General features: G+C 49.7%; 3 protein-coding genes and 3 long non-coding RNA genes across 17 annotated transcripts in view; 4 read left to right on the top strand and 2 right to left on the bottom strand.

Moving 5' to 3' along the window:
* ANP32A (acidic nuclear phosphoprotein 32 family member A) overlaps window positions 1-15708 on the bottom strand; it is a 22874-nt gene extending 7166 nt beyond the window's left edge. The window contains exon 1 of one of the 2 annotated variants that reach the window (XM_064456018.1): window positions 15508-15708. In XM_064456018.1, coding sequence (XP_064312088.1) covers window positions 15508-15561 — 54 coding nt within the window. In that variant the 5' untranslated portion in view covers window positions 15562-15708. Of the gene's footprint in view, window positions 1-14329; window positions 14363-15507 lie in introns of those variants that run through there. The other variant, XM_064456019.1, reaches the window with a different exon arrangement.
* A 403-nt stretch (window positions 15709-16111) lies between these two features.
* LOC135314253 (uncharacterized) lies at window positions 16112-49068 on the top strand. 2 transcript variants are annotated; one of them, XR_010373690.1, is made up of 11 exons: window positions 16112-17181; window positions 17461-17535; window positions 31038-31164; window positions 33434-35258; window positions 35397-35462; window positions 36714-36753; window positions 38081-38346; window positions 39805-39917; window positions 44748-45101; window positions 45985-46046; window positions 46466-49068. It is a non-coding gene; the product is annotated as an uncharacterized LOC135314253 (long non-coding RNA). The 2 variants fall into 2 exon arrangements; XR_010373689.1 differs by lacking the exon at window positions 31038-31164 and having other exon boundaries at window positions 44748-48520.
* Window positions 49069-56352: 7284 nt separating this feature from the next.
* NOX5 (NADPH oxidase 5) lies at window positions 56353-66731 on the top strand. The gene is made up of 15 exons (XM_064456016.1): window positions 56353-56553; window positions 57070-57225; window positions 57936-58234; window positions 58983-59217; window positions 59614-59767; window positions 60767-60942; window positions 61294-61476; window positions 62106-62238; window positions 62939-63087; window positions 64502-64546; window positions 64891-65015; window positions 65385-65469; window positions 65652-65751; window positions 65904-66070; window positions 66368-66731. The coding sequence occupies exons 1-15, from the start codon at window positions 56434-56436 to the stop codon at window positions 66497-66499; spliced, it is 2259 nt and encodes a 752-aa protein (XP_064312086.1). The 5' UTR covers window positions 56353-56433; the 3' UTR covers window positions 66500-66731.
* A 1536-nt stretch (window positions 66732-68267) lies between these two features.
* On the bottom strand, window positions 68268-75768 carry LOC135314250 (uncharacterized). Its single transcript, XR_010373688.1, has 2 exons — window positions 75302-75768; window positions 68268-74353 (listed from the first exon to the last, which is right to left on the bottom strand). It is a non-coding gene; the product is annotated as an uncharacterized LOC135314250 (long non-coding RNA).
* On the top strand, window positions 68490-72071 carry LOC135314249 (uncharacterized). Its single transcript, XR_010373687.1, has 2 exons — window positions 68490-69289; window positions 71302-72071. It is a non-coding gene; the product is annotated as an uncharacterized LOC135314249 (long non-coding RNA).
* Window positions 75769-75787: 19 nt separating the features above from the next.
* GLCE (glucuronic acid epimerase) lies at window positions 75788-132136 on the top strand. 10 transcript variants are annotated; one of them, XM_064456007.1, is made up of 6 exons: window positions 75788-75896; window positions 76665-76744; window positions 92919-93018; window positions 120516-121075; window positions 125307-125552; window positions 128231-132136. In XM_064456007.1, the coding sequence occupies exons 4-6, from the start codon at window positions 120529-120531 to the stop codon at window positions 129253-129255; spliced, it is 1818 nt and encodes a 605-aa protein (XP_064312077.1). In that variant the 5' UTR covers window positions 75788-75896; window positions 76665-76744; window positions 92919-93018; window positions 120516-120528; the 3' UTR covers window positions 129256-132136. The 10 variants fall into 10 exon arrangements, with proteins under 10 accessions (XP_064312077.1, XP_064312083.1, XP_064312076.1 ...); XM_064456006.1 differs by lacking the exon at window positions 75788-75896 and adding an exon at window positions 76151-76253; XM_064456013.1 differs by lacking the exon at window positions 92919-93018.
* Window positions 132137-139625: the final 7489 nt, after the last annotated feature.

Below are 139625 nucleotides of genomic sequence, written 5' to 3'. Positions count from 1 at the left end.
GAAATAAGCATTCTGAAAAACATGAAACCAATCTATTTTAAACTAACCTACAACTTTGACACTTCATACAACCCGTGCGCTATTACAACATATCATCAGTGGTTAAAATAGCTTCTTTCTGCGTGCAAACTTTATCCGAGCTTTTCAAGCGTGAAGAGATCACTCTCTGCTCAGACACTCCCAAAACCCAACAGCAGGCACTGGTGATCCTAAACCAGGTCTTGCTGGAGTCTACCCTCACCGCTCCTAGTTACAGGAGCTTGGTGGTACTTCAGGGGAAGATCTTCTCCACGGAGGTAACTCCTTTCTTGGGGAATTACAAGGCTGTGTCAGATGATGCTGGCCAGGGAGGTTCGGTGAGCATAGCTGCAGCACACCCCTTATCTCCCCTGCCCTGCTGCGGCAGGGAGGCTCGAAGCGAGGGACGAAGATAATGGGCCTGAGCAGCACAGGACCTGCCCAACAGCCAAGGCTGGGCAGCCCCACGGCTGGGTACAGCAAGTTACAGGCTGCGGGGTTTTACTGGGGTTTGGGTTTTTTTGGTTTTGTTTGTTTTGGGGTTTTGTGTTGTTGGTTTTTTTTTGTTTGGTTTTTTTTTTTGTTTTTTTTTTTAAAATCAAGCACCGCTCTTCGTGCAGGTGCTATCTTCAACGGACACAAAGCATCAATGCAAAAATGCCCCTAAATATATCCCTCCCTGAAAAAAACTGCTTTTCACCCCAAAGCCAGGTCAGCCTTATGGGATTCAAGTCCCTTAGTAGTCAGCGTGAGTTTTCCTGGACTCAGGGGAAACTCTGCCACCAAGGACTATGATTCCAGAGGAAGGACCCATGCGGGGAACATCCAGGCATTTTCACACCAGCAGAGACTTGCTGGGGGTTATTTCTCCCGTATAAAATGCCCAGGAAACCCCATCCTTCTGCGTGCACTGCAGACCCCGTCCCGTGCCTGAGGTTTGTTTAGAGGTTTGGGAAGGGAGGGGGTGCTGCTTTTAGCGAGGAAGGGATAGAACAAGTCTGCAAGAGCAGTGTATGCAGGAACATGAAGCGACTCTTCAGTTCACACCAAGGGCAGTTAATATGCAAATATTTAATTTTCTTAATTTTTTTATTACAGTAATCCCGCTGCACAGAGACAAATCCTATGTAGTTTTATAGCTCCAAATAACATCCCTAGATTTCTAATTAAATCCCAGGCACTGAAGTCAATAGGGAAGTCAGCCCAAAGCAACACGAGAGCACAAGTGATTCATTGAGAGTAGGAGGATCAGCGTTAGACAGGAAATACATTTTCCAAGACTCCTCGATTTTCCTAGAAGAATTATGATGATAGAGAATGACTACACAGAAGTCTTCCAGAAGAATTTCAGGCCCGTTAGAAGAAACCAATGATCAAGTCAAACACTCCTGATCCCACATACATCTATTCTGCTGGCGGAGGCACGGGGAGCAAAACCCCAAAAACGAACTACAAAAAACCCTCTTTGCTTTGAAATTTGGACAGCAGGAAAGCCATTTTAAAGGCAAACATGTATCTTCTTACTGTAACAGTAGTTAAGTATCAGGATCCTCCAGTGAGATCAATTTGGGGGCAAATACAGTTTTCTCAGTCATCTGCTTGACACACACACACAAAGTTCCCGCCAAAGAAAAAAAAGAAAGTAAAATAAAAGCCGCTCCACCCCAAACCCAGAGCACGCACCAGCGACATTTCCCCCTATCTGTGTCCTTGCTCGCCAGCACACGAGGCCCCTGCCTGCCCTGTTATCTCCCTTGGCCAGCGAGGTGGCTCATCCCAGACAGCACCCACCTACAGACACATTTCGGAGCCCGAAGGGCAAAGGAGAGCACCGTGGTGCCGGCTGCGCCACGTTGGTGTATGGCTGGGGAGCCTGGAGGTCTTTTTTTTTTTCCTTATCCTCTTTGCAAAGGAAGCTTGCAAGAGCACCCATAGGAAGGTGAAGCGAGGCGGGAGGGAGTCTGGGGAGGGAAAATGCTCGCAGCTGCAGCAGCCAGCTGAGTTTAGGGTCAGCTCCAGCTCTGAGCTATGCAGCCGACCAAAGGCACAGAGTGAAGCTGCACCTAAACTGGGAAAGAACCGGTGTCTGTCCTCACCCCAGGTGGTGGGACAGCCCTTCATCCTGCCCAAGGGCAGCACGGAGAAGAGGCAAACAGGGAATTGGACAAAGCTTCCTCAGGGGTAGAGAGGAGATTTCGGTGGGAGCTGAAAATATCCACAGATGCGGAATAAAATCCCTTTAATATGGTGGTAGGAGAGCCAACCAGCTTCTACTTTTGGTTTGCTCTTTTCAGTGCAAGGCTGCTGTTTCCTCTCTACCTCTGAGAAAACTTTTGACAAAGAACTGCAACGCTCTCTTCTTTGCTGTGCCCAGTACCAAGACACTGGGCAAAACCACAGTCAAAACGACTCCACAGGTAAGCTATCACGGAATAAAACTGGGCAGGTTTGCAAGCGGTGGAAAGCTTGGTGGAATCGAAGAGCGAGTTTAGGAAACGGCAGAGCACAGGCTCCTGACGCTCCAGCAACGCAACCGCAGCGACGTAACTTCGGCGCTTACGTGCTCAGAGGCGTGCTAACGCACCGAATCGTTTCTGAAAGAACGCGACGCCACAAAATAAAATTCAAGTCAAAATTAAGATGGCCTTATGGTCTGGAGAGATTTAAGAATCCCGTAGAAAATACATGTGCGCAAAAGGAGAACAAACCGGGCTGGTGCGGCTTCTCCCAGCTTCGCGGCCACGTGTGCGCTCGCTGCTGCATCGTCCCCAGTTGTCTCCATACAGCATGGGCTGTAAAAACTATCACCAGCTTATAAAAACTGTGTAATTATTAAAATTCCCCTGTAGCTATTTGCCCACAGCCTGCACATCCCACTCCCCTCCCCTTCCACTCTGACTTGTCTCCTTAAGGACTTGCTGGTTTGCAGCTAACCGGTGAGGCAGCGCTGTGCCCCCCGGGAGAGGGCACTGCTCTCCAAGGCCCCTCTGCGATATTATCGGGGCACTTTTCCGAGGCACTGGCTGCTGCACAGAGGTCTCCTCTCGAACCATAGCCCCCTTGCGAGGATGCTGGGCCTCATCCAGGCACACCACAGCCTTGACGGTTCGTGAGCACGTAACTGTGTCAGTGTACAGAAAGGGAGAAGTGGAAAGGTGACCTTAGTAAAGCTACATTCCATCTAAAACAGCTCATTACCACAAAAGTATGACAGAAGGACTAAAAACCTATTCCTCGCTTGTTTTTCAGAAGTCTTTGTGATTTTAAGGAAAATTCCAGCTCCTGAATCACTCGCCAAACATCTACTGAACTTCCCTGAAAGCACACAGTAGACTATAGTTTTTACCTTTCTTTCCTCATACTCTGTCACCAAAACACAGAATAAACCCTTGCCTGATATAAGTAGCCTGGAAGAGCACCCTTGTTATGGCCCTGAGCGAGACGAGTGGGCCTCAGCTGGTCTGAACCAATTTAGTTGTATCACACTGCAGAGCCTGTAACATTACAGACACGTAGACGAGCAGTCAGAATTAGGGAGGTCAATCTGAACTCATTTGGAGAGATAGGCTAAGGGGATAAGGGCCCTCAGCTAATTCACGCCTAGCTGCATCAAAGACAGGAAGATTCAACTTGCAGAAGTTGTATAGGGTCAATCTGTTCACGCCACAATGCATAGGCAAATCAAAGCACTAATTGGAGTAAGTACTAATACAGGTGAGGACTAGTACAAGACAGACCACATGAGCCGTACTTATCTTTCCTCCCTCTCCCAAAAAACTGCTACCTAGTGAGAAACAGTGGAAGAACAACATGCCACAGGTAACCGGCCATCACAGATAACAGCGCAGTACGTACCTGAACAGCTAAGAAAGCACTCGCAGGTGAATGCCTAGCGGAAAACCTAACAAGCAGGTGGCTAGGTTGGTTCCTGTAGTACATACCTGTGTCTTCGATAGTATTTATGATAAGGCACCGTCCGGCGCTCGCGTAGGGATATTACACATCGTACAGCTTCTTGCCCAGCCTGCCGTTCTGCCTTGCCCTCGGCGCTCCCGGGGCGGCTCAGGGCTCTGCTGCCCCTCTGCCCCCTTCAGCGGGTGCCATCTGCTCGAGCAGGTGCTTCCTGGGTGGCCGCGTACTTCTGCTCGAGCATTGCTCTGTGGTTTGCTGCTATCAGTCCTTAGTTTGCAGCAGTCGCACGGAAGCAAGTAGATGGCTGCTTCTCCAACAAGCTCCTCAGGCCGCGTGCCTTGGACCCGTTCTCCTGTGGCCATCCCGGTTTCTATTTCGGATAGTCCCAGACGCTTTCAGCACATGACATCACATCTCTGTTAACGCACGCTGCGCTGTTAGCTGTGCATTACTGCATCCCCTATATCTCCTCATGACATCACACATTACTGCCTGCTTGATAACCAGGGACTCTTGTTTCCTAGTACGGTTCCTGCACTAAGCTGCGTTCCCAAACGCATAAATGGTGTCCTTAATATAGCCACGGGGTGTACTGCGAGACTCCAACCAACTCCTAGGGTATGTACAGGCAACCAACACATAAGCAGCCGCTGGATTTCACGGGACTCGTCACAAGTGACATCTGGGACTCACTAGCTCTGCGCTGTACCTGGCGGAGCTTCCCCTGCCTCCCCTTCCCAGGGCAGGCTGCCCCTCTGAAAGGGCCTTACTCTCGAGTTATCAACACATACACCATCAACAGAATATAATCACATGCAGATAACTATTAAGTCACACATGTTATCACCTTAATGTTTAGTCTACATTTCCATTGTAACTGGTAAAAAGGCAAAGCCTCTGCTTCAGAAAGCCTACAACCCATGGGCAGGGAGATCTGTGAACTTGGGACTAAGTTGCTGAATCCTGGCTTGCAACTGAAGGCTTAACAGGGTGACAGAAGGACACAGTTGCGAATATAAATTTTAAAAGATAAAAGGCCAATTTACAAGTACAAATACCATTCTGTCAGCTTTACAAGCAGGAACAGCAAAGGCTGCAACATCTCATTTTCAGCACAATGGACCAGATGCTTTTGAAGTGTACGTTGCACATGGTACCCCTAGGACAGGAATACCCCGCTATGTGGCCTTTTTATCAGAAAACAGCAGGTAAAGATGAGGGTCTTAGCTCTGCCTTGCACTGCTCCCAAATAAATGATCCAGCTCAGCATTGAGAGAAGTCCTTCATACCTCTTAACCCAATGGAAATTTCACTTGGAGAAGGGTGGAGCTGTGGAAAGAAGGAAGGGGAGAGCAAGGGAAGCCTGTTGTGGTAAGTGGAAGCAAAGTCTGAATGACTTTTGAAAGCAGAGACAGTTTTATTCTCTCCTAGATGCACCAACATTTCTCCCAGACACCTGGCTTTCTGCCTTTGGGGGTCTTTTGGCCTCAGAAACCTGCATAGTCCATGCAAAGCCCTGCATTGCTCCACAGCAAAGAATGACCACGCCTGTCTACTGTAACCAGACTGCCAAGGGTTGTGTCCTTCTAGTTCTTGTACTGTGTCCTAGACCTGTACTCACACAGATTTGGGGTTCCTTGAGCAGACACGGATCTCCTCAGGTTTCTATTCCACCTAGTTTGTGCAGCAAAGTTTAAAAGAAGCCACTCCTCCACAGTCACAACATTCTCATTGGTTGGGAAAGGCACAGGTTTGACAAGGCTCAAGGTAATGCCCAAGTCTTGCAGGCAGCCCATCGTTCATCCTTAGCTCCACAGTGATGGCAAGGACATGATGTTCTCCATGCTCAATTTTACAAGCTTCCCCTAAGGTACTACTGGAATGAGTGAAACACTTCCATTTCAGGTACTATCTGGTACATGACTAGGCCAAGAAATGCTTGAATGAACAGCCTACTTAACACCTCGGGCTACTGACGCTGCTCCGAAGGCTCAAAGCCACGATGCAACTTCCGCTCTAAGATGGTCACCAAACTGTAACCAACCTGAGGAACTGAATTATTTTTTTTTTTAAAGTTAAGATGGCACCACATGTCATTTGCCACCTGCGTTCAAGGAAGACCTTCAGCCACGTTAGGGCCCCCTGTGATATAAACACACAGCAGAGCTGGGCTATGCTAAGTTCAGCTCCTGGTGGGAAACAAAAGGAGACAGAGGAGGACAGAATAATCTCTAGCCCAAGTTAGAGCAGCTCAGGGCTGCCGTACATCAATTAAGACGCACCTCAAGAGCTGTCGAGGCTTTCCAGGCTCGCCGGAGCGCTGCCCGTTCGGGCTGTGCCCCCTCCTACCTCTGGCACACTGCCCACAGGCAAGGAGGCAGGCAGGGGCAGGCAGCAGGTGCCGTGGCACCGGCTGCGCTGGCTTGGTGCCACAGGGGATTCCCCTTCAGCGGGGCAACCCTCAGCTGCTCCTTCTGGGCATCACCCAGTAGAGATGCTTGGGGGATGAGGATCTAGCCACAAACAGAATTAAATTTATCAGGGAAGCCAGAATTCCAATGGTGTTGACATCCTTTTTCTCCCCCAAGATACACAAGTAAAAAGCAGACCAAGATAAAGCTCATAGACACCAACTGCAGGTGACAGCGATAAAGATTTTTCCTTGCCAACCCAACATGTGATTTTGTATCTTCACGCACCCCTTCAAGGCTTTATTACATGTAGCTGAGATGAGATACATAGAGTTGGCTCACTCGCAGTGCATTTCTTAACCCAGTTAGCTGACAACCATTTACCTTGCAGGGGCCGTGGTCATTACTGCGTTGGGCAGAGAATCTGCAAATCCAGGGGCAGGGAGAAACGCTGCGCAAAAAAAAAAAACCTGCAACGGAACACAAACCCCGTCCCCTGAGATACAGCGAAGGTATCTGGCAGCCAGAGTACTTGGGAACCGTATTGGCAGAGGCTGTGACTGACGGCTGGGAAAGACTGGATGGGATTAATGCGCATACCTTGGGATTTTGAGCAGTGCTCCATCACCACCATTACGGACATCGGGTGCAAGTGCAGAGCCTCGCCGCAGCTGAACGCCAGGCGCCTGTCAGGGCTTCAGAGCAGTTCAGGCTCAAGTTTACAGGATTTCCCCTGGCGTGTTCCCCGCACCTGAACAAAGGCGTCGCTTCCACCTGCACTCTGCAATCTGCCCCGTCCATACCAAGCCATTCACAACTGCTGAACAAAACAGCTTCCAGCACAGCCTGGTTCAATGGCAACCCGCTCCACTTCTGTTTTGCCTCATCTATACCCGTTCAGCCAAGCTGGAACTCCAAAGTCTGGCAACAACGTAACATGAAACTACTACTGGACCTCAAAATTCAGCTAGGGTTTCTCAAAATGACGCAACCCTGTCAAACTTTCATATTAGAATTCCGCTTCTGCATCTTTTCTCGGAAACTCCCACCAATACTTTCAAACGCTTCAGGTTTTAGAAGCCCAAAATTGAACTTCCAGCATCGTGCCGATACACCTTTGGTGCCTCTTATATTTTTCGCTACAAGGACCAATACACACGGACGTGCACGGATCCCGATCCTGCTGTCTCTGAACTACAGTGCCACAGTTCTACAGGTTGACTCCACATTTATAAACTATACCCTAGCAAGTGCTTTGTATTTAATTTAGTTGATCTAACAATCACGAGATGAAGAAACTTGGAATATTTTCTGAGCTGGAATACCTTCTGGATTGTGGTTCCGCACAGTTCTCAAACCTCCACCATCCAGCACGCTTGAGAAGAGCGCCTGGGGAGGGATGGAGCTGGAAGCAGCAAAGTCCCATCAACATAGTACCGAACCCGTGACAAACGACCAGGGGAGGAGAGGTGAAAACCAAATTCACTCCGGACGAGGGAGCAACCAAGGAACAGCATGAAAATGTTTGCCTAGGAACCAAGAGCAATCCAGTGACAACATGGCATCTCCCCAGGCATGTCACGGTCTTTGCTCAAGCACCTTGTTAAATCGCTGTCCCCAGGTTCAAAGCGATGCAGTAAAATAGCAGTTTAAATCCACCTTTTAAACTCCCCTTGAGCTGGGCTCTGGTGGCATTAACTCCCACAAGGATGAGCACAGTTAGCGTCTTCCTTTTGCTGGCTGCTCTGCATGTACGGGGCACCTTGCATCACCCCTACCCCAGAAAAAGGGAAGGAGCAGGGGAGGAAAGAAGGGAGATTTTGGGAGTTTTGTCTGTTTGGTGGTTATTGTGTGGTGGGTTTTGTTGTGGGCTTTTTTTTTTCCCCCTAAATCAAAGCTGCTCTGTGTTCAGAGACAGCTTAAGGCTGCTTGCAGAGCTCAGAAAAAAAATCTGGCTCAGTATCAATACATTTACTTTTTTTTACCCTCTAATATTTTACACAGCATAGCTATAAACTCCGAGAGCAACACATATGGCTCCAACTAATTTTATGTCCCTTCGCTCTGTTCTGTGAGAAACTAAAGGTCCAAGTGAAATACCTCAGTGGCAGAAGGTTGAAGAGTCTTGGCAATTCTGACTACATCTTACACTCGTATCTAATTACGAGGCATCACCAGCCCTAAAAAACTTCCAGAAAGAATAATCTACTGTTGTCTTTCTCAGTAAACCCCCCCCCCCCCAACCAAGTAACCCCATGAGTCACATAAATACACTTTCACACATTTACAAGGGTCCGTACAGCCATATGCATAAGCAACACACTAATTAATAAATCGAGAACACGCTTTGGGGACACGGAAAGCTGTTTCATTCAAAAGCATATAGCTGGTTTTTGTTTTGGTTTCTACTGTTAGCAGCATAACTGCAAAAACTCCAAATACTTCTTTAGGCAGACTGTTTCAAACATTTAAGTGATTAAATTGCTTGATGATGCATTAAATGCTTTTTAATATTCATGGTAACGTTGCTTGCTTCTCCCCTCTCTACTGATGGTATCCCAAACTGGCAGAGCACCTCGCTCTGCTCCTGCCTGGGGTGGGTGACTTCGTGCGGGTCACTTCAGCTCCACGTCTCCGTTTCTCTCTATTTGAGAGCCAGAGGGCCCGATACCACATCCACAGTGCTTTTCATTCACTGCCAGCTATTATTAAATAAAACAGAAGCAAAGCATAAGACTTCACCTTTAATTTGAAAATTCTTCAGCTGGAGATTTTAAGCGTTTAGCTGAACCGCTCAGTTTGTTCAGTCGCAAGCGCTCCGAATTGCCCTCAGCAACAAAGGACTGATGCGGAGACATGCATAAAAAAGAAACACTGCATTTAAATTAAGACTAATTTCAAGAGCTGCATATTTAATATGGAAAGCAGTCTCTGAAGATGTCAGCTGCTGTAGAATGCATTGGCAAATCATACTTGTAAGAGAAGCTTTTCCTAGCTTTTTTTAGGGCTTTGAAGGGAAAGCGTTTGATGGACTGAGCTGATGGACAGACGAGCGCTCCAATAGAGAGCACAACTTTTATGCAGTGGCATAAAGGGAAACCACTGAGGCTTCTTTTCTTGGGGGGGATGTGGAGGGGAGGGGTGTGTGGCAGTGAGGGGTGAATATTTCAAAGGTCATGCTTACATGTGCAAGGGCTTCAGGACTGATTTTAGTAACCTAGTGAAAATACAGACTATGTATTTAGTAGCTGCGTTGTCTGAAGGATACCAGAGCACGAGAAGAGATGGGGAAAAAAATTATATGCAGAACAAGTCCAGTAGTGTCACATAAATAGCTGAGAAGTGTCCATCACTCCAAAGCACAACAAAAACATCACTGCTCCCTCTTCCCACTTGAGACTTGCACCTTGCTGCAGATGCAGAGAGTTTGGTTCATTGAGCCGAGCCGTTTGTCAGTCAAGACTGCTGAAAGCTATCACGTGCCCTGCAAATGGCAAGCCCGCCTTGGCGGGTGGCGAGGCAAGGACCTCCCTTCCTCCCTTCCCGGCACCCTGGGCGAGTTCTGCTCCCTCCCAGACATGGGGCTGGGATCCTCGTGGGTACCTGGGATCCTGGCGTGCAAACCAGAGCTACTCCCATAGCCTTCCTTTACTTTTAATTCATTCAAAAAACACTCAAGACGTAGCACCCACTCACATTTCACAGATCCAGTTCTTAGTTTTCAGGCTCTCCAACTTACCAAAACCTGTGCCTTTATGGGCAGGAGGACAGGGGCAGTAATCCACAGAAGGAATGAAACAAAATGGGAAGAATCAGTCAACATCAGCCTTATGGCGTGTAAATATTTAAGAAAACAGCCAGTGATACTTGTGCCACCACTCAATATACATTTAAAGACGCATCACTGAGGTAGACAGTATGGTCTTTTAAATAGAGCAGAAGAGAAGATATTTTGTAAATTCTAAATCCCTACACATGATTAATGGTACCTTGAGACACTCCAGAGTTTTTGGTGTACATTTAGAACAGAAAGGTATATTCTATTTATTGATATATAACATACAAATCCTGCCACAAGGATGGATTATAATAGCTAGGCTTAACCCTAGGTTTGTTCTAAGCGGCTTTTTCCCGCCCATCCCCTTGTTTCAACAACTTGTTTCATCTGGTGGGCAGGAAAAGAAGCCTTGTTTCTTCAGGAGATGCATTTTTTGATGGACTGCAACACAGTTACATCAACTAAACGCCCACTATTTCTCTTAATGCGTTTTTATCAAGACAGTGTTTGGACACACACCTGAATCATACAGATAGGTAATTGTATAACTGTGACTGCACTTTACATATTGCTGGTCAAAAGTAAATTCTCAAGAGCTGAGGGTTAAAAAAAACCCAAACCAATAAATCTACCATTGCTAATTTCCAGCAGCATCACAGAAAAATGGGAAAATTAGGCATAGATCCATATACCAGTGCTTTTCAAGTCCACGTTCATAGCTCCTTTTATATGCTTAAAACTTGGTCCAGGTTAAGAGAATTTGCCAAATACTTCGCCGGTCAGCCCAGCAGTCTGCTGCGAACTCGTCTAAAGTTCAGTTCACACATCACACCTGTTCTGCAGCCTGGCTTCTGGGGGCTGCGGTCCCTCCAAGATGAGCATCCATCTGTCTAACAGGGTGCTCATTTCAGAGGTTTGCACCTGGAAATTCAGAGCCATGAACACCAGCTGTTAGGCAAACTTGGGAAGTTTGCGAAGACGACGGCTACTTCTTTGTACATTTACACCCTGCTGTCAGCTACATAAGTGGTTAAGTGATACAAGTCTGCAAAAATCCATTCTAATCTGCACACACCGCACAGTTTGTCCGTGCTGATATCGTGCCTCCCTAGGTACAGCCATATCTCACTTTGTTTCCAGACTAGAGTACATCCCCTTCCCATTTTGAGGTTGTTTAGCCTGCAGAAAGTAAAATAAGTATGTATCTGCACCCAAGACCAAAATATTTTTCTAAATGTAGAACTTGAAAGCCACGTGCATCACTTTAAACTCTCTACTGTTATCGCAAGTATCACAACAAGGAACTAGCTTGGGGAAAAGAGCCTTTTTATTCATTTTCTTTGTTTGAAAGAACACATTGTATACAAGACTGCACCGTATTTCCCTTCAGTGTTAAAATCTACAGGAAAACCAGAGAGAAATCAGATTGTCAAGTAAGTTTTAAAGCGCAACAGAGAGTTAGAACAACTGTAAGAAATGCTCCGTGTTACAGTCAGTGCTTTATCACTGCCGCAACTGTGAGCTGATAAAGCACTAAATCCTCAGACTAAACTAACCGGCGTGGCAGTGCTAAACCAGAGAAGGTGAGTTTTGTGCACGGTTTCAAAAACCTACCTCTGCATCGCACGGCTGAGGAGAGCCCCAGTACCCAGCTTGTTTCACAGTCTTTGCGTTTTACTAATGAGCGTACGATGGGAATCGAACAAGAACGCCCACAAACGTGCCCAGGCGAGCCCCGCTCTGCGAGGTCAGCAGTCACCACTACCGGCTAAGGGCTCTAGAGGAAACCCACATAAAATAACTGTACCTGGCCAATATCTAGCAGGCAGTTAATTATAGTAGAAAACCATGTTGATAAGATAAGCAATGTGACAAAGGCTTCGGCAAGTGCGCTACCTTAAGTGACCATTAAATAGAATGGGATAAAAATTGAAATATCTGGGCAGAAAATAAACGTGCAAGCTCAACTCTGGCTGTACAACGCACAGAAAAAAAAAAACAAATTTCAAGCACTAAAACCCCCAGACCTCTCACCAACACTGAATTCATATAGAAATGGAGGGGAAAAGCAACCAAAGAGGGTAAGGAAGAAAAGGAAGAAATAGCTCCTATACAGTCTACTTCAGGACATTTATATCATGTTTTATTAGTTGACGTGTAACCTTACAGGATTATATGACTTAACAGCCTGAAGTAGCTGGCTCAGTATTCTACACAAGAACCGTATCGGGCAGATCAAGCTGTAAAGTATTAATACAAGCTCAGAAGGAACCACATCACCTTATCAACAACCTATTATCTAACTTTGATTTACAAGAAGTTTTCATCCTGTACGGTCTGATAACAGGATATATTAAGATGTACCACAAAACTTACGCACATATTGGGCAGAAGCTCCAAAACAAGTACATTCATGGTTACTTTCACCAAAATTTATTTATGTTTCACTCAAAAGTTTGAAAACAGTGGTCCCCCACAGGAGGAGAAATACAGCCTATATTTGGAAGCAGAGACTAACGAAAACAATTCGCAGAACCATCCTGTTCACACCTAATGACTTACTGAAATCCATAAATAAATGACATCGGCATTAGAATCGCTTCTAAACCCCAGTTCCAAGTATTTTAGCTAAAGCACTAGCTCGATTCAGCTGAACTTTATTTTAATAGGTATTTTAGAGAAACAGACTTCAAACCGCACACTTAGCTCTCCACGACACAAAAGCACGTGCGCACATCTGTCACCGGCGGCTTTACAAAGCGGACTCTAAACAGAATGGCATTCCCAAATTCTCTGCTTTGTATGAAAGCGGAAAGATTTGGCTTTAAAACGGAGGTGATCACCTTTGCTGCCTTGGGAGGGCTGATACACGTAACTCGGGGACAGAGTTAAAGGCTAGCAGGTAAAAAGAAAAAGCGACAGGTTAAATAAACCGTATTTTACCAACAAACTGCTCTAGATTTCTGAGTTACTGAGGAACGGTGAAACCCCACCAGAGCAGAGCTCTCAACTTTCTTTGGCGTGAGCCAGAAGGGAGAAAAACTGAAGAAAATCCAAGCGTGGAGGGGAAAAAAACAAGTCCAGTTTACACCTAACGCACTTTGGATCACGTATTTAAACCGTGGGTCTGTGTTTAAAATGGTGAATACGCCTCCAGCAGTGAGTGTGATGGGCAAATCGACCAAAAGCAGTGGGGAAAAAGGCAAAAAATAATAATAATAAAAAAATAAAAAGGAGCCCCAAGAGCAGAGAGCTGCGTTCCCGCAGGGCCCTGCCCTGGAGGAAGGCGGGATCCCAGCCCCCCGCTCCCGCCCGGGGGGGGGGCCCGGTCCCCGCGGCAGGCCGGGGGCGGGAGGGCAGCCTCCAACCGCCCCACAGCGGGATTAAATAAAAATAATTTAAAATAACAAGAATAAAAGGGGTGGGGGTGGGGGAGAGGACGGCGCCTTTTTACCCTCCTGGCTCGTCCCGCCGCGGTCGTCGCGAGCCTCCTCCCGCCCCGCGCTCGGCGACGGCGGCGACAAAATGGCAGCCCCGGCGGCTGGCAGTCATGTCGGAGAGGGCGCCCGGGCGCCCCGCCGCCGCCGCCCGGCCCCGCCGCCGCAGTGCCGGCGGGAAGGGCCCCCTCCGCCAACGCCTCATGTCGCACTTCCACACACCGCCGCTACCCCCCGGCATTGCCAGAGCGGGAACGGGCGGGCGGAGCGGGGCGGCGGGGCTCCCCTCACGGTTCCCTCCGCCGCAGCTGAGGAGGAGGAGGAGGAGGGAGGAAGGAGCGGGGGGGAAAGAGAGGGGGAGGAAAAAAAATGGCGCCGCGTCCTAGTTGCGGTGTGGCGGCGGCTCGGCGGGGGCCATTCGGCCGCCGGCCCCGCTCGCCTCACGGTGCCCCTCGCGCCCCAACAACGAGCCCGGCGGGCCCGCGCCTCGCCTCACCGCCCGCCGGTGGCGTGTGCCGCGGCGGCGGCGGGAGCCCTCCTCCACACACCCTCCTCCTTCCTCCTCCTCCTCCTCCTCCTCGCCCAGGAGTTTTTAAACTTTAAAGAGCAGGTTACATCGACCTGCCCGCCTTTGTCCCTCGGACACCGCGCTCGGCCACCGCAAAACCAGGCGGCCGCCGTCCCGCCGCCTCGCCTCCGCCCTCCCCTCCGGAGAGGTACGTTCCCCCCCTTTCCTTCCTTCTTCCCCCTTCGGCGGCGGGGCCGGGGCACACCTTGGCCTCCCCGGCCATTATGCAAGGGCCTGGCGGGGGATGGCGGGGCGGGGAGGAGGAGGAGGAGGAGGGAGGAAGGGGAGGGGGCTTCCCCGCCGCGCTGCCCTCGGCCTCGCTGCGCCCCGAGTTCGCGCCCCGCCGGGGCGCGTTGGGGGCCCCGCCTGCCCCCCGCCGCCGCCGCCGCCGCCACCACCACCACCCACTCTTTTAGGGTGTTTTAAATAAATACATATTTTTTTTTTCTTAAGGGCTTTTTAAGTATTTTTTTTTTTTTGTCCTGACAAAGTTTTTCTCTCCCTCTCGTTTATTCCGCCAGACGCGGAACAACAACCTGAAGTCCGGCCCCGGGGGATAAGAGAGAGGCGGGGGGGGGGAGAGAAAAACACGCACCCGCACACACACATCCAGCCTTTTTGTGCGTGTGTGGGGATGGAGGGGGTGGAGAGTGCATTTATTTCTTGCAATTATTATTTTTTTTTTTAATTCACCGCTCGCGCTACCGCCGGCGATAACCCGATCGCCCCCCAAAACGCTAAGCATTGGTTTAAAAAATTCTTTTCTTTTTATCTTCTCAGCATCTGGAGAGGGGGAGAGAGAGAGAGAGAGAGAAAGGGCGCGTTCATGAGGACTACAAAGTTACAAATATGGCTCCCCAGTCTCTCTTGCCTGATCACTGCAAAGAAATGAAGACGCACTTTAAACTAAACCATTCGCAACTCCCTCGCAGTCCCTGTCTGCCTCTCCCTGCCCAGCACCCAGTACAAATATTTGCGAACTAAACACGCCGACAGAGGAGCACCAACTTATTTTTATTTAATGCACGGCGAGCCCCCTCCGAGGCATCGCACACCGGCAGAGTCAGGAGCAAACCTCTAGTTTTTTTTTTTGGAGGGGGAGGGGGTTTTTCCCCCACCCCCCCACCCCTCTCCTAGACCATAACGCGAGCGCCTTCGGGCACCCCCCCCCCAAAAAAAAAAATTGGGGTGCACGGCCGCATACACACACAGGTAAGCACCTCAAGGGCAGCAGCGGCCCCGCCGCCCCCCCCCACCCCGCTGCTCCCCCCCACCCCTCCCCGAGCCCCGCGGGGTCGGGATGCACCCCCTTCCCCTAAAAAAATATTAAAAAAAAAAAAAACGTGCGATGGATTTTTATTTTTTTTTTTTTGCATTGCTTACATCTGAGGGCGTCCTGTTCCGCAGCTCTAAGTGGATCCTTTTCTTCATGTCCATGTCCGTGGCTGGCGGGAGTCGCTCGCTGTCCCCGGCTCGGCTCCTGCGGTGACACCGACGGGGTCCCCCCAAAGCCAGCGCCGGGAGGGACTTTGAGGGCTCAACCAGCTCCGCTCGGAATCCCCAGCCCCAGCACCGCGGCGAACACTAACCTGATAACTGCGGAGGCGGGCGCTCCCGGGGGCTCCGAGATGATTGACGGCCCTCCCCGCCAACCGCGTCGCCGCGACGCGAGGCCGGAGCCAATAGGGGCGTGGAAGGGGATGTGGAAACCAATAGGGGAGCGGCGAAGCCGGCCAGGGGGATAGCCCGGCTGGGAGCGGAGGATCAGTCCGTGCTGGTGGCTGATGGGGAAGGAGCGGCGGCGGCTCGGCGGCGGGGACGGGGCGCGCTCCGGCGCCCGCTTCCCCTCCCCGCTCCGCTCCCCCTCCGCCTTGCCGGCTCCTGGGGGAGGCGCTGAGGCCGGCGGGGCGGGGAGCGGCGCTCAGGGCCGGAGCCGCCCGGGCGTGGGGCGCGCAGCCAGGAGGGAGGGAAGGAAGGAAAGGTGCGGAGCGGGGCGGCGGAGGGAGCGCGAGGAATGGCGCGCGGGCCCGGGGCGGGGAGAGCGCGAGGCGGGCGGGCCGGCGCGCGGGGAGGGGCGACCATCTCCTCAGCGGCGGCGGGAGGCGGGAGGAGGCGAGGCCGCGCCGGGCCGTCCCGCTCTACCGGGGGGCTTCGGCGGGTCCTGGCCGCCCCGAGCCGGGTCCCCGCGGCACGAGAGAGCGGGGGGTGTCGGAGCCGCTTGTCCCCGGCGGCGGGGGCGCTTGGGCAGCGCGGGGTGCCACCGCTCGGGGTGTTCGCCCGTCCCCCCCGCCTTCGGGTGAGGGGGCTCTGGGCGGGGGAGGCGTTGCTTGTGGAAAGGAATCCCGGGTCGGTCGTTTCCATCTCTGGAAATCTGCCTTGGAGGTGCGTGTAGCTGCTCCGAACGTGTCAGCAGGCGGCTTGCGGTGTCTCCGAAGCCTGCTCCTGCTTGGTAGTCACGTCCAGCTGTTGGATGAAGTGGTGGGGCAGGGCCTGTGGTGCCAACGGGAGGGATATTCTCCTGTACCCTTTGCCAGGGGGACGTGTGAAACGAGGCGCAGGCGATGCGATGTCCTGGCAGGGCTCGCTCTGTGCGTCAGGTATCGGATCCACTGGCGTTCGACAGCGGCGAAGCCCCGCGCTTGCTTGTCCTGGTGCATTTGTGACTGGTTTTGTCAAACGTAGGGGGCCGTTTTCGCTGGGCGTAGCAGAAGGTGGGTAAAACGTGCTCCGTTCGCCTGGTGAGGTTCCCGCTTGCCCCTTCGTGCGGAGTCACCGGGGTTTCGGTGCGCTAGTTCACCTTGCCTTCGCCTCAGGTGGCTGTGCAAGGAGGGCTGTAAACACCCCTCAGAGCTGTTTGGAACGTTTGATGTTCAGTATCAACAAAAAGATGAGAATTGCTAGAAGCCTGTCTGTCTTAAAAATATTTTGCAGTGCGGGATGGCGATACTTTTACCTGTGTCATCTGCGGATAAACTGTAATGAATGCGGTTGACAGCTTGAGCACCCGTTCTGAGAGCGTGCGAGCTGAGAGAAAGGTCACGCTGGATCCAGCTTAAGGTAAAAAGTCTAACTTTTACCTTAGTAAGGTGCCGCTAGCATTCTGCAACAGGTTAATATTTTTGGGATGGTTTAAGGCCTCATTATGATTTAGCTGTTAGAGCTGTTGGATTTCAGTTTTGCCTGTGGCATGCACAACTCCTTTATTGTTCCGTGGCACTGCTTTCAACGTGACAGAAGTTACTGCAGTAGTTTTAGAATATAAACTTTTCAGAGCGTTTAGTACTTCAGGATCAGGGTGAATTTTACTTTAGCTCTGTTTTAAATTCTCCTTTACAGGTGTGAACAAATGTGGCCCCCAGGCCGAGGCTTCACAGAGGAAGGTTTGGTCTGGAATTGGTTTTCGTGGCACAGGTGAAGACCTTTGGAAAAGAACTTTTATCATGGAAACAAAGTGTCTCTAAGTATTAACTAAACCAATGTAATATTTAAACAAAAAAGTTTCGGAGAATACAGAGATACTTTTTTTCTTCTGAGAAAACTAAGGAAAAAGAATGTGCTGCGTGTTCTAATTATGTAAAGTTGTGTAAAATGTCCCCCCTCCAAACTATTGGGGGAAACTTACTCAAAACCAAAATTAAATGTTTAAACCTGTTGGTTTCCCCATGCCCCGTTCATGTGCATGCCACGTGTGTTGCAAGGGTTTGAGAAGTCTTGAGAAGTGTTTGGAGAACTAAGAATGAATGGAAGTGTTCCACGGGCCAAATATCTAAGCATCCTGTCACAACGGTAAATAAATTTTAAATAACGTCTTTGCAGAGTGCAGCTTTTTTTAAACAGCAATAAAAAAATCTGGTCACTGGACTGGCTAATACTTTTAGGATATGAAAAAAAGTAAATTGGCTTTAAAAATTAATATGGTGATGCTATTTAAACTGAGGATCCAGTTTTGTTCCCTTTGTGATAGCGGAAGGAACTGTTGTATTTCAATGAAGTCTTAGTTGGGGAAGTTTTATTATGCATTTCTGTGAGTAAAGCTGTCAACTATCTGTTATAGCTGTCCTTGATTAGAAAGATTGTGTACTGACACAGCATGTGGAATCCCGTCTTGTCGGAGCCTTTAACAGAGCGGAGCGGCAAAAGGGGTCTGAGCCCTGCTTATGATGGTGGGAAGCTGCTCTGTAGGATCCCTGGCCAGTCTCCCCTTGGAAGATGAAAATATTCCCTGTTCTTATCTGTATGTTCTGACTTTTAAAGTTCAAGTACAAAGAAGTTAATATTGTGAGTAATCGCTGTAATGTTTGATGGGTTTTTTTATATGTTTGTATGTGGTTCACGTATTTGTCCAGTTTCTTTGTTGTTCAAAGTAACCTGTGGTTAACCATACAAAAAGGAGATTCTAAATGCAGGCTTGCATGTTGAAGCTGACCATGTGTCACAATCTAAAACACTAAAAACACTCGCTATAGAAACTTTTCAGTTATTGCTGAGGCTGAGCTAGGTTTTCATGCACTTCTATGTGATTGTCTGTCAGGTCTTTTCTGATCTAGCCTTAGAAGCTCTCTAATGTAACTGCAGTTTGGCCAACTGGGTGATTTCATCCACAGTTTGTACTTCATTATGGACGGTTCTGTGTTTTATTTCTTTTTTTTTTTTAAACACGAATACTGCAGCCTTACATGATGCAAGTTTCATATGAAGGTCTCCTATACATTAAGCATATGCATCATGCATGAAATCCTACTGTGTTCTGTGTCTGTAAAGTTGCTGGGTAGCTGAGCGGTTGCTGAAATGAGCTGCTGATTGGGTTGGGTGGCTTTTTGTGGTGGGTTGTTTGGGGTTTTTTTGAGGCTTATAATGCTCCTTTGTAGATCTGCTGGTATCTTGTTTGTCCCTGCTGCATCTAGACAATGCATTCCTTCATGTTTTGTGTAATATCTTCTTCAGTCGTTTCTGTGTATGTAGATATGGTAACTGGAAAGAGAAAGTTCTGTCCTTAAATTGTCCCTCTTCCCACCCTCAACTTCCCCACCCCCAGCATAGCTGGAGTTGTTGGTCATTAAGGGGAATTTAGACCAGTATTGATTGCTGGTATCCAGGAATTCTGGGGAAAGGGACAAAAATGAGCATTGGGAAGCTATATAAGTTTTTCTGACAATGCAAATTTACGCTTTGAGACCCTGAAAATCAATAGGGGAGCGCTGTAGGTAGAATAAGAAAAAAAGAAGAAGAGCTTGAGACGTCGGATGAATAAGCTTCTGGAGCTTACTGCTGTTTTAAGAGGCTTGGATGTCGGTGCTGTGCCTTCTGTCTGTCGCTCACTTGTTTAAATCTCTCCCAGTAGTGGTTAGCAAGGTGTAAACGGAGCAGTTGAGTCTAAACCCGGAAGGGTTCTTGTCTGCTGTTACTTGCTCGATTTTTAAACGCAATTGGCCCTTGGAGGGAGTTGGGCCAGTTCAAAACAATATGTTTTTCAGTCCTCACTTCTGGGATCGGTGTATAATTGCTCTGGCATATGAGTGAATCCTGTTGGTTTCTGCATTAACTACTTGCAGATACTCCACGCTTGGGTCACAACAGGCTGTTTTCTAGCAGCGTTTCAAGTAAGACATCGATACTCAGCTGTGAAGCTCAGATGAGAAATGAAGAAATGTTAATTTACAACAACGTATAGAATGGGAAGCAGCTGTTTTAAGTTAGCAAATTAGAAGAGGAGGTGAGTACTTCTGGTACATCTCAAAACTGGCCTTTTTCACCCCGAGTTGAGTGTAGGATGTTATTTCCCATTTTATTTGCAGAATATCAGGCATGCCAGTGCAGCCTAGAAATTCATCATTAACAGGGGAAGAAACCGTTTCAATGTATTTTTGCTGGTCTACGGATATAGGCTGATCAATATATACCCCCATAAACCTTCTATAACTTGTACACCAGTTTTTAAAATAGTCTAAATAGTTTTCTGCAAGTCTTTTGCCGTACTCCACCCTCACCCACCCCACCCCAGTTTCTGTTTGTCAAATATGCTTTTTTATTTCCTACTGAAACTGGTTGTGGTAGTTAGCATGCTTTTGGGACAGGGTTTAGATGAGTTTTGGGGGTGGTTTTTTAGTTTCTTTGGTTTTGAACCAGGAGGTGCATTGTCTATCATTCTTTTTTGTGAAAAGGCTGCTTAAGGGTATGCAGTGATTATTCTTTGGTGATCTTTAGATAACCAGGCAATTCCTCATGTAAACTGGCAAATTGCTTTGTATTTCTTTTCTGAAGCGTTAATCATTTTATTATGGAGGTGGGATGACGTTGTTACAAATAAGTGCTTTTTTATGTCTTTAATATTTCATTTTACAGGATTTAACAAATAAAAATAATTGTTCAGTTAGTTTCAGTGGCTTATAATAGATATTACTGATCTTGTAACGGACTGTTCGGCCATTCTTACTGCTTCTGCAGTCTGTCCTGCCCACAATCAACCTTAGAACTTTTGGAAAATCTCAGTAGTTGGGCATTGTAAGCCAAAAATATTACAGATTACCTTAATTGCTAGATAAACCTTCAGGATAATCGGGGGGGGGGGGGGGGGGGGGAAATGTGTGTGTAATATGGAAGTGAAAAAATCCTAAACTGAAGAAATAGCATCATAACTGTGAAGTCAAATGAGCAGCCGCGCAGCTTTCCTGAGTAGTTTGTCTACAATCAGAATACAATAACTTGTTGGACATGAGACAAGAGGGAGGGTCGGAAATCAGCATTATTTTTTTTTTTTTTTTTAGCCTGTCACAAATCTGTGGGTGGGTCAACACAGAAGTGGGAAAAGAAGTTTAGAGGTTCTTGCAAACCTCCTGATAAAATTCCTTTTACAAAGCTGATAAACTCCGCTGTGGTACAGCAGAATAAGACACAGAATCGGAGGTAGGGAAGAAAAATGTCCCTTCTTAGTACAAAAAGTTGAAGAAGGGTTCATACCAGAATTTGAAGCTAAAAATACATGTTAGTGTGTTTTGTAACTCAGGTGGGAAATACAGGGAATGATGATGTCAAAATGAAACTGTATAAAATGAAGTTTATTGAAAAGAGTTTGCAGGACTCATTTAGCTGTTCCTGAAGATGACAAGAGACATTTGGAGGACTGCAGTTAAATTGGAGATTCTTGTTGAATCTGTGTGTGGTGGGATAAACAGAAAGGTGTGGGGTGTGTGGGTTTTTTTTTTTAATAGTGGTTTGTCTGAGCTACGTAAGGCATCGAGAGCACGATGTCAGGTTTTCCCAAGGCTGTGCACCAGCAGTGTAAATGGAGCTGAAAGTACAGCAAGCTTACTGTACCACTGGGCTTTAAGAAAACTTTCAGGACTATTTGACCAGTTCTGTGCCTTTCAGGGGGGTGGAAAAAGGAGATGTACTTCTAGTTCTTATACTTTACAGAATGATTAGGCTTTGATTTAGCAGGACTACTTCAACAGAAGGGAGTGCATTTCTTTCCTAACGCTCAGAATAGGAAGTACCTGCTGTAGAAAGAGCGTATTGTACAGAACTTGCTGCGGTGGATGTGGGAGCTTTCAAGTCTGACAGCTTAAGTAGTGAAGATGAGAGTGAGGACAGTTCTTGGGCAGGAGGCTTGAAGAGGAATGTGATTCATGGGACATAGTTACTGGCGCAATTACCAGTGCAGCTGCTGTAGTAACTTCTGCCAGGACTTAAAAAAAAAAATATCTGCCATGTCCAATGCTCCGCTGGTCGCAGCGTAAGTGATGGAGGCGGGAGCGGCAGCAGTGTGATGCCTCGTTCCGCTTGCCAGCTTCAGACCCGCGGATGCAGCTGTTTCTGCTGGGTTTCAAACTGGCACCAAAGGAGTTCCAAAAGCGTTCGGGCTGGGCTAAAATTGTGGAATCAGAGGCGGTAGGATTTTGTGTTGTGTTTTCTGTGAATAGTAGCGAAAGGGCAGGGATTCAGAGGGGCTGAATTACTCTGATAATGGGTAAAACCTGTTGAATTCAGGCAAGAGAAAAATCCAACCCTTAAACGTAAATACCTTCTATTTCTGCACTTCATTACACAAGGTTTCATTTCGGTAATAAATTCATTTGCTTCAGTACTGTAATAAATAGGAGTTTTCTACTTCTCTCTGTGATAATACTTTCTATTGCCATTCCTTAAAGTGTAGGTCAGACTTTTCATTTATTAGTATTTGTTTCCAGTTACGTTGAATGGAACATGTTGGATTTGATCCAAAATGGAATTTGGAGTTGAGAGCTCTAGAAAAATTTGGGAGGACGAGGGATAAGGAATGTTCTGCTAGACCCAGGCTTCCTTTTAATATAAATACTAGTTCAAATGAGAAAAATCTTTTACTGGGAAGTGGGGGGCTTCTGAAATACTACCCCTAAAACATTACGTTCTCTCACTAATGTGTCATCAAAACTGAGTTTTCTAGCACTCAGTAAGTGCAGTTTCCACTTAAAATTGTTAAAGCAAATTGCCAAAGGTCGTGCACTAGCCTAGTGTCAAAGATGGGTCTGGAATTCAGGAGCTCTGGGTTATATAGTCAGAGATATCTATTTAGCTGTCTAGCCCCAGCATCTGCATTAGCAGGGGATAAAATTTTGTCTGTGCAGTGGAAATAATTATTCTGTCGTACTTAAGAGAATGCTTAGCTTCCTTCCTAGCTGTTCTGAGTATCAGCGATGCAGATGTACGCACGCAACCTTCCTAATTCCCTTCAGTCTTACCCTCTTCAATGAGTTGCCAGGTTTGCTCCCCTCAACCTGTCACTGCCCGTTGCTTCACTTTTGTGACTTCCACCTCCTGTTTCTTAAGAACTTGCCTCCTACTGCGGGGCAGTCTTGAGCAAAGGCTTTTGTGGCTTGATTCAGGAAAGAGGTGAAGTGGGAATCAGAACTTCCAGCACGCAAAGTTATCACAAGTTTGTTAGTTATTTCACGAAAGCGCTCTGTAAGCATCCCTGGCTGCTGCCCCTCTTGACTGCTACGGTGCAATTCCCGCAGACCTAAATTCAGGCATGACGCGAGTCCTCCAGTAGTCCTGCTGCAGGATGGAGCTCTGCGACGGAGCGAGGCTCCCCGTCCTCCTCCCAGGCACCGCCTGGCTGCAGACTGAGCGGCAGTAAGAAGCCTGGTCCTGCGCCTCCCACGCCTGGCACGGATGCGTCTGTGCTGGGACTCGGCCCTAATAAAGTGACCTTTTTTTGGTGGCAGTTACACTACATGCTTTCCTGAACGTAATGGCTAGCAGTTTATGGAATGAGAGTCACGCGGCGTTTTTTGAAAATGCCATTAAAAATCAAGATTCTCTACAAATTTAATTTTTGCCTGAAGGTTGCGGTTGGTGTTTTTTGGTTTGCGGGTTTGTTTTTTTAACAATGAAAACCTGAGCCTGAAAATTGTAGTTTAATCCTCTTTCTGTGCCATCTTCGAACCTCTTTCCAATATGGAGAGCAGCATGAAAACTGATTATTTAAAAAAAAAAAGAAAAAAACCCCTCCTTTTGAAGCCAATGAAACAAAAATAGTCCTAGTTCTAAAATGAAAACTACAGTTTCAGCTGGTGTAAAAGATCAGCTCATCCCAGAGTGGGTTTTCCTCAACAATTAGGTCTCCACAGTCTCCAAAGTAGGTTAACAACTAGAGTTTAATAATAGTTTAGTTCCTCTGCTTTTCTTTGACTTGCAAATTTGTCTGCCTAATGCAAACGTATGGTGCATTGTGTGTCCATCACTTTTTTTGACCAATTACACAAAGAATTCCACTGTTAAACGCAGAGGCCAGTCGCAGGTGGCGATAGGGTATGACATTGCTGTTCCAGCCAGTGCTCTGAAGGAGGATTTCTCAATTCTTGTAACGGCTCAAAAACTCACTGAGCCAGAGACAAAGCCGGCCGAGGGGCTGATAGCGATGAAGAATCGCAGAATCATTCGTGACTATGAATGATAGCCACGAGGTGTACAGAGCAGGGGAAGCCTCGCGTCCGTCCTATAGATGGGTAAGTGATGTCTGCATCGTGTGGGAAACCCGGGTGGAGCAGAACTTGCAAATCCCGACTGACGGTAGAGTTACCCTTCCTGTCCACCCAGCAGGACTTGGCGCTTCCTAGGCATGCAGGCTAGTCTTCGAGTGCCAGGTCTGTCTTCTGCTGGCTTTTATGTGCAGTTATAAAAATAAATGCAGCTACTTTTAAGGCATAGAGGAAGAAAAGTTAATTTAACAAACCCAAGTCTTGACTTATGCTGGAATACATGGATGCTTTCTTTACTCCAAGACAGAATGACGGGGGAAGGAAGCAAATCCTGTAGCGTAGAAGTTGTTATCATACCTGAATGAGTTTTAAAGTAGATGGGCGTTTTTAGAAAGCTACAGAGTGGGGTTCTTGCATGCCGGTGATGTTGAAGTGGAAGTGATGTACTGGAGCAAGTACAATGAGTTGGCGCTGAGTAAGGAGGGTGAGCACAGGCTGGATGTGGTGGCCTGGCCCGTAGAGTTATGGAATTGTTGCCGCTGGCTTCACGTTTATTACTTAAATGTTTTTATAATTGAGAATCCTAATCCTCTCATGGCCTCATTGTGGTGTTTTCCCTCCCAGGTGGGTATGGAGTTTCTGGGCAGCAAAAGCATCAGTTTTACAAGCTGTCAATGCGCTCTGTCCTGTAAAGCTGTAATTCAAGTCCGTTCCATGTCTGGTAACACGGGTGAAGAAGCAGGGCTTGGATAAGTAATGCTCGATTTGACTTCAGTAGGCAGCAGAGTTAGGGTCCCTCCCGCCTCCCTCATGGAAAGAGGACCCTAAAACTGAGGAATTGCTTCATGCACCACCCTAGTAAATGGCGGCCTCTCCTAGAAGATACAACTCTCTGTGCTGCTCCAGTGAAATACCTTACACGTTTGTTATTTTCTGGGTAACAGCCAAATCATTTGTTGTCCCTCCACACACACACGCTTCCATTTAGAAAGGAAGTCTTCAGTCTTTTTGAATGTCAGACAAAACTGTTCACAACCAGCCTTGAGCAATTGAAATTCAATTAGTTCAATCAGAGCAATTCAATTGACACAGCTGACTTCCGTGATCTGAACAAAAGATTTTGCTTTAATTGTGTAGGAATATATAAATGATGATGCGATTGTCTCGTTCCCAGCCCTCCAGATAGATGTAATGCATTTTGAAGTTCACTGGCACACGCCCCATTGCACTACTTGAGGTTTATGTGGTGCTTCAGCCTTTCATAAAACTGCAGGTGAAAACAGTCCCCTGGAACACAGGAAAGGGTTGGTGTTGGGTGTGGGGCAGCCTGGTGAGCCTTGGGGGTTAACACGTAGGATTACAAGTAGATTTGGTGAATGGCCCAGTCGTCCATTCCCGTCTCAAGAATTACAGTCTTGGAACATCCATTCGCAGATGATAAATCGTTTGAGGTTGCGATTCACGGCTCAACTGCGGTGATGTTCAAGTCAGAAACCAAACTTTATCTCAGAGCAGAGAAGGTGATGATGTCTGCTTTTTCTTAAATCTGCCTACACCTGTCAGCTCGCAACGTACAGCAGGGTGCAAAGCCAGCATAAACACTTTTATTCCCTAATAAGAGGAGCAAGATTGTCTGCTAGCTAGAAGCAGAAATTTCCTTGGTCATCTTGCTTCTGCCACTAGCAGTTGTGCTCGTGGACTTCTGTTTTCCCATGGCGTCTGTGGCTGCTTGCCACCGGTTCTTCTCTCACCTTCCTAGATGCTTCCTTATCGTGTTTTTCTGTACGTAATCAAAGACCGCAGTTGTCATCTTGCTTCCTCTGTCCCTCATTTTGCATAAGCATGAGACTAGTGGTCATACCAGGCATTCTGGTGTTACTTACTTCTGTTTTCTGTCACAACTTAAAATCCCATTTTGTCTTTCCAAAAGTAGACGAGGCATCAGCGTACGCAGCACGTGGTTAAACTGGCGATCCTTTTCCTCTGCCAGTCCTTCGCTGTCGTAGTCGAGGCAGATGAAACAGCCTTATTTGCTTGTCACGCAAATTCAAATCGGGCGTCATCTTTGAATTAAGAGTTTCTCTAATTCTGAGTAGGGTTGTCTAAACTTCCGTATTTCTTTCTGTGTGAAATCTCAAGTGATGAGGTCCTTGGCCATCCGCACACGTCAGACATACGCAGCATCTCGCCATCTAATTAATCACTCCTTCCAATACTGTTTTCTCCAACTTGGCAAATTTCATCATGCGTTACCTCCGCACGGACCGATGCTGTGGAGCGTACTGTACAGGACAGTGCTTGATATTTCATCCCTTTCTTGTGGTCTGCTCCCCTGCTTTCAATAGGAAGTCTTTTTCCTTATCTCAGATCCTGCGCTGCCTTATTTCTCATCACCTCGCCTTAGTCAGCCACTAATTTTGCTCGGTGCAGTGTGCCAGCCTCCATCGTCTGCCTGTTGCATTTGAAGCCATTATTTCCATCTGAGGAGGAGTATCCTGTAAACAACACGTTCTGCTGAGCAGCCCTTAATTTTCCTTTAACATGAGGACGGCAAAAGTCTTCAGAGCTACTTGTTGACGTGCTGTTGTGCTGTTTCTTTGGGCCTGCCTACCTGTTTATTCCACTGCTCCCTTATATTTCTTTTTTTGTGCCCACCGTGGCATTTCTGTCACACATTTATCCTATCCCAGGGCTTGGCGTGAGTCGCTGGCCAGACTTTATAAACATTATAGTGAAATAAATAACGATAGAAGTGAAGTAATCAAACATTGAGTCAGAAGTATGGAAGGCCATCTAGCCCACGCTTCCTTTCAGGGCAGGGTCAGCTACACATAACTTTCTTCCTAACAGATGTTTATGTGGGCAGCCCTTGGAGGTGAGTAACGTTGAAATTTCTGCTCCCCAGTAATTTGCTCCAAAAACTTGCTGTGCGTGTCAGCCATAACATCTCACCTGAATCTTCCTCGCTGCAGAGTAAGCCCATTTCTTCTCGTACAGGCTGTGAACAGAAAAAACACCATCATATTCCCCCCCCCCCCCTTTTTTTTTTTCTTTGTTTTAACACTTTTATTTAAAGTACTTACAGACTTTGTGGTCATTTTGTCAGGGCAGGTTTCTCTGTTTCTCCAAACTTCCTTGGAGGTTGTTTGCTGAACATCTGATGTTTCCGTACAGTCTGTGGTGAGTACACCTCTTAAGGCACAGCATTCCTGAGCCGGGTGCTGTCCTCCAGCTGAGACCTGGGTTACATCTGTCTTTGATCCCTGTAAAGTGCGAAACACTGTTGACTCGTGTTCACCTCATCGTTTCTCAGCAACCATCGGTTGTTTTCTGTAGAGTTATTTAGCTCCTTCTTGCCATCCACTATGTGATTGAAGTGGCAGTGATAAAAAGTAGGTGCAGTTTTCATCCCCTCAGCGAGGGTCTTGGTCTGGATGGTCACTATGTCAATGAAAACCTGTTCTTGGGGCAGGTGTGATCAGCGCGAGGAAGTTGCGTGGCCTTCAGCTGGAAACAGAACTGGAAAAGATCCTGCGGCTGTTCAATAAGCCTCTGGTGGATATAAGAAGTCTAATTTTTTTCATGGTGCCTTGTAGTCATGATATCTGTTAGATTGGATAGCACCGCTTCTCTGATATTTATCCCTTAGGTATGTGAAGGGAGGAATTTTATCCCTTTTCAGCCTTTGTTTTGGTGAAGCGCCTATATACTTGATGAGTCTGTCACCTTAGCTGTTCTTCTCTGCACTTGGTCTTTGCTAACAATCATATTTTCACTAATTTTTCTGACCTATTTCATCCTGGGTTCACAATGCAAGGGATCCAGGTTTCATTGTTGAATCTTGAACCCTACGTGCAACAGAAAAAAATATGAGTATGTTGGATGGTGCTTTGAAGAGTGAGCCAAGGGGCCAAGTGGCTGAACATCCATCCTTCCCATCTGTGCAGTCCCAGGGTGGGGAGCAAACTTGGCCGATACCGGACCCAGCAAAATCTTTACAAGGATTTTGAGACCGGAAAGATCCAGTTAGAAAAAGAGAGGAAGGATTTCTTGTTATTGATCACCATCTGTATTGAGTGTAGTACTACTATTGTAGGCCTTGGAAAATGATGTGTTACTTTCTTTTAATTATGACAAAAGCAAAACCTAGGAATAAGTGGTGGATGTTAAATACTGAATATACCAAAGAGGATTTGTCATCTGCTGAGCATAAAAAGACTTCAGAAAGAAGCAGGCTGGCTAGGCGCAGTGTGTTTGTTTTTCTTCATATGGATCGTGTATTCCCATTTCTGTTAAAGTGACATTTACATTTGGGTAAATGGAAGTGCTTTTCCTTTACAGAAATGCTGTTACAAAAACAGTGAGTGATTTAATCAAATGAGCTTCAGAGAATATTCACAGCTCACCCTCTCGCGTGCTAGAGTTCAGCGTTGTACAAACAGGGTCAGAAATTCTTTGCTTACCGAGCAGCAAATCGGCTGCTTAGTTGGGTACGCAAAACACCCTGTTGAGCGTACGATGCTGAAACGAAGTGTTGGTAATTTAGCTTTCTTCTACAGTGTTGTTTGTTCCTGGGTCAGACTCCTCAGATAATAGCTGTACGAAGTGCCTCAGCATTCTGTGCGTCTTCTGAATGAAGCTCAAAGCACAGATCTTTACGCTGGAATGTGTGCTTGGAGATGAGCTAGGGAAATACTCGGAGGCTCTGAATGTTACCGCCGCTTATGTGCTGCGTTATTCTCTTGGAAAATTCCCAGAGCTTGCGATACGTTGTGTGTATTTAAAAGCCCCACGAGGGGAGGAATAAGATACATTCTTCTTTCCTCCATACTTCATGAATAGCTTCTTTCTTGAAAACCCAAAATGATATAACCTCGTTTATTTTCTTACATCTACTTTCACTGTTTTTACAGCAACCTTAAAAAAGGTACTCTTTCTGTCATTGTTCCTTAAATATTTGCTTTCCTATCTCAGCCTTATGAGTGGAAAGCCATAGGAAATTAATGTGGTTTATTAACAGTTTAAGTTGTTCTGGTAGTTGAGAGTTCTAGAAATCACTGCGGTATGGGCAAAACAAGTAGAGTTGCATTTTCTTGTTTCTGGATGTGGAAATTCCGTGACCACCCCCTGTTTTTGTTTTTTTTTTTTTTTCCCCCCGAGGTGGTTCCACAGGTCAGGCAGGCATTCGAAACTCGAATAAATTTGTGTGAAAACAGATACAAAAAAAAAAAAAAAAAAAAAAAATCCAGTTGGCAGTTCTGGGGTGTTGTATACAGGTACCAGAAAACACAGGAATGCCAGCTAGCATAAACGAGAGTGTGTGCTTACGAAGGAAGGTGGGTGTTCGTCGGAGGGAACAGGCAGGCTTGCAGGCTCGGATGCCGAGGATACAGAAGGGCTGAAGGAGTGTGTGCGGGTTCGCAGAGCTCATGCCACACCAAACGCATCTTGTTTGCAATGACCACCCGTGCAAATGGAGCTTTGGCGGATGCAGATGAGCTAGACTCGTTTTACTGGGTGCATAGCTAAGTCACACACGAGTTCGTGACAAGTGGTTATACAAACAAGGAGTCAAATGACTTGAGTGCTTTGTATTAATTAGGACGTTTGTAACTTTTAAAACACTTGGATGTACGTGGCCGTATGCATTTGAAGATACATCTCTGCGTACAGGTTACTGAAAGTAGGTTCTAGTACCAGGAAAGGTATTAGTACAAGGACAGTACGATATAAACAAGCCACCGTTTGGTTTTTTATTCAGTGAGGTAAAGTGGAGAGACTCTGACGTATTATTTACTAGGTGGGGGTGGGTACTGAAGGTGGCTTTTTGTTCCTCAAAAACAAGACGGTGGCTCACCAACTTCTGGTTTTCATAGACACCGGTAAAATATCTTCCCCTTGATTTAATCTTCCACACAGGTGGAACTTAAAGCTCGGGGTAGGAAATGAATTAAGCAAAGGGAGATGCTACCTGAATATTTTTTTTTCTGCAAAAAGCTTATCACAAATTCACTTTATTATTCTAGAGCAACATTGTACTCTCCAGAAATGTCTAAACTCCACCCAAAATAGTCCACACTAAAGGAGGGACAGGAGTGTAGAAGTACCTATGGAGAGTATGTTTTGCCTTTTTGGGTTGGTTGGTTTCTTTTTAGTTTGGGTTTTTGTTTGGCTTTTTGTTTAAAGGCGTATCCTTTAAATTCCTACCAAAAGGTCTTAACTGAATCCTGTACATTAAACTCATTCAGTGTTTTAATGAAAAAGAGTAGGCACTCCCCTTAAGCTCTGATGAGACGCCCATGTGTATCGTTCCCTCTGAGAACCATCTCCTTCGCTCCGTGGTCGCCCCCTCTGCTCATGGCCTGATCCTGCTTTGCCAGAATGCCCGTGCGGAGGACTTGAGGCCTGACTGAGCGTGGGAACCCGCAGATGTACAGCACGGTTGATCCCATATGCAGAGAGCCGTTGTTTTTAATTGGTGGGTAAAGTGTGGAAATTAGGGAGGAAACGCTCTTGGGATCCTTAGCGCTGCTGTCCTCTTTGATCTCCTTAGGTAAGGCAGATCCTTAACGTTTTATGGAGGTTTTGATACAGGCAAGCCCACCTCACGGCAGCGATCGAGTGGATCTGTCCTGCCCTTGGAGACTTTTACAGTTTCTTTGTTCGGTGAGTCTTTGATCACCTCCAGTCTTGGATCCCTGCAAGATGCCATCATTTCCCAGGGTGTGCCTCCTCTTGACAAATCGGTGCTCAGTAAGTTGTAGTTTGCTGTTCAGTGGGGTAATCCTGAAGTCAGACCGTCCCCCGTTGCTAGCCTATGCTAGTACCTTTTAGGGTTTCCATCCTACGTGGAGAGTAGAAGACAACAGGATGAGGAAAAGCCCAAGCTTGCGTTCTGACAGGTACCGTCAGCAGGAGACCAGTAACTGTTTGAGGATTTCCACATCGTTTCAGGAGGACTGGAATGAGCTGTGCTGAGGGAAGGTGGAGCAGAGGGAGCAGGGTCTGTATCCTTGGTATCACCATGACCAAAACTGGACCGTGTCATCTTCAGATGCAGTCGGCTCAGGAACAAGAGAAGGTTGGTGAGCACGATAATGTATTGAGGAGTCCTCGGAATCAGGCTTTGGATTAACGCGGCCAGCCCATTCGGAACCTCAAAGAACAATAAAAGGATGACTATGGGTTAGGCAGAGCAGGTAAAACAACCCGAACACAAGTGCAGTTGTGCAGACGTGTGGAATCGCGCTGCTTGGAAGGGGCTGCGTGTGGGCTTCAGCCATACCATTGCCCATTTCCTTGCCTGCTGTCCCCCCCCCAGGACTGAGTTCGCAAGAACCAAACCTTGAGGTAAGGAAAATGTGCCGCTGTTGTGAGACAAGCGCTGGGGGAAGTGTTCAACCGAGGGAGGTGGATCCCGCTACTTGCTAGTTATTGAGGTCCAAAAGTCTTATTTCATAACTGAAATTGTAGGGAACGTCCTGTGATAGCGAACAGCAGAGTAGAAGCCAGTTTATCTGGTGAAGCTGATGGAAAGGACTGGTTTTGGGTTGACCTACCAGTAGCTTGTGTTATGAAGCTTTTTTTGATGGGATAATCATACCTGCTTCTTATTTGTTCATCAGTAGCAGCGAATACACTTAGCCTTGCTTTCAAGGCAGAAGAATGAACATTAAATGTATATCTAGACAAGAGCCTGTCTTTCAAACAGCAGGCCTGAAGTGCCACGATGTTTTTAACCTTCCCATTTATTCTTACTTCAAGGCAAGTATATGGGACTTGGCTGTCAGCGTGGCCGTAACTTAGCGCTGAAACGAAACCATTGCCTAACGTGCATAGTCAGATATTCCGAAAACAACAACAAAATAGTCTTCTCTGTGTGTGGATGACTGTGACTGGTGAATGCCATCTGTGTTAAAGTGCTTTAAACTTGTTGCCCAACAAAAAAATGTGTTCTAGCAGCGCTTTGTTGGCGTTAACATTTTTCTGGCCGTACCCACTGCAGTTTCCACCTTAACGTTTCTGGCTCTGGAATTCTGCATCTCTGGATTTCTAGAAACAGAATTTGTTAATCTTTCATGCATTTAGTAAATGTATATCCCAAAGCAGACTTTACTTTCTTTTGCCTGGGGGCTACGGGCATAGAGCACAGCGTACGTTTTGCTAGCTACACTTGATTTTAAGAAGTAGAAGTAATTAATAAGGTAAAATCCTTAGTGTGGACCAGGAGGGATTAATATGCTGTGAAATTTGCACAAAAGAAAGGCATTTCTGGCTGTCTTTAACGTTATTTTATAAAAGTATGTTCCCAAGGCTTTTGCATTGAAATTTCTTTTTACCGGTGCTCTGTGATTCGCAGGTGTGTTGTTCCTCAGCAGAAATAACTGGCTCGGCTATTTTGTGATGTTATTGTTAGAAAATCTAAAAGTAATATTATCTAGAATCGCCTTCTACAAAGTTTACTATTCCCTGATGCTGATCTGTGGTGGGTAGTAGATGTGAGAGGTTTGAGGATGACAGGAGCGACTAGGCTTGCGCTTCAGTAGGAGCAAGAGGAAGAAAGAGGGTGATTGAGCCATCCGTGGAACACTGTGATTTCTCCAGGTGTGACTTTGCATCCTCGCGTCCCCAGAAGGGGTTACCGGTAGAGATCAGGTGTATGTCATGCCTAAGGAAGCATTAATCAGCTCCTAGACTCCTCGGCAGGCTGTAAGCACTCGCAGGAGCAGCCTGCCAAAGAATGCCGACGATCAAGTGATTCTTACCTTGCATTTCATTGGGGAAATGCATTGTCAGTCAGTATCTTGCCGAGCAAGTTTAATGGGGTGGAGATCCTGGGAAAACTGGTGGGACTGGAAGTAAGTAGTACGCTTCTAATATTAAAATTGAGTTAGGCTTCTGAATAAAAAGTGATTATTTGCCTAATTTCCCTTCAGATGTTCTAATATACGCATGGGTCCAAAGCTAATTCTCTGCCTATTTAATAGCCTTTAGCTGGTTAAGATGCAGCCCTTAGAATTGAGGGGGGGAGGAAGGGGTGGTGAACGATCACAGCTCCTGGCTGGGAAATCAGGTAAGTAGAAAACTTTTGGGTTTTTTCTAAAATCTTTTTCTTCATGGTTTGTTATTTCCAGTTCTCTCATTCCTTTGTGATCTATTATTTCTATGGATGTTTCTCAAAAAGCTGCTGTTCCTGCTTGTAGTATATAGAAAAATGGGGACAAGTGGTTTGTAATATCCTTTTTTTAAAAAAAAATATTTTTCATGTTGCCTAAAAAACAGGATGGAAATGAAATCCTCTTTATCTTCTCAGAAATATGGCTTAATTTTATTTTTTTTTCTGTTGTGAGACTGCGGATAACCCAGAGATGGGGGACTCAGCTCTGGAAACCCTTGCTTGAAAAGGCAGGCATTTGAAGTCTCAGCCAGCATTACTTCTCCCCAGGTATTTGAGTTAATGAACATAAATAGAAACCAGATAATTTTAAGCCACCTGTAGTAGAGCAATTTCCTTTGCAGAGCAAATTTTGCTACCGTCTCACTCAGATTCTGACTATGTGTATCCCACGGGAGAGAAACCTCAGCATCCAGTGTAAGGTCTCAGCAGGCAGGAATTTTAAAATTATTTTTCCTTTTAAACAAAATATAACTAGCTACACTTCACCTTTTGTTTCTAGGGTATGCAAAGGAAAATCACACCGTGAATAAAAAGTCACCCAACTAAAAAATCTTTAAAATCTTTCAAGTGAATCAATTTGGAATATTTTCTTTGAGCAGACTGACTTTCCCTTTAGCTGCGCGTGCCTGTTCTATAGGCTGTTTGCGTTGTCCAGAGACTTCCAGGTATTTAAGATCCTCATTCCTGAAGGTACCGTGCGTAAAAAATACTCAAGGCGTTCCTAGAGTGCTTCCACATTTGAAACCCATCTCGGTCTCAGCGTTTGCATTAAGCACTTCGCATTTCAGCCACTGTGGAGGGAGCAGAGTGCCTGCAGCGCATAGGTGCAGTGTGATTAAGCCATTTTAAGTACTGGTATGGCCCAACGAGCTTGAAAGGGGTAGTCGTCGTTCTGGTGAGGCACCTCCTGGTTTGCTGCGGTGGGAGTGTGCCACATGCCTGGTGGTTACTCTGTTGTACGGGTTGAATCACGGGTGATTGAAATTTAGGACTAAATCCCAAACTGAGCAATCCCTGTGATGTTTTTTGGTTTATACCATAAGTTTCACAGCATCCCAGAATGGCAGGGGTTGGAAGGGCCCTCTGGAGCTCATCCCGTCCCACCCCCTGCTGGAGCAGGCACCCCCAGAGCAGGGGCACAGGGCCGCGTCCAGGCGGGGGGTGGATGTCTCCAGGGAAGGGACCCCACAGCCTCTCTGGGCAGCCTGTGCCCCTGCTCTGGCACCCGCACAGGGAAGGGGTTTGGCCTCATACTGAGGTATCAATTCCTTGATATTACTCACCCCACCCCAAAGTAGAGATGGGCCGTAGCGAGGAGGAAGGGAGATGTGCATCCGCACTGCATTCCTCATGCTGGCGAGTTCTAGCTGGCTGCTGCAGGCTTGTGGAAAGGTAGGCAATAGATCTAGACCCAGTGACACTGAGAAAGGGACTGACGTAGGAGAACGTGCTGCTTCTTGATTTTTTTTTATTTTTTTTTTCTTTTTAATTGAGAAAGTTCATGCAACAAACACCAGTTTGGGGATCAGCCAGCTGACCCTGCCTGGGAAGTGCTGTATGTCTGCAAAAAGAGAAACTGAGGATGTCTAGAATGACTTTTTTCCCCATTGCAGATCTTGTTTTGTGGCTCCACAACATTTATATGCATTCACTGCTGCCTCCTCTCCAGCTGCAAGTCCATAGCTAGCCAATTTGGTATTGACAGATGCATCACTACGGCTTCTCTAATGGAGCCGGCACTGCTGACTGGAAGGTGTTTGTCCCCCCTTGGGTTATTTTTGTCTGAGTAATGCACAGGAACTTGATAATGGTTTGAGATTTTTCTTTTTTTTTAATATTTCTTTCTCAGTGGAGTTTCTGCATTGCACGAAACTTACCGGTGGGACTCATACCACTGAATCACTTCAGTTGGAAGGCACCTCTTGAGGTCAACACGTCCAACCCCCCGCTGAAGCAGGATCAACTGGAGCAGGTTGTCCAGGGCCGTGTCAAGTCAGGTTTGGAGACTATACCTCCTCTCCGAGCAGCCTGCTCCAGTGTCTGACCACCCTCGCAGTAAAAAGTGTTTTCTTTTATTGAAATGACACTTCCTTTTTTTATTTATTCTAATTTGCACCCATTGCCTCTTGTCTCAGGGCGCTACTGAGAACAGCCTGGCTCCCTTGTCTTCGTTCCTTCCCATCAGGTATTTATACACACTGGTAAGATCCCCCTGAGCCTTCTCGTCTTCAGGCTCAAGAGTCCCAGCTCTCCTGGCCTTGTACGAGAGATGCTCCAGTCGCCTTTGTGGCCCTGATCTAGAGCAGCCCCTGCCTGTCCTGTGCCAGGGAGCCCCTCATGGCTCTTCGCTTTCCGCAACTGGTCTCAAAGCTCACTTTCAAGAGATGGTGTTTTGTCCAATGTCTTGCCCAGCCTCTCTGACCGCCATGGGGTGACTGGGGGGAGGGTTTCCTAACTCCAGGAGTGTATTAAGTCGTGGTTTTTTGAGAAGAAAAGGGCCCCAAGACACATGCAGGCTACAGCAGCCTTTGAGAGTATAGAACCGACACGTTCTTCAGGAAAACCTTGGCTTTGTCAGCCCGGCCAGGTACTAGCTGTTTGTCTGTCCTCTCTCCTGTCATGCTTTATGGAACCTTTATGCCACTGTTGATTTTTTTTTTACCTCTGGTTTGGCCAGAGCAGGCTCGCCAAGGGTGTGTTTTGTAGCATTGTTCCCGTGACGCAGGTTGGCCGGGGGTTCCGAGGCATTAGCCACTTTGTTAGTAGCGGTCACCAGCATAGTCCAGTAGCGGGGGGAGAAAAGAGAAAATTAATGCTAAAAGTAGAACCTACCAGTGGAGAGTCTGGCGGGGGTGCGGCAGCCGCTGGGGCTGCCTGTGAACCCTCTCTGTTCCCAGTACACCTGTTTCCTTAGAGCTTCTAAATACCTGTTGTTTCCTAACAAATACTACTTCTGTTTATCAACACGCAGTCCTTTGTAACACCCAACAGCAAGCAGAGCTGGAAGAAATGTCAAGTATAGGCAAAACTGTTAGGCTAGAGGCCTGCATGTAATTTCTGAAACTTAATGGCATCTCTGTGTTCCTGTTATCTCAGATTCCTAATTTAGATTGGAGATCTCCAAGGGGTTCATTTGAACATACTCTTTACTAGCACTTTAAAAATGTCAGGCATATGTTTGTCAAATTTAGGGCTGGTTTAAGCGCAATTATGCATGCATTTAAGCAAAATAGTTGAAGTGATTTCATGAACTGTATCAATAAGTTTATACTAATATAATTACACTGATACTAGCAAGTTTTATTAACTAACTCCATTTGTTTCCAAACAAGCGTAGCTGTATCAGTACAAAATCTGTGCATAGACAAACCCTTACTTTTGCTAATAACACAGTATTACAAAGGTGGGGTGTGTCTTTTAAGGTGCCTCATAATCTTCTTTCCCTTAAACAGGAGGAAACTGAGGAGCTGGAACAAGACACCTTAGGAAAAAGTGGGTGTATATTTTCATTGTGTTTTGGGGGTACTTTAGGGGTGGTTTTTGTTGGGTTTTTGTTTGGTTTTTGTTTGGTTTGGGAGGCTTGAGAGTTTTTTTTTGTTTAAGGGAATAGAGGGCTATAGATTTCAAGGAAGAAGCATTCTTGGCACCAATCCAGAGATTGTCTCAAGCATACCGTAGTTAAAAAAAATGTAAAAAGTCAGAATAATACGCAGGATTGGTATTTTTGGGGCTGCCTTGACTGGTGCTGGCTGGGGAAGGGCATCTTCAGCGGGTGAGCGTGGGGGCTCTGAGCACGGCTGTTCCTGCACCGCGCTGGCCGCAAAGGTGCATGCTGAGCTGTCGCCAAGAAGAACCTGGCAGCTCCTTTGTCTGGCTCATCACTTCTAGTAGCTGAACGTTCACCAGGGAGAGGTGGAAGAGCCTCGGAGAGAGGCAGGGGGATTGGTCCTGGGGAGTCATCTCTGAATCGGGTCCTGCTCCTGCAAACCACGCGGTACAAGAAACCACTTCTGGAGCGGGGGGATTTGGTGGGTGCAGGGGAAGCTCTGCGTGGTGTTAGGGGGTTCTCTGGGCGCCTGCGGGGAGGAACAAGGGGATGGAGCCCCGCCGTGATAGTCCAGTCCTTAAGCTTGCTTCTGGCCGCCTGCAGAAGTAATGCGAGAGCCTGCAGCCCCTGGTGTGGCGCTGCCAGCGTTAAATAACAGAGTTAGGCTTTTCCTTCTGTTTTCCAGTCCTATAAACCCTGTGTAAGTAACCGCCATCTCCAGCCCTTGGGAGCACGGCTCTGCTCTGTCTGCTGCTGCCACCTGGCAGCGGTGTCAAGCCTGATTCATCTCTGAGCGAGCCTTGTTTGAAGGGGATGAGCCTGCGTTTCTAAATTAGCTGTATTTTAACTGAAAGGTAGGCTGGAGCCTGAGCTGCCAAATCTCGGCAAAAAGATATTTTATTTTGAGAGGAGCACAGTAAAAAGTCCACAGTCTTTTGTCTGGAGCAGGTGCCATATTCCCTCCAGCTGCTCTGCTGTTAGAGGAAGCTCTCAGGATCAAGTTCTCACTGGTTTGGTTTAGGGACGAAACTGGAATGGGCAGAAATGCTTGGATAGAAGTTTCCTATCAAAGAGTTTGTTTTTTAAAATGAACACGTTGATGTTTCAGTAACGTTTTGGGTGGAAAAATGTAAAATCTTCAAAAACTGAAGTCGTGTTCTGGCGTGCCTCTCCTGCCTCGTTTTGTATTTGATAGCGTAAAGGGTCGTGCTTGACTTTCAGACTGCAGATGTTACTATTTTCGATACTTTGAGGTGATTCTTCCTTCAGCAGTTCCAGCCAGGTGCCATGCTTGGAAGAGCTCTGCTGGCCACGGGGAACGGCTCGGGGGTCGCCGCCGCTCTGAAGCGTTTCTTCCCTGCGGTGGGCGCCGGCGTGCGGGAGGCGCTGCCCGGGTGCTCGCGCCGGCCCTGTGCCCTGCGCCCAGCGCAGGACCACCCTGGCACCGTCCCCGCTCGGATGCTGCAGACTGGTAGCTGGGCTGGTCGGTTTTCTCCTCCGTTCTGGAACGCAGACATCAAAGGGAAAGAAACATTCTGGTAAATTTCTTTGGAAGCTCTCAAAACTTTCCTTTTCCCGTGTGTTTTCCGTTTTGTTAGTTTTGCAATAGCGACTTTTCACCCTCATTTCAGGTTTTTTGTTTTCCCCAAAACAAAACCAAACCCTAGCGTTTTCCTGGAACAGGAATCCCATTTTCATGGGTGCGTTTCCATTGATTTTTGTGGAACTACTCACATACGTAATGTTAAACAGCTACAGGGTGTTATTGAAATCACAACCGTAAATCTTGTAATAGGTTAAAAGTGTCCTGTCAAACCGTGGATAATAAATTCTGCATGTAATGAAATTCTTCCTAACTTCTGGGGGGGGGGGAAAGCCAAGACTGCATTTCCGCCAGTGACTTACAATGGCCTTAATTTTTAAAAGGCCTAAAATAACTTTCCGATTTAAAATTATTTAAAATCCTTCACTGAACAGTGATGCTATGTTGGCCGTACTGCTATCTAATGAAATATTTACTATACTTCTGTATCAGGTTCCTGCAACCAGGAACTTGGAAGTGCTGATGCTCGCGGCTCCGCCGGCTGCCAGCCCTGACCTTGGCGAGCTGACCCCCCGCCTCCCGCGGCCCCGCTTTGCTCTGGCCCCTCTCACCCTGGCACTGTCGCGGCAAGCCTCTCATCCCTGAAGCTTTTCTGGCCCGCGAGGATTTTTATTTCCAAAACTCTCTTTGATAGGTGAAAATGTCTTTCTTCGAAGTTCCCCTTTGGTCTGCAGCGAGCTGCGCCAGTGCCCGCCTCGCTGTGGGTGAACGTTTCTGTTTGCTCGGTGAGCTTTTTGCCTCTGCTGTGCTCTAAATATTCCTCATTTAATGAAGCGAAGTTCTTTAATTACTATTTTTCTTTGTGGAATGGCTCACGGTCCCTTGGTCTTTTGATACTATCAGACTGAAAGGGGGGAAAAAAAACACCTTTAAACAATTTTGACTCCCTCTAGAGGATTTCTTTCCAAGCCCAGAAATAGCTGCACAGTGGGAGAAGCTGAGCATTCGGTCCCTGCGCCTGCACAGCCAGGTTTCAGTGCAGATCACATCTTTTCCAGTACCCGCAGACTGCTTTTTCCCCCCTGTCAGTTGCTGCTAACGTCTCCCAGATTTTATTCCCACTGTTCTTTAAATATAAATGCTCACAGTCCATTTTTCCTTAGGCAACAAGCCCGGCATCCTCTGCTGAAGGACCCCACTGCAGTTACCGCTGCTCGAGGAATGGCCGTTCCTGTGATGTGTTAACTCCTCTGGACCAAGCTTTCCAAGACTATTGAGTAGAAAGCTTAATTTTAACACCTTTTGGATGCCTCTTGCCTATTGCAATAGTCAAATTTAATGGCTGTCGTGAACAGCAACTCCTTTTCATGATGTCGTGGGTGTTTTGCCCTTCATATCAAGGGAATAGACATAACTTTCTGGTATTTCTGTCCTTTCCTATTGCTGTCCGCAGGCGATGAAGAGCGCCGCTGGCGTTGGATAGGCTGGTGTGGCTTCTTTACAAAGGTCACAGGAAGAGTGAAGACCTTTTTAGGAGAGCGAGCTAATGCAGTCTCTCTCTGAAAGGTGAGGACGAGGCGTTGGTGGCCTGCAAGGAGGAGTGCTCCAGGGCACTCCGTGCGAGGCTGGTTGCTCTGACACCTTGAAACGATAAGGAATTTATTCCCCTGTTTCAGACGCGTTATCTTAGGTAACCATTCAGTACCATTATCTTATTTAACCATTTCAGATGTGTTATCTTATTTAATGGGGGAATAGTGCTAGGAATAGTTGGAATAAGCCACCCTGGCCTCTTCTTACTGCCCCTTGTTAGTTCAAAATTCTTTCAGGCTCTTCCTTAGGAATTGGCCCTGGATAAGGGCTAATAGCTGGATTATTGCTGCACTAAATCATTCTCAATTCGATACAGGTTGCGTCCACCTCTAATTCACCCTCTTATTTCCTAAAGGAAATGTTAACCAGAACAATCACTTTAAAAGCAGTAGGTAATGATGGGCAATATCATTTGATTCTTTTAACATACTTACACTCAAGAGAGAAGTAAATCACGGTGTAACCAACTAACGCTACCGTCGATCCCTTGGAGAAGGGGTCAGGTGTGGGTGCGTGCACCCCTCTGCCTCTGCACCCCCTCGTCAGCCCTGTCCCCCACAGTTCAGCCAGTTTCTTTGGAGAGCTGGGCCCTGGGTGACCTCATCCACGGCAGAGGCTGCGGCACAAAGCTGATGTTGGGTCCCCCTTCTTGCCCATCGCACCCCGAGCACGTACTGCTGGGGCACGGCTCCCCCTGCGTGCCCTAAACCCAGCCCGTCCCTGCTGTGAGGCACTGGGGCTGCTGGAACGACTTTTTTAACATAAAGCTTTAAAGCAGCTGTTCTATTAAAATGCACTGCTTGCCTATGGCCAGCAGGGTTATTTCGATCCTTTGACCAAAATCCCCGCAAAAGCGGACTAGAAAGTACGGCGGGGTTGGGAGGGTCGGTAGGTGCTTTGCCTGGGGTGTTCCTGGAGGGCGCAGCAGCGGCAGCACAGCTGGAACGCTGGATATCGGATATTTATTGCTGCTCATGCATCCTGCCGACAGCTGCACGTTTCTCCGCCCTAATAGCAGCAAATTATGATTGCAGTCATTCCATATTTGGATCCTGAGCCCTAAAAACAGTCCGGTTTTACGGTGTTTCCCGTGATAGCAGAGCACCCCCATTTAAATGGTCTCAATTCACTCCCTCAGCATACGGCTAAGGCACGCTGCATCCCCCGGCCCGCTGGGCGATGTAGCGCGGCTGGGGCTGCTCCACGGTGGGTCAGCGATGTGTTTTTTCCAGCACTGAGCTGCCTTGGAGGTGGGGTTTCCTCTTCTTTTTCCACCCAAAATCCTGCTGCTGTGTGGTTTTCCTGAGGGCCCGGACAAAGGGGCCGGGGCTGCAGCGTCCGCTTCCGTGGGCAGTCACTGATTTATTGTGAGGCTGGTCCTGGCCTCATGTGCCCGTGGCCTTCCCAGGAACTGGTATGTTTTGTGCTGTGCTCTATTCATGGTGCCGAGCATGTAAAACCCGATAGGAAACTAGAATTTTCCATAAAGGGGATGCTGACTGGCTTAGCTACATCCACAATTCCTCCCCAAATTAAAATGCTGAACACCAAAAACATTTTTTAAAGAGACTATCATGATACCACTGAAGCTGGTGGCGTTATTCTTTCAAGGGTTTCCTAATACTTCTTTTTAAACAGTGGTTGTAAGTGCCTAGAAGCCGCTTCTGTGCGCTTATAAATATATATTTATGTCCTGTCAGTTACAGGTTAAGGGTAGTTACTCCATCGCATCATGAGGGGCCTAGAGGAACATCATGTTGCACGTATTTAGGGAAGTGGCAAGCTGAAATAGCTCTTCTGCGGCGCTTAAAGTAGCAATCTGGTGTGAGTGTTGAGCTTTTCCGCCACCAAGCGAGGCAGAGCGCGAAGTGATGAGTGACTGGCCCGTCTTCTCCCCACGGTCGTCATCTCCCGTGACTGATGTTGCTGTAAAATTTCATTTTCTTCATTGCATTTTCCACCTCTTTCTTCAAATAATTCTCTCGTTTCAAAGCTTGTCATTTATTTCGCTGGAAATATTTGATTATGACCCAAACCACGGGCATTTGCTTAGTAATAGCGCGTTAGTCTATTGTTGATGGAAACGGGAACTTACATCAGGACTCCTTGCTTAAATCAAGACTTTAGCAAGAATGATGTTGTCAGATGTGCTACTCGGGGCTCAGCACGTGTCTGAGGGCGAGCGAGCGGGACAGAGAGCCCGAGCATGCGCCCGCCCGCGGCCGGCTGCGTGGCCGAGGAGCGGGGAACGCATCTACGACCGCTGTTACCAACCCAAGGGAAGCTCATGAATTTATTCCAGTCTGAGCTTACGGTCTTCCGCAGCGTTATCGCTTTCCAGCCTTCGAAAGGAGCGGGCACGGAAGAGATTTGATATTTCTGTTTGCACAGAGGCCTCTGCCTGGTGGTTAATTGTACGCGCGCCTGCGGGAAGCCGTTGCTCCTGTTAGTCACGCTGCATAAAACACCTTCGTCCCTTTGATTGTGTGCCGAGCAACAGCTGGTTAGAGAAGACCAAAGTTCTTGCTCAGAGATTGAATGAACTAGAGTAAATCTATGGCTTTTTCCGAGTCTTCTGCATACCTTTTTACGGAATATATATTTTAAATATTCAGCCATTATAGAAGATTTTACAGAAATAATAATACTAGGCTTTGCCTCCTATATAGTGATAAAATTTCTACATTGTCAGCACAAACTTCTACCCGAATAGGCTGTTAAAACACTATTCGTGGCTCAAGGCAATGCAAGATAAACCTGTTAAAGGGCATCTCTTACCTGAAACCTTTCCTCGTTTACATACGCTGTTCCCAGCGTGGTAGGAGTCGCAGGGCTGTTGCGAACTGAGGCATAAGGAACATTTGGAAAGAGCAGAAGGCGCTTGCAGATGCCACCAAAGTTCATAACGTTTCTATTCTGTCGGCATTTTACTTGACGGTAGCGTTTATGGATGTTTTCTGTTGATAGAGAGGAGGGGACATAGCTTTACTTTTTTTTCTTTACACGTTGAAGAAATCAGTCCGTAGGAGAGCTGCGCCTTTGAGTTCCCAACTGACAGCATTTAGTCCGTCAGCATCTTTTGCGGGACCGTAACTGCCGTCTCAGTGGATGTGAAGCCTTTCTGGTGAGCCTGCAGGCGGGAGGGTGCGGTGCCAAGTCACGGCTGATGGGCCTTCTGCTCCTCAGGAGCGGCTCTTTGAGGGGGTTTGGAGGAAATTTTAAGGAAGGCAGCTGAGTACAAATCAATATTTTTCTTGACAGCCCTGGTCCTCTTCCTCTCTTTCCAATTTACATCTGTCCTCTAGAGATGACAAATCGCAGTGCGGTAACAGAGAGGATTTCCATCTTCTGGGTTACAGTGTGGGTTTGGGGATGGTGGTTTCTGTAATTCCCCAGACAAAATGGATTCCTATCGGTATATTTTCTCCACCCTTTGAGATCCCTTATGTTTTCAAACTCTCCCATTGCTTGAATAGGGGTGTAGCTGTAATTTCCCACCGCCCCGTTCTCAGGTTAATTTTTAGGCGTTAAGATTGTTGATCTAAATTATGAAATTAGAAAGCTTCATGCTGTTGAAAGCACTGCATGAAAGTCTCCGTAAAACCTCACTTCTTGGAGACCGGGTCACGCGAGGAAGGCTCTTTGTCATCAAAGGACAATATTTTTTTTCTTTTGTGGTTTCAGCCTTGCTCCAAACATGATTGCTTGTGTGGATGCTTCTGTAAATGAAGTTTCAGCTGAAAAAGTTAGAGAATCTTATTTATTCTGTACCTGTTGAGTATGTGTTCTCTTTTTTGTCTGTGTTAAAATGTGAATTTCACAAAAAAATGTGAAGCCTCACGAAAGACAGGAGAAAGCCAGAAGTTTATTTATGTTCTTTCAGGGGGAAAAAAAAGTCACACACCCTTTTTGGCAAATAAATTATTGTGTAACAGTTTGATTTTATAACAGTTAGTTTTGATGTTTTGCAGCTCTGTTTCCTAGCTGTTGGTGCCTGGTCAGCCACAAAGGCTTTAACTGTGAAATTCTTATTATTTTGCACTGTCCATCTCTCAGAAAAACACAGAATTCGGGAAACAGTTTGAAGTATTGTAGGTTGAGCAGTTACTGCAACACAGCCTTACTGTTAAGCTTCAAGGTTCAGTATTGCCTTTGACATTTTTTCCCTTTGTGTGTCTTTTTAATTTTGGAGTCTGACTGAAGAGCAATTTTTAAATGATCTAGACGGTAACGTAGCCGTCGTAACGATCGCCGCCTAGGAGCGGCTGTACAAGCGCACGCTGGTATTTCGCCGGTCCTACTCTGCTGTGCAAGTTATTTAATAGCTGAGGTGGAAACTTGCGTAGCTCCTTTATCTAGCAGTAAAAGATCAGATCTCATTTTTTTATGTTACCTTTCATGTATTTTTTCCAAAGCTGCTCTTTCGTATTGCTCAGGAGGGACCAGTAAGATTTTCTGTGTTCACGCAGAGTCGTCCAGGCAAATCGCGGCTAGCTTTATTTCTAACTCGCTCTGAAATTGTTAGGATGAGCTGATTATGTAAGGTGGAAGTCAGTCTACCCCCAGATAAAGCTCTGAACTTCTGTGAACGCTTGAACGCTTTCAAATACCCGGAGGATCATGAGGGCAGCGTGGCCCGGGGAAAGGAGACGTGTCACGTTCTCTGGAAGGTCAATAGAGGCTTTAGAGCATTTCGTTGGAGGTGGTTGGACTGTACAGAGTCGCTAGGTTAGGATGCTCCAATATAGTATCTTCATTAAGATGCTACATGGGAAAATAATTCACTTTCTGTTTTCTTTCTAGAGGTTCTGATCCTCTGAAGCAAATTCCAGCGTTGGAAGGGAATCTGTGTCTCAGAAAAAAATCCGTACGAGTTGCAGAGGACTCGTTGCAAGAAAAGAAACGTGGCTGTGAAAGAGACCGCTCTCTCTTGTTGGTTCGCAACAGAGCTGGGCAGCTTTCCTTTACCAGAACTGCTTATGACATGGCAACTTCTATTCAAAGCAGAAGATTATAAAGTACCGAGAACAGCAAGTTCAAGCCTATGTATCGAACTGAGATCACGTTGTTTTTGTTTGTGCCGACCGACTGGCTGCTCCTAAAAAATTTTTCTCTTAGCATTTGCGGCGTGATTTCAGGAATGCGAAACGCGTAGAGGTAATTTTAATAAGGGGACTTTGGGATGTAGATGCATTTATTTGTGTTTGCGCTCACGGAGCGCGAGAGATTCTTTAAACAGAGGGATCGTGCCCGTCCCAGGCAGATGCGATTTGCCACATCCTGGTGTACTTCTCGTCAGTGTAATGTGGCTCGTTCCTTTTTCCCTTGCCTTAAAGCCAAAGACCTTTTTCATTAATTACTCGCTGTTTCGGTGCTACTGCGTATGTGATAAGCCAAATTCTTCTGCTCTTGAAACTATTGGGAAGCTTTCCTGTCGATTTTTATGGGAGCAATGTCAAGGGAGACAAAAGGGAATCCTAATAAGTTCCCAGTGTGGAAAGGCTTGCAGGAGTTTCATTTTAAAGTTTGCAAGGTAGAACCCTTTGTGAAGACGCTTATTTATTCCTGGTGAAGAGGATTAATTTCACCAAGTGGCAGTTTTTGTAATAAGTCCCTTAATTCTGATGTGTCGCACCGTTGCAGCGCTAGGATTTTAATGACGAGGTAGGAACAATAATCGTAACGTTCTTTTCTGATTTCATGTTTTTCAAACATAATGTTTGTGTTTTTCAAAAGTTTGATGTGCTGTGAATTTTATGGCACTTTATCGTAGTCGTTAGTGAACCAAGCTGGTCATCACTATTTTTTAATAACTCTGGGTGGAGAAACTGCTTCTGAGATGTAAGTAATTTTAAAGAATTTTAAAGCTGTACTTTCTAAGTTGTGCTGTACTGCTCAGGACTACCAAGTCTGATATAAAAAAAGAATACGCGTGTAGGGCCACTGGCCTTATATGAGCCTTTTAGGCCTGAATATACATTAATTCATATTCACATTTTTGCACGTGTGGAAGTTTGCACGTATATTTCTTGCGTTTCAGCCTGCAGACCGGGCAGCTATTTAGAACCTATCTGCTGTAGTTTTCTCCCAAGAAAAAAAGAGGTAGGAAAGCAAAGTGTACATTAAAATGTTCATTTGAAAAGTGTTCACTTGCAAGTTGGATTTTGACATTTTTAAACTTGAAAAAGCCTATGTTCTCCCCCACGTAGTGCGTCTAGAGGAGAAGCAAATTTATGAGTTGTGAGTATTGTAAAGAATATATTCACGATTATATTGGGTTTTTTTTCCTTGGCCTGGTTTGATTGCTTCTTTACTAAAAATAGTAGCCTTAACTTTGAGTTTCCAGGCCTCTCTAGGCATAATGTTTTGATGAAAATTGTCTCCTTCCACCCCAGTTTTTTTACAGTAGTTTGTCTTAATTCGAACCTAAAAAATTCAGTGCGATAATACGGCGATGAATATCATCACTTCAGTAAGATGGAAGTCCTGATGTGATTAAAGTTAGGTTTTGTGTTTGACAGATGATGGTGCATCATCCGTCCTCGACCACGGAGTTTTCAGCTGCAGACGTGGTCGGTGCTGTAGCCTGTGGTAGGAACTCTTCCCCTGCACTGCAGCGATCCACAACTCAGCTGCACGCTAAGCACCAGGATCACAGAATCATAGAATCACAGAATCATTAAGGTTGGAAAAGACCTCTCGGATCATCAAGGCCAACCCCCAACCCAACACCTCCAGGCCTCCTAAACCATGGCCCCAAGTCCCACGGCTACGCGGTGTTTGAACCCCCCCAGGGACGGTGACGCCCCCACCTCTCTGGGCAGCCTGTGCCAGGGCCTGACCGCTCTGGCAGGGAAGACATTTTCCCTCATCTCCAACCTAAACCTGCCCTGATGCAGCTTGAGGCCGTTCCCTCTCGCCCTGTCACTGGTGACTTGGGAGCAGAGACCGACCCCCCCCTCACTCCAGCCCCTCTCAGGCAGCTGCAGAGAAATAGAAAATAGGAGCTTTTTCAAACCAATCAGCTCCTAAGGAAGGCATCCCATGCACGTTTCCCTTGCTCATTAGGGCATAAAAGCTGCGGCTTTCAAGAGCAGCATGAAAAAACCTCCATTTCACTGCAGAGACAGGGTGAACTGGGGAATTCACTGCATTATTCATCCACTCGAGAGAGCAGGGTTACCATCTAGTATGGCAGAACAAATGGGTTTTCTGTAAATATGAAAATTAGAGTTATTTGAGCAAAAGTGCATTTGTACCAAAGTTTGTTATTTGTGATGTTGACTGAAGGGCGAGCACTGCGACGTACGTCTGACGCTCGCATGAACGCACAACTTAAAAGCTGTTTAATAACCTTTTGCAGCATCTCAGCCGGCTCCGTCTAGGACAGAAGCAGCTAAAGGGGAGGAGACCCTGAAGAGCCTCGCGGACGCTCTGCAGCGAGTAGCGCGAAGCGTGCCCACGCAGGGCACGCCGGCTCCGCGTTCAGCCGTTACACCCACTCGTAATGATACCATTGATGCTCTTTGGTTAAAAGTATACAGGAAACATGCTAAAAAGCAGGAAAAAAAACCCTAGAAAACATCGCAATGACAGGAAAACCTACTCCATGGACAACACCGTCGGTTTTGACGCTCTAAACTGACCCAGATATTTGTTTTATGTGTTTAGGCGTCTGCTCAGCTGACAGCAGCACTGAAAGTTAGCCTTAATACCTCAAACTGCTGCTACATAAAAGAAAAATAAGACTCTCGATCAGTTAATAAATGGATTTAGTGAGATCTTTGAAGAATGTTTTTAAAAGAGGAATGCTAAAGATCACAATTAAGTTTGAAAACCCAGAACCTACCAGCAAAATGACGGCAAAGGTTGCCTGAGCCTAAGAAGGTGGAACGTCAAGCTCTAGGCAAAGTCATCTTGGGAATGATTGAAGCGTTACAGATAGAGAGCGCGCCCGGGAGCGATAAAGCGCATCTCGGGGCGCGTGTTGAATTGGCTGGAATCGAGGCGGCAAAAGCTCGAGCGCTAGCAAAGTAGCAGGGGAATTTGCGAGAACAACTATAATTTTTCGAAGGCTTCCTCTGCTCCTGTGTCTCCATCTCTCTGTCCGCTAGGTCCAGGGGAGAGCTCGACTGAAACCAGGAAAATACGGTCTCTGATTAACCTGCTTGATGGTTTTAGTCGTCAATTAAATACATATAGTGATAGTTGCGTTGAGAAAAAAATCCACTTTTTAAGAATGTTGAAAACACTTCAAAAAAAGAGATTGAAGTACTAACATCTGGAACGCTGTCGCTGTCTTTCCTCGAGGTCTAAAAGACCGATTCTCAGATTCGTCAGTTACAGATAGAGCTGTGTTTACCCCAGTAATTAGCAGTTCGCATTTTTAAATGTTTTTACTCACGTCTGTCGTGTGACGACGATAAATTGGACCGTAGTGAAACAGAGAGTAACGCTCAGTGGGCTTGTCCAAATTCTGTTGTTCCGTATCCGCGATGACAACTCAAGTCGCTGATATTTTTAGAATACGCTCGGTGTTCGACGCTAATGGCACAATAAATTGGCTCCAACAATTTCTCCAATTCTTTTTTACTTTGTGGACGTATTCCAATTTAAATGTCACCATGGGAAAATATGTTCTAACTTAAAAATAGTACCATGCAATATTTACATTTTCTGCTGGAAGTTGCCAGATTTTTGGAGCCCTGTGCTATTTCTGTTTTCTTACTGTTTATTGGGATTTTCTTTTGGTTCCGGTTAAATTCTTAGAAGGCTTCTGTCAAATATCGTTCTCTCTTCAAACATAGTCTTCTGCATGGCTTAAATGCTGAAAATGGGAGGTTTGGGGTTTTTAACCTAAATATGTTATTAAACTAAATCTGTTCGCTTGTATGTCTTTTAGCTCAGTATCCACCACGTACTTCGCTTTTTCCATTAAAAATGGGTTTGTACCGTGATGATACAAGGTTTGTTTATATCCAGAGAAGTACAATGTGCACGTTCTTGGTATTTAATACCAAGTAAAGAATTATATTTTATATTTAATTTTAAAATAGCTTTCTAACTTTCCAGTATAGCCGTTATTTCAGTATGCGGTTTATTTATAAAGTGCCGACAGCTTTGATTTTTCGTTTATTTTTATTGATGTTGCTTGTGTGAAGTTAATTAATGTTCTTTCAATGGGTCACTGGAATTTCGAGGCAGGAAAATAACGAATAGTGGCTACAGTAGTCTGAACCACAGGTTTTTAGGCAAGAAATCATTCTGACTATGCTTTTGAAATTCTCTGGTGACAGCGAGTGGATCTGTCCGCTTCACATGCGTCGCGAGCGTTTTACTTACCGAGGGTCAGCGGGCAGTACTGGGAAAGGCTGAGACTCTCCAGACAATTTTAAGGGCAGGATTTGGAGGGTCGAGTGCTTTCAGAACAGATGCCTCGTCTTCACGTGCTTCCGTCAATATAAGCCACTCGATTGTGTTGGTAGAGAGGCGTTTTAAAGAGAACAGACCACCCTTCGGATGTTGGAGCGCAGCTTTCTTATGGCACAAGCTGGTGGACACAACGCGCTCGCGCCTGCTGACAGCAATAACTCCTTTATAGGAGTTTCTGCAAGTCCTGAGGAAAGAATCGCTTCTGAGTTTGCACAATTTGGGTGCAAAATGGAAACGCCCCCCGTGACGCTGGCAAATGTCGCTGGCGTATGCCCGAGATGAGCGGGTGGTGCGTAATGTGCCTTTAGGGAGTTTGGAATATGTACCAGACAGGAGGTTAGTGTCCGCTTTGTGTCCGTGAGTGGCGTTGTCACGGCCAACGCGTGGCCCGGCAGCGTCCCCGTGGAGGCAGCAGGTTCCTCCTCGAACTGCCTTGAGCTGTGGGTGCTGAGTGCCCTTCCTCCCCGCTCCCTACATCCCTGGGTTTTTCTGGTTTCAGAGCACTTTGTCTATTTTTTCAGTAGCCTGATGCTTCAAAATACCCCAGCTGACCAAAGCCTTCCAGCGCTTTAGAGCGTGCTGGGTGGAGGTTTGGGAGCTCGGTGCCTCCCGTGGGCTCACCCTCGACTCCGCGGGTCGCTCGCGCTTGGCGGGGTGCTCTTAGCCAGAGCCCCTTGAAGCACGCCTGACTGCGGGGTTAAAAACCGTGAGATAAAATGTTTGATAATTTTATGGGATATAAATGGACTTCTACCTCCTCCTTGCTTATAAAATACACTACTATGTGAACAGGAACGGTGGTCTACTGTATGCCCGGCTGTATTGAGGGTGTCTCGGAGGGCTCGTGTATAGTGGTCTCTCCGCCCCACGCGGACGCGGAGCTCCCGGCGCAGCCGAGCAGCTCGCCTTTGCTCAGCCGGCGCCCTGGGACGGTGCCTGCGAATAACGCGATGGCGCGTGGTTGAGGAGCCGCACGCCGGCTCCTGGCTTTCAGAGGGTTTAAGCCGGGACCCATAAGCCCCTTTCAAAGTAGTCCTGAAACAACTAGGCAATTACGGAAACGTCACAGCCAGCTGCTCCTTAGTGGCTCAGCTGAAATCCTCTTTTTTTTTTTTTTTATTTAATGTGAAAAGCTTTACCAGGGCTGACCTAGCTTCAACCTTTTAAAGGGTGCGTGTCTCTGTGGTCCAGTCGTTTGGGGTGGAATCGTTCAGGCTGGAACCCACAGCTGGCTGAGGAGCGCTGGGTCTTCGAGTCACCGCGAACGGAGGCTGGGTCAGGTGTCTGACTGAAGGTGAGTTTAAGTGTCAAGAACGTTATAAGAGACAATTCCTCAAAGAAAGATATTTTCTGCCGCATTTACAATCACTTAAACACCTTTGTTTTCTGCGCTGTGGAAAGAGTCGTGTAAAATCTGAGCAGACTTAAGTATTTGTAGATATAAGCTGCATAATTTGTTAATCTGTGCCTCGTTTCTTGCCTTAAGGTAAATATTCTGATTGTTGGTAAATGTGAAATTAACTTGATTCTTTCCAAAAAAAAGGAAAGGGTATTTTGGGGAGGATTCTTTAGATTGATGTAGATTGGCCAGTTGTAGTTTTGTATTAATTCTGCTTAGTTTGAGGATTTAAAGTACTGTAGATCACAGTTTGTGGGATTATAAAGCCATAAAGTATGTTTAACTTAGAACCAAGAAAAGACATGGAGCACAGCACTTAAAGCGTGATGCTTTTGTGCGTAATTTTAACGTGAGAGGAACACTAAATTGTCCTGGTGAGGAATTATTTACCTTGTATTTCCTCAGAATATTTTGGGTAGTATTTTTAAAAAAATCTAAAACTTTCCATTTAAAGGATATTAATTTCTCAAATCTAACTCTTACATTTGTAAACACTTTATTTCTCCCCCGTCTGTACGTATTTCTCTTCTGACTGTCTTTACCCGAAACCCAGCAGCCCTGTTACCGACATCAAACCTGACATGACTCCAGGCGTTGAAGCTTTCAGAAAGCTGACGTTAGGGTGACGCTGCGGGGAAGCTGCCCGCTACTGGCCTTAACCCGTCGGGTCACCAGAACTTCACCGGCTCCGGAGGACGAGAGCTGCAAAACCCAAAACGTATCAAACCTCAAGTTGCTAATAAATGCCAGAAGCAATGAAAAATAAAGTCACGGCTCACGCTTGACTGTCTTCAGGATGGCCAATGGCCCAGGCAGGGTGACTTTCTGCCCAGAGCAGAGGCGGCTTTCCCCCTGCCAGCCCCCTCCCCGCGGTGGGATGCCGTCTCTGCCCCCTCCCACCAAACACGAGGTTTGTCGTCCTCCATCTACCGGCGTCTCGATTTTTCAAGCTCCATCAAGGGTTTTCAAGCAACATCAGGGGTGTTGCCTTTGGAGAAGCGACTCGGGGAGGCAGGCGCGCCTTTCAAAGCGGCTTCTTGCCCCAGTTGCCGCTCAGCAGCGTTACGGGGACGTAACTCTTCCGTGCTACCGACAGCCGCTTCGTCTAAGCAGGCGTGAGCCTCGCGCTCTGCTGCTGGGGTATTACCTACCCGTCATCCGCGGGTCTTCTGCTGATTCTAAGGACGTTGAATGTGTTTGTGCGCTTGACTTTTTGGTCTTGGAGCGACGGGCAGTTGAGGCACCATCCTGTGAAGTTTTACAGATGCATAATTTGCCTCTAGAAAGTAGTTTTAATTAGCGATTTAAAGGGAAACAGCCTGCACTGGGCTCCGCTCTAGCTTTTCGTAGAACTGGGTCCTTGTCTTCGGTCTAGCTTGTGCGGCTTCATACTTTTGCCAGCGCAGTGCAAAAAAACTCTGAGTTTGTGGTCGCTTTTGAAAGCCTGAGAGGGGAATCTCTGCAGGCAGAGAGAACAGAAGTGCTTTTCTTGAGAGATTGACTCGTCGGGCTTATTTTCATAAACTTACACGAGGAATTTAAGACAAGAACTGAAATAAAACAGACTTGTGCTGGTACATCTGCCAGCTCCAACGGGAGTAAATAATCCCATATCCCACTCCGTGCAATGTCAGATGTCTGAATATAATATATTGTGTTCTTTTTGTAGCAGCCTGACCGCAATTTATTAAGTCATATTGGCAAATTTAAGGTCTCTCTTATTTTAGATAGCTACAGTATGTTTGTATAGTGGAAATACTCTGAGCATAAAGGGGGGCTTGTGTCTGTAGGATCCAGCACATATTTGAGGATTATTTATATTTTACTCTCCCCTTTCCCTTGTAAATGCGTTCATGGCCTCAGATTGCCACAGTTCTAAAGGGAATTTAATCTGGATGGCGAATCGGCGCTTTGAGCTCCGTTTAGAATTTGGTGCTTGGTTTCTGCTGGATCCCGGCGGGGAAAGCTGCGACTTCACGTAAAACACACACAGTCGAGAAGAAATACTGCCGCGCTGGGAAAGGGGGCGAATAACCCCCTGGAAGCTGTCCTACTTTGCAGCGAAGCTCAGCAGCATCTGCAGCACCTATTTCCCAGCTCTTAGTTGGGTTAAAATAGTTACAGCTATTTTTCTGTACTTTCTTAAAATCTGCTTACTGTAATACTGTTTCAGCACCGGTGCAAATTAAGGCCTCATCGTTGTTAGGGAAATAAGCCCTTATGTGAGGAACGGCTCGGTCGTAACCCAAGGAGACGCCTTTTGTGTGATGTATTTTTGTGTTTCTTGATACTTTCCGTCGTGATACGGAGCGTGGAGGGAAAGGCGCTGACTGCAGCGCGGTGCCTTGGGCCTTCCTGCGCGTTTTGTCAGACTCTGCCCTCTTTGCCGCGTTTCTCCCCGTTCTTTGCAGCCTGACATTCACCTCTGGGACACTTGGGGGGTGAGGAGGAGAGGTGAGGCCGCGGATGCTCCCGCCGTCAGGTCTGTGCACAGCACGAGCCTCGGTCCCTGGGCAACGTCTCCATCGCGGACCTGAGCCACGTCTGCAGTTCCCACGGAGCCAGAGAGGGACTTTTGTGCAAAGCTCGGCGAGAGCTGGGCCCAGGGGAGCCTCATGGGATTCAGCCAGAGCCAGTGCCAGATCCTGCCCTGGGGAGGAACAGCCCCCCGCACCAGCACAGGCTGGGGGGGCCCTGCTGGAGAGCGGCTCTGCTGAGAGGGTCCTGGGGGTGCTGGGGGGCAGCGAGGTGACCCTGAGCCAGCACCGGGCCCTTGGGGCCAAGGGGGCCAGCGGTGCCCTGGGGGGCATGGAAAGGAGTGTGGCCAGCAGGGCGAGGGAGGTTCTCCTCCCCCTCTGCTCTGCCCCAGTGAGGCCACATCTGGGGTGCTGCGTCCAGGTCTGGGCCCCCCAGGTCAAGAAGGACAGGGAACTGCTGGAGAGAGGCCATCGGAGAGCTACGAAGGTGACCAGGGGCTGGAGCATCTCCCTTGGGAGGAAAGGCTGAGAGACCTGGGTCTGTTCAGCCTGGAGAAGAGAAGGCTGAGGGGGGTCTCATCAGTGCTTATAAATATCTGAAGGGCGGGTGTCAGGGGGATGGGGCCGGGCTCTTTTCAGCGGTGCCCAACGCCAGGCCAAGGGGCCACGGGCACAAGCTGGAACACGGGAAGTTCCACCTGAACATGAGGACAAACCCCTTCCCTGTGCGGGTGCCAGAGCAGGGGCACAGGCTGCCCAGAGAGGCTGTGGGGTCCCTTCCCTGGAGACATTCACCCCCCGCCTGGACGCGGCCCTGTGCCCCCGCTCTGGGGGTGCCTGCTCCAGCAGGGTGGGACGGGGTGAGCTCCAGAGGGCCCTTCCGACCCCCCCAGTCTGGGCTGCTGTGAACTTTCTAATAAATCAGTCAGCAGGTAGACGGGGGGAGTTTTCCAGCTGGGATCAGCTGCGGGGATGAAGCGAAACTCTGCCGCTTAGCGTACAAACCATCTCCCTGCCTCCCCTGCTCGTTTGCTGCCCGGAGCACCCGTGACATCAGCCGGAGTAGTAAAGCAGCGATGGTTTACTACCTGGTTTCTGGTTCTGACATTCCCATGGCAACCTCCTCCCCAATTTAGTCACAGTTTAGTGCCGTACAAGTAGGATTTGTTCAAAAAGAAATAAAGGTTGCAGTATGAAAAAGACACTTCACCATGTGTTCCTGATGGCCAGTAAATAAGGATTGAAGCACTGGGTGAATACGAGCTCTTTATTGGATTTGGCAGGGCGCGCGCTTCCCAAGGTTAGGCTGCTTAATGGCGCAAGAAATATATGATAAAGGAAATTAAAAGAATAACGTACAACAGCTGTGATCAGCGATGTTTTAAATATTATGCGGCAACAGCAGAACTGGGCTGCAGCGACAGACCCCATGGCAAAACCGGGTGAGATTGTAAGATAGGAGAGATGATAAATTAAAACAGGAGGAGAGGGCTCGGGAGTGACCTCCCTGTATGTGAGCAGAAGTTTGTGCCTCCTTTCCAGCTGTATTGCCCGAACTTGCTCTATCCGTGCCTATTCTGCCCGGGAACGCTGTGTCCTTCTGCCGGGTGCCCCGTTTTCGGTCCCCCAGGAGCCATTTGAGAAGGGGGAGCGGAAGGGGGTTGGGGTAATGCGGCACAGGCTGGTTCGCCCTTGCGAACAGGCTCGTTGAATGCAGCAGCTCTGCGTTGATTTTCTCTTGGTTTCCCAAGATAATGAGAGCCTGCGGTAATTTTGGACTCTGTTGGCAAGCTGCTGACAGATCTGACAGAAGCATGGGGGATTCGGAGATGTGGGGGTCTGGAGAAGGAGATGAGGAGGGGGACGGGGCTGAGGAGTGACCAGGAGAGGAGAGGGAAGGGGAGAGAGGGCCGAGGGCCCGTGGGGGACAAAGCATCCCACCTCCCTGCTCTGGTTTTGTTTGCAAAGGGAAACCCCAGAGCATCTTGCTGCTGCCACCCTCCCTCCGTCCCAGCGCCGCAGAGGAGCTGCGCCTCAGAGGTGAAGGGGTCCGGGAACGGTTCAGTCTGTTAAACTGAGCTCTCAGAAGTTAGGGAGCTCCTCGGACTGGGGCGTGGGTGTCGCAAGAAGCTCAGCCTTGCTGAGCACGTGCTGTGAAACGCGTCGGGCAGCGGGATGCTGCTTGCATGGTGATGGGGACCCGGGCGGCCCCGGGACTTGCCCTGCTGTGCCTGGTTAACCTGATGGACGAGCTACAGAGGCTTCAGAGCAGGAGATGAAAGAGAAGGCGACTGCACAGGACTGCCAGAGGGCGAAGCAAGAAACCTTCCTTCCTCCGCAGCCCCTTTGGGGCTGAGCCATGAGCTCTGGCTCCAGGAGAGGAGCAGGCACACAAAGGCGTGGGCTGATCCCCCCCAAGGATGCTCTGCTCCCGTGGCGGCCGGCAGGTCGTGGTGGCCACGTGAGCCCCGTGGTCCTCATGCACCATAGGCAGCTCCTGCAAGGGCAAAGCAAGACCAGGGAGGTGCCAGGTGCTTCTCAGGGGTAGCCAGACTCCTCCCTCTGCAAATACATTAGCTTTTATCATCTTGCGTGTTGGTGCTTGCTGATTCAGGTCTGTAAAAGCAACTGAGAGTCACACGGGGCAACGGAGTGGCTCAAACAGCTGCATTTCATGGTTGGACTTGATGATCCTAGAGGGCTTTTCCAACCTTATTGATTCTGTGATTTTTTGGCTTGCCGTGGGAGGAAGGCCAAGAAGGAAGGAGTTCCCCCTTGTTAGCACTACCACCACCTTCGCGGTGGGGATCAGGAGCGCGGCAGGTACAAATAGGACTCAGCAGCTCGTTTCTTCGATACGTGGAAATTTGGGGTTGCGCTCGATGCAGCACCCACACGCTCCTCAGAGGCCTGTCGTCGCCGCAGCCATCGTGGCTGCCCGAGTCCCGGCTCGTGCCAGGGCGGCTGCTGCGGGACCCAGCTCAGGGCCAGCGGTGAGGGATGCCGTGTCCTGCCCCAGCGAGCCGGGCAGAGAGCAGCACCCCTTTGCTCTGCAGCACGAGGCTGCGGGCGGCGAAAGCATGGCGGGAACAGTAAAAAAAAAGCAGATTTTGAAGGCTACAGGGGGTTCCTGGGGGCTGCTGCCCATCCTGTGCTGTGCCCTCTGGCAGGTCCTTGCACCATGAGCGCGGCCGAGGATGCCGAGTGGCTGCGGTGGGTGACGAAGCAGTTCGGGAGCATCGCGGGGGAGGACAAAGAAATCGACTTGGAGGAGTTCAAAACGGCTCTCCAGGTGAAGGAGGTGAGCGCTCCCGCAGGGTCTGGGGCGCGGGGTCCCTTCCTCCGGGCAGCCCAACACCGAGCTGTGGTCTCTTATTGTACTTAGAGAAAATTAAGCTTAAAAATAGAATTGTATGACATGGTATGAGAAGGGGGGGAGAGAAATCTAGCGGTACCCTGCAGCAAGCAGGAGTGGAAAATGTGGATTAACCATCTGCAATGCAAAATTGATTGGATATCAACAGCTTGTTTTTACACATGCTTGGCTATTCCCAGCAAATATTGTCCCCCAGCTGCCTACCACCCCATCCTGTCCCATGTCCCCAGGGCTCCCTCCCTCCCCGGGCAGGCCCCGCCAGCTGCGATGCCCATACCCCCCTGCAAAAAAAAGGCAGCCTTTTCAGGCCATCCCCATGACTTTCAGCTTTTGCCAGGCAATTCCCACGGCTGGCGGCGAGAACTTTGTTTGTAGCATCAGGATTCGGCCGGTGGAGAGCATCCCACCGCCGTGTGAGAGTGTTTGTCCCCCTCCCCGCAGTCCTTCTTCGCCGAGAGGTTCTTCGCGCTGTTCGACTCGGACGGCAGCGGGACCATTAGTTTGGAGGAGCTGCTGAAAGCCCTGAGCCTGCTCGTGCACGGGAGTGAGACGGACAAGCTGAGATTCCTCTTCCGAGTTTACGATGTGGATGGTAAGGTGATGGAAAATAGATTAATTTGGGATTTTTTTTGAACAAAGTTGCCATTTGAGAGGGTGAATTCAGCACCCAAGCGCAAGCAGCGCTGCTCGGCTTCAGTGCCGGCGTCACGACCCCTCTTAGGTTAAGCACAGTGGGGTGATAGTGTGGGGTTGGTCTTCGCTGCTGAATCTTCATCAAAGGTAAGCATCTACCCGGTGTAACGCCGCTGCCTTCGTCCCGTGATGAAAGCATCAAAAATCCACCTGAAAACCAGCAACTAAACCGGCCACACGTCGGGATTTCCCACGATTCGCTTTCACCCTCGGCCACGGAGAGGAGCAGGCTCCGCTCCACTCAAATATCAGTTCTCAGTCCCGTTGGTATCTGCGAATCCCACCACGGTCTCTTCTTCCTCCATCGGCTGAGGAAGCTGGAAATAACAAAAGCAAAGCTCTTCCTGAGCTGCTTTTCCTGCTCTGACCTCCTTGGGCGTAAAATGCTGGCTAAAGAACTGAGAGCCGAGCCTCTCGCCTATCTGGTTTGCTCTCATGCCTGGCTGCGTGTCTGTGGCTGCCGCGGGTAAACTGCAGGTTAGGCCACCCTTTTTTTAAATCCACAAATTCACTGGTTTATAAGCGATGGCACGGTCCTGCTCTGGCTGGGCACTGTTTCCTCCCAAAGAGCTGCGTGCAAGGAAGGGAGGCAATTTCCACGTTAAAGGTGCAAGACGAAGGTAAAACCACGGGGCTGGCGGGCGCCACGGCGTATCGGGGTCCCTGCTCTGGCTCGCCGCGGTGCCCGCTCGCCCCGTGCAGGCAGCGGCTCCATCGACCCGGACGAGCTGCGCGTGGTGCTGCGATGGTGCCTGCGGGAGAGTGCGATAGCCCTGCCTGAGGAGCGGCTGGGAGACCTCACCCTGGCACTCTTCGAGGCGGCCGACAAGGACCACAGCGGCTCCATCACTTTCGAGGAGCTCAGGGAGGAGCTGGAGGGTTTCCCAGAGGTCATGGAGAACCTAACCATCAGGTAGGTGCGTCGGCGGGTCCCTCCGGCAGCCCCGTGGGGCTGCAGGTTCCCTTGCGAGCACCTTCTTCCCCCTGCGTGGAGGAAAAAGTGTGGGATTTATGCTCTCATTAAGGCTCTCATGGGCTGCCCAGCCCACAAGGTGTGTGGCCAGCACGGGGGGCAACTCGGGCACCTTATGTTGCCAAGCTGGGTGCAGGGATGATGCAGGAATGGGCACAGGGGAGGCGCTGGGATGGGCGCAGGGCTTGGATGCAGGGATGGGCACAGGGGAGGTGCTGGGATGGGCGCAGGGCTTGGATGCAGGGATGGGCGCAGGGGAGGCGCTGGGATGGGCGCAGGGCTTGGATGCAGGGATGGGCGCAGGGGAGGCGCTGGGATGGGCGCAGGGCTTGGATGCAGGGATGGGCGCAGGGGAGGCGCTGGGATGGGCGCAGGGCTTGGATGCAGGAATGGGCACAGGGCTTGGACGCAGGGATGGGCGCAGGGCTTGGATGCAGGGATGGGCGCAGGGGAGGCGCTGGGATGGGCGCAGGGCTTGGATGCAGGAATGGGCACAGGGGAGGCGCTGGGATGGGCGCAGGGCTTGGATGCAGGGATGGGCGCAGGGGAGGCGCTGGGATGGGCGCAGGGCTTGGATGCAGGAATGGGCACAGGGCTTGGACGCAGGGATGGGCAGCAGCCTGGGTGCAGGACTACCCCGGTTTGCACCTTTCTGTGGGCAATCAGCGATCAGCGCCTTTGCTCCCAGTGCAGCGAGCTGGCTGAAGCCCCCGCCGCCCGCGGAGAGGAGCCGCCGGCCGCGCTACCTGAGCCGGGCGTACTGGCACAACCACCGCAGCAAGGTCGCCTTCCTGGGGGGCTACGCTGGCCTCAACCTCCTGCTCTTCGCCCTGGCTGCCCTGCGGCACGCCGGCCGCGGCGGGTGGCTGGCAGTGGCCCGGGGCTGCGGGCAGTGCCTGAACTTCAACTGCGCCTTCCTCGCAGTGAGCGCTGGGTCCTGGGCTGCGGGAGGGGTGCTGAGGGCGCGGCGGGCACGGAGTGATGGTTACCTGGGCTATTCACAGTCATGTTTACGCTGGGACCTTATCCCTGGGCCAGGGGGTCAAATTTTGAGGGCAGTAATGGAGCCTGTGGACTTCTGCAGTTGTGGGACCAGGTTGTCTCCTCCTTTAAATAATTATATATAAATAATGGGTTATGGAGGTTGCGAGCTCTCTGGGACAAGGGTATTCATGGGGTGTGCCCTGCAGAGGGGTGCCTCTGGGTGCTCTCTGGTCTGACACCCCGTGTCAGCAGGGAGCTGGCCCCAGAGCCCCAGGGGAGCAGCCCCTGGCACCTCCAACTGCCCCCCAGCACCTCTGATTGCCCCTCTCCCGGAGGTGCCGATGCTGCGGAGGTGCCTGACCTGGCTGCGAGCTACCCCCATGGCCAAGGTTTTGCCGCTGGACCAGCACGTTGTTTTCCACCAGCTCGTGGGGTACGTGGTGCTGGTGCTGGCAGCCGTTCACACGGGAGCCCACATCGCCAACTTCAGTAAGTAGCAGCTCCCGGGGAGGGGAGGCCCATCGGCTGCAAGGGGTCGGTCTCGGGCAGCACCTGCTCTAACACGCCCTGTCAGCCCTGCGGTGGCTTCCCCCCTTCCAGTCCCCCTGCTAAAGTGGGAAATGCACTGATGAAAAGCTGCAGAGCCTGGACTGAGTCCCAGGGAGGGGATGCTCATGTTCCTGGGGGTATGCATGTGTCCCGGGGTTGGGATACATGTGTCCCAGGGGGGATGCTCATGTCCCAGAGGGATGCACATCTCCCACAGAGGGGATGCGTGTGTCCCACGGAGGGGATGCACGTGACCCGGGGTGGGAACTGTGTCCCAGGGGGGATGCTCATGTCCCAGAGGGATGCACGTGTCCTGGGGCGGGGGATAAACACGCTCCGTGGAGGGGATGCACATGTCCTGGAGGGGTATGAACATGCTCCATGGAGGGAATGCGCATCCTGGGGGATGCACACATCCCAGGGAGGGCGATGCGAGGCCTGCAGACGGGGTGCACATGCCCAGGGGTGCTGAGAGGCCGCAGGCAGGGTGCAGGCAGCGTGCGGTGCCGCACAGTCTGTGCGCTGTCTGTTATCCCCCTCTAGCGGCTTCCCAGCTGGGCAGCAAAGGGCTCCCGCTCTCCCCCACGCAGCGCCCCAGTGGGCTCTGTGCCCCGCAGTCCTGCACCCCGCAGCCCCCCTCGCCCCACGGCGGGGTGCCGGAGCTGCACCCCCCGCTCGGGTGCATGAGCAGCACACCGGGGGGGGGGCACGTCTGCTTGCACTACCCACCCTTGTGCCAAATGCCCCCCGTGCAACGATGCTGAGCCCAAGAAGGGGCTCTAGAAAGGAGGAACGTTGCATTTCGCAAAGCATCCGAGCTAAACGCTTGGGTGCTGCCTAGTTAAAAATCATTGGCAACAGCCCAGTGGGCGCAGCAGAAGCGTGGGGGGCGCAGGAGGGCGCTGCGGGTGCCCCCGGCCCGACCGTGCGTGTGCCCAGGCAGGCTGGCGCGGCAGGACGGGCGCCATGCCCTCGCCGAGTACCTCTTGTCGGCACGGCCCGGCGTGGGGGGCCTGGGCGGCACGGCCTCGCAGACGGGGCTGGCGCTCCAGGGGCTGCTGGTCGCCATGCTCGCCTTCTCCAGCCCCTGCGTCCGACGGAGCGGCCACTTCGAGGTGGGTCCCGCCGCGGGCCCGTGCGACCTGGACAACCCCCGCGGTGCCCAACGCTGCTCCGTCTCGGGGAGCGGGGGAACGGGGTGGGGGTCTGGCGGGTGGGTGCCCATCCAGATGCGGCCCCATGGGTCGGGGAGAGCTCCTGAGCCGGTGCGGTGCTCCCCGATACCTTCCTTGGACACTCCCGCCCTCCTTAGATTTGCAGTTTTGGGGTTTCTGTGCTTTTTTTCATCATTTGGGCTGCCTTTGCCCACTGGGATGCCCGGCACAACCTCACCATGAAGCACCATTCGGCTCCACCACTTTTGGTCTATGCTCAGCCCCCGCCTGAGCCCCCGCTCCCTGCCGCAGGTTTTCTACTGGACCCACCTCTCCTACATCTCCGTCTGGACCCTCCTCATCCTCCACGGCCCCCACTTCTGGAAGTGGTTTGTGGTTCCCGGTTGCATCTTTGTGCTGGAGAAGGTGGTTGGCTTGGCTTGGCGGCACGCCGGGGGGCTGCGCATCGTGGAGGTCAACCTGCTCCCCTCCAAGGTCCGCGCCCGTGGGGGTCTCCGTGCCCCTTCCCACCTCCCTCCTGCTGCTCTCCTCTTCCGAGAGCCTTTCGTTTCTGCAAAGCGTTTTGGAGTTTGGGGAAAAGCACTCGGCAAGCGGCCGCCGCCACTTGTGTTTGCACAGCGGGCTGGGAGGGGGATGCTCCCCCGGCCACGCGCCCGAGGGACGGCGCGCAGTGAATAGCTTATATGGAGAAGATGCAGGTTTGGGTTGCTTCGGGCTGCGCTGGTGAACGTTTGCAGCAAAAGGTGAAAGCAATTTTTTTTTTAAATACAGAATTTTAACTATTTTTCAAGTAAAAACCCCTAAAGTCATAGAACAACCAAAGAGAAAATGAAACTTCTTTCACTCTTAGTTTCCTCAAAAAAATTGTTGTTCGAGGCCAGCCCTGAGATTTTTGTTTGATAGCGAAGCTGGGCAGTGAATAGCAGAACAAACCCCTTTCTTGAGTAGAAGCTGTAAGTCCGTCTCATACTGGCTGCTTTTTAAAATGGGAGGCACAAACCCGGGTGCTCGTGGGCTGCGGGGAGACCGGCCCGGCAGAGACTGACCACCGTGATGTACCTGCTGGATGCTCCCGGCTTCCCTGGTCCTCCTTCTGCCTCCAGGTGACTCACCTTGTGATCGAGAGACCGCAGTTTTTCCACTACAAGCCCGGAGACTACGTCTACCTGAACATCCCGGCCATCGCCACCTACGAGTGGCACCCCTTCACCATCAGCAGTGCCCCCGAGCAGCAAGGTGATCACAGAGTCACCGAGTCATCAAGTCCAACCGCCAACCCAACACCCCCAGGCCTCCTAAACCGTGTCCCAAGTGCCACGGCTGCACGGTGTTTGAACCCCCCCAGGGCTGGTGACTCCCCCACCTCTCTGGGCAGCCCGTGCCAGGGCCTGACCGCTCTGGCAGGGAAGGCATTTTTCCTAACATCCAACCTAAACCTCCCCTGATGTAGCTTGGGGCTGTTGATCGCTGATCCTTCGCTCATTTTGCATCACCGGGATGACGTTTTGCATCTCACAAGCCCCATCGGGGCGGCCGGATCCCCTCTGAGGGTCGTGCAAGGGGGTCTCCATGGCCACGGAGCAGGGCAGCGCGCTCATGCATGCCTCAACTCGCCTGCCTCCGTCTCTGCCTGTACATAAGTGCTGTATAAAAAACCACGCGACTGGGTTATCTCAAGCGAGGCGTGGGGACCGAACGGCACCCGACCGCCCTGCCCGGCTCCACGGGTGCCCAAGCTTTGGGATTTGGGCTTCCCCCAGCTGTTAGAGCAAACCCGGTCCCCTGCTGCAAGCCCGGGGCTGACGTGAAGGACGCCGGTGGGCATTGCTGCCGGGTCCCCGGGACCGGAGCTGTGCGGTACACGGCCCACGGTGCTGGAGCTGCGGGGCAGGTCCTGACGTGGGATGCCCACCCGCTGCTCCGCTTCGTCCCGCAGAGACCCTCTGGCTGCACATCAGGTCGCTGGGCCAGTGGACCAGCAAGCTCTACGAATACTTCCAGCAGCCCGAATCCCCCAGCCCGGAGCCAAAACCGCTCAGCAGGAGCCTGAGGGAGAAGAGACGCCGGTGCTGGGCGCAGGTTGGTGCTGATGGGGCTCAGCTTTCAGCAAACGCAGAGGTTAGACCTTAAAATGGGGCTGGTTGGCAGCCGTTTGCCAGGAGGGGGTGAGGCCTCCCCACTGCTCCACCCCGAGCAGGAAGGGTGATGGCTTTGCCAAGCTGAGGAACCCCCCGGTCTGCCCACGGGTTTCTCAAGCCGATGTCCTCGTCGGGCACGTGCGGAGGGCTCTGCCGGACCATCTGTCCCTGACCAGCTCCAAAAAGGCAAAGAAGGGAGGACAGGGCCAGGCTGGATGCTCTCCACCGAGCGGCTCCCCCCAGGGTCACCCCGGTTCTCAGCACCGGACGGGGTGCTGGGGGCACCCCTCGTGGTGCGCGTCCCCTGCGAGGTGCTCGCGCAGCCTCGGAGGGTTTCGTGTCCCAGCCCTGTGCCGAGGCCGTATGACCCCGATGGATGGGGTGTCGGACGCCCGCGAGCGTCGCAGCCAGCGACCCCTTGGCCTTTGGCTTCCAGGAAGGTCTCTGCAGCGGGGCCGGCTCGGGGAGGGGGTCCGTGGCCGCCGACGGGGACGGAGCCGTTCAGCTGACGTCGTACAAAGCCACCGGTGCTGCTGCCCCCGGGGGAGAGGACCCGCCGGCCGAGGGGGTGAGCACCATCTCTGACCCGTGCCCAGCACCACCGAGACCCCCGCGCTCCCCCGGGGGGCAGAGGCAGAGCCTCTGGTGCCTGTGGGGTGGGGAGGGGGGGGTCTCTGCTCTCATCAACACAGCAGCGGCCAGAGGACCAGCCTGGAGAATCGAGGGGAAGCATCGCTTCCATCCCAAATGGTCCAAAGCTTGTTAAAAACCTCTTTTTAAAATAAACTTCTCAGCTGTAAATCATGGCAATGGCAGGACCCTGAGAGCCACCGTTAGCGGCTTTTATCCCCTGACACGAAAAGCTTTGAGGACACTGGTTCTGTCTGGGCTTGAGGAGCAGCCCTCGCAGATAACAAATTTACATGCATCATTTTTAATGGGTTTCTCTCCCTGTCGCTCTTTTGCTCTTACCTGTTCCCTGGCGAGCAGAGGTTCCCCACGCCTGCTCCCACCACCCAGGCCATCGTGGTCCTTGGAAACCTCTTATTCACCCCCCAGCTCGTGTGGGGATTTGGATAATTGCCTTTATAATCGATCCTCGAACTGGTTCCAACCTGGGTAACATCATCAGGTGGCAGGTTCCTGGCGTTGGACGTCGGCGGGATGTCCTGCCGCAAGCACGGGCCCTGCAACGGGCTTGGCGCGCGCGACGTGGCTGGAAGCACGTGTGTGCAGCCCGGATAAACCCAGCCGGAAAAAGACCACCCCAAAACCAAACCCAGGGGAACGAGCTGGTTTAGCATTCGCTGTCACGGAGGGGTGGGGAGGAGGAGGTGGTCACTGCTCTCTTCACCTCGCAGGTCTCCACCGGGCTGGGCGAGACCCGTCGGCTCTGCAGCATCAAGGTAAGGGGTGCCTCGGTCCTTCCCTGGCGCCGGTGAGCAGGGCTGTGCTCAGCAGCCCCGGGGGGACCCACACACGCACCCGGTCACCCCACGCCTGTGTCCCTGTGCGTGGGTGGTCCCACCTTGGGCTGATGCGCACCCTGTGCTGCGAGGGCTTCGTGCCCCTACCCGGCCCCGGTCTCTGCCTCTGCTCCCTTAAAGCTCCCATAAAGACCCCAAATTCTGCCTGGGCTCCGTAAGGCTGCAATGCACCTTGCACACTAACCCTGCTCCTGTCTGCACCCTAAGAGTTGTTTTAGCACCCACGGGCTGCTGGGTCTCTCCCCATTTCTCATCTCTCCTAGTGCTACATTGACGGCCCCTATGGGACCCCGACACGGAGGATCTTCACCTCGGAGCACGCCGTGCTCATCGGCGCGGGCATCGGCATCACCCCCTTCGCCTCCATTTTGCAGAGCATCATGTACAGGTTGGTGCTGCGGCAGCAGCTCCCCGGTACGAGCTCTGGCGTGGTTTTGGGGGGCACAAGACGTGATGAATGCCACGGTAGACCCCGCCACTTCTCTCTGCGGGATGAGCACCGTGGGGCAGCACCCATCATGGCTCCTCAGTTCTAGCCTTGGGGCTCAGAACACACGGCCACGAGACCCTGGGTCTCCCTCAGTGTCAGGCTTCTCCCTGGGGATTTCTGCCGCAGAAAACCCGCTGGCAGGGGGTTGGCCATGGGTATGTACCAGAGCTGGTGAGGAACGGGTGCTCAGGGTCTCCCTGCAAAGGTCTGCTGGGGTGCGGGGTGGGGGGCAGGCAGGGGCAGGCAGGGCTGCGTCTGCCCGTGCAGGTACCGCCGGCGAAAGCAGAGCTGCCCCAGCTGCCGCTACTCGTGGTGCGAGGACCTGCGGGACGAGGAGATGACGCTCAGGAAGGTAGGAGGAGGAGGGGGGTGGGATGCAGGACCACGGTTTGCCCTGGGGACGGGGGCAGGAGGGCTGCAGGCTCCCGGGAGTGGGGAGCCCACGAGCATCCCTTCCCGGGCCGGGAGGTTTGGGGAGGCGGGTGGCTGGATTTGGTCCCCAGCTCCGAAGCAGAGGCTGCTGCGTTCTTCCAGGTTGATTTCATCTGGATAAACCGGGACCAGAAGCACTTTGAGTGGTTCGTCAGCCTGCTAACAAAGCTGGAAATGGAGCAGGCTGAGCAGGAGCCGGGAGGTGAGCGGGAGGCAGGGGCCGGCCAGTGCAGTGAGCCCCGCACTTGCCATCGCCCCCGCGAGAGCCCAACGCGACCCGATGGGGCCCGGTGTGGGGCTGGACCCGCCCCCCCCGCCCCCGAGTCTGCAGCCAGGTTCCCCTCGAACACCCAGGGCGGTTTTTGGAGATGCACATGTACATGACGTCGGCCCTCAGCAAGAATGACATGAAGGCCATCGGGCTGCAGATGGCCCTGGACCTCCTGGCCGCCAAGGAGCAGAGGGACTCGATCACGGGGCTGCGGACCAGGACCCAGCCCGGCCACCCTGACTGGAGCAAGGTGAGGGCTGGCCCTGCCCCACTGCCCAAACTGTGCTCAGGGGAAGGGAGCCACAGCCCCCGAACCCGCTCCTTCGGGGGACGCCAAGGGAGAGCCCCGTTTCAGAGTGGGAGGGTGCACGGGGATATCCAGACGCAGGGAAGCCTCTCCTTCCCCTCGGAGAGCAAGTGCCGTGGGGGCTCTGGGAGGCTGAGTCGTGCCAGGCAGCAGCTGCCAAAGCAGGCAGGGATGCAGCCATGGCCGCAGCGGGAGCGGGCTGTGCCACCACCTCCGCCGCTCCTCTCGCCTGTGCCCCAGGTGTTTGGGAAGGTGGCGGAGGAGAAGAGAGGGAAAGTCCAGGTGTTCTTTTGTGGCTCGCCGGTGCTCGCCAAAGTCATCAGGGCGCACTGCGAGCGCTTCGGCTTCCGCTTCTTCCAAGAAAACTTCTAACCACCAGCCCTTGCCTCCCAGCCTGCTCCTGCCAGCCCTGATGCAGGGTGATGGGCTCTGGCAGCCGGATCCCGCCGCACTGCCCGGGTTGGCTCCTGGCGGCTGCTCGGTCAGGGCTGGGATGCCCAGTGAGCAAGGGAAGGGGCTGAGCTGCGCCGTGGGGCTTTGGGGTGGAGGGGACGGGGTCTTGGAGCCATTCGGGGTGTCCTGGAGCATCCGTGCAGGGGTTTTGCGGGGGAAAGGACCAGTGTCCCAGAGCACTTTGGGATGGGGGTGGGGGGGACAGGGTCCTGCATCACCTTGCAGGGTTTTGGGATGGAGCCCTTTGGGATGGAGAGGATAAGCGTCCTCCATGGACTTGCAGGGCTTTGGGAGGGAGGGGAGGGGTGTCCCTTTGGGAGGGAGGGGAGGGGAGAGGTGTCGCTTTGGGAGGGAGGGGAGGGGTGTCCCTTTGGGAGGGAGGGGAGGGGAGAGGTGTCGCTTTGGGAGGGAGGGGAGAGGTGTCCCTTTGGGAGGGAGGGGAGGGGTGTCCCTTTGGGAGGGAGGGGAGGGGAGAGGTGTCCCTTTGGGAGGGAGGGGAGGGGTGTCCCTTTGGGAGGGAGGGGAGGGGAGAGGTGTCGCTTTGGGAGGGAGGGGAGGGGTGTCCCTTTGGGAGGGAGGGGAGGGGAGAGGTGTCGCTTTGGGAGGGAGGGGAGGGGTGTCCCTTTGGGAGGGAGGGGAGGGGAGAGGTGTCGCTTTGGGAGGGAGGGGAGAGGTGTCCCTTTGGGAGGGAGGGGAGGGGTGTCCCTTTGGGAGGGAGGGGAGGGGAGAGGTGTCCCTTTGGGAGGGAGGGGAGGGGTGTCCCGCAGTCCCTCGCAGGGCCCCGGGCTGGCGGCTCCGGGGTCCCGCGGAGCGGTGCCCACAGGAGGGCACTGCAGACCCGGCAACCAGGGCTCTGCCGCCCGCCCAGGGCTGAGCTGGCCTGGGTCCCCCCCCCGACCCCCTGCCCAGGTGCAGACCCGCCGCAGCCCCCTGCCCACCCCGAGCCTGGCCCCGCACCCCAGGGCAGCCCCAGCAGTCCCGTTCCGGGGGGCACCGAACATTTTTCTGCAAAGACAGCTAACTTGGCAGCCCCCCGCCTCTGCCCAGTCCCCGGTTTCGCATCTTTTTTTGCACCAGGAAAGCAGATATTTCGGCGGTGCCGAGGGGGCCCAGCGCAGCCCACCCGTCCCGGGATGGCTGGTGGGACGGGGCCACTTCCAAACCGCTGTCCCCCGGCGTGCGGGGACCCGTCGCTTCTCACGGTAAATGCTGGTGTGAAGCTGCCTTCCCTGGCTGATTTATAAGGCCTTTTATGGCCCGCCCGTGCAATACGCTGATGCTTTTGTGTGAAAATAAATGAAAAGGAAAGATTAATGTACATGAGATGCTTGCCTGATGGCAGTCGCCCATGGGGAAGGCAAAGCGTGACCCAGAGCCGGCAATCCCGCAGAGCCAGCCGGCACGGCGCGGTACAACGCGGGCGCCGAGGGTTGAAAGGCTCTGAGCACCCAGCCGAGCCGCGGGGCAGGATGGCACCCCGCGGCGGAGTGGGCGACCGTGCCCGAGCGAGGCCGAAATCCCCCACCGGCGGGACACGCACCTTCCCGCTCTTGTTCTTCTTGCAGCCCCCAGACGAGGGGCTGCACGAGGGCTCCGCACGAGGTGACGGGGCCGGCGAGCTGCAGCGGGGTGGCAGGGACCGCTGGGGTGGTGTCGCGGAAGGGCGAGTGAGAGCGCCCTTCGCTCGTAGGAGGGAGAAGCAAAAGGACATATTTTATTAATATATTACAACGAGCTAACAAAACTTGTTAGTAAACGCGACAGCGGTTGAACGCGGTTTGATGGCAAGGCTCGCTTGATTATTTACCGCCCAGAGGTCAGGGTCAGACAAACTGTCAGGGAGACCCTGCCGTTGGGTCATGAGGGTCAGAAAGGGCCCCTTCCTTTCTAAACTCCTCCTCAGGGAGGAGTCTGGGGGTGGCTGGCTCCAGTCCTACTCCCAGACTTGTTCAGTCTAAAGGGTTTTGTGTACACAAGCAATTCTTTATAGCGTTTAGCCAAGATTTCAAAGTTCAGCATGCTATTAGCCACTTACCGAGCATCTGTGGCAGCAAGGAATCTCTCAGCCTCGAGGAGAAACCTCGGGAGGCATCCCTGCCCAAGGGGAGATCCCACCCTGCACCCGCTGCCGTGCAGGAGAGCTCAAGGGGCTCTTGGGCAGCTCACTATTTATGGGGTAAGATGGTTGGCTCACAGTCAGGCCTACGTACCGGCTGCAGGTGTTAGTTTCTGCCAAGCGTGGCCTGAGTCGGATGCTAATTAGCGCTCTGGGTAGGTGGACAGGGACCTGCATCCATAAATTCGCTCTCGGCTATTGCGTGGATATCTGTTTCCTGGGACTCCGCTTTGAGCCGGATGCAGCCGTCGCAACCAGGTGCATCTTATCACGACTATCACTGGTGCTTATCACTCGAGCAGAGCCGGGGGCAAAGATCGGGTGAGGGGGAGCACACCGCCACAGCCGGGACCCTCTGTGCCACGTGAGGAAGCTGGGCTGCGCAACCGGCTCCAGCGATATGATGAAATCTGGAGCTAGAGAGGAGAAATCGTTTGACACAGGGCCATGACAAACTCTGTGGCTGGATGTACTTCAGACAGCAAGATGGATGGGTTGGGTAACGACCCCCTCTGGGATACATCCTGGGCTGACGCATGATGAATGGAGAGGCAGCGGAGAGCTCTCAGCGCCCCACGAACACGCAGCACGAGGTGAAGATCCCAAAGTCAAGTGTCAATTTTTCTTAACCCTGGCTAACGCGGGCTCCTGGGTTAGCGGCAGGGTGGAAACGTAAGGCAGCCCGCTGAGCCGAGCTCCTCCGGCGGTGTCGGCGTGGGAGAGGGGCTCCCCTTTCCTCTTCACCCCACCGCGTCCCTCCGACAGCGTATCCTCTGGCTTCAGCTTGCTCTGCAACGAGTCTCCTCGGCTCTGCGCTCCCCATGGCGGCCCCGCGGCCCTTCCAAGCTTCGACCAAGGAAATCAAACCCGCTCAGGGTCTTTGCAAGAGATCCGTGCTGTGAAACGGAGCCTGGATGTGACCTCAAACCCGCGGGGTGATCCGCTGGGGCACGGACCAGGGCGCCCCTTTCCCGGCATCGCCGCAACGCCAGCCCACGCGCCGTAATTAACGGGGGTGTTTCAATGGGGGGATGATGCAAGATCCCGCTCACCACATCCAGGGGAAGGTCAGGACAGCTGCAGCCTCCTGGGGCTTGCAAGGAAATAAACCCGCTCCCTGCGCACAGAGTTACAGTGTTTTAGGGATATCTTTCAGCTACGCTCCTGGATTTACTCTGTCCATGTGCATCCATCTGCACTTTCACATTGCCAAAGGCACCAGGAAAAAAGGACTGTGGGTGTCTATGGCAGCGTCACGTGGCTGAGGAAAAGACTCTTATCTCAGTCATAAAGAAGAGTTAATTACAGCTCCCCGCTCTCCCCACGTTCCGAAGCAATTATAAACAGAATGAATCATTATGCGTCTGCTGATAATCATTTCATTCCGCATCCCCGCCGAATTGCAGGGTGCCGAAGCGCTCCGATGCTTGCAGCTCCTCCAAAGAAAATATAGCAAATTTAGGTCTTCTTGAGCATCGTGGCACCAGGGGTGCCCAGAGCAGAAGGTTTTTGGGGGAGAAATCATGCAAAACACCCCAGAAACAGGGATGCCACCCTGATGGGAAGCATGCAGCCGTGCTTTCCGAGGGCGGGAGGGCCTCGCAAGCCGGGTGGGCTTTGATTTTTGTTTTCCCTCCAGAGGAAAGCGTCGGTGTTCGGGGACACCGAGACACGGGAGCGTGTCCGCTCTGCGACTGGCAAGCTGCCCGCCAGCACGCACACCACCGGCCTTTTGCAGTCGTGCATATGGTTTATTGGGAGGAATTTGGTTGCTCCTTGTGTTTTGGGGCTTGTGGTGTGCACGCCCCCTCCCCGGCACGTTGCAGGAGGAAGTTTTGTTGCCCTGGAGCATCTTGCAGGCTTTCAGCTGCCCGCTCCTGCCTGCAGTGGTAGCCGCCTGCCCGCGCTCGCTCCCACCCCAGGGTTGTTTTCCATCGCTGGTGGGCAGGAGGGCAGGCTGATGCTCAGCAGATGGTGAGAAAACGCTCTCCAACGGGGGATGGAGGCAGCATCAAGGTCACTGCTGACATGATGAATACTGAGCTGCTCACGTCCCAGCCACGGCGATGAAAAATTAATGAATTTCTTCCCCTTCCATCCGCAGAAGCTCCGTCAGCTGCCATTTTCCCCCCGCATCTTCGTTTCATTGTGTTTCCTTTGGATCCAAGGAATAAATGATTAAAAGATGTGAAAGTTGGGGAGGTGGGGGGGGAATTGCTGCTGCTTATGGGGTTTTGGCCGCGGAGCAGGCGCGGTGCTGGAGCAGCACGGCCCAGGCAGCTTCGGCTCCTCGGCCAAACCAAGGCACAGCTGGGACAGGAGAGGGTGCCTGAAGCGGGGCCACTCCCTCCAAGCCCGGGGTCTGCTTCGTTTTGGGGTTGTTTTTCATGTTAAAGCATCAGGAGGCTCCAAATCAGGAGGTGGAGAGGCAGGGGCTGAGGTCGGCTAATGATATACCTCCTGATTAATGCCTTCCCTCAGCTGGCTTCGTTATTGTGATTACACTCCGGCTGTAGCATAGCAACAGCTAATTGTTGGTTGGATGCAATGTGCATAATTCCCTGTATTAAAATTTTATTAAGATATAATTACATTCGTTTTGCAGCAGCGGATGCTTCAAAGATGCCGAGAAGAGGCAGCAGCGCTCGCTGGGGCTCTGCCGTGTTTGCCCCACGCCGCCGCTCCAGTCGATGGGGTTTTGAGTGATGGTTGAGCCTCGGGACGTCAGGTCTGGGTGTCGGGGTGTCAGGGGTCCGTGGTGCCGGACCGGGGCTTGGCGCTGCGTTTCGGGTCGGTGAGGGCTGGCTGAGGGCACCTGGGCTGCGGCGTCTCTTGCGCAGAACGCGGCGTGCGGAATATCCCGGCAAACCCTCAGTATATACATTTTAACCCGTTGACAAACGAAAATGAGGATTTGCGAGGTGACGAAGCGCTGCCGTGTATCGATGCCGCCGCAGGGCTGCGAGGGGCGGCGGCCGTCGGCGCAGGGAGGGTTTTGCAACCTGTTGTTAAGAAGAAACTCAAACGGGAGCTTACAGCGGCCGAAAGCTCCCCGGCACCGCGTCCCTGCTCCTCCAAAATCCAGACAGAGAGGGAAACCTTAAAGAAACTGTATTTATTAACTGTATGATCACACTTGGCATATTCTATTACTAAGGGGTCCTGGTACATAGATATTATTCACTTAAGTAATCAATCACTGCCAACAAATTACAGGATACAGGGAATGAAATTAGCAAAATGAACTATGGATGTAAAATTCATTTGAAATTCAATTTAGGAGCAACATTAGCTTTCAATTAGTCTGCCCAACTGTTTGAGCATCATTCTCTCTATCAGATTTTTAAATAAATGTAATTAACCTTTGCTGTTAAATTGTTGTTGATTTCATTGATATAATTATTACGCGGCTCCTAATATTTTGCTTGGATGATATCTCATTAGCTGGTGGCTTCTAATTAGGGAAACGAAGGACCGGTGGTGATTTCTGGGTCTTCTTGTTCCCTCTGCCTTGGCGGGGCAGCGGAGCGAGATGCTCCAGAGCCAGGAGTTTGGGTGTGAAACTTAGCAGAGGGAGGGGACATGACCTGCCCCTGCTGTCCCCAGCATGACTGGTCCCATACTGGTGGAGCTGGGGACTGAGGAGCAGGGGGTGCCAGAGGGGCAGGGGAAGGGGCACGGTGCTTTTTCGTGCTCCCTCCGCCGGGTTTCCACCCCCATCCCCAGCGGGACGGGGGGCGGCGAGCCCAGGCAGCGTTTGTTCCTAGTACCGTGGTGAGGAGAGGATATTTGGGGCTTTCCTTTCTGCCTGCTGCTTCCATGTGCCGTGTGTGGCCACAGTGGTAAATTTGGAATTAAATTCTTATTTTCAGGCAGTTACAACTGTTTTGGAAGCGGGCGATTCCCTGCAGAGAGAAGGCTCTGGGGCTGTCCCCCAGCAGCGGGGAGCGAGAGGCTCTGCCGCAGCCACCAGTGGCCGCGCTTCTGCCTGCTGCCCTCCTGCCTGGCTTTCGAGAGGGGAGATGGATGAGACCGAGGAGTTAATTAAAGAGCAGTAACTCCTTATGGGCTCGTCAGAAGAGCTGGGGGTCTTGGTGTGGGCAGCAGCTGCGTGGGGCTGGGATGCCCCCCAGGTCACGGGCAGCCTGATCTTCACAGCCAACAGCCCCAAAAGCTGGTTTTTCCCCGAAAAGAGAGAAACACATTTGACAGTCATTTAATTGCCACGAGTTATTTTTAACAGATACAGCTTTCCCCCTTCAGCTACATGGAGTTTTGCGAGGTTATAAATCAAGCTAATATCTGATATATAGGACTAATTCTGCCCCTATTGAAGGCGATGGAAATGTTTCCATTGACGTCAGCGGGAGCAGGATTGATCTCCGTGCATGGACTATTTGTTCCTGAGGTTTTAAGAATTCATTTCCTCCCTCCATTGCCAGAGACAGATAGCAGCAGTGGAGGTAGAGGAGTCATCTAATAACCACATATTAATACATGAATCATCAGCTTAGGGCCCAGTGCAGGAGGAGGCTGAAAGGAGAATAACTGAGCTCGATATCGGGCTGGCGGAGAGAAAGGATTTCGCAGACAGGGTACAGCAGCTAATCTGGAACAAGATAATAATTGCAATGTAAATTTTTTTTTATGCCAGTGTGTGGACTGCATCTTTTAAACTCCATTTAAATGCATTATGGTAGACGGGGCCTCCACTGAAATCGTTTCTCCCATGCTGGAACAGGAGCATCTGCGATATTTCTTTACAATACAGTTTGAGGACGCTATTTGCTTTTGGACAGACTCCTAACAGCACTTAAACAAGGCAGGAGAGCCGAAGTTCCGTCACGTCACACCAGCGTGGGGCAGGCAGAAAGGGGCCTTGAAGTTTTACCTGGACTCCTTATTTTTACTATTACGTTTTAATGCAGGAAACTGTCAATTTTATTTTTTTCCCCCATCTAACCATACCTCCTGCGCAGCACTTCAAGAACTTCCTACATGAAAGCGGAAAGATGTGTTCTGCTTGACCTCTTACATCCGCCAAAGTGCGTAAAAGCATTGGTGGGATTTTGAACTCATTTGCAATGGAAATTTCTCGGCAGGGCTGGCTCTGGTGCAGGCTCCCTCTGCGCACAAAGAGGAGCAGCAGAAGGCAATAACCTTTCATTGTCTTAAAAATCTCTTTGCATTTTACCCTGTGATTTTGTTTTCACTGTGTGTGACAAATAAGACTAACGAATAACTTAGACAAAGGAGCGGGGTGTGTATGCGTGTTTATCGCCATGGAAACAATGCTGAAAGAATCATTCCTTTAAGACTATTCCCTCTTTGCAAAGCCACCACAGTCCCAACCTTTGAAAGGTCCCTGCGGCACACGACCTTCACCAGCTCGTGCAACACAACCAAAGGTCGGCATCCAGCTCTGCACTTTCGACCCACGTTCTGGCGTACCGAAGCGCACCCCAATAACGCGCCACCTCACGCCCGCACCCCGCTCCCACTTGTTTCCCAGACCTCACGCACCCGGTGCCGGGGTTCTCCTGTGTCGGCACTGGAGAAGACGAGACCGAAGGAGCGTGCTTTGCAACCGCAGGGCGAAGCGGCGAAGGTTGAGTGGCAGCGCTGAGTCCGAGCCTCTAGTGAACACCTTCCTGGGTCTGCTAAGGAGTAATGAAGGTAATGCTGTAATTAAGACAGTCGCTGAGCGTCTTAGTTTAAAATCAGTAGAAGGTCAATCCACTGTTTCCAGGTGGAGCTCCCTAAACCTGGATTTGAGCACAGGGAGTCTGTTGTGGTATAAAATACCCAGAGGCAGGTGGGCTTGGATGACACGGGGCTAATCCCTGTGCCCGGCACCTCGGTGCGACCCACGCACACACCGGGCTGGGAGGGTTGGCAAAGCGCCCTGTGCTCAGCCCACGCGCCCGAGAGCACCGCGCTGCTCCCAGAGCAGCTTCGTCTCCCTGCTCCGGGATCCGGCCCACGTTGCCACAGCACCAGCCCCGGGTGAGGCTTTTTGGAGCTGGTGGTGGAGCTCTGGGGAAAACCAACCCTGCGGAGGGCAAGGCTGCAAAATGCAAAGGAGGGTTTTGCAAGAAGCAGCGTGCAAGGTTGTGCAAACCCATGTGAGCAGGATCATAGAATCGTGGAGTCATTAAGGTTGGAAAAGACCTCTCAGATCATCAAGTCTAACCGCCAACCCAACGCCCCCAGGCCTCCTAACCCATGCCCTGACATGGCCGGCCAAGCACTGCTTGCACTGAGCAAAACAGCTTTACAGAAGCTGCAGGCAAAAGGTAAAAGCAGATAAAGGGAGACTTGGTGTCTGTCCCCGCAGGGATGAGGAATTTTTATTTCTGGAGGGAATCTCTGGCTGGGACATCCCGGAGAACACAAAGGGCAGTGGCGGGCAAGTTAAACACATCGTGTAAGGTTACAGCAGACGGTTAAGGAGGAGGTTTCTGCAGGCGGAACAGAAACAGGTAAAATTTAGCTCACGCAATAATTACTTCAAGCGCAAACGAGACAAAAAAAAAGTGAAATAACATTTTTAAAGGGTGAAGTTTGCAGCTATTTGGGGAACTGTGGTGCGGCTGCAAACCTACCAGGTCTTCCTGAGAGAATTCACTCCCCGAGGGGTGCTGGACCGGAGGGCGGGAGAGCCCGCGGCGCCACAGCCAGGCACGGGCATGAGGGGCTGGTTCCTCAGGGGCAACATGAGCGCCCCGCCGCAGAATAAAAGATTTTCGACGGCATTACTAAAAAACGTACAGGTAATTTTAATTTAAAAAACCCTCACGGGTTATTTTAATTTAAAAAATCCAGTCAAACCAACGCTCGCTTCGCAACCGCGCCGGGCTGCGGCAACGGCGATTCTGCCCGCCCCGCCCCGCGCCGCCCCTCGCCGCCGCCACGTGCGCGCTGCCAAGGGGCGGGGCGCCGCACAGCCAATAGGCAGCGCCTCCTCCGCCCACAGGCCCGCTTCCGCGCACCCCATTGGCCGGTGGCAGGCTCCGCCCCCTCCCGGCGTTCTCGCGGGAAGTGGAGGCGGGGCCTGTCCGCCCGCTCTCTCCCCCTCCCCCCACCCCGTCCCCGGTATGCCCCCGCCCCTGGGGTTCCGCCGCCGCCGCCTCCGCCGAGCGCTGCCCCTCCGCGGGAGGCCCCGCCCCGCCTGCCATCCATGTCGGCGGCACCGCGCAGGTTAGGGTCTCGCCGGCGGCGGGAGCGGGGTGGGGCGAGGCTGAGGGGAAAAGAGAGCGCGACCGGCATAGGGGCTGCCCGCCAGGTGGATGGGAGGGGCGGGGGCGGCCCCGCCGCGGCGCCGGTGTCCCCGGTGCAGCGACCCCTCCCTCCCACCGCTCCCCGCCCCGCCGGCGCCGCTGTCACGGCGCACCGCGCGTCCCGCGCCGCGCCCTCCCATTGGTCAGAGCCCTCGGCGCGCTCCGCCCACCCCGCCTTCTCATTGGCGGGAAGGCGGGGCGCGGCGCTGCCCCTCCGTGCGCCCCCCGCCTCCCCGGCGCTGGGGTTCCGCCGCCAGCGAGGCCCGCGCCCCCGCAGGTAGGAACCGGCCGGGCCTCCCGGTGCCCCCTCCCACACACCGCCCCGCCGGGGCCTGGCGCCCCTCCGCTACCCCCCGGGAGGCCTCGTTCAGACCCCCCGGCAGAAGCCACGGCCCCACGCCCCCTTCCCAGCCCCCAGCGGGCCCCCCGCGGCCCCCTCTTCCCTCACGGGGCGCCGGTAGCGGCGGCCTCGGGGCTCCCGGAGGGACGGGTTGTGCCATCCCGGGCTGCTGGGGCGGGGGGCGGGGAGGGAGCCGCGGCCGGCCGGCCTCACCCCGCGCCCTCGGCGGCTCGGGGGTGCACAGCCCAAGTTGGGGGGTTTGGGGTTTGTCTCAGAGCCCGGTGAGGAAAATGTGGGAGTGTTGGGCTGTGGTTTGCAGGAAAAGGCTGAAAATCCCTCGGTTTGCAGGAAAAAGCAGAAGATCCCTCATTTTCCACCCAGTGAGATTCGAGCACTGTGAGTCCTGCCTGGAAAACCTCCAATTCAAGGTGAACCAAACTCTGGAAGGGTGTAATTGCACTAACTGAGGCCTCCCTGTCTTGGTAAAACCCGGCGCGTCTCTTCGAGGGGGGGCAAAGCCGCCTCCGTGGCCTCAGCAGCGTAACGGGGGTGTTACCTGGTGAGACACGGCACCGTTTGTGTGCGATACCTGGGCAGGCTTGGGGAGGGATGGCGATTAATCAATCGTGCAACCCAGCCTCTGCTAGGCGAGGCGGGCGTGAGTGTTTCCAGAAGAACGGAATGACAGACGCTGCTCGGGCAGCTTGTCTGAATATACACGGAGGGGAAATGGTGAAGCGGCCCGGTCAGGTGCTGGGCTGTCCCCGCTTGGGTGTGGGTGCTCTTGTGCCTCGTCAAGGTGTTTCACATGCATTTGTGTCTGTATGTGAGCTGTCGAGGTATGAAGGCACTTGTAGTAAGGCTGAGATGCTTAGTCAGGTATCCATAAAGCTAAACTCATAATACCTTCTCATAATCCTTCTTCTTTACTTTCTCATTGGGAGCTTGGGGTGCATCAGGTTTGTCAGACCAAGCTCTGAAACTGCATCTGTACCAGCAAACAGCAGGTTTCCCTGTGTTTCTGGAATCGGTGAAGTAGCAGCCACCTGTGAACCTATTTCCGTGAAGGATCCCTACGCGCTCTAAGTGAGTGCTGAGCAGGTGTAACAGGATGAAATTATCATGGTCAGGAAGGCTGGAGCTGAGTGATTTTTGTGCTAGAGGTATGTTAGTGTGGGAACAGTCACCCTCTTAATGTAACTTAACTCAAAGAGACGTGGCCTATATGTTCCCTTCATTTTGCCTTCTGGAATTCACACCCACTTGAACAGTGTGAAGAGGACAAAACCTCATCAGCATGCACTCAGGGAAGGGGAAAATTAAAATAATATCCGTGTTTTTTGTAAGAGCTGGAATGAGTGCAGGTGAGTACTTGGATAATGAGGACAGTTTGTTCCAGGATCACACGTACTGTGTCTTCTTTCAAAATACAGCATGCAGATCAGCTGCTACAGACCTTGCACATGAGCTTGTGGAAGATCTCTTGTAACAAAAGAGTTTTTAGGCGCTTTATTTGCAAGGCAAAGTCACGGGAAGACAGGTAAGATGTGCTTGTGCTGTAGCTGCAGATAGGTTTGAGCATCCGTGGGCTGTTCTGCTTCTGCCTGTTTTGAGAATCATAAGAAGGATGCATGATAGTAGCAGTATGATGCAAAGTTTCAGCTAATGTGTTGTGCCTTAAAGGAAAATTCTGACATTACAAAGGCAAATACCTCACAGCTTCCCAGGGAGCTGAAGAGGATCAGGGTACATACAGGAGCGTGATCTTCCAGTTCTTCCGCATGATGCTTGTTGGCTTCAGTGAAATGTAGCACCTCAGACACGAAAAGTGTGGGGTTTTGGGGTTGGGGAGTTTGAAGGTTGGCTTTTTTGTGGGTTTTTTAAATTATTATTTTTTTCACTATAAGGAACTCGAGCCTTTTGACTCGTTCCATCAGCCACAGGAGCTGCCAGTGGTTAATAGTTCTCCTAGTTAGAGCTGGCCAAGCAAGAAAGGTTTTTAAGGACGTTATGTGCTTCTAAACACGGCCAGTTGTAACAAGCCTTAATATTTAATATATCTGTAGAGGCCTCTTGCCCTCCTAAGATGTTCTTTGGCATTGTTGTGAAATCTAGGTGAAATATTGCATTCTGTTTATTTAAAGGTATTGTTTTTACTTCAGTGAACTGCTAACTCTTCTGATACAGCTCATGATCGATATATGTAATTGAGGTCAAAGGCACCTCGATTCCCCAGGTGCTCTTTGTACCTTTTTAGGAAAAGAGAACCCCTTCTTAGCAAGACACGGCGTAACTTCCATGACTGTTTTGTCTGCCCAGCTTGTGGAATGGCTTTTGACATTGTGCTCTAAAAAGGTAGGAAGACCTGCTTTAATAAGGAGATACCGGCACGTGTCCCCTCAGGTGGTGCCTCAGGAAGTCCTTTGACTTTTCAGCAGGTAATAATGTCCCAGCCTACGTTTGGGATATTAGCAGTTTCTCCGTTTTTTTTCTAATAATCAATAAAAGGATCCTAAAGCACCGCCTGGACGAAGCTGCCCTTTTTGTATCACGCAGCGTGTTACACAGCTAAAAATTAGTAGGGACCTGAAATGATTAGCATCTGGCTGGTGGCCCAGAAAGAGGGAAAGCTGGGTCTGGCAGCATTCGACAGTAATTTTCTGTAAGACAAGTGTCCTTAGCTCCTTCATTGTCCAATTGATTCTTTAACAGTAGTGCTCCCATTTGTAATGCTGAGCCTATGGCGCTACTCCCGCAGGAAGAACAAGAGGCGCGCTAGTCGCCGCCTCGTGTGCACGCTGCAGCAAACAAGAGGTGACTTGGGTGACTGCTTCAGAGAGACGGGTAGAATGTGTGGAAAACCAAACGACCAACCCCCCACCACCAAGAACCGAACAAAACAAAAGCCCTCAAAACTGATATTTGGCAGGAGTGGCAGTGGTACCGCTGTAACAAGGGCAGGTGATAATTAAAATTGCTGGTTTATGGTCTTTTTGCCTAATGGTCTTTGGTGGTTTTCTTTGTTCTTTCTGTTCAGGATCTCTCTCCTTTGGTAAGGAAAGGGAAATCGTAAGTTGGGTTTCACTGAGGTTATGCTTAAAGTAGCTGCCTTTCTCTGAACATTTAATTGAGCCGTAAGATTAAAAGGCATCTACTTGCGGTGTTTTGTAGGCTGGTTACTTTAGTACTTGGGTATGTTTTTAATGAACCAGCTTTCATGTCTGAGGCACAGTCAAAACTTTGAAAACCAGCAGAAATTAGATCTTAAAGAGAGTTGACTCATCAGTTTAGCCCTGCGCCGCAGACCTAAAATGTCGGAAGACGTTCCCCTTTTTACCATATTGCCATTTTGTGATACTCCTGTTTTGTTTTGTGTTTATTTTTTTTTCCCTAATGCTAAAATTCTGATGTCCCTAAATAAAATTTGGGGCATAAACGCACATATTTGGGGACTATTTGCTCATGGGAGTAAGCCTTGTGCAACGTCAGCTTTTCTGTAGTTACGCTGGACTTTCACTTGGCATTTCTAGAACAAAACATGAATTTGCTTTCCTATCGGCACTTGCTATTTTCTTGACTCCCCCTTGTGCTCCACAGTTGCAGCTTTTCCTTCTGTCTCTTCACCTCGTCTCCTCTTGGCATCCTTTTTCCTCCCTGCTCCTCCACGGTGCCTTGGCGGTGCTGGAACGTGGCACATCCTCTGTGCATGACCAGCTGGCTTTTTAATCCCTCCTCGGCGCCGAACTTTGTGCCGCGCTTGCCGACAGAGCCGCAGGTGAGCCTCGGCGCTTGCTTTTAATCTGGGTGAAGCCGTGTGCAAACCTGCGGCAGGACAGAAAGACTTTGTAATGATCTGGCTAATATTTAACAAAGTTTCCTTGAAAACCGCGCGTAGCTTCTGAGCTGTGTTTTAAATGTTAATATTGAATTTGAAATATTGGAGGTGACAGATAAAACGCATGGTAATGAGATCCTTCTAAAGAAAGCACACTGCTAATTCCAAAGGAAATGAGCTTTTAATTAGTGTCTTATCTCAAGTATGCCACCTTTTCTTTTTTCCTCATTTATATTGCTTGTATTATTAAAGATCAGCTGGTGTCCCCCGATGTGGGAACCAGTTGGCTGGTGTTGCTTTATGAAATCGGATTTATAGGCTCTTGATTACGTGTAGTTTGTTGATCACGAAGTGAGTTGGTTTGGCCATGTTTTGGGAGTTAGAATTTGTTGTCATTGAAAGTCGCATTTTTGGAAATTCAGATGTTCGGGGAATACCCATGTTGCTGCCTGTGCGATATCTACCGTATGGATAGAGACTCTGGAGCGTTGGATCTCGGCTCTTTCAGGAATTATATATTCCTTGTTTCATTATAATAAAAACCCGAACACAGAATTTTCTCAAGCAACTGTAAATGCTAACCAGTAAGGTTAGCCGCTCAAAAAACCCCACCCCGACACCGCTTTTAGCTTGAGCTTTAACACGTGTCTCCTGGTGACCTTGGTAAGGCTGAGAACGATGAGGTTTGTAGGTGATTAAGGTTCTTCTCAAATGGGCTTTCTGCAACAATAGAAGTTTAAGAATATCTAAAACAGCAGGTAAGATTTTTAAAGTTCAGCAAGCGTGCATGTGGTTTGGATGCAGACTGAGACCCCCACATAGATGATTTGGATTAAGGAGCAAAGTAGCCTAACAAAGCTCGCTTGAACAAACTGTTCCCGTGTCCAGCGTTTCTGCCCTGGACGTTCCCTGGAGAAGGCGCTGCGGAGGTACCGTGGTTCAGCACGTGCTCCGCGAATGGGAGCAGGGGCGCTGACCTGCGTTTGCTGGGTTCTAGGGCTAATGCACAGACCCACAAAAAAAAGCAAGGTAAGAACGGAGCTGAAGCGAGCGAGCATAAAATGAGCTTGACTTGCCGGTAGAGCGCTTGATCTTCTCGCACATAGTGTGAACTGGGAGGGTTAACGCATGGTTTAGCTTCTAAAGTGGCTTCATTCAAGCTCAGTGCTTTCTGTCCTGCTCCTTGCCATGAAAAACAAAGTCTACCCCAGAGCATTAGAGCGTTTCCTGTGTCCCCTGAGTTCGGTTTGAGCTGTGTGCTTCGGCAAGAAGCCTTCGCAACAGGCGAGTTTGAGTCCCCCGGAGCTGGTCTAGCATGGGAAATGGTGCTGTTGGTGTGTTTCTTTTCCTCTTTTTAATTGCAATAAGTTATGCAGGAAATTCCAGAAAGTTTTGAAACAAAGGGGGTTTATCAGGAGCTCTTAGAACTGGTGAGGCCCCGGGACTTCCCTCAGAGGTGAAAATTCAGGATCTTTATTTGCACTTCTCAATCCTGGAGATACCAAAGGTTGCCCTCACCTCCAGTAAGCGTCTCATGCATGAAAAGGCAGCCTTGTTCTCTTCAACTTTGCTTTCCGTGCTGAAAGTGAAATGATTTCCCCCTTTCTTCTTGGGTGTGGTTTTCCTAAAGAGTGTTTTTGCTGTTTTCCTTCTCTTATAGTTAAAAAAAAAAAAGAAATCTAAGTATGAACAGAATGAGCTTATTTAACCAGTTGTTATATTTAATGAATATTTGAATTTCCCGTAGAAATCTTCTCACCAGTACCAAAAGATACCAATTAATTCCTGCCAACAATGCTTGAAGAAATAAAAAACCAGTTTCTGTCGGTCAGTCGAAACAGGCGAATGTCAGCCACGCTTCCTACCCTGCTTCGTTAACAGCCCGTTAGCCTGGCTGCAGCGTTCGGTGCCGGCCAGGCTGCAAAGGTAACCGCAGCAAGCAAATCTTCTTTAAAAATCATGCCTTGCGAGCGCGGTTCTTGTTGCTTGTGGTGGGATACGCGCCCTCGAAGCACCCGGGCCTCTCAGATCTGCAGGCTTCCTAACCCGGGCGCTTGGTGCCTCCGCTTAATTTTTGAATGCTTCTGGGATCTGCCGTGGTTTTAGATAGAGTGGAGTTGTTTAAATGGACCTGGAGGTTATCCAGTCAGGTAACATTCAAACAATATTTGATTTTACTTTTTTTTTTTAAATTCAGATTTTTCCTGCAAAGCTGTTGGATTTCTGTGCGCAGTTTGGTGTTATGCAGGGTGGTTAGATACTCTTTTAACTGAATAAGAAATAATGGATGGCTGCCGGCTTAATTTTCTTTCTAATGATTTGTTTTAAGCGGCATTGGGACAGATATAAGGATTAATTGTCAAACTGCTTATTGAGCTGACTACGCGGGAGCATGGCTTGCGTTTGCAGCCCGTTGTCATAAGCGAGCAAAGCGTGGCTAGTGAGCTGCCCTGGATGTGTTGAGTTGCCGAGTGTCTCAAAACTTCAGCGAGAGAAGATGTCGTACGCCTGCAGAAGACTGTCAAATCAACGTACTCTTCTGAAAATAGGATTCTGGCTTGGGGTTTGAAGTGGAAGGGCCTTTGAAAATACCTTTTCCTTTTTGGCCTGTGGCGGTTAGATTTATGCTCCTGCTTTTTTTTCTTTAGTGTATATTGTTGAAAATGTTGGCTTGGATGTTTAGGAAGTCGAGCTATGACTTCAAGATGCATTTATTCATCAAGCTCTCCTGTTAAAAAGGTGCCTGAATATGAAGTTGAACCCAGAAGGCTGCTGGTTATGTTGTCCTAGCTGATTTTGTTAAGTTCTTGTAAAAAAACCGGATGGTGTTAACTGTACTGTGTATCTCAAGCTGAAGGACTAATCGGCTCTTGCCATCCCTGCTGTTTAATGTAGGCTTTCTTAAAAACCCTAAGAAGCTTTCCTCTCCTCGTAGGGCTTTTGGATGTCTCTCTTCCTAATGATAAATGTCAACAAATGAGATCAGAGCATCTTCTGCTGCAGTAAGGGAGAAGTAATTTTCTCAGTGTGGTTTTTTTTTTTCCTTATATACTGGTTCTCCACGTAGCTGAGAAACCAAAATAGGTCACGTAGTTCATCCTCCAAAGAAGGCGAGTGTTTTGACGATGCACTGGCTGCTCTGGGACCGTCCGCTCGTACTCAAAGGGAAGGTAGACGTGCAGGCAGGGCTGCCGGCTCCGCAGGTGCGTGGCCGGGGTTCGCTGCGGTGCCTCTGGCTGCGAGCAGCTCCCCTAAGCACGGAGACGCAGCCACGGAAACTGCTGGGAATAACTCTGCGAGGTTTTCTGTTCGTTGACAATAAAAATGAAGCACGTGAACAGCACTATGGTTGCTCTACAGATGAAGAAAATGAAGGACGAGGCATCTGTGGAAGAACAGGGAAGGTGCTGTGTATAATTGGAGCTGTTGTGATTTTTAAAAAAAAAATCTATTCTTAAATATGAGTCGTGCGCCTCTATTTCATGCTATAACTGGTTTTGAGTAGTTTTTTCCTTGCCCATATGATGAATTTGCACTGGAGCTGCCATACAGAAGGTGAATTTAGATAAAATCTCAGTTATATTGCCAGCCCCAGAACCGAGGTGTCGGAGATCTGCATGCTTTGTACAATGACAGCCACCTTCCTCCGCATCTTAGTGGGTTTTGCTATATTTTTCGTGCACCGAGTATTCTTCCAGAAAAACCTGAATTTCCCAAGAAGTTAAAACTGTCAGAAAAGCTACTTGCTTTTGGGTAGGTGGGAGGAACAGCTTCATCCTGCTCAGCCATATGTCAGTGGTAATTTAAAGCCAGCAGGGTTTTAGGATTAGAAGAGGGTCAGAATTCGGTCACCTCCGCAGCCCGGACAGACCAGGACCCCCTGCGCTCGGCGTGTGGCGTTACAGATGTACCGCTGCCCTTCAGCTTGCAAAAATGCTCCTTGGCACGTGTGGCCTCGCAAGCACCAAGCTATTCCTCGCCCCGAGCACGCTGCCTTTGCCCCCCGGCGAGGGTGCTCCCTGCGACCTGCTCTTGGGCTTGTCTTCCAGCCCTCTGCTTGAAGCCCGTCCCTACCTTCATGGGTGCATTGCAGCCAAGGGATGTGTTGTTTATCTTCTTTTAAGCTGTTTTCAGTGCTTCCCTCAGCAGACAACGAGCTTTGTGCAGATCCCTGCTCTGTAGCTGCAGCTTCAAGTACCCTGGGCGCGTAAGACCGTGCCGCCGATGCCAGGGTCAGCCTGATGGTAGCACTTCTGTTTGGGGAAAACTGAGGGAGGTAAGCAGACCTTCACACTGGGAGGCTTGGCGAGCCCCCGCAGCAGCGTTTTCAGAGCAGCAAAGCATGCACACGGCGCAGGTTGTGCAGCGACTTGCCGTGAAATCTCAGCTCGACGTGCAGTACCTTCACACTTCCATTGGCACGGTGGTAATTCGTAGCTTGGATGCCTGCGCGCAGTGAATCCTAGGTGGCCGAGCAAAGTAGGTCAGTTATTTTTAAGTGTTATGATTAATTTATAAATGCCATTATTTTGTAGAGGTTAGGGAGATCTAAATACTCAGATCTTACGCGACAGGCGGCTGTTTGCGATGGGAAAGTGGTACTTCACAGTAAACAAATGCTTTTGCAAGGGAGAGCTAGAAGTAAGTGGAAAGGATTATTTTTAAGCTTTAAGCTTTGCATGTCTGGAGACTTTCCTTTAACATGAAATGGTTTTAGAACAGAAAATCTTTCGTGGTATGTAATGCTTCCAAAACCCTTGGCAGATGGGTAACTTTGTTTCCAAACATCAAATGTTTTAGCTGTTTAATGCCTGTTTTTAAGCATGAGCAGCACTCTCGGAGAATGTTCATATTAAGCCTGCCGGGAATTAGACTTTTAAAAGAACCATTTCTATTACGTTTTCACAAAAGGTGAAGAATTCTGTAAAACTCAACGCAACACTTGGACTCCTTTGCATAACACACAAAATACCATCACGCTGGAAGAAAAGAGGGGAGGTACGCGCATGCCCTCGTGTTTAATCCCCTGTAGTTTCCGCAAGGCGTATATTTGCTTACCTCTGGTAGGGAAATTGCCTTCTATCAAAACAAGTTATCACAAACACGTTTTTGATGTGCAGTATCAAAAACCCTGAACGCTCATGGATAGGAATAGGATCAGCGCCTCGCTGCGAGCTGAGAATGGACGGATGCAAGGGAAGGTGTGCTTTTGGATTTCGTGTCTGCCAGGTGCTTTCCTCAATAATCACGGGTCTCATTTCCCCTAGATGTTTCAACAGAGAGCTTTTTTATCACTGAATGCGTAGTTTATTGCTGCCCTGGACAGGAGGATATGTACGGCCGTTGGTATAACGGGGAGAAAGTCGGTCATGATGCACATCTAGTCCTTAAATTCTTATTTGATCTTTGAACTACATCTAGAAGTAAATATTTGGTGCCTTATATCTTACAGAATTGTTACATACATAGAAGGTGAATTTGTTCTTAAACTTTAAGCCGAGCGGGTGACAGAGCTGGGAAGGACAAACACCAGCAAACACCAGCAGTGAATGTTACGCTTTAGACAAAGGATTTTGCACCCTTCTGAGCCTTCTTAGAAAGGCAAGCCTTGGCATCAGCGTTCAGTAACGGTACAGTGTTCTTGGTGTTTGTGGACTGTAAAATTTATAGAGTAATAGATATGCAAATGGACGCCACAACACTGCAGGCTGTGACACAATATGTAATTGTGACACATTTTTTTAGCTATTTGCAAAAATTGGCTTTCTTGCAGGCGTGAGATTTATCAGGTTCTCACCTTTTTAAAGACATAATTCTCAGCTCTCGTGCCTAAATACATTTTATTTATTTATTTATTTATTTTACAATTTATGGTATTGGTGGCTTGGGAGAATGAAAGCCTATGGGTCGTTTGCAGAACTGCCACGTTTTTATGGCCTTTTTTCACGTTCAGAAGACTTAAGGTGATGCTGCATTTCTTGTGACACTAAATTGCTTCACCTCCTGACGCGCCTATAGAAAAAGGCCCCGGTATCAGGAGGTCAGAGGTTGACCTATTCAGTGCCTGGGAAGCCTAAGTGTTCAAGCCCTGGAACAGCCAGGTTTACTCTCTCAGCCTTTGCTAGGGGTGTCGTGGTTGCAGGGAGTGTGTTCTTGGGAATGGCGGAGCAACACAGAGCATTTTTGGCTTTGCAAGCTCCTGTCAATCACGCGTTCTGATTTTTGCCTTAAATCTACCTGTGTGATCCTAAAAACCTGCCTTGCAGGTAAGTTTTTAAACCTGTGTAAATGAAAAAAAAAACCAAAGGACTATCAATTTTCCCCCTTTTGATAGTGCACATAAAACATTTGCATTTTCCCTGACATGGGTTATATAGCGTGCAGCTCTCATCCCACATATTTTATACCATGCGCAATCCAAGGTGCACAGCTCATTGCATTTGCCTGGAGATATGTGCTGTAACCGTGGGCTTAATCCTCGCTGTGACAACTTCTTTAAATGACCATCCGTAATACCCTGTGGTAAAATGCTTCTTGCTCCAGAAGGACCGTCGGCCAGCAAAAATTCTCCCCCCCCCTCTAGTTGAAACTGGTCCTACTGGTTTCCGTCCTTACCTTCAGTTTCCATTTGAGCAAATGGAGGTTATCCTGCCGCGCTAGCCCTCGTGATGCACTGCACTGTAATGCTCACGGGATTGTACACGAGTTCCCTGCCTCGTTCCTTTCACAGTACATTTCAAATTTTGCTGCTGTGGAGTTGGCCACTTCTCCAGGAAGATTTAAGCTTGCTTTCTTTGCAAAATGGTGCGGCGTAAAAAAGATCTAACGAGATGCTTGGCTTGACTTGTGGCAGCGCTTTCTCCTTATTTTAACAGCTGGTGTGACTGACAGTAGTGCACATCTCCCCTTAAACAGTTTCCCAAAGTGGCAGGACTAGAGTGGGGTTTTTTATTCTCTGGTCTTTGCTGTCACAGCAAACCCACCCGCGTCCAGCGCGCGGGACTGCAGAGACCCTTTGAAATGGGAGTCGGCAGCAGAGGCTGCGCCTGGGAGAGAGCCTGAAGTCAGACCTCGGATCGAACGTGTTGCGTTTGCGAGGACTAAAGGCGAAACTGGTCCCTCCCAGTCCATGGAGGTGTTGGCTGAGCCATCCCCGCGCCGTTTGTTCTCTCTTGGCATCCGAGTGCCCTCTGCTGGCACTCGCTCCTCTCCTTCCAGGGATGAAGCTCGTTCTGGTGTTTGCAGCAGGCCCTGCGCGATGTTTGATATCGCTTCCGCGCATCGCAGCCCCCGCCCCGCTTTGGTATCCAAGCGCAATTCAGTCTCCTGCTATTTGCAATTGTTTCCCTTGGGATGTGCTTTAAAAAACTCTTATTCCACCGTTCTGCGTTGCAAGCTTAATGTTTGTCTAGATGGGGAGCAGCCCCTGGCACCCCCCTCCGACTGGCTGGGGCTGCGTGGGGGAGGCTCATGAGGATGGAAAACGAGACGCCGATAAAACCAGCGCGGCTGCCAGAGCGAAGCTTGCAGTGCTGCCGCTGTGCAGCGAGGTTCTCTGCCCCGGGGAGCTGTGGGAGCTCCTGCTCAACTTCGGTGACCCAAGGCAGGCAGGTCCTTCGCGTGCAACCCAGAATTGTCTCCAAAATAACTTAGTCTGAGCGTATTTTTTTTGTAACCCTATTTTTTGGTAACCCCACCTTGGAGGACAAGGAGATCAATCTTGGTGGGCACATTTTATCTTACTCTAAATAACCATTTTGCACTACGTTGCAATGAGAAAAACCAGCCTGGGATTGAACACTGGAATGGCAGCGCTCGGGAGGGATGGTTTTACTGCCTGGGTGCCTCAAATCGAGGGACTTTCTGCAACAGCCAGCGCCTGGGTTAGTCTGGTTTAACCCTGTGGGCTTGAGTCAGGCTGGTTCTTCTTTTTATTGAACTGAAACTTCCCCTCTCACCAGGAATGCAGTTGGGTAAAGCTGAACACTGGTGTTTAAATGGGCAAAAATCAGGATGGAACCCAAATCATCTACTGAAATGAATACCGATTATTGTTTGTTTTAAATATTTTGGGGGGTGGTACAGTATTAGTGCAGCTTTGTTGCATGTGGGTTCAGACAATTAAGAATCCCATGCCTGCTTTGAATGTTTCATGAATATTAATGCCATCCTACCGAGCAGTTAATTGGGCGCTATCACTTTAGCCACCTTATTTAAATTGAAAAGTGCTCTTAATAAATGACAAATGTCAGTGTGAAACTTCAGTGCTCAGTGCACCGAAAGCAGGCTGCTGTGCCTGCACCTTTTCTCCTCTGCCCTCTTCGAGCAGGCTGATAATATCCTTAAACCCACGAGTCTTTGCTGGCCGTTGGCATCTCAGCTGAGGCATCAGGTTGCCGCTTCCACGTTGCTCTCCTGGCTGTCCGTACCGCCGTCCTGTACAGCTGGGAAGCGACAGGGACACTGACTTACGGACAAGACGTCCGTCCCTGCCTCGATGGATGGGCACGATGCGTTTAGAGGAGCCGCGCTGATAACGGGCTTTGTATGAGAGCGGGAATCCCGATCTCGGGGCTTGCGGCCACGTCGGATGCCTGGCCCGAACGGTGTAACTTGAACCTGTCACATTCTTGACTCAGATGGGAAAATGTTAAAACGCAGCTCGGGGAAGGAATTGTGCGTCCCGCCTGTAGACGTGGCTCGGTGTCAGAAATATGCAACAGCTGGAAGCGGAGTAGAGATATTTTTTTTTCTTTTAATAATCTCAAGCTTTAGAAGCAACAAATTCTGTTTTATAGATCACTGAAGTAAAATATGAGGTCTTACTGTTCTGTTTAATAGAAACGAGATAAAATCTTCCTATCCATGCATGAAGAAAAAAATGTTACTTTTGTGGATTCACGAGAGTAATATGAACAAAATGAGTTAAACTGGGTTTGGACCTTCTCTTTGGGATGTATCCTGACAGCCTTAGGACGAGATCCTCTTGCTTCTCCCGTTGCAAGTCCTTCCTAGTGAGGCTGAGTACTTGTCTCCTCTGTAGTTACGCTGGTGTCCAGCCTCACCCTGCTGCTGGAAAGGCTGCGCCTCCTAAGGCAAGCTGTGGGCACTTAGAAGTAGTCCTTTTTTCTTTTTACTTAATTAAAAATAAATTTAATAGTAAAAAACACATTCATTTAAAAAAAAAACCCATAGCAAGTCCTTGCTGGTTTAATTGTGCTTTAGGGTATTGCGTTCCCACAGTGTTTTATAAAGCGTTAGCCTGTATCTCGAAACAGGATTTCATCTTCAGTCGGGAGCTTGGAATTGATTGTGTAAAATCTGCCTGCTTGGCAATTTGTTTTGTCGTTTTGAAGCCAGCACATGCACGCTGTATTTATAGACACAGCAGGTTATTGAGACGTTATCTGATAACGCTGCCGTGGGCCTGCTGAAATTGCAGGTTGCACGCAAAGGCTTCTAATCGCCCAGGACTTACTAATGACTTACCAAAGCGTGCTGGAATCACGGTAATTTCAGAAATATAACAAAAGAAATGCAAAGCTTTGTTTGGAGAAGTGAAGCTGAGCGGAGCAAGGCTTAAAGCACAGCAGATGGCTCGGACCAGAGAGCAAAAACTTGTCTCTGCTGATGGTTAGAAATCTTTCATTTTATGCACGTATTTGTAAAAGCTCCTGATAAACGTGCGACTGCGTGTGTGTGAATTTTGCCTTCAACTTGCAAGTCAACTGATTTTCTGCTGAGGTGCCTCTTGAGGAAGCCAACATGTTGAGCTGCTGCTTCCAACGTGGCTTGGGGCTCCTCTGGACAGAAAATAGCCACTCTCCATCCCTTGGGGCTGCGTGAAGTGTCGCTCATGCCTTCTCCTGCTCGGTTTCTGTCCTCCCACCCTCTAGCTCCTGCACTCCTTGTGGAGCTGGCTGAACATCTGACTGCCTCAAGATCTCGATCCCTCTTCTGAAGGTACCCGCGGGGATTTCTTAGCTGTTGGAGCGATGCCCTTGTCTAGCCCCCGGTGCAAGCTGTCAGCATGAGCCGCCTCTCGCCAGGCTGGCCTTGCCAGAGAGATGAGGGTAGCACACCTGCTGGGCTGCTTCGTGCTCAGCCTTCAGGCAATCTCCTGGGTTTATTTCCAGGCTCTGCAGCTGTTCTTTCCACAAGCTAGGAGCAGACAGAAACATAACTTGGCCAGATTGATGCTCCCGACTGGGTCCAAGCTGTTGCGGGGATGCTCGTTGTTTATTCTCTGCTGGTTCGTAACAACATCAGCCTGGTCCTGCCCATCCAGGGGCAGCGGGGAGCAAGGGGACCTCTGCCCAGCGCCAAGCAGGACTGCGACGGCTTCTGGAGTTCCACCAGCGTTTTAGAGAGGAATTCTCTTCGATGGGGAGATGCAGGGATATGTCTGCCGCCTAAAACCAGAAAGAATGTGCATACATAAAGTGTCGATGGGTCTCGTGCCTCCTAAGTCAAATGTCTCAAACCTGTCTGTTACTTTTAAAACTTGCTAGTGAGACACAAGGGAAAAGATCTGTGTGGGCAGAGTCCTCTAAACGGGGACGATTTGGGCAGGAACTGAATTTCTGGCGTAATGGCTGTTTTTTCTCGAGTTAGGGCTGGTTGAAAACTGTGCCAAGGCACAGCCCGTGGAAGGAGATTTTGGGTACCTTTGGCGGTAGGTTGGAGTTTGAGAGAGGGAAGCTGCAGTGTATGAAAGAGATTCGCTCCCAGATGGAAATACTGACAGAGAATAAGGGAGGTATTAAAAATCCAGAGCGCCCTTAGGAAGTAACTGCAGAGAACCCTAAGCCGTCGCCTTCTTGGCGTGGGATGCGTTGCCTGTGTGTTGGTACCATCCTTTGGGTATGGAGGACTGTCTCGGATGAAAATATCACTGCTTTCTCCTGTTAAAAACTTGTATTTCTTCTCTGGGAGTTGTTCCCATATGACCAGAGTACAAAATGGGGGAGTTCTCACCTTGCCACTTGAAGGCAGTAGGGTCAACTCTTAAGTAATAAAAAGAAATCTCGCGGGGGAGCCAGGTGAAGGGCTTTCTGGTGGATGTTACGTGAACGTACTGCGCAGTGTTTAAAAATACATGTCGTGTGTAGAGTGGTTCCCGTCTCCTGCAACCTGGCTGTAAGGAAGATGCACGTGGTGCTTTGCTGGTCGGATTTTGGCTTTGTTTGCTTGGGTTTATAAATAAGTGCCAAGAAAATGAGTATTTTGTTGTAAAGATGTTTTCGAGGCCACTTATTTTTTCTTTTTTTAAAGAGAATCGTGGAAGACAAGCTGACAACTTAATGGTGCATGATGCACTAATAAAAATGTCTCTGTGGTTGCGTTTAATCCTTTAAAGGAGGGAAAAGAAACACAGTGGTTATCAGCATTCAAAAGGCAAGACGCAGGCTTAAACGTATGCAAAGCCTTGGAGAGAGACTGAAGAAACGTACTGACTATGTTGCAGAGAGCTTCTGACAGGCACATCACATCTTTGAAAGTAAGATTTGAATTATTAGAGCTGCCTTTGTTTATTAAATTGAGCCTCCAGCAAGAGGATTATAGGCAGAAATACCGTGCAGGCTCAAGTTGCGCCAGCATAAATTTTAATGGGTGATAAAATTTACTTATTGAGCTAATTCATTTAGAAAATTCAAATAGATGTTTAAAAGATCCAGGTGTGCATTAAACACCTAAAGAAATAGGCTTCAAGTGCACAAATAAGCCTCCTTTTATGGAATCCAGTTTGCTTTTAGCGACGGGTAATCCTTTTAAAACAAGGCTTCTTCAAGGCGAACTCCAACAGAAGGGTTTTTGTTTAATTTTAAGCTGGGAATGAGAGGGAAGGATGCAGAGAGCTAATAAGAGAGTAATTATACACGCTATTGCCAAGTTGAGGAAGGGCAGAGACCATTAAAATGCCATTTTAGGAGTTAATTATGTGGTGTTTCAAGTCAATGCTGGTGTCCTGATTTCTGTTTAATCCACATATAGCATGTATTTAGGATGTTGTGTTCATGACATCTAATTTCTATTTTAAGAAACTTTAGGCCGCTGCGTTATGAAATACTGTAAAAAAAAAATATCTCCCAGCCTCCATAGGGTTTGTGCCTGTTGGATTTGATTAGAAAATGCACAAAATCAATAAAGGAGATGGAAAAACCTCAGCAAATATTTTGGGACCGGCACACATACCATAAATAAAGCACTGCAGTGGAATTTGGTTAGTTAAATCTCTTCCAAAGCTCACTTAATAATTCCAGAGTCTGCTACCGCTCAGATGGAGCCAGCTGTAATTTGTTTCAAGGTTAGTCTCTGACTTCTGTTTTATTAGCTTTTCAGTTTATATTCTTCCACTTGTGCAGTTCCTCAAGTGAAACTATATAATGGTTTAGCTAAAACTGGGGTCCTTTAGATAGGGGCTTTAAATTGGAATTCTTCAGAAACGTTTAATGAAAGCTCTGCATGAGGCAGATGTCAGGATTTACTCTTCAGTTGGGCAGGATTGCGGTGGGGAGAGCAGATTAGGCTCCTTTGCAGTTGATGTGCTGCCTAGAGGAAGTGACATTTATGCTCTTGATCCTTCAGTGATTCTGCATGTCAAGAGCTGAGCCTTGAAATTCGTCAGCAGTGCTGTCTTAAGAGCAGACAGGACTGAATTAAGAGGATTTTTACAGAGAGAGGGGGAAAAATTCAACTCTGATGGCTGTTGCAGATCCTTAAGTACTTCAATTTTTCCTTTATTTTTCTTCACATCTCCCCTGTAGGAAATCGGAGAGGGAAATCACTTTAAATCACCAACCGATGTATTTTTGAAGTTGAAAAATCTGAGATGCATTAGAATTCAGAGACCTCCCTTTGCTTAAGGTAAGAAAGGAGCAGATTCTCCCTGCTCCCTGCTTAATAAACGTCTGTATTCGCTTAACTCTCGGGCTGGAGTTTCTGTAATGTGTTTAAAACGTTGAGCCTGCTGTCGATGCCTAAATGGTTAACGTTCATCCAATTTAATAACTTGCAGCTGCGGAAGGCATATGGCTGCGTGTTTACAGGAGGTGTCGCGGCGATACCCGGGCTCAGCCTGCCCGGAGGAGGGGAAGCAGGCTGCTTAGCGCGGGGACTCCACCAGCTTGTTCGCGCTGCTCGGGCAGAGATGGGCTGGTTGGTTCTGTTGTACCCCTGAAGGGCTGCCATGCCTAAAACCTAATTTTCAGAGGTATTTATTTTCCCCGTTTGGACAGTAAGTGAGCTCGGTAACTCCTGAAGGATGCTGAGGTGGGGCCGGGAATAGGGTGGAGGCGGTGAAAAATCCCACTTTGGAGAGGTAGTAGTTGCATGAATTTCATGAAAGGTGAGACTTGGCGAGCTGTGGTTATGTTACCATGGTAGCCATAAATTACTCCAGTGTGAGCGCCTGTAAGTATCAATGGTGAATTATTCCGGGTAAGGTGGTGCGTGAGAACAGGTCTGCATGCGATTAGCCCAGCTGTTTGTTTTTATGTGAGAAGTATGTTAATTACCTTCTTTTGTATGTTGTCTGTAATTATCCATGCCGTAAGCATGAGCTCGGTAGCACAGAAGAGGCAGGATTTTTGACCTGTTGTGCTTGCCTAGAGGCTTTGGGATGCTATAGAAAATCCACATATTAAACTGAAGCTTGGCTTTCCGTGGCTCGTAATTTTCAAGCAGAAGTTTCTCCTCGTGTTAAGTTTAGGGATCATTTTTTGTATTTAAACAATTTCTTCACTCGTTGCGGTGTATCTTGCTGTGCACAACTTTAAGAGACCTAATTCAAAAGGAGAGATGCCTAAAACGGGAAGGTAGAAGATCCTGTCTGGGCTTTCCAGCGTGCCTCCTGTGTTACAGCTGAAAGATAAAAGCTCTTTCGGAGCTGCTCTACCAGACGTGCCATTTCAAAGGGTTTCAAAATGATTAAAGGAGACTTTAAACTTCTGCCCAATAATTAATGCATGCTGTTCTTGTGTGTTTAATCTGAAATTGGTAAGTTTTATTTTTCAGGCTTTTGCTGCTGAATTTGTTCAGCCCGGGGTGAGCACTCCTGTGAATCTGCCGAGGTTTATTTCAGAACTTGATGTACAAACGTCAAGCCTGCGCTGGTGTATGTGATCTGTCATTTCCAATTACTTTGTGCAGCAGGACTGTCTCGGGCGCAGGATGTCTTAAATTCTCTCATTACTTTTGAATGAGCAGAAAAGAGCATCTCTGTTAGCAATTAAAACCTTCAGTCAGGAGCAGGAAATGAATTTTTAACCGGACAGACAAACTTGTTTGGAAATTAAGGCGGTGTTTGCAAAAAAGCATCCATTTTGTGTTACTGCACTGTGCCTTTCCATCCTTTGTGCAGCTGGAGCAAAACACAAACACGCCGAATCCCTTGTGGTGGGTTTTTTTTTTTTATCAGTTGCTTAAAACGTTCGCTCTTCTATCACTTGCTATATTCTCCAAGTCTACTCCTGAATTGACTTGTCAAACTCATCATCCTCCTCAGACTTTTTCAAGCTTAACCGATCGTAGAATATGCTTTTTATTAGCATTGAGGCAATAGAATCTGAGCGAATACTCCTGTTTAGTAGGGGAATAAAGTTTTGCTGCCAGGTTTTAAATATATTTCCTCTTAAACATGCTTAGCAATCTGCTTATGTGAGCATCGTGAGTTCTTATATTTAAAGTGGAGTGATATTTTTTTTCCCTTTAGGATGAAAGTAGTTGAAGATCTGAATTGTGAGGGACAGATGAAATTAAGCCGCAGAAGCACTGATGGCAATCTACAAAGCTTTAATGTGTTAATGTAGTCTAGGCATTATACATATTTAGAGGCGGTCTAGATTGAATCCTGGAGAAAAAGCAGAGTTATTCATAGACTTCTGTCTTGATCGTGTTTTCCTGTAAGTGATGGATGGTTTGAAACAGTGGTTTGAAGGAGATGTTAAAAATTATTTTGCTGCTGTTAGAACTGTATCGGATATTAATTGCCCCCAAGTTCAGTATTGGTTTAAAAAAATACAGTGGTAGATGAAAGAATGATGTTTGCAAAATTTCCCAGCTTTGTACAGACCTCTTTTTTTTGTCTGCCTTCATGAATTATTCAAATTTTCAAGTTTGGTATATTGCTGTATTTAATATGTTTTAAATGACGGTGCGTCAGTTAATATGGTGAAGGAGAAGATCTGGGTGGACTGATAATTAATCTGCCGGGGGGAACAGCAGCAGAGAAGCTATTGACATAGGCTGAACAGTTTATTTTATACAAACAGGGAGCATTTTAGCATCTGCTGAAAGAGTATTTTGATAGAGCAGGACTGAGACGCTTTCTGGAGCCAGTGTCTCTATCCTAGCGCGTTGCCTTGACCCTGGCTGGAGCCTCTGGATGCCCTGCAATATAAAGTAATAATTTATAGGCTGTCAGTGGGGTTGAAAGAGAATAAAGAGTGAATGCACTGAATTTCTAGATGAAAAAGGGAGCCTGTAGCATCCGGAAGAAAATAGGTTAGCATCAATTTTATCTTTATGTTTGAATATTGAACAGCTGCTGGGCAGAAACTTTAGGAGAATACTCTGGTTTTGGCAGTGGGGGGTGTGCAGGTACAATTCCTTAAAGAAACATTTACAATATTGGAGAAAACAATGTTTTGCCTGAGTGTTCCCTCATCACACTCGCTACCAGAGGCATCAGGTTACTACGGGCAGGAGCAACCCGCTGGCTGCACCCTCGTGGGAAATATGCCCGTGGGTGCCAGGTCGTGTCTTCCACTTCTGCATCAGTCTGTCTTTCGTGCAACACCTCCGGGTCGGTATTGCCTTTCCAAAGCAGCAAGGGTGTTCCCGATTGTTTTTGGAGGCTGATGCCCTTCTGGGAAGTTCTTTCATCCTTGTTGATGGCCTCAGTGTTTCCAGAGCTGGTTGGTAAATTAGCTTTTTCTGTAATAGTTCTGCGATGGTTTCCTACTCGTGCTTCAGTGGTAACTGTTCAGCTGTAAGAAGTAGGATGAAGTCTTTTAAGGTGGTTGATCTATCATATATTGAAATAACTGAGTCTGTGCCTCTAGGGCACCTGCTGAAGTTCTAGATCCCCTCTATCAGTCCCCCAGTAAAACGCAGCTGGCCTTTAGACCGCAGAGGAGCTTTAAGCCTGTCGGTGTATATTTCTGCTTTGCGTTAATTAAGACTTCAGCTAACTTTTAACTAGCAGCATCTGAAAAACCGTCGTTTCAGAAGGTTGTTCTGAACTCTGCTCAAAGAAGGGGGTGTTTCAGTCCTGTGACCGTCCCGGCGCTTCTGTGCGGCCACCTCCAGCTCGTCAGGCACTTCTGGGAGCTGGCGCACCGCGGCGGGGTGGAAGGAGATGGTTGCAGCGAGCCTGTTAATTGCTGCTCGAGTGACCTAGTTCCCTTCCTGGAAACAGATGCGTAAGCTTTCCCTTCCTCCTCCGTATTTTATGATCGTGGTGGAGTCTGGGTTGGCACATCCAGAGCCACTTCCCCAGCAGGGTGGGTTTTTCTTTTTTTCTTTTCTTTTTTTTCCTTTGGAAATTTCCACAAGCTCGGTGTATTTTGTGTCGTTTCCCGGTGGAGGTGAGACAGGCTGTGTTGTGGAGGCTGTTCCCAAGCACGTTTTTGTGTAGCTCCTGCGGAAATGTCACATCACCATATTTTATTACCCTAACGTGGGAATCCCTTTCTCCGAGCAGATGGCGAAAAGGTGGTTTGGTTAATTCGTACCTACTTGAAAGAAGTCACTAAATGTGTGTTAAACCCCTCATTTATTAGGCCAGAGCATGTTACTGGTGGGTAAATGGTGATGTTGAATTACAAGCTCAAAACCACTGAGGAGCTGAGCAGGTATCTGCAACTAAAACAAACCCAGACAAAATGTTAAGCTGACTTAGAGCTGTTGGAGCCTGCAGATAATCAGCCTTTACAAAGGAGATTGATGGCCTTTTGCTCTGAGAAAAACTTGCCTCACCGAGGATTTTTCTGGTAAATTCAGCATTTCTCCTATAAAATCTCTCTCGTGATGTTTGCTTGCAGGCTTGGCTTGTAGGGTGATATACATCTGATGGTCACTGCGATGATACCAGGTGCGTGCTGGCCTTTATTTGCCTGGTTGGGCACGGTTATGTGCTGCACCCAGCTTAATATTAGTCCTCGGTCATCAGAAAAAGATCTGCCGTTGCAGTCAAAAACTGGTATTTCAACCATGTCCCTCACAGAAGGTGAAACTATTTTTTTTTTTTCTCTTTTCTTGGAGAAATCCACCTGGCAGAAGGGGTAAAATCACTTTGTAGTTAACTAACGCTAGTTACTAATTCTGTGAAACCTGCAACAAAATAGTGGTTGTTTTCTGCCCAACATTCTGGGCTTTGTACAGTGTGGTCTTTCATAACCGTGGGGTTCTGCTCATGTTTTGGTAGGTACCAGGTGCAGCAGAGATGCCTGTTAAATTCTGCCCCTGTGTTCTCATTGCCCAAGGAGTTAATAATGCTCTGGGTGTCCTGACGGGAGGAGCTCCCGCGCTTGCTGCAGCTGCAAATCTTCCTTTATCTTCCTGCTGCTTGGCAGAGCATCTCTGAGCACCGCCAAGCGGTATAAATCGAAGTGAATCTGGCCCAGGAGCCAGCTGAAGGCTGGGAAATGTTGCCATCAGAGAGCATCTCGGAGTTGTGTAAGCGGTTTCTCCTCGGCAAGGGTTGTATCTAACGGAACAAAAGGAAGCGGAGCTAACGAGAACAGCAAAAGGGAAAACAAAATATATTCGGTCGTGTGTATTAAGGAGGGTATCAGAGCTGACAACCTGATGTGCCCGAATCAGGTTGTAGAGAGGAGCTCTTGCTGCAGCCTCCAGCAGCAGGTCGCGGGCAGCTCGGTGGCGAGCCCAAACCGCTCCCTCTGGGCTGGGGCATGCACGGGCTGCAACTGGAGCACGGGGGGCCCTTCCATCAACTCGGCGCCTGCCTTTGGGTGTGAGGACATCAGTGACCCCAGATGGGGATATCAGGCGGGGCGCGGTATCCATCCGTCTTCTCTTTGGCAAAACACGCCTTAAATTCGACGAGAGAAGTAGCACGACTTCCTGGTACTGCGAGGAAATATTCTCGACGCAGAGTGTCTTAGTACATTTGTTGCGTTATGAGGTTTCCATTAGTGCCAACTAATTACGTGGACCGTGTTGGATTTGAGTTGCAGTTACATTGACCGATGTACAGTAATTAGCTTTAATACATGTTTCCGTGTGTAGGGGAGATTTAAGTGCTTGCTGTTTTTTGACAAAGATACTGCTATTTTCCGTAATTGGGTTTCCCCGTCTTCTGCGAGCGACTCTCGAGAACTAGCAACCACTTAGATAGGAAGATCCCGCCACCGACAATTTCTTTGAGATGAATACGGCATTAGCATTCCCTCTGGCAGCTTTGCTAATGGCATTTTGTGCATCCTGCTCACAAGCAAATACTTTTAATGGTGTTGGATAGATGCGAAGACAGCCTTACAAGCGCGTGTCCCGTAATGCAGTGCTAGCTCCAGCTAGAAGGGAAATGCTTTTGGATCAAACTCGTTGGGTTGCAGTATCGTACAGTAATGGAGGTGGTCTGCTGACATCTCTTGAGGGTCGCGCTTAACAAGCTTTGTATCAATCCGCGTGATTTCTGTGGCGGAGCGATGGCACGGCATCCCGCAGCCCTGCCTCTGGCTGCGTGACCTGGTGGGAAGGCTGCGTTGATGTCTTCTCCTCTGAAATATCAGGAGCCCACCTGCTGTGTGTCCTGCCCGGCAGCCGGTGGTGTCAGCAGTGCAAAGGGCAGAAGGAACCGGTGGTTTTAGCTTTTTCGTGCCTTTACTTGGTGTCTTCCAGGCACCATCTTTTCTGAAAATTACCAGCAATGCCAGGAAAGCAGTCAGAAATGCTGTATTTGGATTATTAGTCAATGCTTATAATGCGTGGAATAGAAATGCTTATAACGTGTAAAAAAGAAATGCTTATATGTGCATAGAATACTAAATGCTTACGTTTCAGCTTAAAACGTTTACCTTGAAAATTCTTTTTATTTACATTTTCAATAGAGCCGCTAGCACAGAAATGCTATGAATCCCTTTATCCTGTCTGTATAGGCAGTCTCTCGCTGCAATGCATGTTGCTGAATGTGTTCAGCATAAACAGTATAATCAGCGAAACTATTGTTAATGCTTAATTGCTAACTGGATCTTTGCGTGTTTGCAGAATTTTTTTTGGCAATGCCGTTGCCAGTTGCTCAAAAGAAAAACTCCCCACAAAGAACCCTCCTGTGAGTAAATTATGCTTGCAGTGCTGCATTTCTCAGTAGCAGACCTGTCACTAACAGTACAAACTTTTTAAATATGACTAGGATGCAACAGTAAAACCATGACAAATATTAAATACATCCTAAATAACTTGTTATAAAATCTCAGATAATGCTAATAAACCTTTTTTACAGTGGTGTGATGAGCTCCATCTGTGGAGCGATTTAAGTGTCGTCATCTTAATAGCTCTTTTGCCTGTAGCGATGTTATATGGTCAAGATTAATGATGAGGTATAGTATCGCTGTCAGTCTCAGCGCGTTTTTCCTGATATATTTTCATTAGATTAATGACCTCATTGTAGGATAGGCATAACTTGTCTATAAAGCAATCGTTATGTTTGTATATAGGTAGATTGATGTGGCTCTCCTCCCTCCGTGGTTGTTGTTCTTCTTTCAGCTCTGCGTTTCTTGTGGTCACCGTCTCGCAAGCTGGCGAGCAGGGAACGGGGATGAACCGGTGCTGTGCGCGCTGACTTTCCCTGTGGTCGGTCTCCTCAAGCTCTGAAGTCGTCCTCTCTGCGGTCAGTAGAGATTAAGGTTTTTGAGGTCAGCTCGTCCAAATTCCCTATATGTGGAACTGAGCTGAGTTTATGAATGTCCTCGTAGTTCAGTCTCTAAAAGGGAACCCGTTGAGTGAATTTTCATCAAGTGGAGATTTCCTTAAGCATGTGGAGCACTGGAGGCTTCATTCTGAATGCATCTAGCTGAGGCTAAACGGTTGCTATTTTCTTGCATTATTGGTAAAGATATTTTCATTTTGGTAAAAGCTCTTCCTCCAAAGAGGCAAAGCTATTCAAATCTTGAAACGCTTAAAACTTAACCTCTCCAACTCTTTGCAGAACAGTTAGAGGCTTCTGGTCTTTAGAGTATCTTCTGGTGACCTGAGCATCTGGAATTTTTGCTGTTCTGGGATGTAGCGAATAGTGCTAGTTGTTTGCTGTGAATCGGCGGGAGTTAACGTAAAACACTGTTGAACCAAGATATTAAAATATTCTGCTGCCAGTGTAAAGCAGGAAATAGTCACTTTTTTCCAGAAATCCGTGCCGCAAAACCAGATATTTATAATAATGTAAAAATAGTGCAGTTTGTGTTTAGATGAGCACTTTAGGAACTGCTGCTGCAAAATGCGCTCGCTCTTGCTTTAACGATAAAGGGTCTTCTAGAAAATCTAAATAAAAGTATTTTGGATCAGGAGGTAATCTCTGACTCATCTCCTCCTCTTCCCTCCTTCCTCCGTCGGTGAGTTGCATGTTTCATGGTCTAGAATAGAAGGTGTGGAGAGGAAAGGGAAGGTCAGTGCTCATTGGGTACCTGGATCGCTTGGGAACCTTCATGCGCTGGTATTTTCGCATCGGTTGCAGTGTTTGTAGCTTGTGTCTTTGCTGTGGAGAATATCCTCTGCGTGGGTTTTACGTTTCAGCCCCAGTGTCTTAAGACAACACTTTTTGCCACAAGAAAATGTGTGGTTTTTGGGGGCGGGGGGGAGGCATCAGTTTACTCTTAGACGCCTCGTTGCCTACGAGTCACACCTGGAAGGTCGAGGGTGCTGATCCGGAGTTAAGCATAGGAGCGCCCTTGGAATTGGGTCCATCTTCAGAATGGTTGTGAAAGGGTTTGGGCTCACTTGCTTTTTGCTTGCAAAAAGAATTTTTGCATATGCTGATTGTTTTGGAGCTACTTTCTAACAAAGGAATTCTGAATTATATTGGACTTTCTTAAATTTTAGGCTGTTTTTAAAGCTTCTTGAAGCTTGCTTTGCTTCTCCCAAACCAGCTAACTTGATTGCATCCTTCTTGTTTGTTCCTCCTTTTTCTGTTGATTTCTGTTTGAAATCTCCCTTGCTATTAAGCTTGCGGTGGCGATGCTGCCTACCTTTGTGGGGGAGCGTAGGCACTGGGCTTGTTGATGTTTCACAGCACCTTATTTAAAATAGAAAAATCGACTCCTACTCTGCAGAGCAGCCCTTGCTTTGGCAAACACAGGTAAACCACAAAACTGAGTTTCTTTTAGCAACAGGAACAGATGCGTAAAGTGGTGACGATTTAACCTGTTTTGGAAAAGAAGTGAATATTTTCCTGCCGGTTCTGACTTACTGTCCCGATGCATTATACCTGTGTGTGTTTGTATGAATACATATTCATACATTATTTATTGACACAGGAGAGGTTGGTAGTTTACGGTCCATTAGATTCAGTCTCGGGGTAGGGATCAAAGACCACACGTCTATTGCAAATCATTCCCTTTTACCTGAAGCGCCGTGGGGACGGAGGGAATTGTGGCCTCTTCTTGCAGGAAAACAAGTGGATAAGAGAACTGCCTTTATCCTGCTTGTTTCGTGTTACTAGCTGGTTTTTCATAAAGGAATTCTGTAAGTAGTAGGTAAATCTTGGGATTCTGAGGATTTACATCATGCAGCTTCTGTGAAAACGTCCCTGTCTCCCGAGGACACCGAATGCATCTTTGCTGATTTAAATGGGGCTACTCGAAGTATTCAGTGCAAGTATCAAGGTCTGATTTGACTCCTCCGCCCTACTGGCGGGGAGGTAGGAGGCCGTTGTCTGCGGCAGCTCTGGGCCGCTGCCTGCCTGGGTTTCGGCAGGAGTACCGGTTATGTGGGTACAGCCGCCGACACCTCGATTCCCCGCTGGGACGGGCCAGTTGCTTTTGCAGGCTTCGGGCAGTGACTGCTGTACAGGCACGGGGTAAAAATTTGTAATCCGTAAGTGGAGCCGTATTCCTCCCGAAGTCTGTAGCAAAACCCCTGTAGGTTAATTTTGTGTAAAATAAGATGCAAGAACAGAGTAGAAGGGAAAAAATTTGGGCTGTGGCGGTAAAATTGGTCCGTTCCCTTAACCACGCCTCCGCCAGAACCCCACAGCATTTTGATTATCTTCCATGGCAAGTTGCAAGCCAATAAAAAGTCTACAATAAATAGAGCTGAAGAGTCAAAGATTAAAAAAATGTGTGCTGATCTCCTTGGGCGTTCGTTCTGTGGTACAGCTTTTCTTAAAACAACCTGCCCGCTTGCCTGGGAGAAAGGGTAGAGCATCGCTGAGCTCGATCCTGCTCCCAGTGAAATGGTATTTTTGGCTGAAGAGGACGGTAATTTTCTGCCCCAGTATGCACTTTTTAAAAGTATTTGGCATCCTAAAAAGCAGAGGCGATCCAGTGCCAGGTTACCAAACCTGTGGTGCTGGGTGATAACTGAGATAGATGCAAGGGTTGGGATGGGCACGCACGTAATCCAAAAGCATCATGTGCAGGTGTGTCTGACAGCCAGGTCGAGAGCTCAGCTAATCTGGGTGTTCAGAAGCACTCAGGGAGAAGAGTGAGTTAGGAGAATTTATTGACAGCATCTGCTTGCATGCTGAAATAGTTTAAAGACCACATCGTTGCTGTGGGGGCACCGCAGCATTCTTGAGCACGAGAACCTTTGCTCAGCACTGCGTGATGTTTAGTCTGTCCTCCCAGCACTGAAGGTATTAAACCCCGCAATCCCAGCCAAACAGCAGCTCCGAAAGCCCCGTCCCGCATTTTTTTTAATGCGGAAATCCAACTGGGAATATTGCTGGAGGGCCTGCAGCTAAAGTTAATCCAATCAAACTAAGAGCCTGTAGAGGAAATAGAAACCATCGTGTAGCCGCAGACCAAATCAGCCCGTGCTTGTTAGGATGGAGGTTGTTCCACTGGCGGTTATTTCCCTTGAAACACATGAAGTATCTGTCGTCCGTGTCTTTTGTTTAATGATGTTGCCAGACACTACTGTTAACGCTAGGGTTTTTTTTTACGTGAGGCTGATCCTGAGAAGAAAAGCAGAAAGATTATGCTGTCAAGAGCAATGAGTTCAGGTTGCAGCTTTCTATTCTGTGGGTTGCTCAGTATTTAGAGGTTGAAGAAATTTGAGTGCCACTTCTTAAAGAACAGCGAGCATCCTGTTATAAGATGATAATTTGGTGTGTTGCAACAGGAAGAACAGCTAAAATCTAACTTGAGAAGTGGAGCCAAGGAAGATCATTAGAGGCTCCCTCTGGATTAACTTTGACTGTAAAGCTGCATTTAGAGCTGAGCGTTGTCTCTTTGTAAGTTCTTTTCTTTCCTGAATCTAAGAAACTGCAGTCAAGACATCTTCAGTCCCCTAATTATTGGGGTGGAAGCGGGGAGGAATCTTAGTTACAAAGGCTAATGGAGAACAGGGTTTCACAGGAAAGAGCTGTTGTATATAGAGTCAGGATATTTGTCTCACTTGGATTTCTGGCGTTCAAGAACCAGTTTTATTGCTATGACTTAAACTGATGCAGCACTCGTTACGGTTATTGTATAGAGAGCGGGGTGTGATGGGAGGGACTGTGCAAACTTCTTTGGGAAGCTACTCCTCTTTCAGAGCCCGCTGAGGATTTGGCATGTCGGCGAAGAGCTGCCTCCTGCACATCAGCGTTATCAACAGCCTTGTTCTACCCAAATGGAAATTACGCAAGCTTCATCTTCTGAATCTGTTGTGGATCCGAGGAGTTTGGAGTGATTTCATCTATTTTTCTAGCCTGTGAGAAGCAATTCAGTGCAGCTGTGTCGCTCCAGCTCCCTCCGAGGGACTGAGGTCCGGCGTGTGGGAGGGCGCCTGGCTTGCTGCCCTGGGAACCCCACCGGCAGGGCTGGCGGTGCTTCCTGCACAGAGGAGAAGCCCGCAGTCCCCTCTTCGCAAGGGTCTCCAGGATCCCCTGAGGGCAGCCACTCGGGAAAGCAAATTCCAATCCTCCTCACCCCAGCAGAAGCGGAGTGGTCCCTCTCCTAATTACGAGCAGGTGGCAGGAGGCAGCAAAATCAGACTCCGTATTGTGCTCCCGCAAAAGAAAGAAGTAGGTGCGTAGCATCCGTGAGCCAGCGGGGCGAGTCGGAAGAGGCTTGATGTCCAGAGACAGGCCGGTAGATATTATTTGACGCTTTGGGAGCTGCTTGCTCGCTTCCATCTCTTATGTTCCAGGATATCCAGACGAAGTCAAAACTTTTCTGGAAAGGCTAAGGCTCTTTCCTCTTCCAGAACTGAATTGCTGTGTCTGGAGGTTGAGGTAGAGAAATGAAACTTGCTTCAGAAGAGAGTTTAATAGATCGTTAGGACTTTTTTTAGTAGCGCAAGTTAACCTAAATTCTGGAACACAACCTGGAAGGGTGTAGCCACCGGGACGTACGCAGGCCTCTTTTTGCCACGGTACAAAAAGATACTTTACGGGCTTCTACTTTTAGCTGTTAGATGCACTGAATAGAGCCATTATTGTAACATCTATCCTCCATTAACTGCTTCTAAATGTTGTAAAGCACAGTGAAAGAACTTTTTTTTCTTATTTCAATATAATTATTACCCCTTTACTAGTGAATGACATGAAAAAAAGGAGCTTCTCTAGGGGATGTGTGGACACACTTCTCTGAGGCTGCCTCTCCTGAGGACAAACCACTTAAACTTGCTGAAGTCCGTTAGACTGGGATGAAATTAAATTAACTGCTCCAGGAAATGACATAAATATCCCATTAAAAAAAAACAAACCACACAACTTTGATTGTAACAACTGGTTTTGATATCCCAGCGCTGGAGCAGAGAGTATGTGTGTAGAGAAGGGGAACGGATCAGCCCTGGCCTTGGGGAACGTGCCTTCACAGCACGGCGCTGGGGGTCTGTCCCCGCCGCTGCTCTCCGAGTCGTCCGCGCCCTCCGGGAGCGGTACCCAGCCAGGCCAGTGTTCTGGCTGCATCCGCAACAGCGCTGAGCGGAGCAGAAGGGTTACTTCATGTCTTCCAACTTGTAAAGCGTCTCCCTGTGTATACCCATCCTGTTGTGATTTGGTTTTTCTTTTTGATGACAGCCTGCGGGAGTTTAATCTGCAATGCAGTGTAACCTCTAGGTACTTGGAAAAAAAAACAAAAAACAAAAAAAACCCACCCAAAAAAAAACCCCCAAAGCCATCCTGTTTAGTGGGAGGACTTCTCCCTTCTCGTTGTGCAGTTGGTTAGTCCTGTCTGAGTAACTTGTGTTTGTTGAATTTTTCTTTGCCAGGCCACTTTGTTAGCTTATTAAGCATCCTGTTTCCCACTGTACTTGCAGTGCTTTCCTAGCTTTGCAGATTTACTGGCTGATGGAGGCAATAATCGCCGTTAATAGAAAACATCGAACAGAAGGAGGAAAACCCCGCAGACCACATGTATGCCCTTCCACTTGTGCTTCAGCTGGCGCTGCCTTGCCAGCAGGCGATCTCCCGGAGCGGTCGCTTCCCTGGGCCCTTCTGCACCCACGGGCTGGAGCAGCCGCTCGTGCGCAGCGGCCGTCCTTGCCTTGCCCCTGAAAATGCTGCATGTTAATCGAGTTTGATGCAACTCGGCATCGCTGCTCCTGGTCAAATAACACACGCCACGGACTCGTTCCCCGGTGGGGTGGAGTTGCTTCTTAGGCTTGTTTGTGCTTGGTTTAAAAAGCGTAGGTTTAAATCGTGGATGAAATACTGCTGTCTCCAAATACTAGAAGAACTGAGATCCTGATGCTAAAAAGATTGGGGTAGAATGCTTGAAAGATGTGAATTTATTTTTCAAGCTGGGATAGGCGTATAAAAAAATTCACAGAAATGAAGCATTTGGCCCCACAGTAGAGTTGTAATGTCTGGTATTTCCTGCTGTCTTTAAGAGCGAGGTCTGCTGTTTCCTCCAACTGGCAAAACTATTTAAACTTAGACGTGGCCTTCCCAAACAGAGCTGGAGAATAGATAGGCGCGTGGTATTCCCCCGGCCAGGTCCCTGCGTTTGATCTCCGATCCTGCGTCGTGGCTCTGCTCCCCCCAAATAAGAAGGCTGAAGATTTTGCAATTCTGTTTCTTACAAAGAAAAGCTGTCTTGACTGATCAAATTATATTTTGTTTGCTAGAATTTTAAAGCTACAGACTCTGCCAAGCCTGTGTGAGGGTCTGTTGGACACACAAGTCTCTAACAACTGTAGGTATGCCATCCCGGTTTTGTTGGAAGCGAAGAACCGAAGGAATCTCAGAAATCAGCAGAACACAGGGGCTACGGACAAAAGTATTCCATCTCTTCCCATGGAGCAGTTCTTTGCACTGTACTGACCTGCGTCTCTTCAGGAAGAGAGAAGTCTTCTCTAAAAACATTTTTATCTCTTCTCAGCAGTCGTTCTGACCTTTCCTTTCACTAGTAATTTTTTTTGTCTCTTGGATGTTTAATAGTAATCACCTCGTGTACTTAAATAATTCGCTGTCATAGCTATACAGAATAATTCACAGCCAACGCGGTTTGCTATCAGGTAGCTTTCGGCATGCTTTTATATCACTTCTAATTTTATTCTGCCCTCCTTTTTCATCAGCTTTTCTAAGGAGCTGAAAAGCGGGATGAAAAAAAGGTAAAATAAAAGGATATCCTTATCTTATGCCTTATTACATGCCGATATGCATTTATGGGCTGTATTCAGAAAAAAACAGAATTAAAGGCGCCGTTGTGCCTGATGTAAAAGCTAGCTCGGCCTTTGTGGGGAACTTCAATAAAAACGGGATTTGTGCGTTATCTTGGTCTCCTCAGTACCCAGCGCTGCTGCCTCCCAGTAATCTCTGGCATGCGGAATATGAAAACATCTAGAAACAGAAGGTTTCCACACACATTTGCCAGGGTTAATGCCAGAGTCTAAACATAAACTCTGCTGGGCCGGGCTGTTATTTGGAGAATGAAGTGCCAGACAGAGCTTGATTTGAAGGATTAGGAGAAGGAAACACAGCAACTCTCCCCAGAAACAGACCCCGCGTGGACCGGAGACCCCGCTGCCGGGTGTTTGCTCCTCTGCCTCGACCCCGCTCCCCGTTGCCTACAGCGCGGACACCCCTACCTGGTGCGTATATTTTTCACGTACAGCTCCTTAGAAAGCGATAGTTCCGAAGTGGGGCCGTGCACAGGCACTGCTTTATCGCGGCATCGGACGTTCCTGGTGCCCCTCCGCGCTGGTTTACGCGGCTAGGCTGGGTCTAAGCCTGGCTGTAAAACCCCGGGGTGGCCGTCTCCGAGGTCTCTGCTCTCTCTATTCGTTGTTCAGACCAGCGTGTATCGAAAACTTGATGTTGCTGCTTAGCTTGTGTTTACCAGTATCGAGGCTCGGCCACTACTTGCATGTTACGTGATGTACTTTGAGGCAAAGTATTCTCAGTTGTTTTCTTTTACGTGAACACTATGAGAAAATACCCATGAAAGCAATTATAACCAAAGCTTGCTTGAAAACCTCCTGGCAAAATGCCTTTAATAACGTTTTTAAGCGACGTTTCTTATTGTTGCCCACGTCATTCTCTTTATAAGTATTTAGTTGAAGCAGCAAACTTTCACTGAAACCTTTAATTCTGCAACAGTGACTCCTTCCCCGAGAACCATACGTACGGAGTGCCAGGGTTTGCTCAGCTAGAAAAATGAGGTGGTTTTAGCCAGTTCCTCTAACTTAAAACAGATTTTATTTATTTCTCTGCTATAAGCAGTGTTACCTCTGTTTTTTGCATGGTGAAAGAAAAAGCCAGTTCAGCTGCGAGTGGTTTAGGCCTAGAACAAACTGTAAACATCAACGAAGCAAAACTGGGGGATTTGGGGCTTCCCAGAGATTTGAGCTTTCAGGGGAGCGCTTGGCAGCAGCGCGTGAGGGAACCGCCGATGCATTTGCTGCTGTGACACTGGCTCCCGCAGCGCGCTCGTGTGCCGCCGTCGCTTACTGGAAGATAAGTCACGATTAACTGCAGGAATTACGTGAAGCTCGCTAGCGACTGCTAAACAAAAACGTGCTCTCGTGAAGAGGTTGGGCCGCGTTTTCCAAGTTCACCTGCTTGAAAGGAGCCGCGTGTGATTTTTAGGGCGAGGTGCGCGCACTCTCCAAGAGTGCCCGCGCCTTTTAAATGGTGGCGGTGTTCGGACTAGAAGGGTTCTTCTATTTTTATTTGAAGGCTGTATGTGAGCAGGCACGCCAACTACTTGCCAGCTGTCCGAGTTGTAATTTGGAGCACACGTTGTATTAAATTCTTGTCGGCGTTGTAATGAGTTGGCAGCAGAAGCGCCTGCGTCTCCGTCCGCCCTGTTACTGTCCGTGAAACCCTGTCGGGAAAGAAAACACCGCTCCGTCTTTCCCACTAAAATGCACATTGCGTATCGGGCTGCTTAGCGGCAGGAAGAAAGCGATGATGTTCTAAATAATCAGGATTTTGTTAGTGGAAACTCCTAGAGGGAACCTGGTAGGGAAGAAATGAAAAGCACAAAGTGAACGTGGGCCTTTCTGGGCACCAAGGAGAGTCAACAGGTCTAACGCGGTCGGGGTCGCTGAGCTCCGCTGCCCGTTGGCACCAGGGTAAAAGCTTTTCCTTTTCCGTTCGTATAAAAGGTCTCCCAGCGCACACGCTGAGATAAACACATTTTTGCAGGATGAAGGAAGCTCGTGCTGCTTTGGCTGCTCGATACTTAGAGCCGCCATTTCCCGGTGCATCAGGAAAGCAAAGGAGACAGAGCTCAGCTGCCAGCGGGCTGGGTGTCAGGCCTGGCTGCCCATCCGGCGAAAGAATTGAGTTGCAGGCTGTAGTTGCTAACGTGTACGTAACTGCACGAGACAACTTCCAAGCATTTCTGATAAGACAGTAAAACGGTAGTGAAAAATCTCGTTCTGATCCTAGCTTATGCGTTCGTTTTCCATGAATTTCCAGGGAAAACGCATCCGCTTGTGAAATCAGCAGAAGCTCCGCGGGTCTGCCAGTGAGGGGGGTTTTCAGTGTTGCCCTCTCCTTTTCAAAACTGAGGGAAACCAAGCTTCAGGCTTTGCATTTTAGTTCAGCCAATGTACGTTCTCAGCAGAGACAGGTAGGCAGTCAGGAAGAGCCCCAGATGACTTCCCGCAATCGGATCGGGGTAGTGCAAAACTTGTCCTGAAGCAGGCAGTAATATCGGGCTGGATGAAAGAAGACATGGCCTTTTTGCTTTGTTACAGCTGCTTCTTTAAGCAAAGAGTTGATGCTATTATTTAAGTTCTATTGCTATAAGCCATAGACGTGCTGAGGTACGTAGCGATGCACGGCTAGATGCTGTGTCCTGCATTGCTCTGGTATATGCACCATGAACACTGGGGGCTTTTTGTAGGATTCATAAATCCAGCTTAGAATTAGGTTGGAAATCCTGTATCTGTGGCTTGAAAAGCAGGGTTTGGCATTTTTTTTTCTCTAAAAGACCCTCCAAGCTTTACCGCAGGTGTGTAGGTTTGGTGGCTGTTCACCGTGCCGTGAAAAGGGAAGCAGGAGGGGGAAAACTCTGCTTTTGTTTTTTTTCTGTCTCGCCAACCTTAAAGATCTACGTGCATAATGTTGAGCAGCAGAAAGGGGTTTCCAAAGTAGATATGTTCTGACTTTTTAGGGCTAAATAGACCATGAGTTGCGTGGCTTATCTTGTCTCCAGTGGCACGATCAAAATGTAAATTACTGCCGCTGTACTGGATCAGTCCTTGCACTAAAGGAGTTTGGCTTTACATGCTGGCCTCCAGCCGAAAGCTCCGCTCTGAGTTATGAGTTTCCAGACAGCCGTGCGGCTGGGGTGGCTCCTGTCCCCATTAGAAAGCACATGCTATGTTACTGTTTAAACGTGCGACCTTTCTTCTCCTTATAATTTGACTATTCCTTGACCGTGGCTTAAATGTAAAATACCTCCCCACCTTTAAGAAAAAGGTTATAATGATTTAACCCGCTGGCAGGTACCGCAGGCTTTCTGGCACCAAAGTTGTCTTAGGATATAAATCAGCGTATCGGTCCATTAGAGTTAGCGCTGCCAAAACCATGTGTGTTCTTTTTATGTTAGCACGTTTTCACAATTATTCAGCGTAACCGAGCGGGTACGTGGGTGTTTGGGGATATGATGTGTTGCAAGGACCACAGCTGTAATTGTAGCTGTTAAATGTTCTGTATCACGCTCATTCCAATAAGCAGTTAAAGTCACTTTCGGACAAAAATGACTTCTGAGCTCAAATACGTGTATTTTGGGAAAGGCAAATAGTTGCAGTGAAAACCATGGCGCTGTTCAGCGCGAGCAGGTGCCCACGGATGCGAGAGCTGCTGCCAGAGCAGCGCAGGGATGGGGATTTATACTCATTTAAAATTTTGCTGCTCTCTGTCATCAGTATAAAATGCTTCTCTTCTTTAATAAGTCAGTAACAAATAGGAGCTGACACGATAATGTAATAGTTGCCTGCGCGGATGATTAAATGTGACCTGTATGGAGACTGCAGGACTGGAGGAGCTGGTGACGGAGGTACCGCGGAGGCTGGTTTTGAGGACAAAAATGGTGTCAATCAAGGTGTTTCACTTAGGTAAAAACATCTGGCTGGTTAATGTAAATTGATCAAAGTACACTCTTAGGAACCTTTGAGATTACTTGTACTCCTCGCAGCTGAGGATTCAAGTAGTTCGAATGCTTGTGTGCGAGCTGGCTCGCTGTCCTCCTCCCTGGTGGAACCCTTCTTGGATAGGGGGCTGAGGCATCGCCCCGGGGTGCCCAGCTCCTGGGGACCCACCAGCTCCTGCTGGGGGGGGAGATGGGAGCTTGGGGAGGGTGAAGAGGGAGGAAGGACGTCTGCTTGCTCTTTTTTGATGTGAAGCCTGCTTTTTCTTCTTCAGAGCCGTGATCAGATGCCTCGTTAGGAGGAAGTTACTAATGATCCAGAGGAACAAAATGATCCAATTGCTTGTTGCTGCCAGCCAGGCTGCATGGTGGGATGGAGGAGGTGATCTGTCTATGTCCACAAAGTAGCAAATGCTGCCCGCAGTCACCTTATTTAGATGTTTTTTTTGCTTGCTGTGAATGATTAACCCACAGTGAGACCTTTCCTGGCAGTCTGCTCATCGCATCTCATCAAACAGCGCTGGAAAGAAGAAGGTGTAAGTAAGGGGCTTCCCCCATTTGGTTTGTTGTTGTGTTTTTACTTAATGAAGGCAGAGGGATGGAATGATGCATTTTACATTGTTCTAGGAAGGCAGCAATGCGTTGCTGAGCAGAAAAAGCTAGCAGAACCAATGCCTGTGCCTGGCAGCGCAAGCAGAACGCATACCTGTGCTCGCTTCCGTGAGTTAAACACAGTTGGCAGTTGTAGTTATTTTCCCCCGTAGGTCCCAGGGTCGCCGTAAAGCAGAACCGACAGTTCAGTTACTGCTTAAAATTGCTGAACCTCACCCGGGTCGCTGGGGTGGTTTGGTGGGAGCTCCTCAGCCCCCGAGCCCCGCAGAAGCCCGAGGCGACGGCTGCGTGTGCTGCCCTGCTTCCCCTCCCAGCTGGCGTTTGCTCGGCGGTTGGATGTGCTGTCAGAAAGGTACAGCTGATTGAAAAGCAATTTGAGCTGAATGTCAGCCAAATCGGCCCATAGCCGGTCACGGCCACAGCTAGTGCCCCCCGGAACAGCGCTTCGGGAAGGGATGGGGGTGCTGTAAAACCAGCGATGCGGTGGGCTCTCCGTTCCTGCCTGAAGACAGAGCCCACCTCCCTGAAATAACATTGCTGGGCTCTTCCTGAGAGCCCTGTTAGAGCCCTTAATGCTGCTGCCTTGAGACTTGCTCGGGCGCTGCTTTTGAAGCCTATATGTAAGGGAGACTGATGAAATGGTTTCATCTTTTGCTTCATTAACTTGGGTGGTAACAATATAATACTTGATAGCTTGGAAAGAGGCAGTGTAATGCCTCTGTAAGCAGCAGCTAGGTTTTGGAGTTATTGTTTGTGCCATTAGTGAGAGGTTTAATAGCTTAATCCATCTGGAAAGCAAGTAGATTTATTAGAGTGTACCGTAAATGGGCTCGTAATTGCAGCAGCAGTCCCTGCTAACTGGTTTTCCTGATATGGCCTAAAAGTATGATACGCAAGTAACTTCATCTTCAAAGTTTGGTAGCGATATTCTGTGCTAGATCTACTAGGAAAACAAAGGCACCTCAGTAGTCTCTCTGGTGCCTGAGAGCCTTTGCAGTGGCCGGCACTGGCCGGCTGCTCTGAATGCATACGGGCCGAGCAGTTGTGCAAAGAAATACGGATAAACCCGTCGTTTGCGGTGCAGGCCAAGGGAATGCCCTCCTAGCAGCTTAAAAGAAATATTTTTCTGTCTATCTGGTTTGGAATACAGTTACTCTTTGCGCTATGCTAGATGTTTTTTAAATTAATGCAGGCTGATGAGTGCTTTTGCAAGTGTGCAGCAAGTGCAGGGGTTAAGGAGACGAGCGCTTGCTTTGTCGGACCAACCTAAACAGGTCTTGTGTTTTCTGTTGACTAGATCAACGCGCCTTCTAGAGTTGTGCATCTTATTGTGGATTCGTAGAGAAGTGGAGGTTGCAGGGGACATCTGGAGATCATCTAGCCCCACCTCCTGTTGAAAGCAGGGCTTAGACTGGGTTATCCAGGACCTCGTCAAGTCTTGACACAACTTGTCCACTTCATTGCAGCGAAGTGTGCAAATGTTTTCCACTTTTTCCATATTTTTTTTTCCAATGTTAGTTCATAAACCGCTCCTGATTGCGTGACAGTCAAAGGCCTGTGTGTCATTAAAACCCTGCTCTTGCATGGGGAAATAGTTTGCTCTAACTTGTGTTAAGTGTCTTGCGTGCAGAGAAACGTCCGTCTGTCCAGGGGGCAGGAGAAGGCGGCCATCCCGCGGGGGAGTGGGGCGAGGGTGGGGCGCAGTGTCTGGAGGCAGCAGCTAAACCTGCTTGAAAACCTTGCAAATTGTGTAGCTGCACCGACACGAGCGCTGAATGAGCCTGATGCTGAAATGAAATGCAAACCTCAGTTTCTTACAAGAAATGACATCATCGGTCAACATCCATAGAAAAGTATTTTGACTTTTTGAATTAACTATTATATAGCTGCGCACTTTGATGCTCCGTAAGAGATGTGTTGATACAAATAAAGCTGTATTAGGCTCTAATTGGACTGGAAAACTGTAGGATAAGCTGCTAGATGTGGCTTCTTCACTTTATATTTTAGGTCCTCTCTGTCTAATCATCGACAGATGGAGCACTGGAAGAAGCAGTGAGGATTAAGTAGTAAATCTGTGCTGAAGAGCCAGTGGAGAGGCTGGTAATCTAGATTCACTTGTGGTAGATAGATTCATTCCTGTTGGTAGACTTGTCATTTCCTAGCACTTCAGGGGAAAACACGCAATCTTGACAATGCGCTACGTATTAAAATGCTGAGTACAGGCTCTGGGCAAATCAAGTATGGATAAAATATTAGAAGCTAGGCTTGTCTGTTGAAACCAGCTTGCCCAGGTTAGCGCTCTGATAAACTGTACGTATTGCCAGAGTAGTTGTAATGGTTTTCCTCAATGCGTAACACCTCCGGGTCCAGTGTTGGGCAGCAGAGCGCTGGTTTGTATGCGTAGCGGGGAAGCAAGTGCCTAATGAAGCAAATGATAGGAGGTGAGTCCGAGGAGCCAACGGGAGCAGACTGACAACGCAGGTAAAACGTGTTTGGGAAACGGGGAGCTGCCGGGAAGTTAGGTGATTCATAAATATCACATTCTGAGACGTAAGTGAGCTTTGGCAAAGGATCTGAAATTCTGATGCCCTTACAATTATCGAAAAGAATTTTGCACAGTTATTGAAGGCAATTCCCGAGTTCTTTGGTTTTCTATTATATAACGTTGTCACGACTAGCCTAAATAGTACTTTTCTGCATGTAATAAACGGGAATTGGGGTAAAACTTCTGTCTGAGGTTTGTGTAACAGAGGATAGCTTTTAGTTCTGGGTATATGTTGAAGTTCTAGTCCTGTTGCTTTATTTTGTTAAACTGTGTGGTATATCTTTTCTTTAAATACTTCATTGTACCTATCTCAGATTGGCAGTCGCTGTTCAGGTTTCTTTTTTTTTTCCTCTGTACTAAATAGCTTAGCCTGGCATAGAGGCTTCAAAGTAAATAGGTAGCTTATCACTCTTCAGCAGAAATCCCTCGTCTTAAGTAAAAATACTGTCTGTCTTCCTACCGAGCAAACACAGAGCTGGTGTGCTGGACTGTCGGAGACCTCGGAGACTCAGCCGGCAACTTACTTTTGATTATTGTTTAAACACAGAGAATTTAAATGCGAACGCTTTAACTTGCTGCCAGCCGCCGTGTTCTTGGGGAATGTACTTTGTGGTGTGGTTTTCTTGGGTCCTCACTCGGTTATTTGTTCAGGAAGATGTCTGGTATTTTTAACCGGCTCAAAACACTTTGTGCTCTTTGCTTGTGTGAGCAGGGTGGTTGCAGAGCCGTGGAAGTTGGGCTCTTGCTGCACGTGATGCGTCCTCTGGGGCTTTTAATTCAAGTTAAATGTGAGTTATCTCTCGGTTGGAGAATCATTGATCTGGTTTATTAAAAGCTGATCCATGCAACATGAGCAAAAAAATAACTGACAGCACTGAAGTAGCACCGGCAGCTCGCGTTGCACGCTTGGCTAAATGCGCGGTTCCTATCTGTGTCGCCCAGGTGAAATGGGCTTAATGGTTAAAAATAAATAAAAGCACATGGCCAGGAGCCGTAGTCCTGTCTGCATTCATCCTGCTGTCACTGTCACCGCAGTGTCACTGGTAACCTGCACAGGTGGGACCTTTGGGAGCTGCGAGAAGGCTTTAAATAATTCTCTCCTCTAGCTTGGGTAAAACGCATCAGCCCTTATGCAAAGTGTTGTGTCCAGTGTCAGCACGTGATGCGGTTTTAATAGTCTGTCTTTTTTCACCCTGAATGCCACGGAGACTTGAAAAACACCTGAAGATGTGAGGGGGTTTTTTTGAAGGTTTTTGGAAGCTCTGGGCAGCAGGGCTGTGCTGCTGCTTCGGGGTCCTCCTGGCAGCAGAGCCTTCCCATTCTGCTTGAAATATGTCCAGGCTGTGGAAGCCCAGACCCTGCGAGGACCGGCACAAGCGCTGGAGTTAAAATGCTCTCGTGGGCAGAAGGACAGCAGCAGCACTGAAATCTCACCCCTCCGCAGAAACTAAATCTCACTTTCTAAAACACGACTGGGATGGTAAGTCTGAGGGTTGCTGCAGGTTACCCGCTTCCACGCCGCTTGGTTTAAAATGAATTCACCACATCGCATTGATTAAGACTGCGAAAGCAGAAATGGGAGCGCATCCTCCCTTTCCCCCCTCCCGGGAGGTGAGGATGATGCTGTGTCTTCCCACCTAGAAAATACCCCGAGGTCTTCCTGTGCTGGAGAGTATTGCTTACGAACACAACCGTGCACAAAACGACTGCAGCATTGCCCATTGGATTTACAAACGGCCTGTGTCGATGGTTATATCCAGGAGAGAAGCCTCCTGCTGCATCCTCGGCTTTGAAGCTGAGCAATGGCGAGTGAAGCACCGGGATGGTTCCTGTGCCGAGCATTTCTGCCTGGGACTTGGTGCCCGTCCTCTCCTCCGCCCGTCCATCGCCCCCTGCTCTCCCACGAAGCGTGTCCAGTGTTTCTGTCACTGGCTTTATGAGCATTCAGCAGGAAAAGAAATTGCATTTTGTTCTTGTGTAAGGACCACGAAAAGGCAAACTGCATAACTGGAATCGTACGTTAATTATTTTATCTCTGCTTTGAAAATACAATATGAAAATGAATTAGTCTTGGATGCATCCATCTCCGCTGCACTCGTGGAGGAGCGCAGGGGATCAAACCTATCCCGCTCACGCTACAGTAAGCTCCAAATGACGAGGATTCAACAGCAGCACTACTTTTGGGGGCTGGGAGGACAACACGCTAGCAGAGATCTGTTAAAACAGCTTAAATCGGGAATGGCTGATCTTGTAGGGAAAAGCCCTTCAATAAAACCCTCGCAAGTTGCCCAGAAGCAACAGAATCTTTCTTTTCCGAGGGACCACGACTTCTTTGCTTCACCCTTTTGTAGGGTTTCCTAGAGAAGTTGCTGTTCTCCTGTTTCTCAATTATATTATGCTTTTTGCTTTTCCTTTTCTTCCAGAGCTGTTCAGACTAAGCCAGGGACTGTCCTGTTTCCTGGGTGGTTGGTATTTCATGTAGAGCACGGTGACGGTGGAGGAGAGGCGTCTTCGTTCCTGTGCTTGAAATTTTGCTCTGTCATCTCGGGATTTTCAGAAAGATAGAGGCCTCTTCCTGGTTTTTGGCAGTAAATACAATCGCTGTTACGCTATATAAAATGCAGTATTTTATAATGCCAAAGGAAAACGCAATGTCGATAATATAAAATTTTAAAAAATAAATCCGAAGGACAGAAGTTAATCATAGAATCGTTAAGGTTGGAAAAGACCTCTCGGATCATCAAGTGCAACCGCCAACCCAGATGAATTCAAGAAAAGGCTCTGCTGTTCAGTGAAAATTAGGTTCAGCTTAAGATCCTTGGCAGGTGCAGGTAGTGCGAGTGTCAACGGCACTACAGAACAGTCAGGAGGATTCAGTGGACGCGTCTCTGCCTGGAAATGTTGCATCAATCTCGTCATCTGCTGCAAGGGAAAATTTATCTCTAACAGAGGAGGATGTGGGATACAGCATCTGCTGGGATGTAACGTTTCCAGATTCACACCTCTGTGTAACTCCCACTGAGGTATCTTAAAGAAGCTGGAACGGGTTATTGAAACAGTTATATTTGATGGTTCTTGGAAAACCAAAGAAATGCTAAATATCGTGGTAGTTCTCCAGTTAATTCCCACACCTGGAGCGGAGCGAAGTGATGAACCGCAGAATTACTGTTTGGGCCGATGCTGGCGTTGATCTAAAGGAAATGGTCAAGCCATTGCTCGCAATAGTCTGGATTTGAGAGAGATTCTTACTTTTAATATATTCAACACAGCTTTGCAGATCAAAAAAAACCCCTGTCGTATGAGGGGTTTCCTAAGAGAGACAGACACACATATTTTTAGACCGCGAATAACGTGGTTTTATGTAAGAACTGGGTACCGGAACGGGATCTGTCGTTCTCAGATACACAGCTGCGGCTGTGGAGTCCTAATTCACAGCACGGAATACCCAGATTCGCCCTTTTTTCTAGGCATCATTAATAAAGCAGCACTATCAAGACTTTATTTTTATCTAACCCAGTTGTTCTTTGTATTAAAAACAGTGTTTCGGGAGCCTTGACACCTCACTTGAATTGGCAAAATGAGTTTCTCTAATTGCATCCCCAGTTTGGGATACGTTTGAAACGAGTCGCTCACTCTGTAAGGAATGGTTTTTCGGTGCGTTTTAATTAGAATTTATATAACTTGTGCAGCGACTGCATAAGCGTGAACTGTGTAAAAACTAAACAAGTATTAATTTATAGATCATTTGCGCTGTCGCTGTGGGCCAGCTGTAAATACCAGCAGAGCATCGCTCTGCTGCAGCCGTTTGTGTAGCTCGCCGTAGTAATTCAGCAGGGGACTTAAAGGAGTTTTAGCCAGACTTCTCAGGAGTATCTGCCCTTTAAAACCTGTAGCTCCACCGTTGCTCGAGGGATCGGGATCGACTTTTACGATAAACAGCTTGCGCCTTCAGGTTTCGGTGGGAGATGTTTCGGTGCACAGCCTCGGAGAGGCAACGGGAGGAGAAAACAAACGTGGGTCTCGTGGTTATATTACTTCATACCTTAAAACTACTTTCCCGTGTTGTACTCCTTAAATCTTTTAAGTATGGTACGATGAAATCCTTTTCGTAAGAGCAGCGAGGGAATAAACCAATTTAACACGGCCCCTTTGTGGGTTTAAATTACCTCTTTCTACTGTTGGAATTCTGAATTCTTTTTTTTTTTTCTGCAGTTGAATAAAAATCCATCTATCCATTTAACATGTAATAAGCCTTTCTCCTCCACTGATATTTCTAGATTTATATATTTTTTTTTGGTGACTGGTGAGCCTTAATGCGATGACTCTCTGAAAATACTCCCCTTTTCTTTCCGAGTCCTCTTCAGTTCATTTATAGTTCATAAAAACTAAATATTTCAGCAGCGTTGCCAGGAGGCTGCGGATGCGGCTGGACTCAACCTGCAGCATCTCCTGCTCTTCCCTGGAGCTGCAAACCCTTTGTGCTGCTCCAAATTCCCTACTGTCCAAGGCAGCAGAACCCAAATGAAAGAAAAGCTGTGTATAATGGCACAGCCAGGACCTTTTCGCGGTGACGGGCTCTGTTTAAAACCATGGACTAACGGGCATGGGCTTGTAGGGATGTAAAAAGTGTGGTGATGGTGTTCCCCCTTCCCCTTCTCCCCATCCCCTGCTAATCCAGATGGCTTAATTAATTCTGAGTTTTATAGGTAGAGGTGAAGTGTGTCAGAAATGTCATTCCCCATTTAAAAGTGAATTATCCCTTTGTGTAAAAAGAGCAGAGCATATTTGTTGAGGTCATCCTGAAAGCATCATCACTAAAAATTATCTGCTGATGCAGAAAATTGGATTTATTCTTATGCTAGCATTTCCATAAAAATACAATTATATATAAATTTATGTTCCCTAAAAGCTTGTAGTAAACTAGGCTTTCAGAAAATAAGACACTTATCTTTTAAAGCCCAGTTTTAAATGACCAGATGGTGCTTACAGTATGGAAGCATAAAACTGGTGAGAGATAATTGATTATTTCCATTTAAAAAGGATGGCGGGGGGGGTTGGGTGGGTGGAACTCGAGGTGAAACTCCTTTTAATTGCTATATGGTTTAACTCCTGCCGATCAGGAGAATATCTATAACATCTGCAGCCGTTTCTGGAGCACCCTGTTGAAATAGCCACTGGCCGGGTGCAGCGGCGCCGGAGCATCCTGGCACGCCGGGGGCCGCGTGAGCCCCCCGGCTCATCGGCCGAGCGGTCCCCAGGGACGTCCGATGGGGCTGCAATTAAGCAAAGGGTTTAAAACTTAACTCAGCGGCTTTGGTACTGCGGCTTGCTAGGGAGGCGAAATTAAACTTGTGTTTTAATAAGGGTTTTATGAAGTGTATCTTAAATATTCCTGCACATTTGAAAAATGCACGTGTCATTTGTTTGAAGGTCTTCACTCCTCAGCAAAAGGAGGGTCTTCCGAGCAAACGTGCTTACATCTCATCAACTGCTGGATTTATTTCCGTGCTGCTCAGCCTTGCCCCTTTCCAGGGGTGTAACGGTGGGGTTGGGGCGCGCTTCGTACAAGCAGGAGGTTTATCTTCCAGAGACAAAAAAAGAAAATCCCGAGAGAGAGGGTTTACATAGTTTCTGCTTTCTCCTGGGGGACCAGGACACGTGAGGCCCCGAGCGTGGCCGTGGAGGTCCTGTCCCCGGGGACGGTCCCGTGCTTTCCCAGTCCCTCCTTCGCTTCTTCAGGAGGCGGCTGGCTCAGGGCCGCGGGCACCGTCCCCGCCGGGGCTCGGGCTGTGAAGTCCTCGGTTCCCAGCCCGCTTGCTCCTCCTCGTACATGTTATTGTTCTAAAAGCGTATTTGAGGCACGGTAACGTCAAGAACTGATCCAGCCTTGAGTGTTGAGTTTTCATCTAGGAAAAACGCTTATAGTGTGTGCTTTAAAAAAAGAAAAAAAAAGGCAAAAATAGCCATCTGGTTTTAGTAGCTCTCTCAGTGATTTCAGCTGTGTGAACTGGGGATATTTCTAGCCTTTGGGTTTTGGTCGTAGAGCTGTTTTGTTGGAAATCCCTCTTTCGTGGTGCTGGGTAGGTGGCGGTTATATTCTGCTGAGGATTTCTCTTCCTCCTGCGCACCGAGGCCAGTGAGAGTTGGTTTGCCAGTTCCCGGTGGCTGCTGAGCATCTCATTAACATCAAGCTTTTCACTTCATTTTCCCCCGCGATTGCTGCTGCTTCTTTGCGTTTGGTGAAACAACCTGTTGTCACAGCAAGGGGGTGAATCGGGGCTCGGTAGGTTTGATCTCGTTGCTTACGCAGAGCTGGAAGACCCCAAATTCTCTTCTAGGTGGCCCCTGCCTGTCCCCTTCCCACCGAAGACCATCGTGGTGTGTGTGTGGTGATGCTCCCGACGGACAGGCTTTGGCTGGGGCTCTGAATGAGCAGAACCACCAGCTCCGGCTTTAAGCACCGCCACTTGAAAAGCTTTCCCCTCTCTTTGTTGCAGGTATGGTGTGAATATGCGTTGCTTGGCAGCTCGGGTCAACTACAAGACTCTGATCATCATCTGCGCCCTCTTCACCCTGGTGACGGTGCTGCTCTGGAACCGATGCTCCTCCGACAGAGCCGGCCCGTTCCCCCGCAGCCTCGCCGGCCCCGAGCACCGAGCTGCCGCCGCCTCCGAGAGCGACCTGGCCCGGCAGCAGAGCGAGGAGGCATCGCCCCAGGAGCAGCAGAAGGCTCCCCCCGTCGCGGGAGGCTTCAACGGCAACAAAGCCCCGGGGCTGAAGTACGAGGAGATTGACTGTCTGATCAATGACGAGCACACCATTAAAGGGAGGAGGGAAGGCAACGAGGTCTTCCTGCCGTTCAGCTGGGTAGAGAAATACTTTGAGGTTTATGGGAAAATTGCTCAGTACGATGGTTATGACAGGTTTGAATTCTCTCATAGCTACTCCAAAGTATACACACAGCGAGCACCTTACCACCCCGACGGGGTCTTCATGTCCTTCGAGGGCTACAACGTAGAGGTTCGAGACAGAGTGAAGTGCATAAGTGGTGTTGAAGGTTTGTCGAGTATTATTTTATTTTATTTTTAAGAGTTAAAATGCTTCTTAAAGTTTGCTGCCGTCGTTTGAGGTGCAAAGTGATCTTAATTCTGTTGCGACAGGCTCAAAAAAAAAAAAAAAAGGCAAACTTTGAGAAATGGTGCACAGTCTCTGCTTCAAACTATTCTATGATCTCTGGTTTTACTGGTTACGGCAAACTCTGAAGGTGCCGGATGCTTCTCTTACGGTGCCGCTATCGGGTTTTGGCATTGTTGTTGACACTTGTCATATCTGTCAGGGAGCCACAATTATTTTAAAATCTAAAATTAACTAAAAAAGCCTGGCTCTGCTGTCTGAGGAGGCTCCTGCTTCCCTGCAGGCACGGATACGGCCCCATGCCCCGAGGCAAACGGCGCTGCCAGCCCTGTGGAACAGCCTGGCCGCTCACAGGCAGCTTAATGTTCAGGTTTTTTGTCTTCAGCTTTAACAATATCCCACCTCCTCGCGTTGCTGGGGCAGTGCTGGAGATGCAGCAGCCAAACCTTCACCGCTGGGCTGCTCCAGAGCAAGCGGGGAGGGTTTTGCTCAGCAGTGTGGGATTAGCTCTTACCAGCGCTCATCCTGTGCCGGGTAAATCGGCGCCGCCGCGCCCGGGGCAGGCAGGGCATCGCCTCGCCTCGTCCTGCAAACGGTGCTGCTGCCCGCGGCAAGGCGAGGAGGTTTCGGAGAAATGCCGCAGGGTCAAAAAGCTCTCGGGCCATCGAAGCTGGATAAAATTAATTTATGGTAAAACCTTTCCAATTTGCACTTTTGCTAAACCGTGCAATCGGTAATTAGGACACAAGGTCTTCCCGCATCTCGGCAAAGATTTGATCGCAGAAAATTCTTGTCAGGTTTCGTATTAAAAAATGAATGACTTTATAAAACTATTACGAAATGTGACACTGTGACCCCTCATAAATTAAAGACCCAACTTTTACTTAATAAAATACATTAATTTTCATGCATCTCAGAGATCGGCGATGCTCTGCTATGTTGATGAGCTCTACCCATGGTACGGTCCCTGCAGAAAGCTGGCACGCCGTGCCATTCATTTGGCTGTAAAGGATTCACATAATCAAATGCGTAGGGTAGGTCGGTCGGTTTGGGTTTTCTTGTTTTTAAGGTTGCTCTCACATTTTTATTATTATTTTTTTTAACTCGTTATATCTGCCAAGGAAGGGAAACGAGGCTCTGAAACTCGGGGCTCTCCCAAAGGTGCGAATGCATCCTGGTAACAACACGTCCGCTACGTGTGAGCATTGCCCGGCTCAGGGTTTACGCCGGCTGTGAGAGGCTTTTCTTTCCAGTTGCTACAGTCATTGCTGATTAAATACAGCTTGTGAACATGAATAATAGCCACGGGTGCTGCTTTTGCTGTTGGGGGCGGGCTTGGACGTAGGTCTTGGAGCCCCACCGGTTTTCGTATGAAATGTGGAAGGTGCGCGAGATGCCCCTTGCAGCTGGACCCCGCGGTTCTCCTGAGGTTTTTCAGCAAAAAGCTGAAATCCAGTAAGAACTAATTGAGAACCAGGCCAGGCTCGGCAGCCCCTTGCCTTGCCAGATGTGCGCGCGAGGTGCTGCGCGTAGCTGCTCTCCGCTTAAACCTCAAGAGACCAGCGAGTTTAATGCTCAACAATGTGGTTATTTATCTACAAGCCTTGCTTTTTTGCAGCATGTGATTTAAGACCCATCACTGCGAAAAGTGGTGCCAGAGCCAGGGTTTCGTAAAGGCAATAGAGTTATTGGCGTCCAGCAAACGGGTCAGAGAAGAGAAATAGTTGTAGTTTGTAGGGAAGGGGTTTTAATATTCAAATACATTCTCAGACAGTTTTAGGCTCTTGCCTTGCATCATTCCCGCCCTAGAGATTCTCATATTGCTGCGTGATGGAAAAAAAACCTCATGTTATATTTTCACCTCCTCTCTTTCTGCAAGGTTAATGTGTTGTTATGTCCTATGACCTGGAGAATTTAATCTTGTCGTCTTGTATAAATTTCAAGTAAAGCTCTTCGAGCGGATTTCTTCTTTTGCATTTTTCAGTCTCAGTGCATGCACCCTTAACAGAAAACGTTTAGCGTTGATAAGTGAGCTGGCTTCCAGGAGTTGAGATAATACAGGCTATTTAAATATTTCCCATGATGGTTTTCTCTTTAGGCAGCAGTAAGCCGTCACGTCTCCATCGGTAATATTTATTAGTAACACAAAACACCAAAATATGTATGAAAATGTCTCTTTTTACATTTAGTTTAAGTAATCTTTTCATTGTACCAGATTTCAGAAGAAATTGGTTTCTGAGCTTGACGTTGCCAAGGGGGAAAGCGGTGCAAATGCCAACTTGTTTATTTTCATCTTCTTTTTTCCTTTCTCGCCTGCATGCCAAGGTTTACAGTACGAAATATCCTTGCTTTCCTGCAAGAGGGTCACAGTGATATAGTCCCGCTTCGGATTCACGTTTAGAGGTTGGGAATTTGTTCCAAATAAAATCCAGGACTTTAGGAGGATCCTGGTTTTATCCGTATCTTAAACATCGTGTGTTTGCTTGCTTATGGAAGCACAGGCATAAATAAGTCTGCTCCACACAGTTCGCTTCCATTTCCCACGCAGCCGGTGATGCAATAGGCAGTTCATAGGGCGAAGGTTTTTCCACCCAAACCTTGGGGCTGCAGCTCCTGGGAGCTGGTGAAGGGCAGGCAGAGGAGAGCCTGGAGCTTGGCAGGGTTTTCTGCAGGTGTGTCTCTGCTAACGATCGTAACGGAGGGTGGAAGTTTTCTATCGAGCTGGGCTATGTGACATTGTCTGAGCTCATACGATGGGTTTTGCATGTGAAATCCAATCCATCAGGCTACAGAAGATGTTCTCTGTGATCTTCCTGCTTTGAATCCTCAGAAGAGGTGGTGCTCCAGGGGGTTGCAGAATCCCAGACCGGTGGGGGTTGGAAGGGCCCTCTGGAGCTCACCCCGTCCCACCCCTGCGTGAGCAGGCACCCCCAGAGCAGGGGCACAGGGCCGCGTCCAGGCGGGGGGTGAATGTCTCCAGGGAAGGGACCCCACAGCCTCTCTGGGCAGCCTGTGCCCCTGTTCTGGCACCCGCACAGGGAAGGGGTTTGGCCTCATGTTCAGGGGGAACTTCCCGTGTTCCAGCTTGTGCCCCTGGCCCCTTGGCCTGGCGTTGGGCACCGCTGAAAAGAGCCCGGCCCCATCCCCCTGACACCCGCCCTTCAGATATTTATAGGCATTGATGAGACCCCCCCTCAGCCTTCTCTTCCTCAGGTTGAACCAACCCAGGTCTTTCAGCTTTTCCTCATAAGGAATAAGATGCTCCAGTCCCCTCATCATCTCATAGCTCTCCGCTGGACTTGCTTGAGCAGTTCCACATCCTTCTTAAACTAGGGGGGCCCAGAACTGGACACAGTACTCCAGATGTGGCCTCAGATGGGATCTTCTGGTCAGCGCAGACTCCTAAATCTAAAATCACCCTACCCCTAAATGAAGCGTGCTCTCCTGCGAGGCTGCCAGCCTTTGGGTCAGGGAGTCGTGCGCGGAGGGTTAATCCCAGGGATGGCTGGGCTGGAGCAGTAGCTCTGAAGACAAGGGACAGCTTTGGGTGGAAGAGCTGGGGCGTATTCTGCTGGTATTGCATGGAGAGCTTGGCTGGTTTCCGCAGGCATCGCTTCAGACTACGCTTGTAATGGTCTTGGGGGAGCCAAGGTAATTGGAGCAGATTTGTAGATCCTGGCTAAATTGCTCTTTTAGTATCAAGTAACTCTTACCAAAACCTAGGAATAACATGTACGCTAAACTTGCAAAGATTTGTGTGGCATTAAAGGGATCGTGCTAGATACAACATTGTTTGGAGAACTAGTGGTCTCTGGGGTAGGGGGGGAATATCGGTAGGGCATTGAAAATGTATTATTTTAAAATAAGTGCAATGTTTCAGTAAGCAATTAAATGAGCATGTATGGAAGACCACGATAAGGACTTCTCTGCCACTCAAGTCTGCCTAGTTTTGACTACTCACGGATCTCGGTGTAAATGGCAGCGATTCACTCCTTGAGCGGGGCTTTCCTCAGGTCTAACGGTGAAGCCTAGAAATATCATTTGCTAGAAGGAAAGAAGCGATGGGGTAAGGAGGAGGCGTGCGCAGGGCTGCAGGCACTGGGGTTTTTTTGAAAATGTGCTGATAAAATACTCGCTGTTGTCCTCTCTCCCAGGTGTGCCGTTGTCCACGCAGTGGGGACCTCAAGGCTATTTCTACCCCATCCAGATTGCACAGTACGGGTTAAGTCACTACAGTAAAAACCTGACGGAGAAACCGCCTCACGTCGAGGTGTACGAAACGGCCGAAGAGAAGGACAAAGCCGGCAGGTCCGTGGACTGGACGGTGCCGAAAGGCTGTTCTCTGTCCACAGTATCTGATAAAGCCAAGTTCACGAGCGTCAAGCAGTTTGTCGCTCCAGGTGGGTTATCCTAAGTGCGTGGCAGCTAAGCCACGTCCCTTAATTTGCACCGATGTTATCAGGTGAGCTTTAACCCGCTGGGATTAACGTGTTTTCATTTATCCTGCGTGACTTTGCATCCTTAGGATCTCAACCTGAGAATGTCATCTCGTTTCCGTACCTCTGGAGTTTTCCCTTTCTCCTGTTTTCTCTCCATCACTGCTTTTTCAACACTGTTTTAGTGAGAACACAGGTGGCTGTATGCATGGAGGGCAACGAGAAGCTATGGTCACGCTTCCTGAGCCTTTCAGCTTCTGTCTTAAAATAGAAGCAAAGAAATATATATATATATATCTGTATATATAAATGGAACCAGTCGTGGAGCCTGGGAAATAGCGCTGACGTGTGATAAGCAGGTGCTGACAGGCGATAGATAAGGTCTATTTTCAGCCCGGAGCAAGCGTAGCACGTGCTGCTCTCCAGTGGGACCCAGCAGCTTTCCCTTCATTGGGATGCAACTGTTCTTGCGAAATATGAGACCTTGGGTCGGGCTTAGCCAAGTTGCCTTAAAGAAGGCAGCGAGAGGGAGCGGCTGCCCACGTCCGGCGCAGGTATTTGCAGAGGGCTGGGGGAGGACGGTGACGATCTGGGTGCTCTCCTTCACCTGCAGACGCGCAAGATGCATTTTGTTGCCGTCTCTTCAATTTACCGCGTTCTGTTCCGTTCTTAGCAGGGAAATTCATTATTTCATGCAAGAGTTTCCTTTGTGCTAGGACAGGCTCATTAATAAGGACGTAATGTATTTTTCCTCAATCAATACCCATTAGAATTAATGAGTCCATTACTTAAAAAGACAATGAAGTAATTTTCAGTTGGCACCTTAGGCCTGGGTCTCTAGGGAAAAGATTGTCGAACACTCTTGTGTCTTTGTAGTAGATAAATACGGGGAGAGGAAAGGCTAAAAGACCTGTTATGTATTCTCTCCTCATCCTTTATTGATGGCAGAGTAATCTGTGGGGCTCGAAGGCCGTGATATGCATCCACTCGTCTTAGATGGCCTTAAGTAATGGCTTTGTAGGCGCTGAAGGCAGTGCAAACAACGGGCAGCCTTTAGTTCTCCTTTGCTGCTTAAAACTCTCCCCCCCCCCCCCCCCTTCTGTTATAATTCATTTCGTTATCACACAAGCGTTTATTTACAAGGAACCATAAAACTTACTTGACAGGGATTGCGAGGGGGGTTTTTTAATTAGATTTTTTTTCATAGGAGCAAAACGTTGTGTAACAAAGCGCTCGGTTTCTTCTCCCACAGCGGATGCTGATCTCCAAAACTCAAAGCAGTGAAGCTTTTGCTTTGAAAGACTGGAAAACGTGACGTTCAGTCAAAATACCAGGTCCCGTCCCATAGCACCTTAGAGCGCGAGGCATGGAAGCGGCCGCGACGCAAAATGCCAGGGATTAGTTTGGGAGATGGGGAGAAGCCTCTGCCGTGTGGGGAGAGCGGACCATGACTCGTTGGTTGCACGTAGAAATAGTTACAGGGCATCTCACGTATCGAGAAGTAGCAGAAAGGAAGCAATCGCCTCGCGCGGGAGAATTTCGCTCCGTAGAAAGCCGTTAATTTGAGATGACTTTCTTTAAGCGTTTGTCGTCCCTCCGTGCCTTCAAAGCTACGGGATTTGCACACAGCCTTACAAACTAATTAGCCCTTTGATCTTCTAGTATAGGTTTTTGGGGGAGGAGTTGATTTTACGTTTTAAAATCTAGCCTGCGAGAGAACACTGGATTTCATTATGTGGCACTGCCTAGGAGCTTTATTTAATATATCTTTTTAAAATTAAACAGAGTTTTGCCAATGGAGAGGTTAATAAATACTTTAACACGTTAGTCTCTCTATATTCTTTTCCTTTCTTCCCCCCATTAAACTAATCAGCGCACTGGTGTGTGGAACTGTCAGGTTGGGAAAGAGAAAAAGTCGCAGATTTAAATATTAGTCCCGGGGGAGGAATCCTAAATACCTGCTGCTCGGCACTCCCGGCTGGTGTTTTTTTTTTTCTCTGAAAGTGGAGCTTTATGCAGAAATGCGACTGCTGAAGCGGCGCCGTGTTTTTGGTGTCTTTTCTGCCAAGTGAAATACTCAGTGGAGAACAAAAGGGTGGTTGTTGGTTTATATTTTGAATTACAGAAGAGGAGAATCACGCAGCATCTATGTTCTTGCAGCTCGGCTGCTGTGCCCCATCCTGTAGGACAAGCCCGGCTCTGCCAGACCCGCACGGTGCCAGCAGGCAGCCGCAGGCAGCAGTAAGACCCGCCGTTGGTGGCCCTTTCCCTTACCCCTGCTAGTGTCCGTTGCGCGCCGCCATCGATCAGCTACCAGAAGCGTCTGCTAAAGCCATCGATCGAGCCCCTGGCACCGCTGCTCCGCAGCGAAGGGCTGCAGCGTGTTAATGTACGATGCAAACGACTTCTCCCCGCTGCTGCGGGAGCCGGCCTTCGCCCACGGATTTACTTTTATCCTTAATTAAATAATATATGATAGCGCGCGGAAAGAATGATTGAATTATTGATGGGCTGCCCTAAAAGCTTTTGGATCCCGCCTGGTAAGAGGGCTTACCTCGGGAAACTGCACTTCGTAGCTTAAATGTTTCGGGCAACTGAGTGCTTCACCACTGAGCAAGGCTTTTTTTTTGTTTGTTTTGCAGAAAATACCGAGGGGGTGTCTCTGCAGCTTGGGAACACGCGAGATTTTATTATTTCTTTTGATCTCAAATTCGTAACGAACGGGAGCGTTTCTGTGGTTCTCGAGACGACAGAGAAGAACCAGCTCTTCACCGTGCACTATGTCTCCAACACCCAGCTCATCGCTTTTAAGGACCGAGACATCTACTACGGCATCGGTCCCAGGACTAGCTGGAGCACCCTCACCAGGGACCTGGTGACCGACCTGCGGAAGGGCGTCGGCCTCTCGAACACGAAAGCCGTGAAGCAGACCAAAATCATGCCCAAGAGAGTGGTGAGGCTGGTAGCGAAGGGTAGAGGCTTCCTCGATAACGTCACCATCTCGGCCACCGCTCACATGGCGGCTTTTTTCGCTGCCAGCAACTGGCTGGTGAGGAACCAGGACGAGAGGGGCGGCTGGCCCATCATGGTGACGAGGAAGCTGGGGGAAGGATTTAAGTCCTTGGACCCGGGCTGGTACTCGGCCATGGCGCAAGGACAGGCCATCTCGACGCTGGTGCGGGCGTACCTGCTGACGAAGGACCAGGCATTCCTCAGCTCGGCTCTGCGGGCGACGGCGCCGTACAAGCTGCCGTCGGAGCAGCGCGGGGTGAAAGCCGTCTTCATGAACCGGCACGACTGGTACGAGGAGTACCCAACCTCGCCCAGCTCCTTCGTGCTCAACGGCTTCATGTACTCCTTAATCGGGCTGTATGACTTAAAAGAAACGGCTGGGGAGAAGCTGGGGAAGGAGGCGCGGGTCCTCTACGAGCGGGGCATGGAGTCCCTGAAGGCCATGCTTCCCCTCTACGACACCGGCTCAGGGACCATCTACGACCTTCGGCACTTCATGCTCGGCACCGCTCCCAACCTGGCCCGATGGGACTATCACACCACCCACATCAACCAGCTCCAGCTCCTCAGCACGATAGATGAGTCCCCCATCTTCAAAGAGTTCGTCAAGAGGTGGAAGAGCTACCTGCGAGGCGGCCGGGCAAAGCACAACTAGAGCTTACAACCAAACCCCTCGGTCCTGCTGCCTCGCAGAGGTACGGTTTCAAAGGTTGCATCCGAAATTTTTCTTTATGGACCGTTTCAAAGAAGTGATCCTTAAAACTGATCTCCTGAAATCATTGCATTCCAGTGTGAAAATATTTGGGTCTGGTGGGTAGGATTCGGGAACGTCACCTGTCCTTAGTGCTCCGCAGCGAAACTATCTGTACAAAGCGAAAACCCCTTTGTGCTCCTGAGTTTGGGGACGTTTTGGGGTGTTTTTTTTTTTTCCTTTTTGTAGGAAAATATTTGCAGAAGCCATACAGGTCTCTAAAGTCCAGCACTTGCCTGAAAAGTTAGTCTGTGGCCTCTTTTAAAATGGAGTTATATGTGTATATGTTGGAACAGCGTAACAGATCATGTGGTGTAACGCCGTAAATGTGTATTTCCTTGTAGCCTGGGTAGTGGACAGTGTGTCTTTTTAAAGGTTTTTTGGTTTTTTTTTTTTATATACGGATTCTTTTCTTGGGGTGAAAAATACACAATTTCTTTTCTTTTTTCCCCGGTTCTCTGTATGGAGATCCTTTAGCTGTATGGTTTCTTTACAGACGTGCGGATGGAAAACACGCAGACAGAGCGCGGGCTCCGAAGTCACGTCACATAAGCACAACTCGGTGGGGCTCGCGGAGCTCACAAAGCCTGCAACCGTGCCACCCCCCTTCTAGAAAGCCAAACCTGCCGTCGCCCGTCAGGTTTGCCGGTGCCGCCTCCTCCCTGGAGGCTGGAATCTCTTGTCGTGGAGCCTGATGTTTTGCACTGTGTTTTTTAATCACATCTGAGATGTTTCTCTAAGCTTTGGCAACTTCGCTCTTTGGGAGACTTGTCTTGAATCCCTGAGCGTGACGTGGAGCTCATTTTGAGGGGCGCACAGGAAATTCAATTGGAATTAATTAAGGTTTTCCTGTGGTGATTTTCATTTTTAACCTGCTTGAGTATATCAGGCATTTTAAAAATTAAAATAAACCCAGAGGGCTTTCCAGCTCCTCCTGCGCTTTAATACCAGGTGGCACCTCTGCCTACTGTCTTACTCGTCGTGTAAGGCGCTGTTACATCTCAGCAGTGGCTTCTCGGGTGTGCTTTGTCCTCGTGGCTCTGCCAGGCGAGCAAGGGTACTCGTGCAATAACCGCCCGCCCGCGTCCGAACCCAAACGCTTTCACTGTACTGTTGTAATGCAGAAGAAACCAGGCGGTTTCTTTTCCCTGTGTATCGACCCTTTACACCCACCGTTATCTGCCTTCTCGGCGTGTAGCATCCTGGTTGATCCAGAAGAGTGTAACCCATCGGTTGCATCATTAGATCAGGGGTGTTTAGTTCGGTAGCGTAGCACATACCGGGTTCTCAGCCCTGTTGAGGCACGCCGGTGTCTGCCGTAAGGGTCCCAGACTCGAAAGCTCCCGACATACGCCGGCGTGGGAAGGACGCGTATTAGCTCTGGGGTTTTTCCACTGATCCCATAACATGTTGTACATGTTGGTGGGGGTTGAGCTTAAAGATGTTCATACTGAGGATAGAGTTCATTCAAATCACAAAAAGGCTGGGCACAAGGACAATATGTGTCTTTATTTTTTTTTTTCCTTTATTTTTTGACGCTTTTTCTATTTCTTGCAGATATTTGAAAGAACTGTCTAATTACTTGATCTTTGCGAACACATACTACGATCATATCAATTAATGAGAAGTGGATGTCACAGGAGAAATTTCAATACCAAAGGTAGCAGAGGTGAATTTTTTTTTTTACGTACCCGTGTACACACACACGCGCGCGCACACGCGAAACCCAGACAGATGTGCTTCCTTTACGAACAGCTGGTCCTTCCTGCAGACACAGAAACATCTTTCTCCTGCGTGTTTCCTCCATCTTTTGCCCATTTGGGATTTGGAGAATCTAGAGAGACTCTTTGGGTACTGCTCGGGAGGTGGTATCGGTGCCTTACGGAGGCCACAATTTCCTCTTTTCTTCTTTTTTAATTAATGCCAGTTGAAAAAAATCGCAGCGTCGCCGATCTTTCGGTGCTGCGCGAGAGTCGGCGGCCGCGGTGGCATAGGCGAGCTCGCGAGCGTAGGCTGGCCGCGCCAACGCCGTCGGTCCTGGTCAGGCCACCTTGTCCTTACCATCGCCGTCGCGTTTTCGTTGGCCTTAGCCCACGCGTAAACCGAACCAACCACCATCGGAGGCCGTAGAAGCGAGGAGAGGTAGCGCGGGGGCTTCTCCTGGTATTTTTTTCAATTGAGGTGTGCAGCGGAAGAGGATTAGCAGATATTGGTGCCCGTAGCTTCATCAAACTCCCTTAAGCTGGGTTTTGTTCGCTTGGTTTCAGTCTTCAAACTGACAAAAGGTCTTGGTCGCTAAGATCTGTTTAACCTTTCCACGAGGCTTCCTGTACATAGACTTCATCGGAAACATGGTGCGCGTGGGTATATGCAAACCGGCGACACAAGCACAACCGTACAAGTGTGGCAGTGCTGTTTTTCTCGGCCATTGTGCAAGACATTCGCTGAAAGCTGCTATTTTCATTCACCTTGTAGTTGTACTTTTATTTTTTTCTACCTTTTTTTCTTTTTTTTTTTTTTACATGTGGGATATACACCATGTGTTAAATATGCAATAAATTGTTTACAGGATGCTCTTGTGAAGGGTAGTCCTTTGTAAAGCTGTACAGACTTTGCAGTTTAAGCACAATGTGCACATGTTAGTTTTATATACAGCGAGACGTGACTTTTTGCAGAGGGAAAGGTTCTACTATGTTTATATACAAAAGTAAATGGATCAACGTTTGTGCTTAATGTAAAGCTGCTTTATAAGACTGTAAAATAAATTTTTTTATCTTAAGACAAACGTGGGGCGTTTTCGTTATTTCCCTCGGTACCTCCTGCCCTACGCGTGGTTGCGGGTGAGCCCTGACGAGCGTCTTCGTGGCCCTGAGACGCCTCCTTTTAGGGCATTTTAGGAGGTTTTTATCCTAAGTAAGATGGAAAACGTTCTTTCTTCAACAGTTTGCTGATTTGGGGTAGGGACCGCAGATGTATAGTCTCTGCTCAGGGTCACGCAGGATGTCGCTGGTGTGAGTTATTTCTGCTAAATGCACCTCATTTTCAGTTCGTGTGATTTTGGTTAAATAATTTGAACTAACCAGTCGCTAAAAACCGCCCTAACGAAGACGACAGGCGCTGTGCTGAGCTTGCTTGTACCCCGCAAGAAAGCGGGTCTCTTAACGCCCGTTGAGAGACTTAAGACTCAACCAGTCTCTTAACTCCCGTTTCCAGCTAAAAATCTGCGAGTCCTATCAAAATTCCACCCCCAAACTGGGACGGAGGTCACCTCTGCCTTAGCCACTCCGTGCCTGAAGTGCCGCTTCCCACCTGGATGCAGAAGTGCCCTTAAATCGGAGCTAACTTCTCCCGGTCAAGGGAAGCTGGGTGCCTCCTTGGCTGTAACGTTGACCAGCACCCAGGATGCCGCGTTCGACTTGGCCGTGTATAATTTGGCGCGACCGACGCGCGCGGAGCAAATCTTCTGCAGCCGGGCAGAGCTTCAGGGCGGTCTCGCCGTGGCTTGGGTGAAAATACTGATTTCCGTTACTTAGCAGTTTGTTAAAAACGTATGAATTGAAAATAGAAGTGGTTTTAAATATGTTGTCTTGGTGATGAATTTGAACGTTTGCTGCTCAGTTTGTGGTGAAAGGAGATACATTTACCATCTGCCTGGAGTGACTGATAACTCCCATGTACGCGTTGCACTTCCTGAATGTTAAATAGCTGCTTCTATACTTCACTAATCTCGTCCAAAAACGGCAGGAGCTATTTAAATGCCAAGCGTTCAGCGTTCCGGCCTATTAAACAAGGTGGAGTTTTGCCACGGTGAAGTGCAAACGCTGAAAGGCATCCTGGCGCTCACCGGCTTCAGTCTTCAGGATGGCAAATATCTTAAGAGCTCATCTTCTTGAATTTATATCTCTTAAGCAACTCGCCGAGTCGCTCGCCTTGGCTTCAACTGAAGACCAACGGGACAGAGCGCCGCGTGCCGCGGTAATAACCCCTAACGAGCAGAGGGTTGCGGGGGGGAGCGGAGGGGTTCTGGTTCGGCTCTCGTGGCCGCGCCTGCGTTCCCCGCCTCAGAGGAGAGGGGTACACGTGCCTGCCTTGGTCTGGAAGGGCTCAAACCTCGCCGTGCCCTTGGGCCTCGAGCGGAGGAGCCGTCCCGTGAGCGGCACCCGCTCCAGAGTCGCTGCAGCCGAGGGGAGTCTGTCCGTCCGCACCCGCCAGGACAGGTGGCTGCTGTGCATCTCCTGCCAGCTCCCCCAGAGGCCGTTCATCCGCGGGGCAGAGCAGTCACTGCTCCTTCCGAGGCATCACCAAGCCGTTAGACCCGGGCGTTGGCGCACCCTCGTGCTGCGGGTCCGCCGACGGTGCCTTAATCCCCGGTGCATTTGGGTGGCCGCAACCTGCCGCCGGGGCCTGGCTGTCCCTAAGGAGGCAGCGCGAAATGGCTGGCGGCTTAATTACACCAGGGTCAGGCGTCTCGTGCCAAGCATGGGAGGAAACAAGAGAACCGGCCCGGCCTCAATCACCTGAGGTTCTGCCCTTGCCCTCGGCGTGCGCAAATGCCGGTACCAGGTCGTGCTCCTGGTGGCGGTGGAGGTGAGGTGGCTGCTGGGTTTTTTCTTTTTCTAAATTAGTCTAGATTAATGGTATTTGCTAGTGGGAAAACACTCCCCGCACAGCCTCCCTTCTGCACCGTCCCGCTGCGGCTCCATCCCTCCCTCCATCCCGCACCCCCTGGGCCTCCCAGCCCCGCTCCTTCTGCAGAGCCGCTGTGCTGAAGAGCTTCCCCTGTTTATAAGCCCAGTCCCATCGCCTTCCCGAGCTCAAGCGATGGCACCGTCTTAAGGCACTCCCTTCTAAAGAGATTCATCGCGGTTCAGCGGCTTTATGTCACCCCGACGAGGACATACGAGGCGGCTTCCCCGCACGGCAGGGCTCTGGCGAAGGAGGCGGCTGCTCTTCACCGGCGCTGGGAGGCATAAATGGTGCACGGACACCTTTCCCGGGCCCTGTTTGCAAGCGAAATCTCTGCCGGACCTTTCTAGATGTGAAGGGAGGCTTTGAGGATGCTCAGGTAGAGGCTGGTTGCGCAGGTGCTGGCTTCGGCGCCCGCCAAGGGTGTGGGGCTGGCTGTGTCCCACGGCTCTGCTACCCCCCAGCACCCAGCTCTGCCCCCCCTCGGCACCCAGCTCTGCTCCCCCCCGGCACCCAGCTCTGCCCCCCAGCCCATCCGGAGGGACCCTGTGGGCCCTGGGCCGGCGGTTTCCTCCCTTCGCTGCCGTTTTCCAGGTGGGATATCAAACCGCCCTTTGCACGGGGGTCTCTGAGGTACCGAATCCGCCAGGGCACCCTCAGCCACCCGTGTGCAGGAATTACCTACGAAGACGTGTTTCTGCAAAGCCTGTTACTGGGAGAGGAAAAAAAAAGCAAACTCCGAATGGCATCGCTTGGGTGGTGAATACAAACCCATTAATTTGATCATAAAGAAGCCTTTTTATTAAAATCCCGTCTTTATCCCAAGCGCTCGCAGGGCTTGGCTGGATCTTATTAAATGCTCCGATATTTCACTGTAGCTTTTTGTTTTCCCTGGGCCTTGTTTGAACAATCAAATGTCAGCAGAAGCAGCTGGTGGTAAATGCCATTTCCCTCTGCCCGGGGACCGCGGGACTGGCTGCTGGGTGCTTCACCGAGAGATGAGCTGCTTAGAGAGAATTAAATATTAATACTGGGTATTGCTCTCTTTAACGCACTGGGCTGGGCTTGTGCGGAGCGGGGCGGCATCCAGCTGTGCCCGCGGGTGCCACGGGCAGGCAGGGCAGCGCGCGGAGCTCCAGGGAAGCGAGGAGGAGGATGGCGAGGAAGGGCCGCGGGGGTGGTTTTTCCCCATGGAGTCCCGGTGCTCCAGCGAGGGCTTGGCTCCTCTCCCACCATGCGGCTCCCTCCCCACTGGTTTTCCGCAGCCGCCCTCCTCCTCCCGCTCCCCTCCGCGTCCCCGCTCCCGGCTGGGGCGGCTGTAACCCCCACGTCCTCCAAAAATTTAACAGTAATGTCAGCACTGGCACATTCCTCCGTCTCACACGCCCCGTAAGCAGAATGTGTCAGCATATTCATTTTGTAATTAAAAATATTAATTAAGGCAGGCCCGTGCCAGAAATGTGTTGCATGAGCTGGGCTGTGCCAGCGGCCGGGGCTGGCTGCGTGCGGGGGCCGAGGGGCGGGTAGGGGGTCCCGGTCGCCCCCCCGGCGTGTGCCGGGGTGATGATTTTGGCCGCACCCCCTGTTTCCATCCAGGCTCGGCTGCCTCGGTGCTCCCCCCATGGCTTTGCGGGTGCGGGGGTCTCCGCCGGGATGCAGGAGGTGGGAACGGGCGCTGGTGGAGGAGGAGGAGAGGAAACGCTGGGGCGAATCCAGGCGCCTCCGGCGCTCGGCGGTGGCCGGGGGGGCCAAGCCCACCCCACCCCGCTGCGGCGAGCCCCCCAGCTCCTCGGGGCGGGGGCGGCTGGGAGGCGGAGGGTCCGCAAACAGGGGCAGAGGGTGCTGGTCACCAGAGGCATTAAGGGGCTGCAGCGGGGCTTCTCCTCTGCTCACACAACAGGCGGTAGCGGCGACGATGGGGCTGCTGCTGATGTTCATTTTCTCTCTGGTTTTTGTTGGATTAATTTTAAATTTTCTAAAGTTTGGTAGTTTTTTTTTCCCCGAGTGCTGGTGCCACCGGCAGCGCGTGGCGTTAATGCCCGCCGGAGCAGGGGGCCGTGCAGTGCAACCCCCGCGCCAGCCCCGGGCCACCTGCGGACACTTCGCAGCTCTGCCATCAGGCACATTGCGAGCGCGGCTCCGCTTTGCTTTAAATGAGCACCGAGGTCTGGAACATCTGATTGTCTTCATTTCGAATAGCTCCAGCTCACAACAACAGGCTTTATAGACAACTAGCTCCCTTTTATGGGGAAAAAACCATTTTGGACCAGCAGAATAAACCGTCGCGGTCGTATCCCGCGGTTGTCACCTTGTGGATCGCTCCGTGTTGGTGTTTGCACTGTGGTCGTGCCCAGCGGCGCTGGCTGGGGCTGCAGCAACGCCTGCTGCAAAGCTGCTGCCTCCGAAGCGCAGGCAGGGCAAGGCAGAGGTGCCAGCAGGAGCCCCCCTCCTCCTCCGCGGGCACCCACGAGGGCTGAGCCGCGCTCTGCCCGGCACTCCGGCACAGCAGGATCGGGCCCCGCGGGGCCGCGGGTGCTGGACGTGCCAGGGTTTGCGCTGAAGCAGCACTTGCAGCAGGCCGTGAATAACACGGTGAAGAATTAAATGTGCATAATTAAATATGCAGGCTTAGGGCTGGATTAAATATTGACTAGTTGTCCCTTTGCACCTCCCTTCGGCGGCTCCACCGTGATGTTGGGGGGTTCAGAGGCCGCCTGGGGTGTCCCGTGGCTTCCCCAGGAGGGAAGGGATGAGCCGGGCTGCCTCGCTGAGGGCTGCTTTGTGAGAAGGATGGGAGGCCAGGCTCCCTCTGGGCGCAGTGAACCCCCAGAAACCGGCACAGGGGCTCAGCACCGGCCCGTGGACCCGCTGTTGTGCTGGGCCCCATCGCCCATGGGTGGTGGGGGACCAGTGGGGCCACACGCCAGGCTTCGGGCAGGGGAAGGGCGAGAGACCCCGGAGGGTCGCCTCTGCCTGCGCTGGTTCCCGGCTCCGTGGGGAACCGTGTGCCCAGCCCGACCCTCATCTCCTGACAGCTGCGGGGCCAGGGATGCTCCTCTGTCCTCCCGTGGAATGGCTTTCACATGCCCAGATGTTTCTGGGGTGGGGAGGACCCTTCCCACGCTTGGTCGTTGCCTCCACAGAAACTTCAGGAAGGTCCGCGCCCAGACTCTCCAGTTAATTTAGGGAATAAATAAAGCAGAACAAATACTTGCTCAGAGCACATTTCTATCAGCTCCGTGTGCGTCAGACCCAGGCAGAGCTGGGTGGCGAGAGCGCAGTCCGTGCACAGCCTCGCAAGGGCCGGACTCTGCCTGGGCCGGGTGCTGCAGGCCGGCCGGAAAGCTAGGCTCAGCCTAAAACCTGGGCTCAGCCTAAAACCTGGGCTCAGCCTGAAACCTGGGCTCAGCCTGCAGCTTCCAGGGCTGTGTGGGGGCCTGGTGGCTGGGCAGGCAGCTGTGGGTCTCTCCAGGCTGGCAGGGCTTTATGGGCAGCTCCGAGCGTGACGCTGGACCCCACAGCTCCCACTGAGTCATTTTTTTGAGGGCGGATGTTTGTCCGCAGTTCAGCAAACAGACGCCGCGCTCTGGGGTACGGCCAGCTGGGAAAAGTCACCTTTATGCTCCTGCAGCCCAGTTGTAAGTCAAATAAAAACCAGAGAGCGATTAAAACCAGAGTGCGTTGTGCTGCTGGGTGCGGTGGGATGCAGCCCGGACCCATGAGCTGTGACCACGGGTGGGATGAGCGCTGGCACCCATGGCACGGCCGCTGCTCCGGTCCCACGTGGGAGAGCCACCAGCCTCCCCAGGAGTTGGCTGTGCACATCTGCAGGGGTGGCCGTGCACATCTGGGGTGGCCGCACACATCTGGGGTGGCCGTGCACAGCTGGAGCGGGTGTACGCTTCTGCACGGGGCTGTGTCTGTGGAGGGGTGTGCGTGTGCCCAGCGCTCCCCAGGACGCGCGGTGCTCCAGGGCTGGCGGCAAAGCAGCTGCGGAGCCAGCGCTGTCCCCGTCCCCGAGCCGCGGGATGTCTCCGCTGGCGCTGCCCAGCCCCCAGTTCCCAGCAGGCGCCCCAAAACCCGCACTGGGCGCCCCGCCTGAGGCTTTCCTGCGGGCGCCCCTTGCCCACAGCGCACACCGAGAGCCGCTGTGACCCACCCCGGGTCAGCGGTGCTCCCTGCCCCCGGCCAGGCTCAGCTCATCCAGTCCTCCGTTAGAGCAGGGCAGCAGGATCCAGCCAACACTCAAATACCTATTTTTCATTTTTCACCCTCTCCGGCTTTTGGCACCCTCGGTAAAAGCGCGGGGAGCCGGGCTGCGGCGGCAGCTGTGAGCCTCGCTGTAGGCTGGAGCAGAGCTTGATGCTGCTGGGGTGGATCCTGGCCAGCCCTCGGCAAGTGTGTGCCGGCGGCAAGGCTCGGGGAGAGCGGCCGGGATGCTCAGCCCCGCGGTTCCACCTCCCCTCTTAGGGCTGCCCAGGCATCTGCACCGATGCGGGGCTGGATGTCGCACTCGCCCCTCACCCCCACGGGGTTCCGGGTGCACAGACCTTCGCCGAAGATGCGGGTGCTGTGGCAGCGCCCCGTCTCCCACCGGCTTTGTGCCGTGCCGGCAAGGCCTTTCCCCAGAGCACCGCGTCCTGGGAGGCAGCTGAGCCGTGCGGCCGGGGCTTTCCCCCTGCAAGCGCCTTTTCCCAATGCTTTGACCCCAAGAACAAGAGCCAGCAGAAGCTCGCTGCTGGTTTCCAGACCCCCAGGATTTCCTGCTCGCACCGTTGTATTTCAGCTCAGTTCCTATTTTGCTGCAAAAACCGTAGCTGGGGCTCAGCCGTTCAGTGCTCAGAAGTTTCCACTGGTCTGAAACTCGTTGCACCAGCAGCTGAGGCACCGCGGGGCTGCCACAGCCTTTGCCAGCGCTGAAAATGCCAGTTCAGAAACACGAGGTTTCCCAGACTGCTTCTGCACGGTGCTGGGAAGAGAGTCCGGCCTCGGGCTGGGGATCGTGCCCAAAGCGGGGTCGAAGTACTCAGGTACCAACCTCCTCCTCTGCTGACAGCACAAATAAATGTGGATGGATTATTTTCATGGGTTTCTGTCAATGATCGTGTAAAAAAACGAGTCATTTTAAAGTATTTCAAGGGTTTATTGCAGCGCAGCAGCAGACTTTATCCTTTCCAGCTCATTTGACCGGCTGCGGCTCGTAAACCTGGGCAGGTGAGGGGGTAAGTGAGTAAATCTACCTCTTGGTCTCTGTGGGGCAATGGTTTGGGGGAAAAAAGAGCCCAGAAGATGGTTTAAAACATGTGCCCAATGCCAAAAGCTTGGGGTGTGCAGAAAGGCAGTGACCTCCTGCTCGCCGCCCTCCTGGCCCGCAGCCCTGCAGGGACGGGGCTGCGGGGGGATGAAGTCAGTGTCAGTCTCCCCGGGGAGCCGAGCTGTCCCCTGCCCCGCAGCTGGATGCAGACGTGCGTGTGTCCAGCCGTGGCCTCCCCGTGCCTGCAAAGCAAATCCTAATTTTGTGCCAATTTGCCAGCACGGGGCGGGGGGAAAAACGGCTGCAGGAGCTGCGGGTGACGCCGAGGCGCCTG

The sequence above is a fragment of the Phalacrocorax carbo genome, chromosome 7 (genome assembly GCF_963921805.1).
Source record: "Phalacrocorax carbo chromosome 7, bPhaCar2.1, whole genome shotgun sequence".
NCBI lineage: Eukaryota > Metazoa > Chordata > Aves > Suliformes > Phalacrocoracidae > Phalacrocorax > Phalacrocorax carbo.
Note: the sequence above shows the minus strand (reverse complement) of the source record. Positions and strands in the feature narration are given on the sequence as shown.

Excerpts from the sequence above, each read along its gene's own strand:
- NOX5 (XM_064456016.1), top strand. The coding sequence starts at position 56,434 with ATGAGCGCGGCCGAGGATGCCGAGTGGCTGCGGTGGGTGACGAAGCAG. Across the intron at positions 57,226-57,935 it reads TTTACGATGTGGATGGTAAG|ACGAAGGTAAAACCACGGGG; the intron begins GTGATGGAAAAT and ends TAAAGGTGCAAG. Across the intron at positions 65,752-65,903 it reads GGCTGAGCAGGAGCCGGGAG|GGCGGTTTTTGGAGATGCAC; the intron begins GTGAGCGGGAGG and ends TCGAACACCCAG.
- GLCE (XM_064456013.1), top strand. The coding sequence starts at position 120,529 with ATGCGTTGCTTGGCAGCTCGGGTCAACTACAAGACTCTGATCATCATC. Across the intron at positions 121,076-125,306 it reads GTGCATAAGTGGTGTTGAAG|GTGTGCCGTTGTCCACGCAG; the intron begins GTTTGTCGAGTA and ends CCTCTCTCCCAG. Across the intron at positions 125,553-128,230 it reads CAAGCAGTTTGTCGCTCCAG|AAAATACCGAGGGGGTGTCT; the intron begins GTGGGTTATCCT and ends TTTGTTTTGCAG.